The 144,179-nt window shown below is 32.8% G+C and overlaps 2 protein-coding genes across 4 annotated transcripts; both read right to left on the minus strand.

Moving 5' to 3' along the window:
- Nucleotides 1-16,712: 16,712 nt before the first annotated feature.
- Nucleotides 16,713-17,495, minus strand: LOC126890329 (uncharacterized). The gene has a single exon (XM_050659195.1). It carries the CDS (start codon nt 17,493-17,495, stop codon nt 16,713-16,715), a length of 783 nt encoding a protein of 260 aa, XP_050515152.1.
- A 3,246-nt stretch (nt 17,496-20,741) lies between these two features.
- Nucleotides 20,742-117,402, minus strand: LOC114329106 (uncharacterized). 3 transcript variants are annotated; one of them, XM_050659571.1, is made up of 12 exons: nt 117,223-117,402; nt 62,981-63,033; nt 42,515-42,877; nt 38,244-38,383; nt 34,332-34,546; nt 30,003-30,459; nt 26,794-26,931; nt 24,891-25,154; nt 24,631-24,828; nt 24,183-24,569; nt 22,480-22,856; nt 20,742-22,422 (listed from the first exon to the last, which is right to left on the minus strand). In XM_050659571.1, exons 3-12 carry the CDS (start codon nt 42,875-42,877, stop codon nt 22,196-22,198), a joined length of 2,766 nt encoding a protein of 921 aa, XP_050515528.1. In that variant the 5' UTR covers nt 62,981-63,033; nt 117,223-117,402; the 3' UTR covers nt 20,742-22,195. The 3 variants fall into 3 exon arrangements, with proteins under 3 accessions (XP_050515528.1, XP_050515526.1, XP_050515527.1); XM_050659569.1 differs by lacking the exon at nt 117,223-117,402 and adding an exon at nt 74,342-74,459; XM_050659570.1 differs by lacking the exons at nt 26,794-26,931; nt 117,223-117,402 and adding an exon at nt 74,342-74,459.
- Nucleotides 117,403-144,179: the final 26,777 nt, after the last annotated feature.

Here is a 144,179-nt window from a genome sequence, read left to right on the forward strand (position 1 = left end):
TTTCTTTTAAAAGAAGCGTCCTGCTACTGTTTTTAGAATACCGTTTTCACGATTTAATTTAGTTTAAAATTTCTCGAGATATTCTATTTGTTTTTAAGCCAAAAAATTGTTTATAATTTTAAAATATTCCTGAGGCCGCTTAAATAGTCCAATTTCAATTCTGCAAAGTACATTAGATAGGTATAGTGTCTTTTTATGAAAAAATCATAGTTATTCTTATGCATCATAATTATTGTCGTTATTATAGCGACCGTAAATTTTTAATTAACAATTTAATTGTTGCTAAACTGTTTATTCAATTTCCATCGGCTTCTGTAATTGTAATCCATACGAAAAGGGCTTTTAAATTACTAAGTTATTTAATTATTGATTAACAATTACTTATCTAAAGATTTAGTTGAAAATTAAAGATTTTGTTGGAAAAACCCGCTTTTTCCGGGGAAAGCTTTCGTCGAAGTGAATCGGGGAAAACACGTCTCTATGCAGAATTTAATTGCGGAGAGTTTTTATTTGGGTGTTTTTGGTGTAAAGTTAAAATCTTTTGGAGTTATAGAGCAAAAATTGAAAAAAACACGATTTTCGGGCGCCATTTTGATTTTAAAAAAAGTAGCACACTATCTGCGGACTTTGCATACCTATATTATTAATACATACAATAATAAGATTCGATTCCAGTAATAAAATTGCTGGTAAATAACTTTTCCTTGTATTTTGCTAATTAGCCCAGAGTATCTGTTGACAAAGCAGCTATCGATGATTGACCGTGGGTTCTTATGTGAAGTGGACGTTCCATCACAGACGAGCGACTGTGGCTGGCCACTGTCGCTCGTGTGGAATGGTATTGATTTGCATGGGAATTTAAGGGATAATCATCAGAAACTACTTTGTGGATCCACAGCGTAGCGCCGTAGGATCCGTCTGTTTTAAACCTTAATGTAACATTACTTGAATTATATGTTATGTCGCTATAAACCCCTGTGGTTACAGCGAACAATAAATAAAAAGTGAAGAGGTATCAATAATTTCCATAGAGACAATATTTTTGTTCTCTTTTTGTTGTATTTTTTTGTCTTGTATTCTAGTTAAGACACAAGAGATCCTAAATACGATTGAATACAAATACATACTACAGAAAATAATTATCTATCTGATGGATTCAAAGACGCAGCTAATTGACCTATTATAACATAATAAATGCTATAGAAATAAAAGTTTTCATGCAAATGTAAATATATTAAAATGGCATTTTCCGAGTTTCTCTAATTAATAATTTATACCATTTTTATATTTACGATGTCTAATCATATGCAAGAAAATCATACGCCGAACGCGAAACGAAATAGTTCGTGTTTGTTTATTTAAATTATGTTGAATATGAAAATTATGTATGCAACACGGCGGAAAAATAACTGTTTTTTGTACACAGATTAATATAATGCAATAGTGAGTTTCAAATGTTTCATTTATGATTGTTAAATGAGTCAGTTGAAGATGTAAATGTTCGATATAATATATTTATGTATGTCACCTTTAGTAGCGTTGTAAACACGAGTTACATCCTCTGTTATGAAAATAGAAAATGCACCAACAACTAGTTGGTACATATATGTAAAACTTTTGCAAATACTTCTTAATTTCTAATTGCAAAATAGTATTAGGCCTGGATCCCGCGTACCAAAAAAAGTTGATTAATAGCAAACTTTAGAAAACATCAGACTACGAAAACGTCCCATGTATTTTGTCGGACAGAACTTCCAATTGATTTGTTATCCTTTCATTAAACTCATACAAAAATCAGACTGGTATTTGTCACCAACTGGGCATTTTAATCCCAGAGCAAGTCCGACACGTAGAACATATCAAATAACAGGAATTACGTTGGTGATAAATAGTAGTCTGATTTTTGCATGAGAGTTTAATAAAAGGGCAACAAATCAATTGGAAGTTCTGTCCGACAAAATACATGGGACGTTTTCGTAATCTGACGTTCCAAATTTTTAACCTGTTCCACAATCAAAACTTCCCCTGTTCCATACATCAAAGTTTGTCCGACTAGACACCGTTAAGCTATTAACAAATTTCCAGCTCGCCATTAATCAACTTTTTTTTGGTACTCGGGATCCAGGCCTATATAATTTATCACAAAATATAGTTGGATTTTAATGTAATAGGAAACAGCTATGCAATGGCGTTGCAATATTAATCAATTTGACAAGAATATTTTATATTTGAATAATAGTCTGGGCAGATTATCGGAGCAATATTTACCAGCAATTTTATTGCTGGAATCGAATCTTATGATTGTATACAGGGTGTAACAAAAATACAGGTCATCAATTTAATCACATATTCTGGGACCAAAAATAGTTCGATTGAACCAAACTTACCTTAGTACAAATGTGCACATAAAAAAAGTTACAGCCCTTTGAAGTTACAAAATGAAAATCGATTTTTTCCAATATATCGAAAACTATTAGAGATATTTTATTGAAAATAGACATGTGGCATTCTAATAGTAGTAGTATCTTAAGGAAAAATTATAGTGAAATTTGGACACCCCATAAAAATTTTATGGGGGTTTTGTTCCTTTAAACCCCCCTAAACTTTTGTGTCCGTTCCAATTTAATTATTATTGTAGTACCGTTAGTTAAACACAATATTTTAAAAACTTTTTTGCCTCTTAGTACTTTTTCGAAAAGTCAGTTCTTATCGAGATATTTTGAATATTTGTCAAATCCACCACATATTTGTATATAACTAAGTACGATTATGGAGACTTGGTAATAAAATGAAAATTTATTTATGATTTACATTTTTAGGTATATTTTGAACCATATTAAAAAAGAAGTAATATCTCGATGAAAAGCGCCTTCTCGAAAAAATACAAAGAGGCAAAAAAGTTTTAAAAACACTGTGTTTAACTAATGGTACTGCAGTAAAATTTTAATTGGAACATACACAAACATTTGGGGGGTTTAAAGGAACAAAACCCCCATAAAATTTTTATGTAAACATATTAAAAAAGAAGCCACAACTCGATAAAAACTGCCTTATCAAAAAAATACTAAGAGGCAAAAAAGTTTTAGAAGTATTGAATTTAACTAATGGTACCACAATAATAATTTAATTGCAACGTACACAAAAGTTTAGGGGGGTTTAAGGGGACAAAACCCCCATAAAATTTTATGGGGTGCACAAATTTCACCTATAATTCTTTTTTAAGATGTTCCTGCCATAAGAATGCCACACGTACATTTTCAATAAAAAATCTCTAATAATTTTCGATATATTCGAAAAAATCGATTTTCATTTTGTAACTTCAAAGGGCTGTAACTATTTTTATGTGCATATTTGTACTAAGGTAAATTAGGTTCATTCGAACTATATTTGGTCTCAGAATATGTGATTTAATTTATGACCTGTATTTTCGTTACACCCTGTATATTAATAATAGAGGTATGCAAAGTCCGCAGATAGTGTGCTACCTTTTTTATAAACAAAATGGCGCTCTAAAATCGTGTTTTTTTTTATTTTTGCTCTATAACTCCAAAGATTTTAACTTTACACCAAAAACACCCAAATAAAAATTCACCATAATTAAATTCTGCATGTGTTTTCCCGATTTACTTCGACGAAAATTTTCCCCGGAAAATGCGGGTTTTCCAACAAAATTTTTAATTTTCAACTAAAATTTTAGATAAGTAATTGTTTATCAATAATTAAACAACTTGGTAATATAAAAGCTCTTTTCATGTAGATTATAATTCCAAAAGCCGATTGAAATTGAATGAACAGTTTAGCAACAATTGAATTATTAATTAATAATTTACGGTCGCTATAATTTCCACAATAATCATGATACCTAAAAATAACTATGATTTTTGTATAAAAAGATACTGTACCTATCTAATGTACTTTAGAGAATTGAAATTGGACTATTTAATCGGCCTCAGGAATATATTAAAATTATAAACAATTTTTTGGCTTATAAACAAATAGAATATCTCGGGAAATATTAAATTAAATTAAATCATAAAAACGGTATTAGAAAAGAAGCGGCAGGACGCTTCCTTTAAAAGAAAAAAGTTTAATTGTGATGCGTGGTTTCTGAGACACAACCGGTCACACTTGACCGGCATTTACGGCAAAAATATAAAAAATGGAATCATAATTTTCGAACCATCACCTTTTTATTTTTATTGTCTTTCTCCACACCAATTTTCATATCTTTAAAATACTCATAACATATATTATTATAATAAAAACTATCGATATTACGAGTGAAAATTGCCAAAAATAGCAAAATTCCAATGAAAAATTAGGTTGGAGAAAATGTAATATCAAAGTTCAAAATCGGCCTATGTTAAAAAAAAATGCATTTTCTTGGCTTCTCATGGAGCAATTTTCTTCATTCTTTTTTTGTTCCCAACTAACTCGAGTAGAGCCATCTAACTAACGCATTGTTAAATGTCAAAGTTGCTTTTGTTTTGTTATAATAAATTAATTGATTTATTATAACAAAATTTTTTAATTTGGTTAAATAAAGATTGTTTAAATAATTATATAGCTTTCAAATGAGAATATTTGTGTTTTTAACGTTAAAAGGTACACATGTTGTAAGTTTATCTAAAAAAAGTCTACAACTGGAAAAATATGTAGTTTTCTTTTACTTGAGAGAAAATTCCTAAATATTGTAAAAAACAGAAAAACGAGTTATCTAGGAAATAATTTATATAGGAGAAAAATTGATTTATTATAACAAAATTTTTTAATTTGTTTAAATAAAGATTGTTTAAATAATTATATAGCTTTCAAATGAGAATATTTGTGTTTTTAACGTTAAAAGGTACACATGTAAGTTTATCTAAAAAAAGTCTACAACTGGAAAAATATGTAGTTTTCTTTTACTTGAGAGAGAATTCCTAAATATTGTAAAAAACAGAAAAACGAGTTATCTAGGAAATAATTTACATAGGAGAAAGATACAACATTTTATGACTCATAATGGAAGGGAAAGTGGAAGGAAGAAGAGGTTCAGGAAGAAGAAAATGCTCCTGGCTGAAGAACGTGAGAGACTGGACAGGTATTGACACACATTCGATACTAAGAACCGCTCAAGATAGAGAACAATTTTCTGTAGTTATAGCCAACCTTCAGTAATGGAGAAGGCACCTTAAGAAGAAGATAAAAAATATATAATTCAAAATGTTAGCAAACAACAGTTATTTGAAAAATTATTAATATTGCTAAAATGATTATATTATAAATAATAGTATTGTAGTTAATTGTTAAAATTAAATACCATTTGTTTCATTCGGAGGGAAAAGTACAGGTTACAACAAAAAACTAAAAAAAGCCGAGTTGAAAAGACATTATAAGTAAAAGAACAGGCAAAATAATATGAACTGTACTAGTAATAGGCTACGGTACTGAAAAATAAAAATATTAATGCCTGGTTGCACCAACAAATTTTAAGCTTCAGCTTAACCTAGCTCATCTTATAGATAGGGCCGATTTAAGTGTCACATACGTTGCACCATAATTTTCAATTCTTATCAATGCAATCCACATGACAATTCATGATGGCAAGCTGAAAATTGATCTAAGACTCAATGGTGCAACGCATATGTTTCGTTAATGCACGCCTTAAGCTTAAGATCTGTTGGTGCAACCAGGCATAAGAATACAACAAATAAACTTCTAGATCGTTCAATTCATTATTCATTATTCTCTTATAATAAATATCATATCTAAACTCTAAAAACTCACTTTTCTAGCTTCTTTGTTTGCAAAATCTTTAATCAAATTTTTAAAGTCTAAGGCTTGAAAAAGCTCAGCATTTGAAAAAAAAACTGGCCGAACTAGACAATCTAGAATCTTCGTCAGAAGTCGAGTTATTCAAGTAGTTTTTTATTCTTTCCAACACGCTGAATGATCTTTCTCCAGATGCATTAGATGTCATTATTCATAGTAGAATGCGCAAAGCTGTCACCACATTCGGCAATAATGTTAACTGTTTTTCATGAATGATTTTCAGATACTCCAAAAGTGTATTTCTCGGAGGCTTGGTAATCTTGTTGTCATGAGGTTCTCTTTCTTTATCAAATATACCTTCAACAAAGCCTTTGAACTGTACACACTCTTCTCCAAAGTCGCCATCTATGTCGATTCGATACTTTTTAGTCAAAATAGAAACGTTTACCCCGATTTCTTCATTGGAAATTGATAATAAGTTGTTTTAAATCCATATTCTTCATTAAGACTGAAATAAACTTCGGACCTTTCATTCAATTCTGAATAAAGCGTGTCAATTACAACATTGAATCTTCAAGTTTTCTTTGCCATTAAAGATGGGTTCAGTGGATTTATCTTCTTTGTCTTAGCCAGGGAGAGCTTTTCTTTTCGGGCGTCTTTTTATTTCAAGAATATGGGTTTCATTTTTAGACAACTCTTTTCCTCTTTTTTCATAGGGATCAAAGTTGTCTCTCAGACTCAATGCATACTCCTTTAGAGATTTGTATGTTGTAAGTCACATTCAAGTCTGTAGCAGTTAATGTTTTGCTACTCTTGTCAAAACTTTGTAAAATACCGTACCACGTGTTTAGCAGAATAGCCATTCTCTTATTTGAAAAAGTGTTTACTGATTTCAATTCAATTAGTAAAATTTTTTTACCAAAAATTTTTTTTTACAAAACGCTGCGGCCCCTTTTTTTCTTGAGGCTTTAGGCCGCGGCCTAGTCGGCCTAGACCTAGTCGGCCGCGGCCTAGTCGGTTTTCATGATTTAATTTAATTTAATATTTCCCGATATATTCTATTTGTTTATAAGCCAAAAAATTGTTTATAATTTTAAAATATTCCTGAGGCCGCTTAAATAGTCCAATTTCAATTCTGTAAAGTACATTAGATAGGTACAGTTTCTTTTTATACAAAAATCATAGTTATTCTTATGTATCATAAATTATTGTGGTTATTATAGCGAACGTAAATTTTTAATTAACAATTCAATTGCTGCTAAACTGTTTACTCAATTTCCACCGGCTTCTGGAATTATAATCTATACGAAAAGGGCCTTTATATTGCCAAGTTATTTAATTATTGATAAACAATTACTTATCTAAAATTTTAGTTGAAAATTAAAGATTTTGTTGGAAAAAACCCGCATTTTCCGAGGAAAATTTTCGTCGAATTAAATCGGGAAACACAAGTCTCTATGCAGAATTTAATTACGGTGAATTTTTATTTGAGTGTTTTTGGTGTAAAGTTAAAATCTTTAAAGTTATAGAGCAAAAACTGAAAAAAACACGATTTTCGGGCACCATTTTGTTTATAAAAAAGTAGCACACTATCTGCGGACTTTGCATACCGATATTATTAATATATACAATCATAAGATTCGATTCCAGCAATAAAATTGCTGGTAAATAACTTTTCCTTGTATATTGCTAATTAGCCCAGAGTATAATATGTAATATATTTAATATAGCGTTAGAAAATACTATGTATAACAGATGCTGAGTTACACAATAGGGGAACAATCTACGTCAACGCAGATTATGGCTTATACATACTGACTATTTCACTGATGACAGTCCCATTCGCATTATTTCATTTCTATATGATTTCATATAAAGGTTGATACGTTCTGTTTCTTACTAGCTCTCATGTAGGTATATGAATATTGAATACCTCTCTATTGAGGTTAAATCTTGGTACCTAGTTCTCTACAATTTTCTAGAACAAAAGAACCATATTACGTTAACGTTGGCAATTAAATTGGCGAGTTGTTTACAGTCTTTAGCTATTCAGCACTGCGTATTCCTGTCCAATCGTAAATGTTCTTGAGCCATGATATCTGCTTCCTTCCAATTCCTCTGCGGCTCTCGATTTTACCTTTCGTGATAAGCTGAATGATTATGTACCGGTTTGGTACAGCTTCGGTTGTCTGCATCGCTGTCCAGAGAATATTCTTCTATGCAATCACATCTCAGACTTCTCTAGGCGATTGACTGTATCAGATTTCAGAGTTCAGGTTTCTGACATGGTACAACACTGACCAAAATACAGCAAATACAGCATTTTATCAATCTTTGACCTAATTTTAGGTTCAAGCTGTAGTTAAAGAAGAATGATTTCATGTTTAGGAACGTTGTGAAATCACTTGAATTCTGCATTTGATCTCTTAACTTGGGTCTAGTTAGTCTGTAATGTAGCATTTCAGATGTTTAAAGTGAGTATCTCTCAATGTTTTGTTGCTCTTTTTGTAGGGAAGCATTGTCGTGAGGATTGCGACTAAATATCATGTATTTTGTCTTAAAAGCATTGATTTTTAGACCCATTTCTCTTACTGTTATGTTTACTCAATTCAATAACTCTTGAAGGCCCTGGAGACTGTGTAGCAGTCCCAAGAAAGGGCGCTATTTTAATGTAGCACGCCTATGGATAACAAAGGCAAAAAAATATGTAACATGACAAATTTAACAAAATATAAAGATATACTTGGTGCTACTTAACTTTTTGATATATACCTCGGTAGCTCTAAGTCTTCAGAGGCCTAGGGGTGTGGATTCTTAATAGATGTTAAATAAAATTGAAACTCATTTGCTTGGGGGGCACCATAATTAAAAAAAAGAAAATATCATATTATATGTTTACTTATAAAAAAAAATATTAAATTTTTGCCGGTCGAATTTTGTCGAATGCCGGTTATTTGAAATATCTGTACTTACCGTAGGCTACTTTCATGCGTGATAACTTACTTTATAAGGACGATAGAGATTGGTAAAGAAAATCTGGTAATTAAACATAATTCTTACTTTATTGAGCAGCAAGGCAAAGCCTGCTGACGGAAAGGCACAAACTTCTTATTCTAGCTCTCTAGAACTGATCGCTCTTCTCGACTACTTAGAACTGATCTTTCATAACTCATCTCGATTATCTTCGAACTCCTGTACCACCCAAAACTCATTCCATCCCCCCATTTTTCTATCCTACTACTGGTTTTACCAATCAAAAAAATTCGCCAATTTCCACTCTTATCTCAAAACGAATAGAAAAGGTTTAAGGAAACTTCAACCACGCCTTCAAAGGTAATAACTCTTTCTTTCGCAAATAGGATTCAATCAACCAAATTCTGATATCTATGTCTCAGCTCAAAATTCTCCCAGGCTTTTTCGCTGATTCAGCTTTTCGCAGAGCTGGCTCACTAGATACCAACAAGTATATTATATAAACAACTCAGAACCACTTAATCTCTGTTAAGGAATTCTCAACATAAATAAATGATCATACAGAAGTAAAAAACTTCATTTGTACAGTGGTATAAAAAGTTTATTAAAAACTATTAAAAGTCATCCAAAAGGATCTGCAAAACGTTTTCGATCTAGATCAGATCATCTTCAGTGCGTTCTGCCTAGTACATGGAACTAGCAACCTTATGAAAATGGTAACATCGAGAAATATGGTTTACATCAGCGGTTCTCAATCTGTGGTACATGTACCACTGGTGGTACATATCAATATTTGAGGTGGTACACAAAACGCAAAAACAGCCAAAATCAGCACCACTATTATAGTTAATTAGATCACCTAGCTAGATAGGTATTTCAGTTAGGTGGTACCAAAAATAACAAAAAGTATTTGGTGGTACATGACTTAAAAAGATTGAGAACCTCTGGTTTACATGATAATTCTATAATATTTATAGCGACTCCAAGTCGATGTTAAAGGATTAATTTATGTGTTAGGAGTGCTCAAAGGGCAACATGGTTCCCTGCTCGATAAAAAATCGTGGTTCTTGCCAGTTCAATGGACACAGACCAACAAAGGTGAAGGAGATGACAATCCAATTATTAGACAGAAGTGACATGACAAGACAGGTAGTCAATTTTTGGTTATGAATATAAAATAGTGTTTTTAGAATTTAGATTATTAGTTAAACTGAATGTAGATTAATAACTGTATTAAGTGAAATTTAAATTATAATAAATTAGTAATATAATGAAAAATCGAAAAGGCTACTCTCTGTTACAGAAAGAACTGTTGTTACTGTTAAATTTATAAAAATATTACTCATAGTAGAGTCAGTGACGTCACTGGTGACAGTTGTGAAAGAAGACGAATATTTAATTTAATTTGAAATAAAAAGTGAAAGAAAATTAATTCAATGTGAACAACCTAAAGACCTATAAAGGTAAGGTACATAGTAATGTTGTAAAAATACAAGAGTAATGATGTAAAAATAGAAAGAGTATTGTTGGTTGCCTATTGTTGTAGTTGTGATCGTTGTTGCAAATTGAAAAAATATTTAAATTTAAATTTATTGTCTGAATTAGTGAACTGATAATTTGAAATTTATAGAAGGTAATGGAATAAACAGATTGAAATGTATGAAATATAAAATACTGTAAAAGATTTACGGATTTAAAAGTGTACATTTGAATGAAAGTTATGTAATCCAGGTTGAATGTTGGGATTATTTTCGATATGAAGTAAAAATTCTAGATGAACTGATTCACTAAATTGATAAACTGAAAATTTGAAATTGTATAGTTAGTAACGGTGTAACAGATTGAAATATTGTCGAAAGAAGTTAATGAATAGTGTTGAAAAAGAAAAGAATAACTAGAGCAAGAAGTGCAAGGGGAGCCGAAAAGACAGAGACACGAGGCATGGCAATGTAACTTTGTGGTTGGTAAAAAATTTTTAATAAAGGAGGTTGAAAAGGAAAGAAGGTAAACTGTATTGGGGATGGCAATAACTTTGTGTTTGGGATAATATATGAAGGAAAAATTGGAAATGAAAAAAGGTAGGCTGTGTTAAGGAAGGTATAGTTAAAGGGGGGAAAGAGAAAGAAAAAGAATCCAAGGGCATATTGAAAAAGTGTTAATGGGTGATTAGTAAGGAAATAATAAATGTTAGATGCTAGTGGGGTGAAAGGAAAGAGGAAACACAGTAAAGAAAATGATTAAAAGAAAAGGAAAAGAAAGAAGGGAATGGGGAATTATAAAATATATCAAAATTATTGTTAGGGAAATAATTGTCGGTGGATAGGAGTAAAAGGTCGATTTAAAGTAGTTTGGCGGTTAACGCAATTGGGGCTAGTCCTCATGTCTCTAGAAATCTCAAGGTCCTCATACAAATCCAACCGTAAAGAGTTCTTATCCTGGATGTTATGAATTAATTTGACACCATCAGGGATGGTAAGATGGTGTTTATTAACTTTAAGGTGATGGGAGAAAGCTGATGTATTATCTATTTTGGAATGTTTGGCAGATCTGGTTGAAAGTGATATATAAGTCCTACCTATATAAGAAGCATCCCAATCGGAACAAGTCAATCTGTAAACTCCACTACGGTCCATATAGTGTACTGTATCTTTGGTATTTGTGAAAAAATGATTAAGAGTATTTCTAACCTTAAAATAAATATGTATGTTATCAGAAGAGTTGGATATAATGCGTTTAATCTTTTCAGGTAAAGTGGGGTTGTTAAATGGTAGTGACCTATAAATTGGGGAAGAAGAGGAAGCCTGACGATAAGCAGAGTTATGTAGTAATCTAGATTCTCGTTTACGGATGAGTTTGTCTATTATATTGGAATCATAACCATTGTTGACAGCTATTTGTTTTATGATGTTAAGTTCTGTATTGAAAGAGTCATTTGACATAGGTATGGAAACAAGTCTATGTATGAAACTTCTAAATGCAGCTAATTTGTGTGATAGTGGGTGATTGGAAGAGAAATGAATGACATGGTCAGTTTGGGTCGGTTTACGAAAGATACCAAAGTTGAATTGGTCATTAAGTCTGGTGATATATAAATCAAGAAAATTAATGGCCTGAGAAGATTCTAGTTCCATGGTGAATTTGATATTAGGGTGGATTTGATTAATTTTAAGAAGTAATTGTTGAGCTGAGGTCTGATCACCAGAAATTAGAAGTAAACAATCGTCTACATAACGGAACCAGTGTAAAATTTCTGGATTTTTCATGATGTGATTGGACTCTAAATGATCCATAAAGACATCAGCTAGGAACGGGGACAAGCAACTGCCCATAGCTAGACCATCGGGTTGTTTGTAAAATTTGTTGTTAAATTGGAAGAAATCTTGAGATAGACATAGTTCAAGGATATCTAATATCGAAGAAATGACATTGGGCTGAATAGACTTGTTGACTAAGAGTGTTTTTACCAGACTTAAAGTTTCAATTTTAGGCACTGAAGTGAATAAGTTGCTAACGTCAAAAGAAAGCATAGTAATGTCCGGATTAAGATTAATGAGTTGAAGTTTATCAACTAATTGGCATGAATTTAATACAGTAAACTGGGGAGTGAAATTGATTAAGTTTTTTAAGGTAGTAAGTATGATTAAGGTAGTATTTAGATAAAATAGACACTGGAGTATTGATGAAACTGGCGACGGGACGAATGGGAATTCCAACTTTATGTATCTTAGGCAAACCGTATAGTCTTGGGATAAGAGGGTTACCAGGGAGTTTGCTGTAAGAAGCGTCATGATTAGATAAGAAATCTGATTGGTTTTTAATATTATCTTTTAATTTGGTTATGAATCTTTTAGTAGGATCAGATGGTAAGAGAGTGAAGTTATTGTCATCTAAAAAAGATGAAACTTTATTGTTGTATGAATCACGGTCTAGAATGACTAAACAATTACCTTTGTCAGCCTTAGAAAAGACTAAATTGTGACTATTGATTTTGAGTTTAATTGATTTAAGAGTCTTTAGATGAAGTTGTGCTTATTTGAAAGAAAGATTATGAGGAAAAGAAGAGTTAATAGATGCTGAAGAATTTAAAGATGTAGAAATCTTATTTTTAAATTTATTAATATAACGGTAACAGGAATTTCTAATTGGCTTTCTTTGGGAAAGAGATAATGATAGATTTTGGATTACTATATCAGTCTCAATGGATAAATTCTCTAGATCATGTAAAGATAAATCTTATGGAACGGAATATTTGAGACCATCGTTTAGTAATTTCATCTCATCTTCTGTAAAGCTGACATCGGTAAGGTTTTTCACTCTAGGGTGGAATTGAAAATCTGAGAATTTTTTTAGGCCATCCCTAACACAGTTTACCTTCTTTCCTTTCCAACCTCCTTTATTAAAAATTTTTTACCAACCACAAAGTTACATTGCCATGCCTCGTGTCTTTGTCTTTTCGGTTCCCCTTGCACTTCTTGCTCTAGTTATTCTTTTCTTTTTCAACACTATTCATTAACTTCTTTCGACAATATTTCAATCTGTTACACCGTTACTAACTATACAATTTCAAATTTTCAGTTTATCAATTTAGTGAATCAGTTCATCTAGAATTTTTACTTCATATCGAAAATAATCCCAACATTCAACCTGGATTACATATCTTTCATTCAAATGTACACTTTTAAATCCGTAAATCTTTTACAGTATTTTATATTTCATACATTTCAATCTGTTTATTCTGTGGCCGGTTTGCGGGATGCAAAGTAGTCGGGGCACACTTTAAACTATTTTATTGGTTTATTTACAACAAACTACCTAATAAAATAAGTAAGAAAAATTATGACAGTTGTATTCTAAGTTTCTAAAATCTTCTGACAGACGTCCGTCAATCCGTCTCCTCTTCTTTCCCCAGCCGGTCAACACATATGTGGTCGTAGGCTAACTGTCAATCTGCCACAGGGCTCCCCTCCAGTGAAGAACCTACTGGTTTCGAACGGCAATGTTGACCGTGTTACTCATCAGACGGTTGGCATATACATGTTCTTCCTGCACCTGTTGGGCCGCTGGAATATATGCTGGCTTGAGTCGGTCCATGGAAATTCTCTGAGGAACATTTTTGACATCTACAGTTAGAAACTTGTCACTTCGTTCCAACACTCTGAACGGGCCGGTATAGTGAGGTGTAAGCGGAGGCTTTACTTTATCAGTCCGCACAAACACATGACTCGTAGTCTGCAGATCCGGATGGACAAAGGCAGTGCGGACTGAGTGGTTGCTCGTCGGTATAGGCCGCAATGCTCCCATGGTCTGACGTAGTCGTTGGACAAAACTATGCTCGTCGGGTGTAGCAGCACTAGGGACAAGCAGCTGTCCAGGGAGACATATTGGTTTACCATACACTAACTCGGAGGCTGTACACGCAATGTCCTGTTTGAAAGTGTTTCGAAGGCTTAGCATGACCAGAGGGAGGGCGTCAACCCACGATACTGTGTCCGCGGCGATGAGAGCAGCCTTAAGGGTTCGGTGGAAACGTTCAATACATCCATTTGACTGTGGGTGGTAGGCAGTGGTTTTAATATGTTGTACACCTAGCAATCTATTGAGCTGGCGAAATAAGTGGCTCTCAAATTGCCTACCTCGATCCGTTGTTATGGTTGCTGGCACACCAAACCGAGATATCCATCCCTCAAGGAGCTTCTGCGCAACAACTTCGGCTGTAATTTCCAAGATAGGTATGGCCTCGGGCCATCTTGTGAAACGATCGATGATTGTGAGCAGGTATCGAAAGTTCTGATTTGTTGGAAGTGGGCCCACAATGTCGACATGTATGTGTGCGAATCGATCGTCTGGCATTCCTATAGGTGTCACAGGTGTAACAGTGTGACGTCCAATTTTGGCACGTTGACATTGGATGCACTCTCGTGACCACTGCTTGACTTGGCGATTCATGTTATGCCACACAAAGCGTTCGGCAATCATTCGTAATGTAGCAGCATGTCCTGGGTGGGACTGCGTGTGGAACTTCAGGAAAACGTCTCTCTGGAACACAGCTGGCACATAAACTCGTATACGACCATCTTGGACTGAACAATAAATAGGTCGTTGGCTATCTGGTAGAACTATTCGCTGAAGTTGTAAGGAGCTAGCAGGATCGTTCAGAGTTTGTTGGAGAGTCTCATCTGTAGTCTGAGCTTCGGATAGCCGGTTATAGTCAATCGTAATGGGTGTTGTGACAGCGTCTACTTCGGGTCGTGAGAGACAATCGGCAACGATATTGGCTGCACCCTGAATATGTCGAATGTCGGTCGAGAATTGTCCAATAAATTCTAGTTGGCGTATCTGTCGTGGGGACTGCCGCTCATGTCGCTGTTGGAAGGCAAACGTTAAAGGCTTGTGGTCAGTATAAATGGTAAACGGCATGCCCTCAAGAAAATGGCGGAAGTGATGTATGCCACTGAATATGGCCAGCAGCTCTCGGTCATAAGTGCTATAGTTTCGCTCCGTCTTAGAAAGCTTTCTAGAGAAGAAAGCGATGGGTTGTAGATGTTCACCTATAAGCTGTTGCAAAACACCGCCGATGGCAACATCTGAGGCATCAACTGACATGTTCAATTGGGCATTCGGTGCTGGGAAAACCAATTCAGTCGACGCGGCCAAGAGTTCTTTGACTTTGGAGAAAGCTGCTGCAGCTGCTGGTGTTAATGTCAGTTCTTGCTTCTTTTTCTTTTGCTGAGACAGTAAGTCGGTTAATGGCATTAGTTCATTCGCAGCATTTGGTAACCAACGTCTGTAGAAATTGAGCATACCCATAAACCTTCGTAGCTGTCGATAGGTCGTAGGTTGTGGAAAGTTGCGAATTGCGCCTACTTTAGCCGGCAATGGACGAACGCCAGTTGAGGAGACCGTGGCACCCAGGAAGTTTACTTCACTTTCACGGAATTTTGATTTATCCTTATTGATTTGAAGTCCATTTGCTTCCAGAATCCGAAGTACTGATGCCAGGTGTTTCTCATGCTCGGTATCAGTCTCCGAGGCAACCAAAATATCGTCGATGTATACATACACATATGGGCATTCTCGAAAAAGGTGATCGAGGTACCTCTGGAACGTCTGGGCAGCATTTCGCAAACCGAATGGCATTCGGAGAAACTCGTAAAGTCCAAAGGGGGTTATTACAGCCGTCTTTTGTACATCCTTCGGGTGGACTGGAATTTGGTAAAAAGCACGTACCAAATCAATACAAGAGAAAATTCTCTTTCCATGTAGCTGGTTAGCAAAATCCTGGATGTGCGGTATTGGGTAGCGATCTGGTTTGGTCATGGCATTTAGACGGCGAAAATCTCCACAGGCTCGCCATCGTCCATTGGACTTCTTAACCAAGTGAAGCGGACTAGCCCAAGATGACTTTGATGGTCGGATAATGCCTGCCTGCATCAGCTCATTGAATTCTGCTCGTGCAGCTTGAAAACGATCTGGTGGAAGTCTTCGTGGTTTAGAAAATACTGGTGTACCTCGAGTCTCAATATAGTGCTGGACCCTTTCAGTATCCTCTGGTATAGTGGCTGCCGGACGATCGTAAGGATGGGCAGTGGATAGGCCTACTTCTGGTACTTTAACACGACGAGACACACAGGTAATACTGCTTGACATATTTGAGCTTACTAGTCGTTTGTTTCTCATGTCAACACTAATACCATAATGTGTAAGAAAATCGGCTCCTAGTATGGGTGTGGTGACATCTGCGACTACAAAAGTCCATGTTACAGGTTGGTCTAGACCAAGGTTTAATGAAAGTTGTCTCTGCCCATACGTTTGGATGCACGATCCGGTGGCAGAATATAGGCATACAGTGCTGGGCCGAGTCGCAGTGCAGATTTTACGTGGAAGCACACTCAGGTCTGCCCCTGTATCAATAAGGAACTGAAGTTGGAGAACACTATCGGTAATGAAGAGGCGGCGTGGTATGTGAGGGGCTGCAGTTGCCGCCATTACTGCGCCCTTTCGTCGTTTTTTGTAAAACTGCAGGGTGGTCTACATTTCTTTGCTTGTGCACCAAATCTTCGATGGTAGTAACACTGCTCGTCAGATGATGACTTGGCACTCTTGACCATTTGAATCTGTTGCCGTTCTTCAGCTACAGCTAATCTGTTGGATAAAGCGCTCACTTGGTCATTCAATGCAGCCACTGCTTTGTCTAAGATAGGGCTTTCGGTAACAGCCATGACTGGAAAATTGGAACATCGGAGGTACTTATCGGCTTTCTTAGCAAGCTCTTCTAGATCTCCATCAAGAACAGATATAACACTTCGAACCGAAGGTGGTAGGCGGTCCAACCAAAAATTTTTTAGAACTTGTGTACTAATGCTATCCGTGGCCAGAGCTTGCATTCTGTGGAGTAGTTGAGTGGGTTTTAAGTCACCCAGAGTGAGCTCCATTAATCTGTGGATCCTTTCATCTGAGCTAATGCCATACCTTTCGAGAAGGCGAGCTTTCAGTTGTGTATAGGCATTGCCAGCAGTTGGATTCTTTACAATATCCGCCACTTCTATTAGTATGTCACTGTTTAAACTAGCAACAGTATGATCGAATTTGCAGTTGTCAGATGTTATTTTGGCTTGTCGGAACTGCGCCTCCAGCCGAAGAAACCATAGTTCTGGTTCATTGCGCCAAAACTCTGGAGCTTTTATGCCTACCCGTGCAATTATTGGGTGATCATTGCCTTCGTATGGTGTAGCATTATCGTTTGGCATTGTTTGGTCGTTATCTGTCATAATGTCGTCTTTAAATCCTTGTACTTAGTCTTTTTCTCGGGGTCACCAATGTGGCCGGTTTGCGGGATGCAAAGTAGTCGGGGCACACTTTAAACTATTTTATTGGTTTATTTACAACAAACTACCTAATAAAATAAGTAAGAAAAATTATGACAGTTGTATTCTAAGTTTCTAAAATCTTCTGACAGACGTCCGTCAATCCGTCTCCTCTTCTTTCCCCAGCCGGTCAACACATATGTGGTCGTAGGCTAACTGTCAATCTGCCACAATTCCATTACCTTCTATAAATTTCAAATTATCAGTTCACTAATTCAGACAATAAATTTATTTTTAAATATTTTTTCAATTTGCAACAACGATCACAACTACAACAATAGGCAACCAACAATACTCTTTCTATTTTTACATCATTACTCTTTTATTTTTACAACATTACTATGTACCTTACCTTTATAAGTCTTTAAGTTGTTCACATTGAATTAATTTTCTTTCACTTTTTATTTCAAATTAAATTAAATATTCCTCTTCTTTCACAACTGTCACCAGTGACGTCACTGACTCTACTATGAGTAATATTTTTATAAATTTATCAGTAACAACAGTTCTTTCTGTAACAGAGAGTAGCCTTTTCGATTTTTCATTATATTCCTAATTTATTATAATTTAAATTTCACTTAATACAGTTATTAATCTACATTCAGTATAACTAATAATCTAAATTCTAAAAACACTATTTTATATTCATAACCAAAAATTGACTACCTGTCTTGTCATGTCACTTCTGTCTAATAATTGGATTGTCATCTCCTTCACCTTTGGTGGTCTGTGTCCATTGAACTGGCAAGAACCACGATTTTTTATCGAGCAGGGAACCATGTTGCCATTTGAGCACTCCTAACACATAAATTAATCCATTAACATCAACTTGGAGTCGCTATAAATATTATAGAATTATCATGTAAACCATATTTCTCGATGTTACCATTTTCATAAGGTTCAGACAAAAACAAGAGATACGAATATGCATGAGAATCAAGAATTAATTACGTAATACTACAGATTCATGAGAAATGAAAGATAATCACACATTTCCACGCGACAAACAAACACAATTTCTGAAACGGATTTAGTATACAGGATGTAGCAAAAATATAACGACTTTCGGACCGTTATAACTGTAGCATAGAATGACTGTAGCTTAGAAGTGTCGTCAGCGTATCTAAGATTATTGATCATTTCACCATTGATTTTCCCTTCAGTTTTTATCTTGCAAAGTCTCTTTGAAAATTATATCCGAATAGATATTAAATAGCAACGGGGATAGAATGCAGTCCTGTCTGACGCCTCTTTGACTGTAATATTCGTCGGTTAATCTCCCATCAACTTGCACGACCGCTTTCTGCTTCGAATGCAAATCTTTTATTATACCATTCTCTACCATCATTGCCTTTGGTCTCTCAGGACTCACCTATAGAGTCAAGGGCGGATCTGTTTTGAGATGGACGTTGAGAGTTGACTCTAATTTTTTTGCAGAAATTGCTTGGAATTAACCCATGTAATAATAATTGAGTTATCCTCCCCCTCAAAAAGGTCCGGAACATTGTTAAAATAATCAAAATGTCAAAAAATGAAGGAAAATTTCGATTTTTTTCTTCGTTTTTTGATAATAACTTTAAAAGTATTCACTTCCGAGAAAAGTTGCACTAAAATAAAAGTTGTGTAATTAAATTTCCTACAATATAAGATTGGTTAAATTTTTTTTTAAATCGTTATCCTTGTTGCGTAATAGCAATAATGGCGAAAAAAAACATAATAAAACAAGTATTCGAATTTTATGTTTTCAACCATTACTGCTACACTTAGGCCCTTCATATTTCACCAATAAAAACTTTATGATATGATAAAACAATACGGTAAATTTAGTTAAGATCGTTAAGTTTCGCTAAAAAATTCATTTTTTCAAAATGTTGCAGAACTGAAAATAAAGCAGATAGCAAGTTAAATTTTTTTTGCAAATAGAAGAATACTGTACCTTTCATTTGCAATTTGCAAAATTAAAATAGGTTAACTACCACGGCGTCAGCAATTTTTTTAAATAAACAATAATTTTTGATGCTACGCGCAGGACAGCGGTGTTCGATTCACACAAGTTGATTTTCACCTTCCAATCTTTATCTAATATCATTAGTTAATAATCAATGCTAATATATTATTTTCTTATTCTATATTTTGTTGTATGTTCATATTTTAATTCCATAAAAATCAAACTAATTTGATTATTGTTTGTGAAAAATTGTTTAAACAATTGCATATTTTTAAAAATAATACACTTTTATTTTCTAAGTTAAAATATATGAACAAAGAAAATTTTTGATAAAAAAGTGTTATTTCAAAGGACAGAGTATGTGTTTTTATTTTGCAATAAACAACTTTATTTATTTACTTCGAAATATACTAAAAATTAAAATATATCAATCATTATCAAGGGTCATTGGAATACCCAATCAGAACGAACGTATCCGCTGTACTGCGCGTAGCACCAAAAATTAATGTTTATTTAAAAAAATTCCTGACGCCATGGTAGTTAACCGATTTTAATTTTGCAAATTGTAAATGAAAGTTACAGTATTCTTATATTTACAAAAAAAAATTTAAATTGCTATCTGCTTTATTCTCAGTCCAGCAACATTTTGAAAAAAATGAATTTTTTTTGTGAAAGCTTGATTGCAAACTTTATTTTACAAAATTTATTGAAACGATCTTAACTAAATTTACAGTATTGTTTTATCATATCATAAAGTTTTTCTGGATGAAATATGAAGGTAATAAGTTTAGCAGAAATGGTTAAAAAACGTAAAATGCGAATACTTTATGTTTTTTTCGCAATTATTGCTATTTTGCAACAAGGATAACAATTTTAAAAATTTTTAAGCAATCTTATATTATAGGAAATTTAATTACGCAAACTTTTACTTCAGTGCAACTTTTCTCGAAAATGAATAATTTTAAAGTTATAATCAAAAAACCAAGAAAAAAATCTAATTTTTCCTTCATTTTTTGACATTTTGATTATTTAAACAATGTTCCGGACCTTTCTGAGTGGGAGGATAACTCAAATATAATTATGAGTTATTTTTAAGCAATTTCTGCAAAAAAATATGAGTCACCTCTCAACATCCAAATGTACTAATATTTTTACAATGCGCCCTGGTCTAACAGAGCAACAGGAGAAAATAACAACATGTATTATTATAAAATATTTATTTCCTTTTTATAAAAGCTTACATAATAGGTTTACATAAAATTTAAAATTAATTAGCACCATAAAGGAGTATCTTACATTGCTGGTGTAGTTTTCCAGTAACTCAGGTATAAAAAATAGCGAAAGGTTTAGTAAAACGCGGAAAAATAGGCCCCAACCATCACCGATTAGAAAATTGAGCACATTAGATTGGACAAAAACGAATTTCACAGTTACAAAAATGTGAAAGATATTTTTGTGGTTTTATTAAAATAAACGTTAAAATAGGGACAATGTGTCTCGGGTTTTAAGCAATTTTTTGAAGAAAATATTTCACTTTAACGTATTAGATACACTAGGTCATCATTAACACATTTGTTTCGGTTGTGGGTTTCTCGGAATCCAAGTATAACCAAAAGTTTGAAGATCTTTTACGACAGATCGTTGTAATGATTCAATTTTTAATATATTAATTTTTTAAACCAAGGTCCTTCTGATTCCCATTTATATCGTTTTAAAGCCTTCGTCTATCTTCAGTACCAAATTGTTTTGCTTTAGCTATATATTTAATCTTGCTGCAATCAATGTCGGATGCTGTTGTGTGGCCTATAAACTATAAATGATTGTGTGTGATTGATTATGAATTGGCGCCCAACATGGGGCACAAGCCCATGCTATCAATGTCATGTCTGTCGACTTAGCGAGCCGAAAAAATTTGTTTAATCACAGGCTTTTAATTTAAAAATTGTTTACCAACCTTTTTGTGTTTAGAACTCATTGTTTATTATTCTATTTGATCAATCAAACCACTCTCAATCGTGTAAAGATGAATAAGTGAAACGTCTTCCTATATATTACATGGTAAGCATTCTATAAAACCTAAATGAGACACATTGCCCAATACCCAGTTCTACAGTTCTTCAATTTAGAGTACGTTATTTTGCTTGAAAAAGTGGAAAACCAGGTAGGCCCCTTCGAATAAAAAAATCGAACCAAAAACACACCTTACATTGTTATCACAGCTTGTTACTAATATTATTTGAATTGAGATTTTGTTTTCACGGATAAAATGTTTGCATTATGTAAGAAAACATGAAAAATATTAACCTCTTGAACAAATATTTGTGAAGGAGAGATCTAATTTGGCAACCTTGGTTAGCGGCAAAATTTGTTTCATGCCTCTGAAGAGTTTCTTTGATATTTAGTCCAAATCGTTGGACTAAATGTTGTTCTTTTACATAATGCAAACCTAGAGACTGTAGTAAAATAATAATATAAAAAATGATATTAAAATTTAGAGGTAATATACAAAACGACAAGAAAATTCTTTCTAAATAAAAAAGGGCAGCTTTTCTATTAATATTAGCACATAATTAGGAATATCTGAGTACTTTAGGCAGTGTAACTGCTTTTAGTTAGACCTACAGGCAAGCACAAGCTGCCTTTGTAGGTATTCGATTTATTTATAGCTAGCTTCGCTGTCGTTATCACCGAACCAGCCTTTAGGAGGCTGACTACGCCCGACGTAACTGGAAGAAGCTTGGCTCCTGAATTCTTGGGTTACGACTTGGCTGGTACCACGAGGTCCAGCTGTGGTACTCGCTTGGCTCGTCTGCCAGACTGCTCGTTGCTCGCCTGTGCCTCGTGGAGGCTGGAATCGCGAGCTGCGTTGCGATTTAGGAGTTCCTACAAAGAAAATATTTATTACAGCAATATGTCTTGATGGTTGCGATCTAGTCTTACCTTCTGGTGAAGTAAACTCACTCGCTGTATCGTATCTAGACGGCGCTACCCATCTCTCCGTAAATTCGCTAGCAGATCTGGCTAGACTTGGTTGGCTCAGCGATCTAGCCAGCGAAGGGTGACCATGTTCGGAATCTTCGTAGTATCTCTTGTCGGGATAGTAGCTGGACGTTTCGGAAAAGTTATCCTGCCTTCCGAAGTCTACCGTCATCTCCGACATAGATCTCAAATCGGCTTCGCTTCTGTAGCTCGATCTGGAGTTGGAGTTTTTCCTCGATCGTTGTGGCAGGACCAGAGGCTCTCGGGTGAGGGTGCGAACGGAACTTTCTCCATCGGAGTCGTATTCATAGAGTGTTGGCAAGCTGCTGCGGCGACTCCTAAAGAAAACACATTTTGTTATATCATTTAAAGAAAGAAAACACATTTTGTTATATCATTTAAAGAAAGGAAAAACATAGGAGGGTCGATACCTCTCACGGTCTCTCTAAAAGGTTCTCTATTAAGGTTCTCTAAACAGGAGAAATTACGAAAAAATGGCAAATATTTCAGCATAAAAAACCCAACCCAATTAAATGTGGAGAATATACAACGACCACTGATGAACCATGTTTTAAAAGACTTCCTGCGAGTCATACATGATCGTGTCTACAAAAAACTAAACGATAGAATATAAGGAAACCAGATGGTATTTAGAAAAGCCTTTGGTACTAGAGAGGCGTTATTTACTATACAAACACTCATAGAATGATGTCGAGACTCCGAATCAACTGTGATGTATTTACATCTGTAGTTGACTTTGAGAAAGTTTTTGACAAAATACAACATAGCAGGCTTGCAAATATATTACGGAACATAGAAATAGATGATCAGGATGTGAGAATCATTACAAAATATCGATATCAGAAAGCCATAATACGAGAAGACCAACAAAAATCTAAAGAGATACCTATAAGAAGAGGAGTACGACAAGTATGTGTACTATCCCCTCTACTTTTTAATATGTGCTCAGAATAGATGTTTAAATCGATTATGATACTCTATCAATGAGGGCATATCAGTTAACTGAATAGTAGTGAATAATCTGAAATATGCAAACGATACAATGCTCAATGTGGACAGCAAGGGAGTGTAAATTTTAGTTGATAGGAGTACGCAGTACTGCGAGAGGTATGGAGTGACTCTGAACACAAAAAAAATCAAAAATGATAATAAAAAAATTATCAATGGAAATAGCACAGAAAACGACAATAAATATCGTTCCCATACCACCAGATTGACAACAGGTGGAATACTTTCTTTGGTTACAACCTCCCGAGATTTTCAAAAATTATAATTCATACAGGATGCCGAGGAAATTAAGTTGAGAGAATTTTAAATAATTCACAACCCATCTGCTCACCGTGGTAAAAGTTCCAACAAGAAAGATTCCTTAGTACTTAACAAAAGAGTAAATGAATTAAAATGTATAAACATTTTCAATTTCTTTGCAACACGAAAATGCAGCAGCTGCGTAATACTCTGGTTAAATCGGAGAGTGCAGGAAGAGTCTTTATCGGTTTCGGAGGTTTTCTCCTCCTCATCAGTAGTCCCATATCCTCTTCTTTCCGATTTCCCCAGGTATCATACTTTGGGCCTTTCCGAATTGCAAAGAACGAAATGCAGCGGATGAACTAGAACTAGACCTTAGAAGGAATCAGTATTACCTGTTGTCCCATTTTTTGCTTTTTGGTTGTCTATCAGGTGGCGCAAGAATCCTGATAATAACATCCCATTTGGGTTGTTCGAAAATATTAGTGTATCTGGTATCACTCCTAACTCTTTCATAATCCTCCCTTATCACACATTCCGTCAACAAGGTTCTTAAAGTTGATTCTGTGGTGATGATCTGACGCCATTTCATTTTATCTGCTGTCGTGAGTTGAGAATTAAACGTTTCTGCACTATCGATAACTGGTCCTTCTTCTTGTTCTGTTGGTTGGAAGACCCGAATGAGGACGTTCCAGTTGGGAACTTCGGGGTTTTCTGGTGGTATGTTGAACATCGATAAATAGCTCTCTTCTCTTGTGTGCACTTCCGATGTAGTTGTATATCTAAAAACGACACAAACAGATAAAAATGTATATTATAAGGAAAACTATGAAGATTATTTACCTCGGAGGGGATGGTGCTCCCAAGTTAGCTACGATTTCTGGTGCGTTAAGTGGTAATTTGTCATCTACAATAAGGTTTTGTGGTGGTAAACTCATGGTAGCTCTCTCTGGTTTTGGGGTGAGAGTCAAGCCTGAAGCTGAAGATATGTCAGAGAAGTTTTCCCATTCTGGGGGCTCTGCCATATCAACCGGGTAGTTTCTATAAGAAAAATAAATACATTAATACACCCCGCAAGTTTACAAAATTCTATTTATGCTTACCTGATGGTAACGTTCCATTTCTGGTCATCCACTGGTTTGGCTCTGGTGTGGTACTCGGTAACCAACCGCCGATGGCGTTCTATGTCCTCTATTGTCTTCTTTTCGGTAATGGTCTTTAAGAAAACATCGTCAACCATGTGAGAGGTTATCTCTGGTTTGTGTACTATAGCTATTGGTGGTTCGAAGGTATCTGGTACGTCCTCTGTCAGTCGTTCTCGTTTTGGTATTATTGGAGGAGGTGGTGGAGGAGTCGGAGCAACGTATCTATAAAATTAGAGTATTAAAACAAGCTCCAGTGGAGTAGGTTGAGTAGAAAGCATTTTTAAGATATTAAAACTATATGTTTTTCTTCTTTGCCACGATTTGGATCCTGGACAAAATCAACTGGGAAGTAGATTTTTGCCTAAATGCACGAAAGTCTACTGGTGAATCTTCTGGAATTTTATCTTCTCAAAAACATTTCATTTTTTCCCATCTGCTTCTGATAATATCTTGTATCCAAAATTTGTCATATATTAATGTCACGAATATTAATATACCAGAAAATAAATGTTCTGTTTATATGGGATTAGCTACAGGTAGGTTGTAATGACCATTATTACAATTTTACCTAGAAATCCTTAACGTTTCAATTGGAAATCATTCTCAAAAGTTTAATGAAAGAACGTGTTAAAAAAGATTGTATATAACCGCTAATTGTTGTTATTATTGAGATTATTTCACATACCAATCGGTAAATATTTTACTTTGCCTATGATGGTTGTAGGCAACAGCCAACTTTGGCTGGAAAAATATGAAAGTGGATGTTTTCAAGTATGTGATACATAAAATTCTGATTATTCAGTGCATTTGTGTAATAATCCTATGTGTTATGTGATTCTATGTTTGAGAGTGTTCGTAATAATTAGTTTTTGGGATAAAATAGTTTAAGTTTTTTTTATATATTGTGTAATGCATATTTATAGTGTGTGATAGAGATATGTGCTTTACATTTTCCTATCCTTTGTTATTGGTATGTTTTTGTTGTTCACTTCTTCTTTTTAAGTATTGGCAACCAAAGTCTACTGCATTCTGCTGACTGATTTGCTACACATTTTTCTTCATTTTGTAGGATGAGGGCTGCTTCTTTGATTTTTCTCATTTTCATGTCTATTTAATTCATTCGTCTTTCCACTCTGGTCTGTGTTCATTGTCCCAGGCATGTTTGCATCACTCATGTTTGCACACTGCATTTTGATGTATGTTTCATGTTCATTAATCATGACGCTTAGTGGTCTTGCAATTTCTCTCACGTAGAAATTGTTGCATTGAGAGGGTATTTTGTAGATGCAATTCTTTGACTAAAAACTCGTTATTATAAACACTCTCAAAAATAGCATCACATAACACAGACTTATTGCATTAATACACAGAATAATCAAAATTTGATTTATCGCAAAGCATAAAAACATCCACCCTCATATCTTTCCAGCCAAAACTGACTGTTATCTAAAACCATCATGGGCAAAATGAAATTATTTATCGACTGGGATGTGACATAACCTCAATAATAACAACAATTGGCGGATGTACACATCTCATCAACAAATTCCCCTTAATTTCTTTTCAAAACGACTTCCGGAGTGATTATCAAAACATTACGTATTTTTAGGGAAAATACGTAATTGCCATTACATCCTAACTGTGGTAATCCCATATAAACATAACATGTAACCTAAACATGCTACAAATAAACAGTTTTAGAACCCTATCAGAAAGTAAATTGGTTAAATAAAACACATTGAGAAAGAAACAAAAATGAAAAAAAGTAGCGCATGCAGAAGCTTTTTTGCACCTTTATACGTTCCCAAATCAAAACCAAGCATAGCACAACATTCCCTATCTTCCTTTAATGTTTACTAACCGTTCCTCTTGCATCTCCATTTGCCTTCGAAGGATTTTGTTATAAGTGGGGGCGGGTTGAATGTGTTTTGGTGGGGGATGAAGCTCTGGTACGTAAGTGAATTGATTTCTCTCATGTACCAGAGGTGAATCCAATGATCTGGAAAGAATTTATATATTTACAAATGCTAATTAATATTGTTAGATATGGTTTTGATTATAATATGAATATGGTTAGAAAAAGTTATATAATTTATTATTAAATGATGCGTATTTATGTTTTTTTAATCGAATTTTTGCTATATGTCACTATCGTCAGAATAACTTTCCTCTTCAAGTTTCTTCACGCGCTCCTTTCTGGCTATCTAGCATTTAGATTTAATCTTCTAATCTTTTCCATTTATTCCATCAGTGTCTTCAACTATCCTAATCATGGTGGTGAAGATGCTAGTTATTTGAATGGAGACGACGACGTTTTGATAAACTCAGAAGAGGGAGGATAATCACTAACACGCTACACTGATGACATTAAAGGAACGGTGCCATGACATCTCGTAACGCGACAGTTCGTAACAGCGACAGTTTGTAAGTGCGACACTTCGTAACGGCGACAGTTCGTAACTATACAAATTCGTAACGGACAATTCGTAAGGTCCAAATTGAATTATTCTGTTTATTTTTGTTAACGTGAAAACTATATTACAATTATAAATGAAATTATGTTTATCAGTTTAACGAATCAGTATCAGGATAAACATTTTTAAGGCATTTTATATTTCGTGTGTCAGAATATAATAAAAGTATTTAAACCAAGTATTAAAGTATTAAAAGCCATCCCTCGTATCAATTATAACCGTTGATGGAATACCCCAACGCTATACCCAATCAAGGTTTATTATAATAATTTCTTCTTTTTCAGGTGCCATCTCCGTTACGGAGGTTGGAAATCATCATAGCTATTTTAATTTTTGAGGCAGTAGCTCTAAATAGTTGTTTTGAGCTGCATCCAAACCATTCTCTCAGGTTCTTCAGCCATGAAATTCGTCTTCTTCCGATGCTTCTTCTGCCATATATCTTTCCTTGCATTATGAGCCGCAGGATGCCATACTTCTCCCCCCGCATCACATGTCGGACATACTGTAGTTTTCTTTCTTTAATTGTAAGTTCAACTTCCTTCTCTTTACCTATTCTTCTCAGTACTTCGTTTTTCGTAACTCTATCTACCCAGGAAACCCTCATAATTCTTGTTTAGGTCCACATTTCAAAGGCGTTAAGTCGTCTCATTGTCTCTACATTTAGCGTCCATGGTTGCACTCCATAGTATAGTACACTGTATACATAACATTTTGTTAGGCGTAATAACAGGTAATTATAATCTTTCCTTTACAAAATGTTTACTAGAAAATTGGGAATGTCTAAAGATGGTTGTTGGCTTAAATATTTCACGAATTACTCATTATTCCTTTAGTCTAGGTATATGCAAATTTAAGGAATAATAAGAGGGATAAACTTTTAAAAATATTATTAAAAGTTTGTATGTATGTATTTAAATATTTGTTTGTGTTTAATGACTTTTAATACATATATTCTGAAACACGAAACATAAAATGTGTTAAACATGTTTATTCCGATACTGATTCATTAAATTAATAAACATGATTTTAATTATAACTGTAATAACAGTTAGTTTACACGTTAACAAAAATAAACAGAATCATTCAATTTTGACGTTACGAATTGTCCGTTACGAATTTGTATAGTTACGAACTGTCGCCGTTACGAAGTATCGCCGTAACGAACTGTCGCTGGTACGAATTGTCCGTTACCAGTTTTCCGGTTACGAACTTCGCGTTATGAGATGTCTGGTCACGTAAAGGAACACCTCGGGCTCGAAACGGATCGTGAATATTTTGTCCAAGATTGTTGTTCAATCACAAATTAATCCCTTAATTTGTAATCTCACATTAATCTTAACTTCCTAAATTTTTATACCTTCACCGAGTAAAATTGTGAAACATATCGAGTAATATTTTCATAATTAGAGTCCATTCAACCTGCAAACCTGCAAACTTAATAAATTGCCAAATAATATATATTTTCTAATTGACCTTTCTAAGTGTTGCAATCACGTCCTCGATTAAATTGTATTGTAAGCTCAGAGTTCAAAGTTTGTTACTATGATAGATGCATTAACCTCTGTGCTGAGGTATACATTATTTGTGAAATGATAAATTGGGGATTTGAGCTCTTTTGAGCGCAGTCTATTATAGAAAGTTACCTAACCAACAACTGTAGTGTAATAATCAGTAGCTGTCAATAAAACCATTTTTTCTACTCTACCACCAACCATTCAAACATTTATTTATCATCGTCGATTCGAGAAGAAACGGACACAGGGCATTAGAAAACAATTCGAACCTGATATTACAGTTAATTGTCCAATTGTACAAAAAGAACTGAATGATTATAACCATAGACTAATCATAGACTAAAGAATCTTTGTTCCGTTTTCCGGAAGAGTCACACTCATTGAGTCTTTTGGAAAAGTTCATATAAATATTATACTAGCCAAGAACTAGAGCGATTTTATCAACAGCTAGACTAAGCCTTCAAGGTGACTAAGAATAACGAAATTATCATAGTATTATTATTATAGAGCTTGGTACGAATGTCAATGGAAATTGAGAGAATTCCATTCTCTAGAAATCAAATATAGGATAGAGAAAGCAAGGTCTGCATTTCAAAAAATGGCTAACCTATTCAAATGCTATGATTTATCAATATGTACTCATACAAATCAGCTTACTCCGACGTTATACGAGAGACAATAAAACTGCTGAGCTGCTAAGAAGAATAACTCTGGGATAGGCAGCATATGGAAGACTGCATGATATTTTTATAGGTTATTATTGTGTTGTAAATTCGTTTTGTTTTATTTTCTGTTCTTAGATATATGGATATATGAAGGGATCAATGATATACTGGAAAGAGAACACTGTAAGTCGGGCAGCAAAGTGTCAATCGGTGGCATCGTAACTGAGTAGTTATAGTACCGGCTTACTAAGCCGAGCTATCTAGGCTCGATCCTCCTGCATTGGCGTCAGATGTATAAATGTAGTAGTATCTCAGTCCACTTTCACAAAATATTTCACGATTTGTGGAACCAAGTTGTGTAAAATATTTTTTCACATTTGCAGTAACATTTAAAATATAATAATGTACCATACATACCTAATACTCTCTTGCTGCTCTAGAATAGTAGACAAATTCCTATCAGTCCTAGTACTTTCAGTGTCAGATAGCGATATACTAGGCGGCGGAGGAGGACTCTTCTTAACCTTGACCTGGATATCGAACTTGGGCTGTTCCTTGACAGCCAGCGGCAACCTCGGTACCATGGCAGTGGTAGCAACTGCGTTCTGGACATGCTGTTCAACGGTATGGCCGTACCCTTCGCTGTACACGCTACTGTTATCTTGTATGTAGGCTTGGTTATCGTAGCTTCCCGCAGACGATACTGGCAGTGATCCGGTGTCTACGTCTATTTCTGAGTGGGACTCTGAGGGGTAGTCTGAGGGTAGGTTGTCGCTCATGAGAGGACCTTCGCTTCCTGCACTGCTTGCTGCCGCTGTGTACGGTAAGACATTGGCTCGAGGAATCTTTACACCTTCCATTATGGGAAGGCTTCCTATAAGAAACATTTGAAGATACATATTAGAAAAAAAATTACATCGATTTGTTAAGGTTACTTAATTGTATGATTATAATAGGTTTGTTCCAACACGACTGAGAACCGTCAGGTAACGATCACGTTACTGTATAATTAACGTTTCAGGGGCTCCATGGGAACGAAATAATACGTTCCATGATACTGCGCAGGACGGTGATCGTTACATGGACGGTTCTCAGTGGTGGTGGAATAAACCTTATAACTTTATGCAAATTTTGTACCATTCTAACGTATATAATATCTTACTCTCAACTAATAGAAATAACGTACAATATCTTATTCTTAACTAGAAATAAATAATGATTTTGTCCTGTTTGTCACATTATATTTAAATTTGTAAATATTGATGATTTTATATTAAATGTATATATGCAATTTTCAAAACACAGCGGGACAACACAATTTGGTTTTAAGGGAGGACTAGGAACAAGAGAAGCAATTTATGTTTGAATACCTTAATACAAAACTGCTTAGATCAACGAAAAGATGTTCACCTCACCATCATAGGTTAAGCATGATATCATGATGGAACTACTACATATGGCCAACATTTACCAGAAGGAGATCAGAATTATTCAAAATCTATACTGGAACCAAGTGGCAGAGATGAGAATTGATCAAGACCAATAAACAGATGAATTTGAATGATATGTGGAAAATATATTGGCGAAATAATTCGCAGAAGACCCAATAATATGCATAGGTGACGATCGTATAAAATGCGTGAAAACTTTTAAATACCTTGACACCACAATCAATGACCAATGGGATCCACAACATGAAATAAAAACCCGAATACAAATGGCAAGTCAAGCTTTTATTAAATTCAGACCGCTCCTATGTAATCAAAACCTAAATTTAGAAATACGCTACAGAATGGTTATGGTCCATCTTGCTTTATGGCATGGAAACGTGGACTTTGAAAAGAACATCAATCAAAAAACTTGAAGCATTTGAAATGCGGTCATGGACAAGAATGATGCGGATACCGTGGGTGGATAGAGTTCGAAACGATGACGTCCTTAAGAGAGCCGGCGTGGAAAGAGAACTCTTTGGATTAATTAAAAAACGCAAGATTAGTTATCTTGTGCACATATTAAGAGGAGCAAAATATGAAATATCACAGTTAATCCTACAAGGGAAGATCGAAGGTAGGAGAGGAGTCGGCCGCAAACAACTATCCTGGTTAAGGAATATTAATATATAAGGAATATTAATATCTTCAGAAAACAAAAATATGTAATGAGTAATGTACAAACTAATCTTGTTATTGCCAACGTCAGTCTTGAAAATGTAGACCACTATATACAGGGTGTTTGGTAAAGAATGGGCCATAGATTAACCTTAGATTCTTGAGGTTAAAATAGGTCGATTTAAGCTAACTTATCTTAGTACAAAAGTTGATAATAACCGAAATATAGGGTATCAAAGTTAAACTTGTATTTTATTTATTTTTGAATATTTCCTGACAGGCATGGGACAACAACACGAAATTTGGTAAGTAGTGCTGGTACTGTCCACCCTACTAAATTATGTTAAACAATCGTTTCTCGCTACTACCAGAGGCGTACGACGGGGGAACGTGAATGGTTGACCCTTCCCAAATTCTACGCCACGGGCGTAATTGCTATTCTAGTGCAATTTTTTGATTCTCCAATACTTTCTATGTAAATAAGATACTCTTCATTCGTAACGACAAAGCCATTAGTTTTCGAGATATTTGAAGCTAAAAACGAAGGAGCATAATACATTAATCAAAATAAGTGTTCCTTTTCATTTTTAACTTCAAATATCTCGAAAACTAATGACTTTATCGTTACGAATGAAGAGTATATTATTTGCCGAAAAACTATTGGAGAATCTAAAAATTATGCTAAAATAGCAGTTTCATCAGTGGTGTAGAATTTGGGAAGGGTCAACCATTCACTTTCCCCTGTCGTACGCCTCTAGTAGTGGCCAGAAACGATTATTTAACACAATTTAGTAGTATGTACAGTACCTACAGTTTCTGGTAAGTATCATAAGGATATGTCAAATAGTTTTATAGTACCGGGCACACATATTTCCTAAAGTTTTAAATAAAGAATAAATTATTAAAAAAAGAATACTTTAAAATAATTTACATGTCTATGTCATACTTGGCAGAAAGTGTAGGCACTGTACACCCTACTAAATTATGTTAAATAATCGTTTCTGGCTACTATCAGAGGTGTACGACAGGGAAAACTGAATGGTTGACCCTTCCCAAATTCTACGTCACTGATGAAACTTCTATTTTAGCATAATTTTTAGATTCTACAAAACTTTATATGCAAATAATATACTCTTCATTCGTAACGATAAAGTCATTAGTTTTTGAGATATTTGAAGTTAAAAATGAAAAGGCAAATTTATTATGCTCCTTCGTTTTTAGCTTCAAATATCTCGAAAACTAATGGCTTTAACGTTACGAATAAAGAGTATGTTATTTATATAAAAAGTATTGGAGAATCAAAAAATTGCACTAAAATATCAATTCCGCCAGTGGCGTAGAATTTGGGAAGGGTCAATCATTCACGTTCCCCCGTCGTACGCCTCTGGTAGTAGCCAGAAACGTTTGTTTAACATAATTTAGTAGTGTATACAGTACCAGCACCACTTACCAGGTTCGTGTTGTTGTCAAATGCCTGACAGGAAATCTTCAAAAATAAATAAAATAAAAGTTTAACTTTGACACCCTGTATTTCGGTTATTATCAACTTTTGTACTAAGGTAAGTTAGCTTAAATCTACCTATTTTATCCTTAGGAATCTAAGGTTCAGCTGTGGCCCATTATTTACCAAACACCCTGTATATCTTGGACATACCATTAAAATCGGCAAAGAAAACCAAATATCCGAAATAAAAAGACACATACAATTGTCTTGGGTAGCTTTCGGCAAGTCAAGCTTTATCTTGAAGAATAAAGATATACCAATGTGTCTAAAACGTAGAGTTTATGACAAATGTATCTTGCCTGTAACCACATATGGACTGGAGACCATGGCCGTTACAAAGAAAACCTTAGAGCAGCTCAGTACAACCGAAAGAGCGATGGAGAGGGCCATGAGGATTAGTTTGAGAGACAGAATTCGAAATATCGACATTCGTGAGAAAACAAAGATTACTGATGTTGCAGAACGTATAGCAAGGCCGGACCTGTTGCCCGAGATAATCCCGAAAAATGGACACGGAGACTAACAAACTGGAGACCAAGAGAGAACAGGCGAGGAGTAGGCAGACCGCAGAAGAGGTGGGCAGATGATGTCAAACAAATCGCGGGAAAGCAGTGGATGAGAATTGCCAAGAGTATAATTCGATGGAAGCAATGGAAGAGGCTTATATCCAGCAGTGGACGAACACAGGTTTAAGAAGAAGGAATGGACAGCAATACACAACACAGACGAGCTGTATCACGCCGCCAAAAACAGAACCTTAGTAATGAAATAATCTAGCCTACGCACTCTGGTGTATGGCATGTTAAGAAGAAGAATAAGGAGCTATTTTCTGTTTTATTTTACTTGTTTTGACTAAGCTTAATACAGTCTTTTTGCTTGTTATTTTCGTGTAGTCATACACGTGCTCAATTCGAAGGGGAGAAACCAGGGGGTTCTAGATTGAACGTATTTATCTGTACTCCCCTTTTGCATGATGGCCTCATATGTTATATATAGGCCTATCGTATGTACAGAAAGCAACATGTACAATATTCCAATGAACAAACAAAATTGTTTACATAAAGAAAGAAGAAGTATAATAAATTAATATTGATGATACCCCCGAGAACAGTTTTTTGTTATCCAAAGACTTACCTAAAGAACTTCTGGATATTTTGGTAATTTCCGATCCACTTCCCAGAGTAGAAAACGGTTGTCGGATGACCGTTAAAGGTCTTCGTCTTAAACAGTAGTACGAGCATCCTAATCCTAGTAAAAGTAGAGATAAGAAGAGGATACCGCAAATAATCAGCAGGATTTGGAAGCCTTTCAATGGTGCAGCTACTATCGGCGATGCTGGAGCTTCAGATCTACAAAAAATATTGGTCATTAATATGGATCTTGTTAGTATTGCGAAGGAACTTCCCTTTCCAGCAAATCAAACCTTACTAAGATATTTATAATATTAAATACTTACTAGTTTTGATGGGAAATAAGCCACAATTTAACTAAAGAAATGATTTTATTAACGTTTCATAAATAATAATATTAGTCCAAGTAATGAAGCTTAAAATAGAACAAAACCTCGCAGTTTTTACAGAATTGATCGATTTGCTTGAAAATTTTAGAATAAGTAGTGGATAGTCCAAGGATCAAAATCTATATCATGCCAAAAGGCGCTTTTATCATGGGGGTGGTTGCCCAGAGATATGTCAAGAATAGATCTGGCTAGGGATATGCTACTCAATGCATCGGGGTGTAACGTCGATATCAAGTACGGTGGTCTAGCTATCTTTGTCTGTCGTGCGAGTGTGAGCGCATCTACCAAAAGGTGGGAGTAACGGAACGACAGAAACACAGAGGCGGCGGCCATCATATGCTAGAGAGAGAAAGCTAAGCGCCGGTAGAGGGAGATAGATAGACCACCGACCCGAACTGCTCCGCGTTGGTAAAAACATCCATTATAAGCAAAAAATGTTCTACACATGTTTTTGATAAAATGAATAGTTTTCGATTTATTCGCTATCGAAAGTGTTAGTTTTATATCGAAAAAATCAATGTTTTTAACCCGTTTTCTGCTAAGAACTCAAAAAGTTTTCGTTTTATCAAAACAACTTTACTTAACAAAAATGTACGTTTTGAAAAAATAAACAAAACCGTTTTTTTATTTTCTGTAAGACCAGTACCTAGTAATCGAGCTGTACTTTATTATATGTTGGCTCTTCTTCGTCAAATGCTAAATATTGTAGTTTCAAAGTCAAAGGACGGGAAAACTATGCATTTTTCGAGGATAACTTGTTGAAACTAATTTAAAGTATTTAAAAATATGTATATTCAGAAATAAAAAAAATCTCTACCTAAAAAAATTAAGTGACTCATAATGAAAAGTATGTCAGTCTCATTTTTTTTCAGCAAAAAAGTGATCGTAAACAACCCCCTAGTCACCACCCTAATTAAAATTTGTCATTGACCTGATTTGGTTTTCTTGACTTATGTATTGTTAATAGGTTCTAGAAGTTTGATCGGCTTAGAATGATTAGTTTAAAAAAAATGGAGTTAAAAGCAAATAACGAGTTTTTGTAGTTTGTTAAACATGCCTTTTCTTCAGAATAAAAAGATTAGCATCAGAGATACGAAAAAATATTTAAATATGAAATTGTAGCTTATTTAATTCCCAAGAACTTGGTTTGCAAAATTTTTTTACGACAAAAATTGAGTGGGCTATTGTAAATTAAAACTTGTAATATCATGCAAAAACCATCTTTACCAACCCTTTCAATGACACATCTTTTTGTGACTGAGAATTTTAAAAGAATTTAATATTAACAGTCTTATAGATCTTGTAAAAACCTACAGAATTCTTTTTTAACGAACTTTCTAAGATAAAAAATAAAAAAGTTACGGCTAAAAAATTAGTACATTTTTTTGAAAAAAAAAGGAAAATGCAATGGGAAGCATAATAATTTAAGTTAGCGTTGTTTTTAGTCATTGGACTTATTTACTCTTCTTTATTTATGTATTATTAATAGATTCTAGAAGTTTGACTGGCTTAGAATGATTAGTTTTTAAAAAAATTAAGTTTAAAGCGAATAACGAATGTTTGTAATTTGGTAAAAAATGCCATTTTCTTCAGAATAAAAAGATTAGCATCAGAGATACGAAATAATGTTTAAAAATGAAATTGTAGGTAATTTAATTTCCAAGAACTCGGTTTGATAAAATTTGTTCTACCGCAAAAATTGAGTGAATTGTAAATGAGTATACCATCGAAAACATTGATTTTTTAGATATAAAACTAACACTTTCGATAGCGAATAAATCAAAAACTATTAATTTTATCAAAAAAAATGTAAAAACATTTTTTGCTTATAATGAATGTTTTTATTTTATTAACTTTTGCGGTCAAAATATAATAAAAAATTTCCACCCCCGAGATGGGGTGTCAACCACCCCCATGGTAAAAGCGCCTGTCGGCATCATATATATTTTGATCCATGGACTATCCAATACTTATCTCAAATTTTCAACGAATTGATTCATTCTGTAACAATTGCGAGGTGAAAAGCTTTGGTTCCTGGACTATATGCAACTCATAAATATTGGCAATATCATTTTAAAGTCTTCTACTTTAAAATGTATAATATTTATGTCTGAATTGCCTATATAAATGAGTCAGATTGAATAAATTATTAGAAGAATTTTTTTATTAAGCAACAACATTTTTGTTTAATTCATTAATATTTTTTGTATTTTGACAACGACACCCGATTTGGGCGTCGAAAAGTTAATAAAATCATTTTTTTGTAAAATTGTTGCTAATTTCCCGTCAAAACTAGGAAATTGCAAAAATGACACAAGAAAATAGCTTCAGAACAATATTAAATACTTATTAAGTTTTTAACGGCCAAAGGTAAAACGTATATTTTAAAGTTTTGTTGAACATAGTCCTGTCGCCAGGGGGGTACAACGGCCTCCTGTATTCAGATGGACTTACCCAAGTTTTTTTTATGTATTTTGACCCGTAGAACACGAATTTTTTGGGTAACAGTTGATCCGGATGTCGATAAGATTGTTATAAACAAAGAAGTTGAGGAATTACATAACAGCGATTTCTCGCAAAACAAAACATGTTTTTGTATTTTTTGGGCTATTCTAACCAAAAAGTGTTCCTACAAATTTTTTCGTAGGATGCATAGTTTTCGAGATAAACGCGGTGGAACTTTCAAAAAATCGAAAAATTGCAATTTTTGTACCCGAATAACTTTTGATTAAAAAATAAAATAGAAATTCTGCTTACCGCATTTGAAAGTTCAAGTCAAAGTATATCGGTTTTAGTTATTTGCATTGCTAAAAATTTATTATTTTATTGTTAAACAAAAGTATAAACACCTAGTGCTGGAGTGATGTTTTCAATGATTTGTCATTTAAAATCGAACGAGTAGATAGAGTAGGTACAAGTGCAAGCGAGGCTATTTCTACGTAGCATGCATGTAAACGCATGTATTAGGCACGGGAAACACTATGTGTTTATAGCTTTTTTTAGCAATAAACACATAAATTTTTAGCAATGTATATATTCGAAACCGATAGAATTTGACTTGAACTTTCAAATGCGGTAAGCAGAATTGCTATTTTATTTTTTAATCAAAAGTTATTCGGGTTCAAAAATTGCAATTTTTCGATTTTTTGAAAGTTCAACCGCGTTTATCTCGAAAACTATGCATTCTACGAAAAAACTTGTAGGAACATTTTTTGGTTAGAATGGCCCAAAAAATACAAAAACAGGTTTTGTTTTGCGAGAAATCGCTGTTATGTAATTCCTCAACTTCTTTGTTTATAACAATCTTATCGACATCCGGATCAACTGTTACCCAAAATATTCGTGTTCTACGGGCCAAAATACATAATAAAAACTTGGGTAAGTCCACCTGAATACAGGAGGCCGTTGTACCCCCCCTGGCGACAGGACTAACAACCTCGATAATGAAATACCTACTTTGTGACATATTAAATTATGCAATATTCTTTGGTTAATTGAATCGTGTTAAAACTATGAATTGTACTTACACGATATGCGGCAGAGGTGCTGGAGGTGGCACTATAGGTGGAGGATACCTGCACACGATGGTGATAACTTCGTCACCATCAATTTCGAAGTGGGGGTTGAATCTGACCACTATGTTGTTAGTAAAAACACGTTGGGGTCCCTAAAAAGTTAAAAATATGATTAAACCAACTCTATATTATAGTATACATTATAGTTCAGTAGATTTATTATTATTCTTCTTCTTATATGTCGCTGTATCGCGTCTAATGGGAAGTTTGAATTATTTTTCAGATTCCCTTTAAAGTGATGGTGGAGCTATTTTTCGATTCAGAGGTATGCACGCTAACAAAAGCTACAAAGACTGAAGACGCCTCAAATGGTAGAAACAGCCTGTCTAGCGGGTGTGCAACCCTCTGAATCGAAAACAAGCAAAACCATCATTTACCTATTATTTTATTTCCTTTACTCGGTTTGAGTACTGAAAGTTCCTCTGCTGTCCTTTTCCTAGACGGATGAAGGCGAAATGTGATCGTTTCCCTTTCGTTTTCTATATTCGTCGTCTGCGGTCTTATTAATTGAAAAAGTCGCAGATTAAGGATGTACCAGTAAGAACTTTCAACACGAATAGTCTCAAATTTAAATAACTATTTACCATTTTAATTTTTATTAAATTGGTGGATTCTGCATCTGAGACTCTTCAATTTGTTATGAGATGTCGCTGTATCGCGTCTAATGGAAAGTTTGAATTATTTTTCAGATTCCCTTTAAAGTGATGGTGGAGCTATTTTTCGATTCAGAGGTGTGCACGCTAACAAAAGCTACCGAAGACGCCTGAAATGGTAGAAACAACCTGTCTAGCGGGTGTGCAACCCTCTGAATCGAAAACAAGCAAAACCATCATTTATTATTTTATTAACACATATCTTCAATACAACAGCCCAGAAATACAATATGATAATATTAGCAGAAAAAACCAAATGTATGACATCTAAATACCCATTACGATGTAAAATCGAAATTGATGGGAAGATAATAAAGCAGGAAGCAAGGTTTAGATATCTTCTTCTAAAAGTGCCTATCTTCTAGAGATGTTGGCGACCACATTGACCCATCTTATTCTATTTACGGCAGCTCGAAATAGATCAGTTGACGTTAGACCAGTCCACTTCCTAAGATTGGCCAGCCAGGATATACGTCTACGTCCAGGACCTCTCCTGCCCTCAATCTTGCCTTGTAGAATCAACTGCAGCAGTCGGTATTTTTCATTACGCCTAATGTGGCCGAAGTAAGCCAATTTTCTGTTCTTTACGGTGTTAATTATTTCTTTGTCTTTTCCTAGCCTCTGGAGAATAGTTATATTAGTTGTGTGGTGTATATATGAGACCCTCAACATACGTCGGTAGCACCACATTTCAAACGCCTCTAACCGTTTTATGGCATCTTCTGTCAGGCTCCAGCTTTCAACTCCGTATAGGAGGACACTAAAGACTTGGTTTAATTGCACTTCTGCTGATCTCTTTAGAGCAGCGGTATCGAAAGTGCGAATTGCCGTGATGGTTGCCAACCTTCTTAGAGGAGATGGCACATGAAGAAGAAGAAGAAGAAAGACGTAACATCTAAGAATTCTTATGCGTATATTGATACTTAAAGACAAGTTGCAGAGAATTTTCTTAAGACTGTTAAAAGAGCTTCTGGCTTTTTCAATACGAGTTTTTATTTCGTAGCTATGATCCCAAGTATCCTTAATGTTGCAGCCCAGGTAGCATATTTTCTGTACTCTCTCTAGAGGTGTATTGTTTACTGTAATTTGGGCGTTTATGTTGGTGTTTTTACTAATGATCATTATTTTTGTCTTCTTACAGTTTAGTTTTAGGCCGTATTTGTTACATGCTTCTACAACATTATCCATGATCCTTTGGAGCCCCTGCGCACTATCCACCAGTAATACTGTATCGTCTGCATATCTAATATTATTTATAAGTTGTCCATTTACTGCAATACCATCTTCTGATTCGTCCAAGGCCTCTCTAAAGATGTTTTCAGAGTATATGTTAAATAATGTTGGTGACAGTATGCAACCCTGTCTGACTCCTTTTTCAACCGTGAAGATTTCGGACAGTTCATTTTCGAATCGAACTGTTGCTTTTTGTTGGAGATATAAGTTTGAAACGAGTCTTATATCCTTACCATCGAGTCCTGATGTTTTTAGGATATCGATTAGTTTTCCATGTGGGACTTTATCAAATGCCTTCTCGAAATCTATGAAACATGCATACACATCGCAATTGACATCCTTGGCTCTCTGTATTAGAATTTGCAAGCTGAAAAGTGCTTCCCTCGTTCTGAGTCCTGATCTGAATCCAAATTGAACTTCACTCAGCTGTTCTTCTAATTTGGTGTATATGCGCGAGTGAATGATAGTAAGGAGTACTTTAAGTACATGGCTCATCAAACTAATTAATCTATGTTCTTCACATTTTCTAGCGTTGGCTTTTTTGGGAAGTGGAATGAATATTGACAGTAGCCAGTCTTTTGGTAAGTAACCAGTCTCGTATATGTTGTTGAATAACTTCGTAAGAGCTGTAATTTGTTGTGCCTCTAATAGCTTTAAAATTTCACCATGCACCTCATCAGGTCCTGGTGATTTCCCATCTTTAATCCGCTTAATGGCCATAGTTACTTCTTCGTTTGTTATTTCTGGGCCATAGGGATTGTCTATTTCATACGGACTTCGTGCAGCATCTTCGAATAATTCTTGCATATATTCTTTCCATCTTCTTAATTTATCTTCAGTTGTAGTCAAAATTTGACCTACGACGTCTACGACTATGCCTATATTGCGTTGTTTTCTGATGTTCTGTACTTCTTTAATCTTTTTGTGCATATGGAAATCGTCATGTTTGCGTTGTAGTGTTTCAATTTCTGTACATTTCTCCATCAGCCATGCTTCTTTTGCCCCTTTTATTTCTCTTAGTATACTCTTATGCAACTTTTTGCATTCATTGTCATTTCTATTTTTTAATTTCCTTCCCTCTTCCATCATCTGCAATATTTTATCTGTCATCCATTCTTGCTCCTTTTCTCTTTTTGATTTAAGATATTCATGCGAAAGTGTGTTGATAGATGTCTTCATTTCGTTCCATTGTTCTTCTACGCCACTAGGAGCGTCTTCAACTATTTTCGCAAAATTCTTATTAATCTCTGTTTTTACTTTTTCCTGGATGCTATTTTCTTTCAGTAGTTTTATATCTATCTTGGGTCTTATTTTCTTTTGAATTATTTTGAGTCGTATGTTGATATTTGCAACTAACAGACTATGATCTGAGAAGACATCGGCGCCTGGATATGTTTTTGTTGAGGTGACAGAATTTCTAAACCTTTTGCTTATGTTAATAAAATCAATTTGGTTTCTTATGATTTTCCCTGGGGTATCACCGGGTGCTTTCCATGTATAAAGCCTTCTTGGATGTAATTTAAAGAATGTGTTCATTACAACCATATCCGTCTCTTGGCAGAATTGTATCAGTCTTTCTCCTCTTTCGTTTCTTGTGCCAAGACCATATGACCCCACAACATTCTCGACTGTACCTTGTCCTATTTTGGCGTTGAAATCGCCCATGATGATAGTTATCTCATGATTTTTTGTCAGCTTTAGAGAGTTTTCTAGAGTCTGGTAGAAATTTAGAGTAGATCTATCTAGGAGTATTTAGGGGGATTTATCTAGAGTAGATATCTAGGAATAGATATAACTAGTTACGGATATGTTGAAGGAGAAGTACGACAACAAAGCTTAAAAGCAAGTAAAGTGGCGGGATCTCTTAATGATACAATCTGGAAGAACAAACACCTAAGAAAAGACACAAAAGCAAGAATCTATAAAGCAGCAATTAAACCTATATTGACATGACACGGCGGAGACAAGACCTGACACATCTAGAGACGACTACTAGAAACAATAGAGGTGAAAATACTTCGACGAATATCATGGAAAAGTCTGTTAGGTAGGGAGAGAAGCGAAAACATAAGCAGAGCATGCAATGTAGAAGACATAAATGGATGGGTGACAAAACGGAAACAGGAGTGGAACGAACACATTAGTAGAATGGCAGAGGATAGAATAGTACGAATAGCACGAGATAAGTCACCAAATGGATGAAGAAGTATTGGCAGACCAAGAAAAAGATGGTGCGATAATTTAAACAATTTAGGAGGCTAACATTGAAGAAGAAACAGGCTTTAAAGCCTTCATACAAGAAGGAAGAAGAAGAAGATTTACACAATAATAAATTACCTGTTTTGTTCCACACCCTTTCAAAGGCAACTCCAACTTGTAGCTGAAGGCTCCTTTCCCGTAGACTCTACAAGCCGAATTCCTATCGAACTGCGCATACGCTATTCCGTAGAACTTATCGTTGAATTTGAGCTCTATCTGCATTGAGCCAGCTGCGCAGTTTAAGGCGGCCTTGGTTCTATTGAGGAAGATGACGGGACTGAGGTCGTCGAGCTTGGTGACTTTTCCATCGAGAATGCCTTGTTCGGGAAGGCCTTCTCCTTGGTAGGCGATGTTGTTGGCTTGGTCGGCGTAGTTCGATTGAGCTGCTGCTAGTGCTATGCAGAGGCATACGCAGAGCCATGACAGTGTTTTATTAGTCATCTAGAATAAAACGAAAATAAATTGAATACAGTAATTGTAAATTGAAAAGAAAAACAAAGAAAAATGGACTTAAATGAAAATTGTTAAATATTTAAAGGAATTTTTGCACTATTTGGTGTGTAATTGTAAGGTTTTAGAATGTACTGGAACTACTTCACTTAGTGTTTTGGTTTTCAATAAGAATGAAAATTTTTGATAGGTAATTTCCACGAAACCAATTATACAGGGTGAGCCAAAGAAAAAAAAATAATTTTTGAATTAAATGAATTGGCGCAAAAAGAAGAATGTACGTAATTTATTTAACTTAAAATGCATTCTATTGCTGTCAGAAAGTAGAAAAAAATGTTTATTTGCCAAATAAACATTGCTTTTGGCTTAAATTAAATGTTCACTCTGCCACGAGGTAAGTGGAATGCTGTTTGTGATTTAATTTAGGCGAAAAGAAATTTTTATTTGTGAAATAAACATTTTTTCTCTATTCTGAAAACAGTGTATTTTGAGTTAAATAAATTACATATATTCTTCTTTTTGCGTCAATTAATTTGATTAAAAAAATATTTTTTTGGTCACGCTGTATAAGTAATAAGATTAATGTTTATATTACTGAATAGAGAATAACACCCTTTCAAATGAGCTGCCACACGACACACGACCTCTATTCCCATTTAAAAAATCATCGATTACGTCATCACGCTCAGATGGATGAAGTCACTAGTATGAAATATATGCCAAAAAATTGCACTATAAAAATAAAAATCGACCTGTTTCGGCATTTCCTTAATATTTAATACTGCCAAATATCGATGTATCTTTTCTTTGGCCCACCTTGTATAACTTGTACAACAAATATGAAATTTTTTAGTTCTTGCTTAAATTAAATTGTACGTTGATGGTGCATTTGAATATAAACCAAAATATTTTTTGCAAATGTTTACATTACATGGTGTAAAAAATAATCACTACATTCCTATAGTTTTCTGTTTGTTACCAAACAAATATATAAGTAGCTATCTAAGAACATTTCAATAAATTTGGGAAAAATTTACATTGTTGGATCTTACTTTTCAACCGGATAAAATTATTGTTGACTTCGAAGAACCAATTCATAGGACTATTGGGCTTTGGTCAAATATAACATTAGTTGGCTGCCGTTTTCAGTTGTCGCTATCGTAGATCCGTAAAATTCAAAAGTTGGGATTTATGTCAGACAATAGGAACCGAAATTCTAATATAAGGCATTTCTTAAAATTAAATTTTTAATTATATACCTAACCTATTTTTCGTCTATTAATGCATTACGGTGCGGTAGTACAATCACAACGAGGAAGACATTAAGATATTACAACACCACGGCAGGCGGCGCAATCATACCCGGGGATTAGGGACCATCTGAGTCAATTCGGCGCAATCATGCCCTCAGTTGAAAGTACCTCAGGTAAAATCAGCGCAATCGTTCCATACCCGAAATACCTACAGAAAACGATGACATAAAAGGAATTATAAATACAAGGTGTAAAAAAATAAATTCTTCATTCCAATTCCAATCAATCTGGTGTAATAGTATTAATTTAACTACAACTCGTATACAATCACGGTCAGCCTATTATAAATTTGAATAAAGAACATTTTTTAATTATATGTTAGACAACATTCACCACAAGATTGCCCACTCGATACGAAAATATATCGCAATCACTTAAGCCAAGGATAACTGCCTTCTGTCGTTTCTGTCATACCTTTTCTTACGACCAGTTCTTATTTGTTTAAAATATTGCCCACAGCTATAACCACACTAACTGTCGTTCTTTGTCACAATCGTTAAATAAACGATTATTACTTTATTACTATTAATACGGTGTAAAATGTGTAGCTTGATATTTTTCTTAAACGAACTCATAAAGCTGGGCATTAACTGTCAATCCATTTGGAGTCAAGCCAAATGGTTTCAGTCAAATGGATTGACGCCAAAATCACTCCAAATTGGTTATCATTTCGTATTTGACGTGGTTCGCACAATGTCGGATTCCGAAGAATAACTTTTGCTTTGTTTGGCTACTGTAAAGAGTGCACTGGAGTGCATTGGAGAAAGGTCTGCATACCTACTTCAAATTATTACTGGAACTCGTTACTCCACTAATAAAGAAACAAGACACCAATATGAGAAAAGCTGCAAATCCTCATGAAAGGCTTTGTGCATCGCTTCCTTTTTTAGCGTCGGGTATGACTTACGAGGAACTCAAGTTTCCAGCCGTAATATCTTCGCAACTTTTGGGAGTCATATTGCAGGATTATATTATGAAGATTTTGTTTATTTCTATACTTAGTTATTTTCAGAAACCTTTCAGAAGCATTCCAGTTCCTTGTACTTTTGTCTGTTCTTTTTCCTTTTAAGGTTCAGAAGTCTAGTCCTGTACAGTCTCTTGATGTTATGTAGTCAGGTCATTTGTAGTCTGCCAGGACTACGTTTTCCTTCTATTGTTCCTTCCATTATTAGTTGAAGAAAATTATATCTCTCGTGTCTGAATACATCTCCAATATAAGATGTTTTCCATTTTTAAAGTTATACTTCTTTACAATCGAGAGTGAAATTTTATAATCCCGGGCGCATGCGGACACAGACAGTATGTAGTTCGTTGCTAATCTTTCAAGATAAGTCATTAAAAGAATATATTAATGTTTTTAGTAAATGTATTATTTATTATAATTTTTGTGTCTTCCTCGGAAGTAAGATAATAAAATATCTATTATAACATTTTTATACTTCACTTGATCTATTTGTCACCGTGATGTGTAATTATATCCGAGACGTCACTTACGAGGTGCTTGATAGCTTGGTTGGTAGAGCATTGGACCAGAGATCGAGAGGTCCCGGGTTCAAATCTCGGACGAATCATATTTTTTTTTAATTTTTGGTATGGTTTTAATTAAAAAATTTTAAAAGTGGTAAGAAAGTTAGTTTAATATTTAAATAACATACAAATATCCTGTTAAGTATAACTTCTTAAGTGCGTACAAAGTACACACACATTCTTTTTTTAATGTTCTACATGTTCACCACCTCTATTGATACACCCTAAAACTTTTTCATTTCTAACGTGGTCAGTCAATAAAATTTTTAAAATGCGGTGGAATATCCGCATCTTCCAGACATGACAGGCAAGTTGTCCAGTAGCTGTAATGATCTCATTGTCCAAGCTGACACACGGCATTCGATATTGAATTAAACTTATTGAAAATAGATTTTTGAAAAATATTAAGTACATTTGGTTTTTTTGGTTTTTTATTTAACAGTACATTTTTCGAGATATTAGACCATTTTCATAATTTTCTTAGGGTATCAAGATAAATTCGACAATTCGAACAAATGTCCAGGAAAAAAGTTACTTTTTTGCATACGGAATCATGTAGGAGGGTGTTGGGAGGTCATGTATGTCATTTTTTGAAAGACTTTTGATAGATTTTTAAAAAAATATTGATTGCTGTATTTTTCAGTTCTTTTATTCACTGTAAATTTCGCGAAATATCCGATCCTTCTTTCGTCACACTAGGTATTTTGGATTCTTTACCGAAAGTGATAAGGAAATAGTCGAGAGTATTTTCTAATCATCAAGCATACGTTTTAAGCAAAAACAAGATACTTAAACAACCATTAGGTACAGTAAAAAGAGAAACTGACTGCATTACGTACGTGTCTTTTAGAGCGGGCTGTATCGTCGCCCTCGTTAGCGAAATTATAGCGAAAGTCAAAAAATGACCAAATCAAAGTTTAAAACCCTTCCGTCAAGGTCCTGAAGAAATTTTTCTCATTATTTTATTACAAAGCTGTTATTTTTAATTATTAACAATTAGCGCTATAGTCCAGGCTGTATCGTCGCCCCCGATAGCGAAATTATTTCTATTAGATTTTTTTGCACAAAGTTACCCAAAAATAGGTCCTTATAACAAATTCACAGGGTGCCAGGCGGTACCTTGGTCAAAAAATTGTTTAAAAATTTTTTGTAAACAAATTCACAAAAATATTGTTTTCGCTTCGATTAAATTTTTTTAGATAATTTGGGTCATTCTGAGAAAAAAAGGTCTCCTGTTATTTTGCTTTAAAATTGATTGTTGTCGAGTTATAGGCGATTTAAATTTGAAAAATGCGAAAATAGCCATTTTCAAGGCTGAATAACTATAATAACTTATACGCGATACGCTTAGTTATTCAGTCTTCAAAATGGCTATTTTCGAATTTTTTAATTTTAAATCGCGTATAACTCGACAACAATCAATTTTAGAGCAAAATTATCTAAAAAAAATTTCGAAGTGAAAAAAATATTTTTATGAATTTGTTTAAAAAAAAATTTTTGAACAATTTTTCGACAAAGGTACCGTCTGGCACCCTGTGAATTTGTTGTAAGGACCTCTTTTTGAATAAGTTTGTGTAAAAAAATCGAATCGGAATAATTTCGCTAACGGGGACGACGATACAGCCCGCTCTATTTGTAGGTGAAGGAAAATAACTATCCAGTGAATACCAGGAATTGTTTATTTATGATATTTTCTAAATATATTTAAATGGATTTTTAATGAAAACTTAGACCAGAGCTAACGACCGGAGGATTTTTATAAAACCTAAGTTAAATTTCAAATTTAAAAATAAACGCGTAGGAAAATAAAAATCCCACCAGGTAGGTGAAAATGGGAAAATAAAAATCCCACCTATAATTAGATAATTAGATACAAAAAGAAATCGAATATTATATTTATATGCGATTAAGACAGAAATGAATAACAAAAGTTTACATTTAATATTTTTATTTTTGAAATTTTGGATTCCGTAGAAATAAAACAGCAACTGTAGCTCTTGATAATTATTACACTAGCAATATTTTGGAAGGGTTTGAATGCTTGAAAAATATCTTGGAGTAGGAGAGGATTGGATGCTAAATTTGCTACTCAAGCGTTTAGGGGACCTATTGGGTTGTGAAGAGTAGGTCCTAAAACAAAAAAAAGTTAAGTTTTCCATTTTAGTAGGAGTGGGGGTGGTGTGGAGGGGTGAGCGGTTACAAATTTTTAAAAATCGTTTTTTCCGATTATAGCGCCATCTATCCATAATTCAAAAAATGTCTCGAATAAAAGTTATTTATTTTTACGTAAGGAATCCAAATCAGCAATAAAAAATGAGGGCTCACCCCCCACCCCACCTCCGTGGGGGTCGTGTTTGGTGATGTCATTCGATAGATTTTTGAAAAATATTGAATACGTATTTTTCAGTTTTTCGATCTGACGTTCATTTCGCGAAATATTCGCTTTTTTTGTGAAACTTTGTGACTAGCCCATTTCCTTACGCATCGCTCAAATCGTCAGATTTTTTGAATATACAGGGTGAGCCACGCTCAACGGGACGGAGCCTACCGGGGAAACGGCTTAAGATATTAAAAATTCCTTCCGTAGGAATACGTAGGTCAGTACCGGCTACAAATTAAAATTTGTGAAATATATACAGGGTGTCCCACTTTGGCGTAATGATATAAAGTTATATATTTTTAAATGGAACAACCTATATTTCACTTTAATTTTGAATTCTACTGAACAAAATAATGTTATTTTATTCAGCATTCCCTATACCTATCTTTGACAGGTTTCGATTTATTTGGGTTTTTCTGAAAATGTACTATTCGCGAAATTAATTAATTACACATTATCGCATGAATTTTAATTAACGTTTTTTTTTCAGTTAATTGTCAACTGTTCATGCTTTACATCAGAATAATTACGATTTGAAACTAATCTACAGAGTGTTCGCAATCTGAAGTGTCAATGCTGTACAATATTTTGTATAATTACTTTCTTAACTTAAATGGGACACCCTGTATTTTACTTTAATTTTGAATTCTAATAAAAATAATAATATTACTTTATTAAACAATCCCTATACCTATCTTTGATAATTTTCGATTTATTTGCGTTGTTTTGAAAATGCACTATTCTTGAAATTAATTAATTACACTTTATTTTACACTTTATTACATAAAGTTCTACTCTAACTTATACACAACACCCTGTATTTGAATGCTGTAACAAATATTATAATCAAACTATTATAAAATTTTATATTAATATCTAGTATCTTCAGGCATTATGTTACCTGGAACATTATGTTACCTGGAACATTAAATGTCGTTAATTACATAGCTCATTATACATTATAAAGAATGCCATGAAAAAACAAAAGGTACCTAGCTGTCAAACTAATAGTCAAACTATTAACTGTATTGCTTTCAATTAATAGAAATGGCAGATTATTCAATTGGCACCGAGTAAATATGATTTTAATACTGGGTGAATGTGAATCCCATAACTGAAGACGAAAATACCGAATTAGAAGTTATTCAATCAGTTATTGAAAATCCAAATACAAGTACAAGGACGATGGCCAGGGAGATTTAAGTAAGCCAAACTAGTATACGCAGAATTCTTAAAAAATATAAATATCACCCATACCATATTCAAATGCATCAACATTTGTATGGAACTGATTTTGAACGTAGGTTAGAGTTTTGTTTATGGTTTCTAGACAAAACAGGAGCAGATCAACATTTTTTTGATAAAATTTTGTTCACTGGTGAGTCTACTTTCCATAATAATGGACTCGTGAATCGACATAACTTTCACTATTATAATACGGAAAATCAACATGATTGTTATAGATGTATTTATCGACAAACCCGATGGTCCCTTAATGTATATGGTGGAATAATAGGAGAAAATGTGATAGGACCTTATTTTTTTAATGGCCATTTAAATGGACAAAAGTTTTTAAGATTTCTACGAAGAGACTTTTGGATACTTTTGCAAAATATCCCTTTAAATATTAGAAGAACAATGTTTTTGCAGTCTTTTGACAAACGGATAGCAGAACACAAAAGGGCTTTCAACAATAGAAAAACAGACACTTCTACATACGCACTTCACCTTCTAGATCATAATCATTCTTTCAATGAAGAGTTTCAAATTCTACGTATTCAAAATAAAGGCCTTGAGCTATCACTTTTAGAATATACAGAAATTAATAAATTGAAAAATACAGATATAATTCTGAATGACCAACTCGAGACAAACAGCTCCCCACTCCTCAACCTCTTCAGTTAAAGACTTAAAAAGGCAAACACATTGTAAAATATATCACTTGAGAAAGGCACTTTGCCGAAACAGCTATAGTAATAACATAGTTGTAATCAATTTTGTGGAAGTATAGAAAAACAAACGTTTTTCAGTGTTTTATTGTGACATATCCATAAACTTCTAAAATATACCATTCGTATATACCGACCGACCGATAAACTTCTAAAATATACCATTCGTATATAGAAAGCTATGATCTGCAATCGACTTGGTGCTTGTAGTCGGTTCAGTTCTGCTATTCCTATTCCGTTCCGCGGAGCCTGAGGCCAGCCTCAAGGATGGATGAATTTTGTTCCTAGAATCGGTGGCACATTTTTCAAATTTTGCCGGTTTTACTGTTGGCGTTGTCCCTTATTGTTGCAGGTAGTGTGAGGCTAGCTTCAACTGTAATGATTTGAGTAAGTTGGAATGAGATGCATGATGCATAGATGTATCCTCATTTGAAAGGGCGTTCAATTCTCTATTCAGTAATACAAACATTAATATCATTATTTATACAGAGTGACCAAAAAAATAATTTTTGAAATAAATTAATTGACAAAAAAAAAGAAGAATGTATGCAATTTATTTAACTCAAAATACATTCTATCGCTGTCACAAAATAGACAAAAATGTTTATTTGGCAATTAAACCTTGCTTTTCGCTTAAATTAAATGTTCAAACTGCCAAGTGGTAGGTGGGAGGCTGTTTGTGATTTAATTTAAGCGAAAAGAAATGTTTATTTGTCAAATAAACATTTTTTTTTTGTATTTGCTGACAGCACTATAATGTATTTTGAGTTAAATAAATTGCATACATTCTTCTTTTTGCGTCAATTAATTTAATTCAAAAAATATTTTTTGGTCACCCTGTATAAATAATAATATTATTGTTTATATTACTGAATAGAGAATTGAAAACCCTTTCAAATGAGCTGCCACACAACCCCTATTCCCATTTAAAAAATCATCGATTACGTCATCACGCTCAGATGGATGACATTACTAGTATGAAATATATGTCAAAAAGTTGTAATTTAAAAACAAAAATCGACCTGTTTCCGGATTTTTCTCTATATTCGTCCATTTTAGAGAAAATGAATTTATTCCATAATTTAGGACCTCTCTGTATACTTAGTGTGACAAATGTGGCAAAAAAAGAAAAGCTATGCGCAGAAAGATATTAAAATCTACACTACACCATGCATTGGTGTAATAAATCAACTAAGTCTTTTTTTTTTTAATAAAATAAAGTATTGGGCCGAATTAAAAAATTTAATAGGGAATTGCATGGGCTTGCAAACAATAACGTATTTGACCCCCCATTGTAATTAAACAATGTTGGGATGATTCTTACCTGGCTTAGGCGTGAAAGTAGAATTATCGAAAATACCGGAAAAATGTGTCCCTCTTTAATCAAAGATTAACTTGTCGCTGGATTGTTGAGTTCAAATAGTTCCTGATGAGTCTGTTTCGTTTTCGTCTGGCCCCCCTTTATGTAAGCAAATCACACCGACAAACAGATTAATACAATAAAAGCAATATGAATATTCTTATACAGTGCACTGGAATAAGTGTTACCCCCCCCCCCCCACTGATTAACTTACTTAGTTTAAGCACATAGGCAAAACGCTCGGACAGGTCGATTTTTAAAATATCATATTTTAGCATCAATGTTTCGAACTTTCCACAATTTCTCTTCAGGTGACATGCACAACTTTATTTTTTTTTTAATAGGAAAGTACATCATGTGACATATCATTTAAAAGCTTTTGAAATACTGATTACAAAAATGTATATTACTTTAATCCTTTTTGTGAGTGTAGGCGCAAAATTTCGGTCAAAATATTTTTAAATGATATTTTCGAAATATTTATTTCGAAACCTGAGAAAACTAATACTAGTCCAGGGTAATAAGGATTTTCTCGGGACACTCAAAGATCCAGGTAGCTGACTACTTTTTTAGTTATGGTAGACCTATAGGAAGAAAACCTACCTGTTTTCTGCCTAGAGTTCGCGTCCGTTTTTTAATTATTAAAATTTAGTGAAAAAATCGCGATTTTTTCGATTTTTTGCACCCCATTTAAAAGCTAAATAGTTGACATAAAATTACAAAATTCAATTTTTTAGAACATTGAAAAACCTTTAAAATGCCGATTTTTGAAAGTTAAAAAGTTAATTTGTTGCTACGCAAACTGCAAAATAAGTGAAAATCGTTATTTGTTAATAACTTTTACTAAAACTATCTTAGAACTTTAGTGTTTCACCCAAAGTTGGATATTGGGGTACTTAACAAACCCTTAAAATTTGAGACCGATCCATTAATTATTTTAAGAGTTATTCTATTTGTTTTGCCCAGAGACCTTTACTTTGCAATAACATAAGACAGAAAATAATAAAGATAGGGCAATTCTGCGTATGCCAAATGAAAGTAGAAAACTGATGCTATCAAATTGTACTAAAAAAAGATAAAAAATTAAACAATATAATCAAAAATCATAATGCCAAATTTTTGAGATTTTGTAGTTTACAAACATTTAGAATAACTTTACAAATATTGTCCGTAGGAACAATATTTTTTTATATTTGAAAAGCTAGTATTTTAACACGAATTTTCAAATAAAAAATTTAGCCTGGGTTCATTAGGGACAAAGTTAGCCATGTGTTTTTTTTATTCACAGCTAATTTGTTTATAATAATTAAGGAATTTCATTGATCCCATTTTAAATAATGGGCTTTGTGTTTTTTGTTAACAAATTTGAATAAACATTGTATCTTCACAGCACTCTCTACGATTTTTCAAAATTGTAGTTTAACCGGTTACTAGCGGGAACCTACGAATCCACCGAGTTAAAATACCGAAAAAGCAATTTCAAACTAATACAATTTTCTGTATCTCCGGATCCACTCAATGGATTTTCATCTTTCTTTTTTTAATTTGTATGTAATTTCTACGTACATTACCAATGTGCAATTTGTTTATAAATTTATTAATTAATAATCAGTCTAATTTGTTTAAACAATACTTGAAAAAATATTTTTTACAAAAATCTATTTTTTGAATCATAGTATCATTAATGATCATACAAAAAGTTAAAGTTCACTTTAATAAATAAAATATTTTTATTAGATAATTATTTATTGAAGATAATTTATTTATTAAAGTATACCTTAACTTTTTGTATGATTAATAATGATGGTCTCATTAAAAACATGGATTTTTGGGAAAAAATTATTTTTTCAAAAATTGTTTAAACAAACTAAACTTTTTATTAATTAATAAATGTCAAATTGCAAATAGACGAATAACATATTTGTAATGTACAGAAAAATTACATACAAATTAAAAAAGAAAGATCAAAATATATTCAGCAGATCCACAGATATAGAAAATGATAGTAGTTTTAAGTTGCCTTTTTTAGTTTTTGAACTCGTGCATTTGTCGGCTCCCAGCTCCCCCTTCACTTACCACGACTAGTCACCAACTGAACAACATTTTTAACCATTTGTGTAAAATATCAACTTTTCGAATATGTAAAATGATTTTTCTACGGACAATATTTTTAAAGTTGTTCTAAATGTTTATAAACTACAAAATTTCAAAAATTTGGCATTAGTATTTTTGACTATATGAGATAATTTTTTTATCTTTTTTTAGTACATTTTGATAGTATCATTGTTCTACTTTCATTTGACATACGCAGAACTGCCTTATCATCATTATTTTCTGTCTTATGTTATTGCAAAGTAAAGGTCTCTGGGATAAACAAATAGAATAACTTTTAAACTAATTAATGGATCGGCCTCAAATTTTGAGGGTTTGTTAAGTACCCCAATACACAACTTTGGTTGAAACACTAAAATTTTAAAGCAGTTTTAGTAAAACTTATTAACAAATAACGATTTTCACTTATTTTGCAGTTTGGATAGCAATAAATTAACTTTTTAACTTTCAAAAATCGGCATTTTGAAGGTTTTTCAATGTTCTAAAAAATTAAATTTTGCAGTTTTATGTCAACTGTTTAGCTTTTGAATGAGGTGCAAAAAATCGGAAAAATCGCGATTTTTGCACTAAATTGTTAATAATTAAAAAACGGACGCGAACTCTAGACAGGAAACAGGTAGGTTTTCTTCCTCTATGTCTATAATAACTAAAAATGTAGTCAGCTACCTGGATCTTTGAGTGTCCCGAACATGGTCTATTTCTACCTTATTACCCTGGACTATACGTATTTTTTAAAGATTTAAACGCAGAATGAAATATTACAGTATTATCGATGGTTGAAAGTCCCTGAGAACTTCTATAATGTTTATTTTAATAAGTCACAGTGGTGAAAAAAAAGAGAAACTTTAGTCTTATATTTAATTTCAAATATATCATTCAAAAAAACCTTTTTGTTTATTCTAAGGGGCGTTATGTCCTCGGTAATATTGTAGTCTTTCGGTCTGTGTTTAAATTTTTGAAAAATACTTATTAGTTTTCTCAGAATTCGAAAAAAATAATTGCGTTTTAAAAGAATTCAACCGAAATTTTGCGCCTACGCTCTCAAAAAGGATTAAAGTATTATACATTTTTGTAATCTGTATTTCAAAAGCTTTTAAATGAGGTGTCACATGACGTACTCTCCTATTTAAAAAAATCAAAGTTATGCCTCTCACCTGAAGAGCGATCGCGTAAAGTTCGAAACATTGATGCTATAATATACTATGACTATTTTAAAAATCGACCTGTCCGAGCGATTTGCTAATGTGCTAAAAATAAATAAGTTAATAAGGGGGAGGGCAACACTTATTCCAGGGCACTGTATATGAACAATTTTTCTACTTTTTATAAATCGTTATTAACTAATTTTTGTAATTTTTTGTTAATTGTCTAAAATTTCAATCATCACAGCTTAAGTTATTGATAGGTCCCATTCTGAGAATAGTTTTGCGACACAATCCACATCTGTAATATTTACCGTTTCAAACACACCATTTTTTCTATGCTCGACGTTCAAATATAATTGTTAGTCGATGACACTGGTTGCATGTCACCTAATTAGCGCTCATTACTCTTAATAACAATAATATTCTTAATGAGGTTCCGTAATTTTCTGTCCGGAATCACCGTATTGATTAAGCCATTTTAAAAACCGCGCGTGTCTTTGGCCTTTGGTCATCCATTATAAAAGCTACTTCTTTGAGGCGTAACTTGGAGACATTCTATTACAATACAATAAACAAAAGTATTATTGTTCTACACAATGGGTTAATAGTTTCTAATCAAGGTTAAAAACCTTTAAGAATGTTAAAAACCGTTAAGAAAAACTACCCATTGATATTTATAAATAAGGAATTCCACAAAATAGAAGAAAGAAAACAACACAACAACACAAACAATCCAGCAACACCCACAAGGAGGGACTCAAGGATGACAACAATACTATATGTAAAGAGCTTATCATAAAAATTAAAAAGGATATGAGACAAGTACAACATCATAACATTTAAAACAATCAACACACTCAGATCTATCCTGTCCAAAACCAAACCCAACAACACACAAGAGAGGTCAAAGAACTGCATCTACAAAATACCCTGTTAATGCAACACTTTCTATATGGGAGAAACTGCAAGACCACTAAGCATCAGGATACACGAGCATGAAACATACATCACAAATATTCAAACATGTCTTGGATAATGAACATAGACCACAGTGAAAAGATGCATCAATAATCATGAAGGAAATAGACATGAACAAAAGAAAAATCAAAGAAGCAGCCCTCATCTTACTAATTGAAGAAACATGTGTGGCAAACCCATCAGAATTTTAAAGAAAATAATCGTTTCGTTTTGATTCAATTCGAGTCTCTTGCCATCCTCTGACACCTGATGTTTCGGAATCTATTCCTTGTCAAAGAGGCATTGCAAGAAGACTGAATTGGACCATAACGAAACGAAGAAGATGGTGCAAATATTAAAATATTAAAATATTTGCACCGGAGTATGGTTAGACTGTCCTCTAACGGGGAACGATGAAATGAGTGAGAAATAATTTCGACCACAAAAAGTAATCTGTTAACCGAGGTACACAGTACCAAGCGGCGCCGCTAGGAGAACACTCCAATAATGTCCAATAACACTCCGTCGCACGTTTCATATAAGTAAGCTGCGACGCATTATTGGAGTGTTCTCCTAGCGGGCGCCGCTTGGTACTTGTACCTCGGATAAGAGATTACTTGATTCGTGGTCGAAATTATTTTTCACTCATTTCATCGTTCCCTGTTAGAGGACAGTCTAACCATACTCAGGTGCAAATATTTTAATATTTGCACCATCTTCTTCGTTTCGTTATGTTCCAATTCAGTCTTCTTGCAAAGCTTCTCTGACAAGGAATAGATTGCGAAACATCAGGTGTCAGAGGATGACAAGAGACTCGAATTGAATCAAAACGAAACGATTATTTTCTTTCTTGTCATACCATACTCTGTGTTAGAGTACAAAAAAATGACTACGTTTCATATAAGTAATCTGCGACGCATTATTGGAGTGTTCTCCTAGCGGCGCCGCTTGGTACTGTGTACCTCGGTTAACAGATTATTTGATTCGTGGTCGAAATTACTTTTCACTCATTCCATCAGGATTTGGTTGCCAATACTTAAAGAAGAAGCGAACAAAAATAATATACCAACAATCAAAATTTGGTGTATCATAGGACATAAAACATCCTCCCTCATATCTTTTCAGTCAAGCATGACTGTTACCTAAAACAGCATAGGCCAGTACTTCAAATCTTAACTTTTTGATTTCGATATAACATAACCTCAACAACTTGCGGTTATACCTGGTTATACACACCTTCTTGAACATATTTTCTCATTAATCTCTTGAAAACGATTTCCGGAATGGACATCGAAACGCCAAATACTTTTTAGGTAAAAATGTAATTATGATTACAAACAAATTGTGGCTTCTTCTTCTTCTTTTTATATAGACATGAATCTGTCTGTTTTTTCAATCTGCCTCTAGTAAGTTGTCGTTCCATCGTTTTCGTGGTCTTCCCACTGATCGTCTTCCTATTGGGGAACCGTCTCTCGCTGTCCTTACTACTCTATTTGTTGTCATGCGGCTTATGTGGCCATTCCATTCTACTCTTCTGTTTCTTACCCAGTTATTAATGTTGTCCACCTTGCATCTCCGTCGTATATCTGTAGGTACTTCTAGCTCTGTCCCATAGAGTCTTACCATCGATTTTTCGAAGGGGTTTGATCTCCGTTGTTTCGAGCAATGTTTTGTCCTTGTGACTAATTCCATATAAACATAACATTTAACTTTTTCCCACAAGAAAACAGTTTCAGAACCTTACTTTAAAAATGTATTATTTTGTTTAATTTAAAGGCTAGAAAACTTACTGTAGATCCTACGTAGGCTATTGATTATGTTCAAAATAAGAGAGCTAACAGGAACAACAACGTTAATGGGATTTTATTGTTTAATATACTCAATGGACCTCCAAATATGAAAAAACCGCGGAGTGCTACCATTTAAATGGGTGTGTTTTTTAGAAAGGGGCGAATTAGTCCCTAGGCCCGGGTGAATTAGGGTGAGTTCTATGTACTTTTGGTACAAATAAGTCTGCAGGAAAATTATATATATACACCGTTTTGTAGGCGTCAACGCCCTTCCGGTAGGGATCTATGGAGGAGTGTCACCGAGCCGCAAGCCCTTATCCCTTGCCGTACTGCTCCTCCATAGGCCGATCAGACACCAGCTTATTCCAGACCAAGTCGTAGATTCTTTTTAGAATTTTAGACTACGACGTCAGCCTTTTTATTTTTCTATTCACCGGGCTGGGGCACGAACCTCGATCGTCTCGACCGCATATCCACTATAGATTGTCAATCGTGCGCCTCAGTCCGCTTGGCTAATCTGATCGACAGGAAAATTATTCCATGTTAAATTTACTATCAAAGTATCACATTTTAAAGTCAAAACTATTTATTTACAAAAATATATTCAAAAGAAAAGCAAGAAAAAAATACCAAAATAAGCAATTTTGTTTATTGCCCCATAACTTTTTTCCTCAGGGATATAGGTATAGATATTGCTTCAGCGAAAAATAACTTCAGTCCTTTGTCTTTAAAATGACGTTGAATAAAAGTCGCTAAGTTTTATATTTTCTGAAATAGGATTTTTCAAAGTTCGCCGCTCACAGCATTTTTGGGCCATTTTCCCCATTATTTCGCAAACATTGTTCTAGGTATATGTAATGGTACATTTAGTAGAAGAATTGCCTTTAAAATGACCTATTGCACAACGTTGTGCGACATAAAGAGTTTTGATATTTTTTGTGATTATTGTTTAAATTTCTTATTATGACTTTTTTTTCTTGTACATTTAGGTATATACATTGTGCAATAAAAAGCTTATTTTCTTTACTTTAAAATGGTGTATTGCAAAAAATTCTAGGACTAATTTTAAACAAGATATCCGTATTATATCCAAGGGTATCCGTAATTTGAGGAAAAATTTTAATTTTTTTTTAATTTGAAGAATATAATTTTATATTATAACATAATTTTTAATTCCAAATAACTTTTCTTAATACCACTTCTCGATATTGTGAAATATAAAGGTACTTTACTTTTGAGCGAAATTCATATTTTTTAACATACCTCGTAGACTATTGATAAAATTTTATATCTGATGAATGCATCTCAAGTTTTAGATTATGCAGAGCATTTTATAAAGAATATTTTTTTTTCATAAAGTTAATAATAAAAAAGTTTTCCATATGGGTTTAACTTAGTGGGACATGTGGCATTTGTATATGTCACATTTTGAGAAAGCATAATCTTGTCTAAAAATAATCCTAGAATTTTTTACAATACTCCATTTTAAAGTAAAAAAAAATGCTTTCTTTTTTATTACACAATGTATATACCTAAATACACAATAAAAAAATGTTATAATGAGAAATTGAGAAATAATCGTAAAATATATCAAAAATCTTAAAAAGTATAAAATTTTCAAAAACCATATCTTGCCTAAAAATAGTCTCACAGCCTTCTTCAATGTACCATTTTAAAGGTAATTGACTTTTCTTCCTACTAAATGTACCATTGCATATACGTAAAGCTGCGCAGAAAAAAGTTACAGAACAATGTTTGCGAAGTAACAAGGAAAATGGACCAAAATCGCTGTGAGTAGCGAACTTTGAAAAATCATATTTTGGAAACTATAAACTATAGAGACTTCTACCAAACAGTATTTTAAAGAAGATGAATGGAAGTTTTTTTTCTGTGAAGCAATGTCTATACTTATATCCCCATGGGAAAAAGTTATGGGGCAAAAAACAAAATTGCTATAAGTGCATAGAACTCACCCTAATTCGCCCTGTGCCTAGGGCCTAATTCACCCCTTTCTCAAAACCGCACTCCTTTAAATGGTAGCACTCCACGGTTTTTTCATATTTAGAGGTCCATTGACTATATTAAAAAATAAAACCCCGTTAACGTTGTAGTTTCTTTCTAAAATACATAATCAATAGCGTAACACTTGTTACGATGATAATGTTTTAACCATTTAATAACATTAACCAATAATTCCTTAAACAAACTGATTTTTTTGCAATTTTGATAATTAGAATGCAAGTGTTTGATGATAATCGGGTTTGTAGTTGAGTTGGCTTATTTTGCGAGGTCAGTGATAAGTGGTTGGATTGTCCATATTTATCACTTCACTGTTACTCATTTAAAAGTAATTTTACGCACTTATATAGACACATAATAGCTTTATTATCAAGGTGTTATAATGTTACTTATGGCCATTATTGCAAAAATTAATATCAATTATAAAATAGTGCAAAAAACATTTTTTGTAATTATCTCGGTAAATTATTGATGTATTTTAACTCTCTTGTAGGTAGATGGTGAAAAGTTAAATTAACTCTCTCTTCTTAACAGCAGTTTATCAATACAAACATTGTGCCTAATGTAATTAAAAAAGTTTACAGATAAAAAACTAAATTTTGCCTTTGTCATGTCAAGATGGGGGAGGGGGGCATGACCCCCTTAGTTCCGCCACTGCGTAAAGTTAATAGTAAACGATATTCAATTCAATAATTATGCTTCCTCCTCTTTTCGTTTTCTTCCCCCTTTAACATGAAAAATACCGACCACTCAAAAAATTGCAAAAAAGAAATTGTAGAAATCGCATTGACAACAATTTCAGTCCATACCATTTTTGTCTAAAAGTTTAAAATGACGGCTAACGCAACGGTGGAATTTAGTCGCGATTTTAAATTTACACTGCTATTGACTCCCCCTAAAGCTTAGAATAAAAAAAATTGGGGGTAGCTCGTCATGCAAGAATATGCTTTTTTTCCTCTAACCCGACTGGATTCAATATGTATTTTATTGGAGGTAAAGTTGTCACGTATTTTGTAGCAGTTGTACAAAATGAATGTAGCATTCTTTGCAAGTTATTGCTCTTGAGATATTTATGTCGTACCGTCTGTATGGACGATGTTTTCAACTATTTTCCGTCCATGTAGTACCTCTTGTTTGTTTTTTCTTCTTAGCTACCTTCGACAATGATTACACTAATTATCCATACGTCAGATTCCCCGCCACTGCGACGCATTCAACAACCAACCAAACAAACAAGAGAAATCGAAAGTGTTCAGAAGCGATTGCTAAAATTAAGGTCACCGTATTTGTACGTATGCGTTCAATTCAACTTTCATTTTTTTAATCGTAATATCTTATGGGTATAACGTTATGCAACTATTATCGTGTAGCGTTACTTAATATTCGATACATTTCACATGCGATGTATGCTTGACACCGTTCGAAGTTAATGAGCTTTTAGTGAGATTTTGTAGTAAACATACGTTTTGGTGCAGGCGGATTTTTTCATTGAAAAAAAATTCTGTCTATCTAATCAGCCCTAAACATCCATCCTTGTATATAGGCCTCGTCTTCCTTCTTCCATGCCTCTCTATCTTGGGCAATTTACATCCATTTTGACCCAGTGTGCTTCTTCAGGTCATCTGACCATCGCATTTGTGGCCTTCCCCTTTTTCGTTTGTGGTTCCACGGTCTCCAATGTATAATCGTCTTAGTCCATCTTTCATCCTTCTGCCGTAGGGTGTGTCCGGCGAACTTCCATTTAAGCTTTGCTACTTGGGTAGAGACGTCTTTCACTTTTGTTTTGTTACCGATCCATTCGTTTCTTTTTCTGTCTGATAGTTTAATGTTCATCATTTGTCTTTCCATGGATTTTCCTGTCTTTGCTATTTTTTCCATATTTTCTTTTTTTCTTCTTTTGTAACAAACAAATGTACAAACTATTAACCAAGATATTAACAAAAAGATTACCAACTAAATTAGATGGATACCAGGCAAGAGAACAAGCCGGATTTAGAAAAAATTTCAGTACAAGTGACCACCTTTTAACGATGAAAATATTAATCGAAAAAGCTAACGAATATCATATCCCACTATACATGGCATTTATTGACTTCGAAAAAGCATTTGATAGTGTAGAACACTGGGCAGTAAAGAATTCCCTACAAAACAGCAGAATAGACTACAGATATACCGACATTATTACAAATATATACAGGGTGTCCAGAAAAGAATGGTCATAAATTATACCACACATTCTGAAGTCAAAAATAGTTCGATTGAACCTAACTTACCTTAGTACAAATGTGCTCATAAAAAAAGTTACAGCCCTTTTAAATTACAAAATGAAAATCGATTTTTTTCAATATATCGAAAAGTATTAGAGAGCTTTTATTGAAAATGGACATATGCCATTCTTATCACAGGACTATCTAAAAACAAAATTATAGCGTCATTTGTGCACCCCATAAAAATTATATGGGGGTTTTGTTCCCTTAAACTCCCCCAAACATTTGTGTACGTTCCAATTAATTCATTATTGTGCTACCATTAGGTAAACAACGGTTTTAAAACGGTTTTAAAACTTTTTTGCCTCGTAGTATTTTTTCGATCAGCCAGTTTTTATCGAGATGCGGCTTCTTTTTGAATATGTCCACATAAAAATTTTATGGGGGTTTTGTTCCTTTAAACCCCCCAAATGTTTGGGTACGTTCTAATTAAACTATTATTGTAGTACTATTAGTTAAACACAGTGTTTTTAAAACTTTTTTGCCTCCTAGTCTCTTTTTGATAAGTCACCTTTTATCGAGATGTGGCTTCTAATAATGTAAATTATAAATAAATTTTCAGATTAATAACAGGTCTCTATAATCGTACTTAACAATATACAAATATGTGGTCGATTCGACAAATATTCAAAATATCTCGATAAACACTGGCTTATCGAAAAAGTACTCGGAAGCAAAAAAGTTTTAAAAATAGTGTGTTTAACTAATGGTGCCACAGTAATAATTTAATTGGAACGTACACAAAAGTTTGGGGGGGTTTAAGAGAACGAAACCTCCATAAAATTTTTATGGGATGCACAAATTTTACTTTAATTTTTATTGAGATGCTGTTGCCATAAGAATGCCACATGTCCATTTTCAATAAAAAATCTCTAAGAATTTTCGATATATGAAAAAAAATCGATTTTCATTTTGTAACTTCAAAGGGCTGTAACTTTTTTCGTGTGCAATATTGTATATAGGTAAGTGAGGTTCAATCAACCTATTTTTGACCCTAGAATCTGTGGTATAATTTATGACCAATCTTTTCGGGACACCCTGTATAATAAGGCAACAATAATGTACACTCCACCTACGGGTCTATAAAAAATAGAGATGTTTTGTGATTTTTTTTGAAACTTGTGTGAGTTTGGGAGTAAGGGCATTTTGCCTATCTTAACGGGGGTACCCTTTATCGCTGGTAAAATTATAAAAACTATCAATTTTTCTTTTCTTCTATACTTGTTTACAAATGATATTATTTTGATACCACGGCTCTAGTAAATCATCACTTACCTTTGCTGTGTTACCTGCTGCCAAATGAACACATCTTTGGGTAATTTGTAAACCTGTAAAAGACAGATATATTAGAAATAAAAAAACTGTCAATATTATTTCGTTGAAGTAGGTAATGATGCGCTAAAAAATCTACGCAAACGAGCAGTGGCGGCTTTAGCGGGTAGGCAGGGTAGGCAACTGCCTACCCAAAATTTGTGGGCAACGCATGTGGAATTGTGGATCATACATCACGCAATGGGCCGAGCCGTGTATTACACTGCCAGAGCCGTAGTGACACAGCCGGCGTTGTTAGCAGGGCCGCGCGGGCGGGCTCAAGGTTACACAGAACCGCCACCCCCTCCCCCCCTTATAAGAAAGCAGACGCCATCCAGCAGTCTATCTGACTTTTTAGTTTTTGAAACTACCGGAAAAGGGAAAGCAACGTGCAATGATGGAAGTGTTTCTAAAAAAACTCAATTTAAAGCAGAACTCTTTAGCATAGTTGATAATATTTCAGAAGAAATGGAAAAGAGATTCTCAGAAAATTCAAGTCTTCTAGCTTGCATATCATCATGTAATCCAAACTCACAAAATTTTCTGGATCCAAAAGAATTGTGTTCCTTTGCTAAATTTTGGGGAAAAGATGAAGAGTTTTGCATTCAACTAAAAGCACAGTGTGACTTAGGCAAATCTATGTTTTCCAAATGTAAAAGTACAGAAGATCTGTATAAAGAGCTTTTTTCCTTCGGTTCATTCAATGAGTTGAGATATATAGTGTCCGTTGTTCTAGTGATGCCTGTAAGTTCTGCGACAGCTGAAAGAAGTTTCTCATCGATGAGACGAATTAAAAACTGCTTAAGATCTACAATGATGGGGCAAAGACTTCACAGTTTGGGAGTGATTTCAATAGAACGAGAACTTAGCTACAATGTCACCCTGAAATTGTTGTAGACGAATTCGCCGCTCAAAAAGGGAGAAGACTAAAGTTCCTTTTAAAATGAACTCCATCAGTTACATTTTTCTGTTCAATAGAAGGTTCAATTAAACAATTCATTAAACATTTTAAAATAATATGTACAACTATTTTTCGAACACTGTAAGAATAACTAACTTGTGTAATACATTTTGTGTGATTTGCCTCGTCAATTTGATTTTGTCGTTTTATTTCCCAATACTAATTAGGCTAAATACATTATATATACATAGTGCGCTTACCCTAACAGAGTTCTGTATCAGGTACCGGTAAGTTTATTAAATTTATAACATAAGACTAGACTATAGAGGTAGGCCTACATTAAGTTTCTTGGAAAATATATATTAGTATAATTGTTACCTCCAGCTAGGCATTAACTCACTTAACAAGTTGTTTGGAAAATTAAGTCAGAGAGAGCCTAAAAACTCACAATTTCGTTTGTCATTTCCAAAAAATTTTCCCCAGACCCCCCTTTTAGCTGGGGGGTATTCCATACCCCCCAGAAGCTTGCCTACCCAAAAATAAAATCCTGGAGCCGCCCCTGCAAACGAGAAGAAATTGTTATTGAAGATATCAGAGGATCTGGTACTTTTAATAATAAGGGATGGTAGTAAGACGTGTTAAATTACGTTTTATTTTATAATTTGACAGTCTTCTGTACTCTCTTCCAAAAAAATCAATCTTTATCTTGTCGAAAATCAAATTTTAGCGGCCCGATTAATTCCACATGAATTGAAATCTTTAATTTCACTCGTTTACTACAATAGTCAGAGGCCGGATGTTTCGGCACCAACATCGTCCATGGTGTATCTTTTATCTAGATAATTGTCGTCAATTTAAAAGTAGAGTGATGCGAATCATTGTTAAATAATAGTCAGACACCTGACTTGATGACTACCTACTTGTTTATTCATTGTCTTTTTGTTTGCGCACGGAATCGACAAGAAGGTGTAGGTGATTTCATTCAAGTACGAATGTGGACGCTTGGTGGATGTGTCACTGTTGATATGACGAAACAAATAAGACTAAAAATCACGAAGAAGATACTACTTTGTAGGTTATTATTACGCTGTAAAAATATAGATATCCAATAGGTTTTATATACAGCATGTCTACTTAAGTTGGAAACATATGGGAAACTTTTTTATTATTAATTTTACGAAAAAAAGTTATTCTTCATAAAAAGATCTGCATGCTCTAAAACCTAAGATTCAATCATCAGATATCAAATTTTATCAATATTATACGAGGTATGTCAAAAAATATGAATTTTGTTCAAGGGTAAAGTACCTTTATTTCTCTTAATATCGAAAATTCTTATTAAAAAAGTTGTTTGGAATTAAAAACTAAGATCAAATGTGTAACTACATGCTTCTAATTGAAAAAAAAATATTTAAGAATTTTTTCTCAAATTTATGAATACCCACTTCGTTTTTATTTATCTCAAATATGATAACTCTTTTATTATTTATTTTACGAAAAAGAGTTATTCTTTATAAAACGCTCTTCATGGTCTAAAATCTAAGATAGAGCCATGATATATCAACCTTTATTAATTTTATAGGAGGTGTGTCCAAAAATATGAATTTCGCTCATGGGTATATTACCTTTATATTTCACGATATTTCATTTAGATGGATGTAATTGCATATTGACACATAGTTTTTAATTCTAAACAACTTTTTGTTATAACAATTTTCAATATTGTGAAAAATAAAGGTACTTTACTCTTGAGTAAAATTCACATTTTTTGACATACCTCGTATAAAATTATTAAAATGTAATATCTGATGGTTGCATCTTAGGTCTTAGAACATACAGAGATTTTTATAAAGAATACATTTTTTTCGTACAAATAATATTAAAAGAGTTATCACATGTCAAATAAATAAAAACGAATGCGAAGTATCCATAAATTTGAGAAAAATTTGGAAAATATATTTTTTAAATTAGAAGCATGTAATTGCATATTTGATCTTAGTTTTTAATTCCAAACAACTTTTCATAATAAGAATTTTCGATATTAAGAGAAATAAAGGTAATTTACTCTTGAACGAAATTCACATATTAGAGCACGCAGAACTTTTTATAAAGAATAACTTTTTTTCGTAAAATTAATAATAAAAAGTTTCCCATATGTTTTTAACTTAAGTAGACACGCTGTATAATCAGCCTGGATCCCGCGTACCAAAAAAAAATTGATTAATAGCAAGCTGAAAATTTGTTAATAGGTTAACGGTATCTAGTCGGACAAACGTTGATGTATGGGAACACTGGAACAGGAGAAGTTTTAATTGTGGAACGTGATTTTATTTGTGGAACGTGTCATCCTGACAAGATTATGATTGTAAAAACTAGCAGGGTGTCTTTAAGTTTATTTAATAGCAAACTTTATATAATACTATATGAAAAAATGTTTGCCCGACAAACATGTTGGGCATTTTAGTTCCGACATTGGACATTGGGCATCTTAATTCCGACATTGGACATTGGGCATTTTAATGTAAGTCCGACACGTAGAACATGTCAAATGACAGGGATTATATTGGTGGTAAATAGCAGTCTGATTTTTACATCAGAGTTTAATGAAAGGGTAACAAATCAATTGGAAGTTCGGTCCGACAAAATACTCAAAATACTCAAAATTTTTAGCTTGCTATTAATAAACTTTTTTTTTTGGTACGGAAGATCCAGGCCTAATACTGATTTATGCACTTTGGAAATGCACTGTAAATGCAATTATTATGCATTTCCACCCATTTTTCTAGTGTAGACTTTTTCCTGATGCCATTCCGAACTTAATGCAAAAAGTTGTAAGCTTCTATACTAAAATCACAATAAAGATGCACTCCTCCTCCTCAGTCGATTCCTCATTGCTGAGTGTCGTGATTCCCTATAATACGAGCAACTATCTCTTTCCATCGGCTTCTGTCGTGAGCTTCCCTCATGGATTCAGAGAATGTTTTTCCACTGGCTTTCTGTACTTGATCCGTCCATCGAGTAGGTGAGCGACCTCTACTTCTGCCCCTTCAACGTTTCCCGAAATTATAAGTCTCTCTAGATTATCATCACTTCTTCTTGCAATATGGCCGAAAAATTTTAAGACGGTGGAAAGTCAAATAGAGGAAAATCGAGTCTGAATATTAAGCTCTTGGAGGATTGAGTGATTTGTTCTGTGTTCCGACAATGAGATCCGAAGCATTCTTCTCCAGCACCACATTTCAAAGGCGTCAATCCTTTTTCTGTCGTCAGATTTCATTGTCCATGTTTCGGATCCGTATTTAAATATGGGAAAAATTAAGGCACGTACTAATCTTATTTTGGTGTTCTTCGACAAGGAGCGATCTTTCCAGATTTTCGATAATCGACTCATAGCGTTTTTGGCCATGCCTATTCTCCTACGTATTTCTGTTTCACTACTTTCAACCACTTCAAACTGGTCTAAGGCTCCTGTTGTCTGAAGTGAATTTAATGCACTAGAGAAAAACAAACCAAGACACGTTAAATGGTACAAGGAGCACTCCCGAATTATGATTTACAATGTATAAATTTTGTAAATCATTATTTGAGAGTGCTCCTCGTAACATTCAACGTGTCTTGGTTTGTTTATTTCTACTGCATCTTGATTGTAAATTTAGTATAAATGCTGTATATAAAAAGTTATTTATTTTTTCCCAACTGTCGTATTGTCGTATGGTGTTGTATTGTTCCGCTACTTGGGACGGATATGCATTGATCTTGGTAAATCTGTGGTAAGAAAATTTGATGGTGAGGGGTACTTGCTCGCATGGGATATATTAATTATACTTACTGTACGGTAACTGTTACAATTCGTCGGTGAACGTTTTTTTAATATGGGAATAAAAGTGAGCTTACCCCAGTCATTTGACCACTTTCCACTATTCAAGATTTAATTACAGATTCGAACCATTACTGAGGGCCGCAACAACTGTTATTCCATCATCCTTTCTGTTTTTTGAATTTTAGATATATTATCGCCACCTCAATTTCTGATTTCAGTAATTGTGGTTCTATTTATTCAAAGAGGTGTCAGACAGGGTTGTGTGTTATCCCCAACTTTGTTTAACGTATAATCAGAAATAATTTTTAACGAAGCCTTGGAAGGGCAATGTGAAGTTGGAATCGGGGGAGAAACTAATAACAACATCAGATATGCAGACGATACCGCGATCATGGCTGAAAGTATCGAAGATCTTCAATTCCTTATAGATCGAGCCACTAGAGAATGCTCCAATAACGGACTTTGCATAAATACAACAAATAAAACAAATAAAAGACAAAGTTACTTGTGATTAGGAAACAAGACGTCGGCCCTATGCAACTAATTGTCAATAATGAACCTTTAACAACAGTTAACCATTTTAAATACCTAGGATGTTGGATAAACGAGACACTAAATCCGGATGAAGAAATTAAAACTCGTATAGAAATTGCAAGAGGAGCATTTATGAAACTTAGATATGTTCTGAGCAACCCTCAGCTGAATTTACAACTAAGAATCAAGTTCCTAAAATGTTATGTGTATCCTGTATTACTGTATGGATGTGAAACCTGGATCATGAAGGTTAACATGATGAACAAATTAGAAGCCTTCGAGATGTGGTCATATCCTAGAATGCTCAGAATATCTTGGGTTCAACTCATTTCAAACAGAGTAGGTCAAGGCGAAGGTGATTTAACCAAGATGATAAAAAAGGGAGAACTTGAATATCTGGGGCATATAATGAGAGGTAGCAGATACAGGATGCTGCAGTTAATACTCAACGGAAAAATCGAAGGAAAAAGAGGAATTGGTAGGAAGAAATATTCATGGCTCCGAAACCTTCGTCAATGGACTGACTGGCTTATCAGCAGATCAACTATTACATGCCGCACAAGATCGAGAACGATATCGGCAAATTGTCATGGAAGCTACCCACGCCTAAAATTTGGGCATGGTACTTAAAGAAGAAGGTTCTATTTATAACTTCTTCTCTCTGTTTTATTGTCTGACTCGTTGTTAAAGAATAAATAGTATTTTGCAATATTGTTTCCATACAGCTGCGATACCGTCTGGGTTTTTTATGGTATTTCCACTATTAAAATCATATAAGTTATACGAAAAAAATTTATATACATCATTTAATAGTCGAAGAAAAACATGAGAAACTATCAGCCATAAAATGTGTAAATTGAATAAAATCCTTGAATATAAATAGCGGTTTTTGCATACCCTGTAAAAATGTAAATGTCCCAATAAATACTGTAAAAGTTAAAATATAAAATGCATCCTACATGAGTATCCGACCTTGCAGCCTTCATTCCAAATATGTAAGCGTGTCGTTAACCATGAAATGTTGCTAAGCATTCGAGCTACGTAATAGGCCAATCTCGAGCAAACGGTCTCCATTAGTACTAATATCTTAGGTGATTTGTTTTTAATGGAGCAGCACTTTTTGCTCAAATTAATAATATTACATGGTCTTTTTGGTGAAGAATTAATTACTTAGACAAGTAGATATATTAGGTATACATTTTCTTCTTTTTTAGCTGCCGTCTCTAAGGGTAAGAACAGAACAAGTGGACCGCGGTGGAGATGGAGGTTGCGGTCGATGTGGAGGTTGCGGTCGATGTTGACATCCATGTAAAACAAAAACATTGTAGTGAATGGAAGAGAACAGAGCAGGTAAGTAGCGGTGGAGGTTTAGCGCGATGGCATCCAGGAGGTTTACATCGATGCTTTTGAAAATAAAATGAGTTTGTTTTACATGGATGTCTACTGCGCTGCCTACAAGGATGCTTCCCTGTGATTGGTCCGTTCGAAGCCAAGTTGTTATTACCTGCGCTATCTGAGTTGATACTTTTTATATAATCCCTTTTTGCACCGAGAGAACAATTTCTTTTCTCCTAAAACACCGATTTCTTTGGGCAATATTTCTTAAAAGTTAACATATACTATTAACTTAAACACACCGGTTCACATATAAAGAAACGAGTTTTTTAAACACAACTCAATAATTTCTTACAGTTAATTTCTTCAATACTAAGAAATGCATTAATGGTTACATTTAATTTTCTTATCCTAAAGTTTTTATTTCTTAAATTGAAAACTACAAATATTTTGCAGTATAAGAAATATAATGTTAAGTTAATCCATATTTATATTTGTGAACAAGAAATTTTCTTGCAATCAAATAAATATTTTAAACCACAAGAAATAATTCTTCAGAAATACCCTCTGTAGTAACTGTGGTTATAAAATAAAACTTTGTCATTAATGCCGAAATGTTACTTGCAAAGAGATTTTCTTCCACAAAAGAATTGCGCAGATTAACTATTTATGATTTAGTCGTCAGTGTTTGTCAAGATGGCGTGATATGTTCATGTTCATATAGATGGATGTTGGATTTATTGGTGTTCTTTAAAAATTAACGGATACTTTGAAGGTACGTACATATATAGGTATTAAATAAAAGTAAATTGAGTAATTTCAGATGTAATAATAATATTGTTGCGTATCCGAATGGTTAAAAAAGAAGCATAATAGTATCTTTATATGCTTTTTATGTATAATGATGGACGACTCTGAAATAAAGGAGTTTATTATTCTAACTGGGAAACATGCCACAATTTAAAGCGGGTACAGAATGATATATTATATAGCTTCAGAACAATATTAAGAAAGGATTTATTAACCAACTGCGAGGCCTTCCAGAAATGGTAGAACTTCAGACATGTAAGTACCTTTTTAAAAATGTGTATACTTATGAATCAACTATAATAGGTTTCTTGAATGTATCGTCTTCTAAAAAAATATACAATACAACGCTATATCAAACATGGTGGTTGCAACGCTGAGGATGTTTTCTGTTAATTTATTTGAGATAAAGAAATCAGTTAGTCTAAAAGAAATATATGTTTATGGTTAAGAAATGTTATTGCCGAAAACCGTGAATTAGTTAATATGTATTAAATGACTTAGATGTAAACTAATAATACTTTCCCGTAATAAAATTTCTTAATGATTAGGTATGCTGTCTCTTTTAGATTACTTATAAGAAAATTACATATTATTATGTCTGCTTCAATGTTTTACATTGGTTGTATTTTCCCTCTTGTTTTTGCTAAACAATGTTTATTGTGTGAGTTAATGTTATAATTAATATTTCATTAACAAAAAAAGAAACAAAGATGTGTAGGTTAAATAATGCCATGTTTGAACTAAATATGATTGATTATTATTAGTATTAATAGTTCTTATGTGGGGCCGTGTATTTGTTTTTTTTTGTATTTCCTAAATTTGTTAAAATTAATATCTATAGATATCTTTATAAAAAAAAATTTATTAAAGTAAGTTTACTCTTTCTATAACGTTTTATATCTTGTTTTACTAATAAATAATGATTTTACCTTAACACAATGATTTATTTCGCCGTATGTAATATCACTTTATTTTCAAGAAATATTAACTTAACTCTAAATATACGTGTATCTCTGCGAAATATATTTCTTATCATTAAATACATTAATTATTAATAGTAAAATAATAATATTCCTTACTAAGAAATATTATTGCTCAGAAAGAATAGTTTTTTAATGTGTAGAAAATATATTTTTATGACTAATAAAATTAATTAACATCAAGTGTAATTTCTTTCTGATAAATGGGTTTGAAATTTGCCAGAAAGTGATGGTTCAATCATGTTTAAGATATATTTCTTTGGCTATAGTAGAATTTATTTGAAATATTTTAGAAAATTATATCTTACATACAAAGATATATTTCTTAGGCAATATGCCAAGTCGATCTTTCTTAAATATTAATAAAGTTTCTTTATGTCAAGAATTTTTTTCTCTCGGTGTGTATTCAGTTTATTTTTGAATTTTCAAAGTACTTAAATTCAGTAAATTTTTGAAATATGAAGGAGGATCTGATCATTTACAGCTGACATTTCATCACTATCATCACTTGACTGACACAACATCGCAAAAGCACAGTCTTGTTGTCATTCAAATTTCGTTAAACTGTTTCACTTGATAGTGGTTCTAGCTTGACTGACAGCGCAGGTGACCTCCTTGCTATGTGCTGTCGACATCGACCGCGACTTAACTAGTAGCATCCACCGCGACCTACACCTCCACCTCGACCCACTTGTTCTGTTCTTACCCTACTGTAGGCCGGCGATGACTTCTGCAAATTCATCTTTATCCTGTGCTTTTCTTAGTAAGGTTTGAAGGTCTAGTCCTGTACAATCCTCGATGTTACGCAGCGACGTTATTTGTCGTCTGCCAGAACCATGCTTTCCTTCTATTTTTTCCTTCTATTTTTCCTTATTAGTTGAAAGAAATTCTATATCCCTTGTCTGAAAATATGTCTAAGATAAGATGTTTTTCGTTTTTTAATAATTTCTACAAGTTCTCGATCTTTATTCATACGTCTTAAAATGTCTTCATTTCTGACATGGTCAGTCTATGGAGTTTTTAGAATGCGGCGGAATATCCACATATCAAATGTTAACGTCCAGACTTCCATGCAATGTAGTAGAATATAGCATTTTATCATGCGATATTGTAAAGTTAGAACAAGATCTCAGTTGGTGAAAAAATATCTCATTTTTAGAAATGCTTTTCTGGCCTATTCTATTGTACATTTGACTTCTCGTTCTGAATCTAATAGGCCTGGGTCCCTCGTACCAAAAAAAATTATTAATAGCAAGCTGAAAATTTGTTAATAGCTTAACGGTGTTTAGTCGGACTAACTTTGATGTATGGGAACACTGGAACAGGGGAAGTTTTAACTATGGAACGTGATTTTAATTGTGGTACGTGTCATCCCGACAAGTTTATGATTGGGAAAACTATCAGCTTGTTTTTCAGTTTATTCAATAGCAAATTTTATATTATAATATATGAAAATATGTTTGTCCGACAAATACGTTGGGCATTTTATAAGTCCGACACGTAGAACTTGTTAAATGAGAGGAATTATGTTGGTAATAAATAGCAGTCTGATTTTTGCATGAGAGTTTAATGAAAGGGTACCAAAACAATTGGAAGAAATACATGGGACGTTTTCGCAGTCTGACGTTCGAAACCTGTAACCTGTTCCACAATTAAAACTTCCCCTGTTCCAGTGTTCCCGCACATCAAAGTTTGTCCGACTAGACACCGTTATGCTATTAACAAATTTTCAACTTGCTATTATTACACTTTTTTGTATGCGGGATCCAGGCCTATAAGGTGTCAGGCATCCAGCAACTTAGATATTTAAACTTTTCAACTTGTTCAATTAGTTTGTCATTTACTAATATGTTTATGTTTAGAGTATTATTTTCCGCAATTATCATTATTTTTGACTACTGTACAAATGTTAATATTTAAATAATAATCACCAGTCGAATAAATGGCGGGAAGAAACAAAAATCGTCGAGACATAATCGAGATTATGTGCTTAAAATATGAAAAAAAAAATCACCGAAAATGCAGTTCTTTTGAATTTAGATTATGTTTCGGTCTGAAAATGGTCAACATGGCTGCTATTAGAAAAAAAAAACCGAAAAATAGATAAAAATCATTCTTCATTCACATGTAGTCCAGGTTATGTGTTAAGAACATGGGGAAAATATCAAAAAATAGGGTTTGTTGTATTTTGAACATGTCTGAGCATGTTTGAGCATGAACATTGCAAATCTGATCCCACTAGTAGAAATAACTGAAAAATATATTAAAAATCTTTATTTTTTGACATGCAGTTTAAGTTTATGTGCTAAAAACCTAGAAAGCTCGAAAAAAATGTTTTTTTTTTCGAATTTCGAGAATGTTGCCGAAATAAAATGGCAAATCTAACCCCACCATTCAAAAGAATGAAAAAATTACAAAAACAGTAATTATTTAGTAATTTGCCAAAAATTTCCTACATAACCTATAAATTCTCAAAGAAAAAAGAAAAAAAAAACTATAAATTGTATGAAGAATTCAAATATTTTTTCTATGCTCAATTTTGATCCAAAAAATCTGAAAAAAGTCAGAGTGTTTTTAGGCATGAAAATATGAGCTAATGAATTGTTTCAGAATTTTTAAATGAAAGGATTTTTTTAGGAAACTTTTTTTTGTATAAAACCCGTTTTTTGCGATAGGAGACTCCTGGGGCAACGTAATTACCTACAAATTTGGTTAAAAGGGTTTCAATATATACTTTCGAGTCAATTCGAGTGCCCAATCCCGAATAAGGATCCAGCCGAGTGTAGGTTTTACCATCTTATCCCGCAATAGCCTCTTAGCGTCTTTAGCGTTACATACAAGTTTTATTTGTCTGTGATTAGAAACAATATAAGAAGTGATTATAAGGAACACTGAGTTATAAGTTAAAGTAACAATATAAATCAAATTACTTCTTTTTGCCATACCTCTACGAACCGGCCTACAATTTCGAAGACTTGTCCAAGCACCGCAGACGAGATTCTGACCATTATCGAATGCTGCTTTACAATAATGACATAAAAAACACATTCCGATACCCCATAGTGAACCTATGTACGTTTATTCTAACAAGCCAATTTCCATTCGCTCGTATATCTCTTCATATTTTTATATTAACCTAGCTATTATGTATAGATATAATATATTATTTATGCTCTTGCGAAATTCAAGTCGTACCGTTTGTGGCACCGATTAGATAACCTCGACCATATGGTTCATTTGAATTTTGTGGTTCAGTAGATATTATATAACTATATGACCCGTATGGTTTGTTGAAAGAGGTGATTTTTTTATATACTGGCTTTCACTAGTCGTTTTTAAACTATTTATTTTATAATCCTATATATCCGACAGATACCTTCGAGCTAAAAATTAGGAAGCATACGCAGAGTTATGACAAGTTAAAGCTGAAGTTCCACAAGGAAGTGTCCGATGCCAGTGCTATACCTGCTCTATACAAGCAATATTCCATCCTTAGAACATAACACAATTATTGTGACATTGCAGACGACACATTCATTTTAGCAGTCTGAAAAAGCCACGAGGAAGCTACAACCATGCTACAAAATCTGGATCAGGCGATGGCGTATCAAATTGAATGAAACAAAATCTGTTCATGTCAATTTTACTAAGAAAGGAGAAAAACATATTCCAGTCAGTATGTATGGAAATTGATGGTTGCCGACCTTCTTAGCGAAGATCACATATAAGGAAGAAGATGAATGGAAACCCAATACCTTATGCAAATACGGCAAAATATTTGGGTATGGCATTAGATTCAAAGTTACGCTGGAAATCGTATATTAAGAAAAAATAAAGAAAGAATTAGAAATTAGGAAACCAAATACCTTATGCAAATATGGAAATATGTACGGCAAAATATTTGGGTGACATTAGATTCAAAGTTATACTGGAACGCGCATATTAAGATAAAAAATAAAAAGAATGTGTGTGTACTTTGTACGCACGTAAGAAGTTATACTTCTATTATTATGATTTCAACGAAACTAATACACTTAACAGGTTATTTGTAATTTATTTAAATATTAAACTAACTTTCTTTACCTACCACTTAAAAAAAAAAGAATGTGTGTGTACTTTGTACGCACGTAAGAAGTTATACTTCTATTATATGATTATATGATTATATGATTATAAACGAAATTAATATACTTTTTATTTATATTTTATTTAAATATTAAATTAATTTATACTTACTACTTCTCAAACATTTTTATTAAAACAGTGCCAAAAAACACATTAAAAATGCCACAAATGAACATTAATTGTCGGAAAAATTTTTAACTAAATACGTATTTTCTGAAAATAAAATTATATAATAAATATACTTACAATCATAAAATGTATAAAAAAAAAATAAAAAAATAAAAGTTTATATTGGGATTCGAACCAACTTACCACGCGGCTGGTATTTGCGTTGTATTGGGATTCACCCGCATTAAAACTTCGCCACAGAGACAGCTTGTCATTATGTGCGAAGATCGTCTAACTAAACAGATTAACCTTTTGACATTTTTAACTTATGTAAATCAAATTATTTTGATTTTGAATTGAAATGATTTAGAATTGAAAAAATACAACAAAACATAGAGTAAGAAGACAATATATTAGGTGAATATTGATAGAAATTTTGATGGTAATCAAATTATGTAAATAAAAGTATTACATACTACTTATGTATTTTGGTAGGTTCAAGGTAGGTATCGGAGCCCGTATAACGACTAATAAATTTCGCAATCACTTGCGTCGTGCAAAGTGGCTATGTTCAAATATCATAACAAAATTTGATCAACTATTTATAAAACACTTACCAGTGAAAGATTCTTTAGCTTTGAATAAGCGAGATCTGCGGCACTCATACTAGGCACAGTTTGATGAGCTTTCACATTGGCATGCAACAATCATCTCTTCTATGTAAATAAGTCCAAAATTATAATATGAAAACTATTTAAAAAGGCAGTATAACCATTAACTAACTTTTTGTTTGTTGTTTCTCTTCCTACAAATTTTAAAACGCAACAAGCATACATTATAACCAAACCATGCACAGTCCCACAGCTGTGCCACAGCTGCCATATTGGATAATTTTTGTCATGTCATTTGAACATCCAATCAGAACAAAGTTATATTGCGCATGCGCCCGGTCGCTAGGTTTTCCCATATAAAATTTCACCGTCATTACGCCCGTAAAGAAGTATAACTTCAAAAATTATTAAAACGATACCAAAAATATAAAAAAAAAGAATATGAATCGTCCGGGATTTGAACCCGGGACCTCTTGATCTCCGGTCACACGCTCTACCACTAAGCTATATCCCTTTTGCTTTGATAGGTTACAAGATTTCTCATACATACTGACAAATTTAATAGACCAAGTGAAGTATACAAAAATACTTTAAAAATATACTTACTATTATTATAAAATATCTTATTCCCGAGGAAGACAAATCCAAAGACACAAAAATTATAATAAATAATACATTTACTAAAAACACTAATATATCCTTTTATATGATATAATATGACTTATTTACGCTAACAGCGCTGATACATACATATCTTGAAAGATTAGCAACGAAATACATACTGTCTGTATGCGCATGCGCCCAGCATTATAAAATTTCAATCTCGATCGTAAAGAAGTATAACTTCAAAAAGAAAGAATTATAAATTATAATTGCAGAGATTACCCTTATCACGTCTTTGAGCAAGCGTAATTAAATTGATTAGCAAATAAGGTTAAAATTACACAAAATTAAACATTTTCATTAGTTTTGATTACTTTTTATCTTAAAAATCTCGTCGATTTTAATCATTTCTTTAAATTACTGTACTGTACACCGGTATTTTAGGCGTCAACGCCCTTCCGGTAGGGATCTATGGGAGAATATCACCGAGCCGCAAGCCCTTATTCCTTGCCGTACTGCACCCTCATAGGCCGATCAGAAGCCCGCATATTCCAGTCTAAGTGCCAGATTCATATTTAGAATTTTATACTGACGCGTTAACGTTTTTGTTTTTCCGATGGCCTGGCTGGGCTTGAACTCACATACCTCACGTCGAAGTGAAGTGCGGGTCAGCCGCTAGTCGCACTGAGCTATCCGATCGACAATTTCTTTAATAAAAATCCAAATTTTTATAGATTAATCATTCCTTAAATACGGATTTTTTCCTTTTATTTAGATACAGTTGCGATTGAAATCACGATGAAAAGAACAACAAATAAGGCATCTAGTAGTGTTCATTTCTACGGTTTAATTGCAAAAAAAAACAATGTGCGTTCAGTGAAGCCTTCGTTCCAGTTTCACTTACGCCAATGAACAAAGACCGGTTTGCTAGTTAATTCGCGAGTAAATTAGTTTACTCGTATCATAGCTGCCATTAAAAATTGTGATTATGCTTAATTTAAACAAGAGAACAAGAAAATACAACGGTATTGTTGATTTTGTCTCTTCAGTACACACCTCAAAGTTAAAATTAAATTTAGTGTATGTTTTGAACATTCTACCAGTTGGTAAATTGACTTGGTGAATGTTTCTTGTTCTTCACGTACGACGGAAACCAGCTTCTGTAGTGGTTGATTACAAAGACTCAGATTATCTTTGTCGAGTCGAAGCAAGTTGTAAATCGATGTTGAAATAAATATTAAATGGAGATAAATGTTTTATTTTATACCACAAACACTTTTTACAAACACTGTACAATAATAACGACTACTAATTTTAATACACAACTTTGCTATGACTTAGTGAACCGTGAGTAAACTAGGACCGCGTTCTGAATATCAAGCTTCAACGTAATAGTGAAAGAGTCGAGAATAATTCGAGAATAACAAGAGAATTGTAAATTGAGACTGCTTGAAAATCGTGAAACTACATTGGTAGTTGTGCTAATTGCGACCAACTAACTCTGCGATCGGTATCTAACTAAACTGACTAACTGAGCATCATAAGAGATCGGCTTCTTTAGACTTTTACAACGAGGGGGAATCGATAATTAACTTTTGTGGGTGTCTAATTTAAATTTAGAGTAAATAAAACTTTTTAGGGTATGTCATTCCAACTCGAAGATGAATACCTAAGATACCTAACCTGACCTAAGATCGTGAATGCAAAGTACGTTTCTTATTTTTGCAAAAGCAGTTCGGGCTTGTTCTATTCGGCTTTCAATTTCTGAGGTTGAATCTCAATTTACATTGATATTACTGTTGATGTACTCGAGTTCCTCTATTCTGTCTAGTGTGGCATCTCCGTATTTTATGCCGTCATATCATTTTGTATACATTTTTTTTGCTAACTATGATATACTTAGTTTTTTTAACATTAAGTTTTAATCCATACTGATCACAGGTTTGTTTTATTTTGTTGATTAGACTTTGAAGATCTTCTTCGCAATTCGTCAGGACTAAGATATCGTCGGCATATTTAATATTTTATGGATTTACTCCATTCACAGGTTGTTTCCATTAAGGCTTCCATAAAATAACTTCCTCTGAATACAAGTTAAAAAATAAAGAAGGTTTGACTCCATGCGTTGAATCGTATAAAGTTGGCAGAAAAAATTTCTCCACATCTTTTAAAATTGCAAAAAACGCATTTTCTGTGACAAGGATACTTTTTATACGCCGTTGCTCGAAAAGTTGTGAAGCACGAAAAGACATTATTTAACAAAGTTGTAGATGTAGACCTTTTCGAGATCTTTCGATTCGTCACTGCCTAAATATGGCTTCGTCACTTATATTAAAAGCTATTTTATAACTGTTTGAATATAGTAATTTTTGGTAAAAAGTTTTGTTTTTGTTTTGTTTTGTTTTTTTATTTCCACGGGACAAGCCGAATACAGTTACAATTGTTTACAAATTTTGGAACAATTTAGTATACTAAATATAAGTCATATACATATATATATAACACATAAAATATAATAGTTAAAATAGAGTTAACATAAATAATATAAATTACATACAGAACAAATTAGAAACAGACTGGTAAAGGTGGACATAACAAAAGCAATATTAATTTGTTGTAAGTCGCGTATAAATTGGTTGGGTGTGGAACTAAAATTAAGCCTCTCGGTATTTTGATTTGCTAGACGTAACATTCTAGTTATAGGTTCATTGAGGCCATAATTACATCGATGAAATGGTACATGAAAAGTGGTTTCGACTGCATTTCGAGTACTGTATGAAGGAACTTTAAAACCAACCTTAGACAATAAATAATGACTATTTGCTGTACCATTTAACAAACTATATAGAATTTTTAAATCATGGTGATAACGACGTTCTTCCAGGGTATTGATATTTATAAATGCTCTAATTTCGTCATAACTGTAAAACCTGTTACTCCCAGTAATAGCTCTAATTTTAAATCCCAAAAACCTAAGGAATTTGTTTTGGACCTTTTCAATTTTTTCTGCCTAAACATTATAGTAAGGTGACCAAATACTACAACAGTATTCCAAGTAAGGTCTAACAAGAGAACAGTATAACAATTTTAGGGTATTGGGACTTTTAAAATCATAGCAGTTTCGTTTCATGAAGCCAAGCATCTGTAAAGCCTTTGAAATAATAGAATCAATATGATCTGCGAATTTTAGCGATTTGTCAAACAGTATTCCAAGATCTCTTATTGTATTAACACAATCTAGTGGTGTGTTATCAAGTTTATATTCAAACGGAATACACGTTCTACCTTGATAAAAACTAATTTTATGACACTTTTTGACATTTAGCTCCATTTCATTTTCTTTACACCAATTCTGTATTTTATTTAATTGAAATTGCAGATTTTCGGAATCGTCAGGACTAGATATTTTCGAAAAGATTTTTAAATCATCCGCAAAAAAAAGCTTATCACAGTTTATACTTGCAATATCATTTATAAATATAATAAATAATAGCGGACCCAGATGTGAACCCTGAGGGACCCCAGAACTGACAACTACATCCTGAGATAGACAATCCTGGATCCTTACTGCTTGGCGCCTTCCTATTAGGTAGCTTTCCAGCCATTCAAGCAGTAATGCCAGCCATTCCCAAAAGTGGGAATATTTTAATTTTTGGCGAAAAGGTTCCTTGAGATTTGACAAGATTGAAAAATGCACCAAAAAATAAGACGTCAAGAGCTTAAAAATGACGTTTTCTAAATCATTTGGTGACGTGGAACTCGAGAAAAAAACTTTCCAAATAAAGTTAAAAATGGCTATTTTTGGCCCTTTTAAGGCTTACAGAAGAGGCCCCTGGGCTCAAAAAAATCTAAAAAATTCAGATCCCTTTTTTTTGTAGTACAACATACTAAAATTTGGGAAAAATCGGTAGATCCACTCCCAAAATAAAAATAAACATATTGCTCATGTATTATTAATTGCAAACTCTTTATCCTATATAGATCTACTGAACCATTTTTATAGGGGAGTGCAATTAGAACGAAAAGATACAATGTTTCGGAAAAAATCAAACAAGGTTATATTTTTCTAAAACTCTTTTTGTTAGTTTATAAATATGTTAAAGTAAAAAGTTCTACTCACAAATTTCGCCTCTAATTGTTTATTAATTGTTTAAACAATAACAATTGTTTTGTATAAATAATGTTAAGAATATGGGCGAATTCAACATTTTATTTTGATAAAAAATGTTTTTATTTTAGTTTTGATTATGCTGAATCCGAATCTGACATTACAATTTGCAAATCCAAAATAACGGATTCAAAATGGCGGATTTTTTCCTAAAAATCCTTAAAAAGTAGTTGTAAAATCCGAATTATTTTTATAAAACGTGTTTGTTTGCATATATGTGGATATTTTTGAGAGGTTGCTGAACCTGTATCAAATTTTGATAATTTAAATTATAAAATGGCAGATCCAAAATGGCGGATAACTTAAAAAATAGTTGTAAAATCATAATTACTATACAAAATGTATTTATTTCTACATATATTTATTTCTGAGTGCTTTGATAAACCTAACTTAAATGTTAACATTATAAACTATAAAATGGCGGATCCAAAATGCGGATTTCCTAAAAAGAATATAAAGAGCATTTTTCTAAAACATTTATTGTCTTTATTTTTAACAGGTTGTTGAATCTGAATTAAAGATTAAAAATTTAAATTTCAAAATGGCGGATCCAAAATGGCGGATATTTAAATGAAAAACAAGTAGAATCCAATCAAACAAATATGGAATTTCATTCTTAAAAAAAAAGATAAACAAATAATTTTCACAATAATATTAATAATTAAAATGTATTAGAAAGAATATTTAAAAAAAAAACAAATTTTCGATTAGAAGGATATAATTACATATTGGAACATAGTTTTTAATTCCAAACAACTTTTCTTTATAAAAATTTTCGATATTGTGAAATATAAAGGTACTTTACTCTTGAGTGAAATTCATATTTTTTGACATACCTCGTACAAAATTAACAAAATTTGATATTTGATGGTTGCATCTTATGTTATATACGATGCAGAGTATTTTATAAAAAATAACTTTTTTTCGTAAAACTGATATTAAAAAAGTTATCAATAGGTTCCAAGTTACGCAGACATACTGTATAAGAGCTAAAAAAAATTTTTTTTGTTGAACATTTATTATTGTTGAAGCTTATTATTAAATGTATTTTAGGTAAGTTTTACAGAAAAAAGTTTTGATCACTCTGTATATACATTTTTTCAGCTGGTAATTTTCGGTTTTTGTATTACATTTTTGTTATATTTCTTAGTTTTCTCAAAAACAAATTGTTTATTTCAATTTTAAACTAAAATAATTAAGTGTTTTTTAAAGATTACATCCCAAGCTTTAAAAAAAGAGCAAAAAAATTGTATTAGATTTATTCAAACTTGAGTAATACCGTCTTAAAATGGTGGAAATTCTGTAAAACTACGAAGTTTTCAAAAATTAAATTTTTTGAGACATCGTATTATTTGAATTAAATTTTTGAGATTTTTTTGAATAAAACATCGTTTAGTAAGATGATTGAGAGTTAAGATGTGCAAATTTGAGAGTTTTATAAGTAAAATTGTATTAGTTACACATTTTTAAATCATTTTTAAACAAAATTCATGTAAGGCTCACTTTCCGCCCACACCGCACTTATGTCCATACATTTTATTTCTTTTTATTACAATCATAAGATAGCTTATTTCATCTTCTTTTATGTCCAATTTGTAAAATTTCTTTTGATCCATTAGTTACAGAATTACGTTAAAAAAACTCAACCGTGCACTTCTTCCAACGCTAGTTTACAGTGCGCCAATGTGTGTGAGAAGGGTGACTTTAGCGTTATAAATAAAAAATTACAGAAGCTAGAGATTTAATTTTAGAAAAATCTTTATATAAGGTTTTTTTTGTAAAATTTTCTGAATTTTTCAATGGCCAAGTCAGTTTTTTTCTAAAAATTATATTTTCGGAGTTATTTAAAAAAACATTTAACTTCGCTGTTCATTTGTTTAATAAAAAATGAAGCACCCACTTCTCGAGTAGAACTTTTTGATATGTTATTTATTAAACATTTCTTAATGAAATTACAAAAAGTTTTATTTTTTCCGAAGTGAAAATCTAAATGCACTCCCCTATTAATGTTCACCTGATGATTGTAATGGTAATTCAAATATGTGTCGGCTTTCTGCATACTTTAGATTTATATCTAGTAAAATAAATGGAAAAGTACCAATCAGTACTATCAAACGTTCGCCATACTTCGTCGACAGCTCGCAGGAGGAATAAATACTTTTTAAAGATGTTTGATAAAGTACAGACCAGTCAAAGCATAATTACAGCTGTATACTGAAGAAGATTAGTATCTTCCTAGCGTGAAAATATGATATTACACGTTCAATTCATTCTCGTCAGACAAAAATTCAAATGGCTTACGTGTAGGTGATAAATCTTTGCGCAGTCTGATGGGTAGATAACGCCTACAGGGTTGTGCAATGTAAAATGTTCTGTTGTCTCGTCTAAAAGTATGAGTTTTATCAACTCCAAAGCTTTTGTTGCAAATATACAACATTTTTTATATTTTTCTTCTTGTGGTGCTTTCTCTTTAGTGGAGGTTAGCGACTACACTGGCAAATCTGTCTCTGTCCAATGTTGCTCTAAACAAAGATGTTGAATCTAGGTCGGTTCAGTGTCTGATATTTCTAAGCCATGAAGTGTGGCGCCTACTGGGACCCGTTTTCCTTCAATCCTACCCTGAGTGATCAGTTACGCGAGGCGGTACTTTTCGTTTCCCATTTTGTGTTCCAGGTAGCTAACTTTTTTACTTTGATGACTTTAGTAGCTCTCTATCTGTACCTATTTTCCTCAGAATATTTTCCTTGGTGGTGTAGGTTGCCCAAGGTATTTTCAAGATTCTTCTATAAAGCCAGAGTTCAAAAGCTTCTAACTTATTCATTAGTGTTATGTTGAGTGTAAAGGCCTCCGTTCCATACAAAAGTATTGACCACACATAGCAATGTAGAAAACTACATCTAAGGCTGATATTAATGCTACTAAAATAAGCTTTTTATTTTAATAAAACTTTGTCGGGCTACTTTTATTCTCGCTCTTACTTCTTGATTATAATCAAGTTGATTGTTGGACTAGCAACCAAGATATTTGTATTAGTTTACGTATTCAAGCAGTTAGTGGTTCACATATATTGGAAGGGGTAAATTTTTGTTCTTTGATATTTTCATAACTTGGGTTTTCGCAGTATTGATCTTCAGCCCAATTTTTTCATAACTCTCAGTAACCCTATTTAACAGTAACTGAAGACTATGGTCCGAATCAGTCATTAAAACTGCGTCAGCTGCATAGAGGATGTTATTTTGTAGATTTCTGGTCAGAATCTCTATGAATGAAATAATCATCAATATTCATCAGGTTCTACAGAGTAGTAGAATTTTGTATATTATACTTAGTTTGAGTTTTGTTTAAAATAACTGTAATTAGTTAATATTTTGATTATGTTTTATAAAAATGTCCTAGGACTTAACGGCTTGTTTAGTCCAGAGGATAAGGATTTTATCGGGGCACTTAAAGATCCAGGTAGCTGACTACTTTTTTTTAGTTATTGTAGACCTACAACCTATCTGTTTTCTGCCTAGAGTTCGCGTCCGTTTTTTAATTATTAACAATTTAGTGCAGAAATCGCGATTTTTTTCGATTTTTTGCACTCCATTCAAAAGCTAAATAGTTGACATAAAATTACAAAATTCAGTTTTTTAGAACATTGAAACACCTTCAAAATGCCGATTTTTGAAAGTTAAAAAGTTAATTTGTTGCTACGCAAACTGCAAACTAAGTGGAAATCGTTATTTGTTAATAACTTTTACTAAAACTACCTTAGAACTTTAGTGTTTCACCCAAAGTTGGGTATTGGAGTACTTAACAAACCTTCAAAATTTGAGACCGATCCATTAATTAGTTTAAGAGTTCTGAGTATGTCAAATAGTAGAGTAGAATAGTAGAAGAGTGATAGTATCAAAATATATTAAAAGAAGATAAAAAAATAATTAATATAGTCAAAAATCCTAATGCCAAATTTTTGAAATTTTGTAGTTTATAAACATTTAGAATAACTTTAAAAATGTTGTCCGTAGAAACAATTTTTTTATATATTGGAAAAGATTTTAACACGAATTTTCAAATAAAAAAATTTAGCCTGGGTTCATTTGGGACAAAGTTAGCCGTATGTTTTTTTTAATTCACAGTTAATTTGTTTATAATAATTAAGGAATCTCATTAATGCCATTTTAAAGAATGGGATTTGTATTTTTTCTTAAAAAATTTGCACAAATATTATTGCACCTTCACAGCACCCTCTACGATTCTTCAAAAATGTAGTTCAAAAGGTTACTAGGGGGACCCTACAAATCCACGGAGTTAAAATACTGAAAAAGCAATTTCAAACGAATATAATTTTCTGATCTCCGGATCAACTCAATGGATTTTGATCTTTCTTTTTTTAATTTGTATGTCATTTCTAAATACATTACAACTATGCAATTTCTTTATAAATTTATTAATTAATAAACAGTCTAATTTGTTTAAACAATTCTTGAAAAAATATTTTTTTTACAAAAATCGATTTTTTTAATCATAGTATCATTAACGATCATAGAAAAAGTTAAAGTACACTTTAATAAATAAATTATTTTTATTAGATAATTATTTATTGAAGATAATTTATTTATTAAAGTATACCTTAATTTTTCTATGATTAATAACGATAGTATGATTAAAATCATAGATTTTTAGGAAAAAATTATTTTCTCAAAAATTGTTTAAACAAATTATACTGTTTATTAATTACTAAATATCTAGACAAATTGCATATTTGTAATGTACAGAAAAATTATATACATATTTAAAAAAAAAACGATCAAAATATATTCAGTAGATCCCGAGATATAGAAAATGATAGTAGTTTTAAGTTGCCTTTTTGACAACTTAAAACTATTTTGGATTTTCACTTATTTTGCAATTTGCGTAGCAACAAATTAACTTTTTAACTTTCAAAAATCGGCATCTTGAATGTTTTTTAATGTTCTAAAAAATTAAATTTTGTAATTTTATGTCAACTATTTACCTTTTGAATGGGGTGCAAAAAATCGAAAAAATCTCGATTTTTGCACTAAATTGTTAATAATTAAAAAGCGGACTCGAACTCTAGGCAGGAAACAGGTAGGTTTTCTTCCTATAGGTCTACAAGAACTAAAACAGTAGTCAGCTACCTGGATCTTTGAGTATGCCGAACGCATCTAAACATTCCGTATATGTATTTGGAACCTAGGAGTTTTCTATTGGTTCGTTGCAGCACGCGGTCATATTTTAACCAATAGGCGGCGAGGTCCCAAAAGTATATACGGAATGTTATTCGGTTCCAAATTCATATATGGAATGTTAAATATTCGTACACCGAAAAAGATAAGTTTTTATTAGAGTCTGTTAAAAGGAGATTAATTTTAAAATACTTGTTACTGTATTATTAAATAAAAATAAAACAATTATAGTATTTGGAATGTTATTTGGTGCGAAATTCATATACGGTATGTTAAATATTCGTAGAACAAAAAGACGATTTTTATTAAAGCCAATTAAAATGAGACTGGTTTTTAATAGTATATTATGCAACGAGCATTTAATGATGGTCATTATGAAGCGAATATAAGGGATACGAAACTAGCCGCCTAGCGGCAAGTTTCGTATAGAGTACGAGCTTCATAATGATAATTAAATGCAAGTTGTTTACACGATTTTTTCTATGATCATTCACAAAAAGTATATTTAAATTTATTAATTTTGTAACGCAAACAAATTAAGTAGTTTGTCAGTCTGACAGTTTGTTTACATATTGAGAACTGTCAAAGAGTATGTATTTGATTCGCCATTGGTTACTGCGCGTGTGCCACCTTTATCGCGAATGTCATATCGCTATTCTATTGGTTAAAAATCTGTATCCTAATGAAAATATGTATCATAATGAAGTTCATTATGATACAGGTAGTGACATCATAATTGATATATTATAGTATGAGAATAGAAAAATTATTGTTAATGTATTATTAAAGATACACAAGGAAAAAGGTTTTCCTGTAGTTGGCTCTATACCATATAATACAAAAAAACGAATAAAGTCCTTTATAAAAAGTCTATATTTAAAATCCCTATAAAGGGCTACATCACAGAACTAGTTTTAGATTGATTGACCAATCGTCATCAGTGCTTTCCTAAAATGAATATAACCTGATAAAATGATGCAAAGGTTTTAAAATTTTGACTACGTTTAAAAAAAGTCGTAGGTTATACCTACTCACGTGTCATTACCATGCTAACCACCAAAATATAATATTACAAATTTTATTTACATATATTACATAATTACAAATATTTTGGTGGTTAGCATGTAAGATCACGTAAGGATAACGTACAACTATTTTAACCGTAGTCAAAATTTTAAAACCTTTGCACCATTTTATAAAGTTATATTCATTTTAGGAAAGCACTGATGATGATTGGTCAACCAATCGAAAACTAGTTCTGTGATGTAGCCCTTTTTAGGGATTTTAAATACAGACCTTTTATAAAGGACTTTATTCGTTTTTTTGTATTATATGGTAAACAGCCAACTACAGGAAAACCTTTTTCCTTATGGATCTTTAATAATACATTAACAATAATTTTTCTATTCTCATACTATAATATATCAATTATGATGTCACTACCTGTATCATAATGAACTTCATTATGATACATATTTTCAATATGATACAGATTTTTAACCAATAGAATCGCGATATGACATTCGCGATAAACGGTGGCACACGCGCAGTAACCAATGGCGAGTCAAATATATACGCTTTGACAGTTCTCAATATGTAAACAAACTGTCAGACTGACAAACTACTTAATTTGTTTGCGTTACAAAATTAATAAAGTTGAATATATTTTTTTTGTGAACGATCATAGAAAAAATCGTGTATACAACTTGCATTTAATTATCATTATGAAGCTCGTACTCTATACGAAACTCGCCGCTAGGTGGCTCGTTTCGTATCCCTTAAACTCGCTTTATAATGACCATCATTAAATATACTATTAAAAATGTATAATAAAATGTATAATAAAATGTATATAAAATGTATAATATACTATTAAAAACCAGTCTCATTTTAACTGGCTTTAATAAAAATCGTCTTTTTGTTCTACGAATATTTAACATACCGTATATGAATTTCGCACCAAATAACATTCCAATACTATAATTGTTTTATTTTTATTTAATAATACAATAACAAGTATTTTAAAATTAATCTCCTTTTAACAGACTCTAATAAAAACTTATCTTTTTCGGTGTACGAATATTTAACATTCCGTATATGAATTTGGAACCGAATAACATTCCGTATATGCGTTTGGGACCTCGCCGCCCATTGGTTAAAATATGAGCGCGTGCTGCAACGAACCAATAGAAAACTCCTAGGTTCCAATTACATATACGGAATGTTTAGATGCGTCCCGCATATGATCTATTTTTAGCTTATTACCCTGGAGTAGTTGTGCTTATAAATAAAAACATCTTTTAGCTTACCAAACCGATTTAACAATTAAATGTTTTTCGATGCATCAAGGCTTGAGAAATAACTGAATCCGAATAATTTCATCAAACAACCGTTCTTTGTACTATTTAAACTAGTATTCCACGTGCATTTCACTTAAGTATGTACGTCAAATAATTTGTCGTCTTCTCGTTAACTAGATCTATGCAAGAGATCACCGTTGTCCGTCTCTGAAAATAACGAATGCATATCTTAAGGCATAGCCACAACTGCCATAAAGAATGAAATCATGCTACGATTATGAGAATTCTTCTTTTACAGTTAGGAGCTCGCGATGCTGCGGTTTAGATGGTCTCTTTCTGTCGGAATCGGTTATTTAAATCAGTTGAATAAAATTGATGATTTAATAATACGAATTATTAGAATTCTTGGCATGTAAATAAGACAAAAAAATGATAGGTAACATGATACCGACACTAACTTAGTTATTATACAGTTCAAGATGTAACACAAAATTTAAAAATTACGATACAGAAAACTCAACTATAAAATACGGAATTATAATGATGTCAAAAAGCAACAGTTTGTAAGTTTGTATGTTGTTTACAATGTTATGTCTGACTGAAGCTTTTCTTGCAAATCATACAGAACAGATATAATATAGAAGATGTGACGGGGTCACCGACCAAAAACAATTTAGGTTCAGGAAAGTCATGGGGGCACAAGAAGCAATATTCTGTCTTCAAAATCTGACACAAAGGTGCAATGATCTACAAGCAGATCTTTTGTCTGTTTTAAAGGTTTTGAAAAGGCGTTCTTTTGAAAGAGATTCTCAAATTACGTATAGAAGCTATTTATTGAAATCAGAAAGCAATCATAAAGACCAATGGTAACAGGTCCAGACGAATTGAAATAGAACGAGGTGTCAGACAAAGTTGTGTGCTATCACCGATACTGTTAGTTTAACGTCTACTCAGAGGTAATATTTGCGAACGATTTATCGCACTTTTCAGAAGGTATCAGAATAAACGGACAAAGAGTATATTATAACATCCGTTACGCGGGAATGGGGAGGGGAGGCGGGTTAAAATTGCACTCTCATTTTTAATCACATTGAAAGTAAAAAATTTCAAAAATTGAAATGTGAGATTAATAGCATTGTGCCTTTCTTAACAGGGGTACCCTTTTTTTACCTTGATATTTAATTCTTCTGTTTATATTATTTCCGTTCCTTTTTTCTGCGCGGTACTTTTCTACGCCCCAACTGAGTGCTAGAATAAAAATATTCGTAACAATATAAATATTTAATATACAGAGAGATTTAAACTTATGTGATAAATTCATGTTTTTGAGATTTGGAGATTCTGGAGAAAAATCCCAAGGCAGATCTCCCAAGCATACTAGTGATGTCTGACCGTGATGACGTACTCGATGATTTTTTTAAATGGGAATAGGGGTCGTGTGCTAGCTCATTTGAAATGTTATTCAATTCTCTATTCAGTAACATAAACACTAACATGATAATTTATACAAAAATATTTTTTTAAATAACATAATTGACACAAAAAGAAGAATAAAGTGTTATAACAGCAAATCCAATAAGATTTAAATTGAAACTGGAGGGTCATATAATAGAACAAGTGATGAAGTTTAAATATCTAGGCATCACATTATCTAGCTACGGAAGGCTCGAAACAGAAGTGGAAGATCAAGTGAATAGAGCAAACAGAGCCACAGGTTGCGTGAATGACACAATATGGAGAAATAAAAAACAGCTTAGATGAAAACCCTTCGAAAAATCGATGGTAAGACTTCTATTGGACAGAGCTTGAAGTACAGATATACAACGGAGATGCAAGGTGGACAACATTAATAACTGGGTAAGAAACAGAAGAATAGAATGGAATGACCACATAAGCCGAATGACAACAAATAGAGTAGTAGGGAAAGTGAGAGACGGTTCCCCAATAGGAAGACGATCAGTGGGAAGAACTCGAAAACGATTGAACGACAATTTACTGGAGGCACATTTAAAAAACACAGTCATGTCTATACAAAAAAAAGAAGAAGAATGAAGTGAATCTATTTAATTCAAAGCACATTTTACTGTTGTCCGAAAACCGAAAAAAAATTATTTGACAAATAAATATTGCTTTTTTCTTAAATTAAATGTTTAAACTCTCAAGATGTAGGTGGATGCCAGCTTGAATCTTGAATTTATACAAAAAACAATGTTTATTTGTTAAATAAACATTTTTTTCTGTTTACTAACAGCAGTAAAATGTGTTTTGAATTAAATAAATTACATACATTCTTCTTATTGTGTCAAAAAAATGTAATTCAAAACAAATTATTTTGGACACCCTGTATAAACAATTAGGTTAATGCTTATATTACTGATAGAGGATTGAATAACCTTTGAAATGAGCTAGCACACAACCCCTATTCTCATTTAAAAAACTCGTCGATGACGTCATCACGCCCAGATGGTTGGCGTCAATAATAATATGATATATATGCCAAAAAATCATAATTTAAAAATAAAAATCGTCCTGTCTCGGGATTTTTCTCCAAACTGGCCTATTCTCGAAAAATTGAATTTATTCCATAATTTTGAACCTCCATATCTCACATGCAGAAAAATCGATCCCCTTAAAAATTTGGTCAATTTGATGTCACGAATTTCCTAAGCCCGTTGTCCGATTTAAGTGATTTTTTTACCACGTTATAGCTTTATTCATTGACAATATCGATGTAATAATATTGTTGTTAGACAGGTAAACTGTCATTGTATACTGGGTGTACGAATCAAACTGTGTTATTTTCCCATAGTTCGCATCACGCTGTGGACTATTCTAGCATTTATAAAATACTGCAACTAAAACCAAACTATAGCTTCAGGTCTTCTTAATATTCTGTTTTTAGATTCATTCGCTTATGTTGGATAATAAAAAAGTTAGGTCCTTTAACAACTGACCATGTTCGTTAGTACAGGGTGTTTCTAAATAAGTGCGACAAACTTTAAGGGGTAATTTTACATGAGAAAATAAGGACAGTTCGCTTTATATTCATATCGACGGCGTCACGACAGAAAGGTATACGCGCCATTGACAGTTTTTTTCAGGAGACACAAAAAACGTTTAATATCGCTCAATATTTCTTTTTTTTACATTTTTTGGCATTTTATTATTATAGAACTGAGGCATTTTGACTTATTATATGTTAGTTATAAAACAATTATTATAAACATGAGATATTTAACATTTTGTTGCTTACGCCTTTAATGTTAGGTTCTGTGGTGTTTAAGCCTTTTTGAAAGGCGGTTACCATATTTGGAAAAAAATATTTTGATCAAAAAATGCCGCTTAGGAACTTGTACGCCTTTTAATTTTACGGAAGTATAATAAAAATGGAGAATAAATCTTTTCATTTTAAAGCATAACATTTAAGTAAAAATAATACAAAATGAACAATACGCAATATATTTATGAGTTTCTTAGAGTTATATTTGTGTAAAAAAATATCATACAAAAATAAAGTTAGTTTAATTATCACGTTATATTAATTATAACAAGAAAATAAACTGGCTTTTAAAGAATTGTAAGGAAACACGTTTTTGTACATCATTCTTCAAAAGAAAGTATTGATAAGTTAGATTACGACGTGAATCAGAAACTGTTGTTTTTCTCTTTACAGTATGACAATAACGCAACCATTAATGAAATTTTTCTTATCTAAATTATTAACTAGGTTCCAAAAATTTAAAAAAATACTATTTCTGTCCTCAATGCTCAAGCTATTACATTGATTGACACATTTTTTGCCTGAACATTGATTAGGAAGCAAAACTTTTTCAGCAACGAGTTCGTTTTTATAATTACAGTAACTTTTCCCCAAGTTACGTAACTTTGGTTGACGTAATAAATTACTTTCCTTTTTTTTCTCTTTTGTCCTCTACCTTCAGGTTGAGTGCTTTGAGATGAACTACCTGACGTTTTACTAGAAATTGAACCAGTTGATGAGCTAGAACTAATGCTGTCAATTTCAGTCTCATTTTTAAGAAATACTGTCAATGATGATAAATCTGATTCGGAGTGTAATAAAGAATCATTATGTTGTATAAAATCATTACAACCTATCTTATCATTAACTAATGGACTAAATACTATTGCGGCATTATTACTACTATCATTAGTATCATCACTATCTGAGTAAGGTACAAGCTTTTTATCACAGGTTAATAAATCAGTCTCTTCTTCGGCAGTCTCATCAATGTTCGAAAATAAACGGCTGTCAATATTCAAATTTGGACTTAGAGGAAAACTGAAATCCACAATGGCATCATCATCTAGAACAGAACTAGGCATTTGGAGTTCTTGTTTATGGTCTTTTAGTATAGGCTCTAAAAGAACATCATGCTTTAGCGCTTCATTGAGGATCTCATTTTCAGTGGAAAATGAACCATGGTTTTTATTATTTCCGCTGAATTCCTGCACATTACTATCCTGATCCTCCAAAATGGATAGGAATGCAAGATTTATTATTTTGTGCCCCCGAGAAACCATTCTAAAAACCATTAAAGAAAAGAAGTAAGCGCCACTCAAATGTTAGTTTTTTAAAATAATATTACTACCAAAATATAACTTTAAAATTAAAAAAAGAGACGACTATACAACAGAGTAAATATATATTTTATTTAGTTTCAAACCTTATTTAAGTCGGTTAAGTAGTAATTTTTTTACGGCAAATTTAAGTCATAGTGTATTTTAAATTGCCAAATGGCGGTTACATAAACGAAAAATTTTTTTCTGAAAAGGCGTAACCGACAGTCGGTAAAATTGTGGATTCTTATGGAATATTATGATTTCTCAACATAAATAATCTAACTAAACGCTTAACAAACCATTAAATATTAATAATAGTTCAAGTTATTGTTTACCTTATTGATATAACTACGTTTTCAGACCCAAGACGTAAGCACCACCTTCCACTACGGATCTCGTCGCTTACTGATTTCGGTGTCTCATCTTTTAAGAAACTCGTTTGGCGGTTAGAACATTCAAAGCCCCTTTTAGTTGGTTTGGAATTTTTTTACAGCTGCTTCTTTTTAATAGTCGATAGGACGTAAAAACTATTTTATTTTGATACCAAAACATAAATTTAGAATTTTTGGCGCTTACGCCTTTTTGTCGTGACGCCATCGATATGTCCGCAAACGCTTCGTTTCCGAGATACAAGATGTTTACTTTTCTCCAAACTGACGATTTTTTTATTGTTTTAAAACCAGTTCAGATATGCAAATCAAATTTGGTGGGTTTTAAGACGTAGTTATGGCACATTTTTTGACAAGCAATTAAGAATTTAATGTGCAATAACTACGTCTTAAAACCCACCAAATTTGATTTGCATATCTCAACTGGTTTTAAAGCAATAAATAAATCGTCAGTTTGTAAAAAAAAATGAACATCCCGTATTTCGGAAACGAAGCGTCCCGTATAAAGCAAACTGTCCTTATTTTCTCATGTAAAATTACTCCTTAAAGTTTGTCGCACTTATTTAGAAACACCCTGTACTTATGAGGAACATAGCCAGCTGTTAAAGGACCTAACTTTTTTATTATTCAGCATAAGCGAATGAATCTAAAAACAGAATGTTAAGAAGACCTGAGGCTATAGTTGGGTTTTAATATCAGTACTTTATAAATGCTAGAATAGTCCACAGGGTGATGCGAACTTTGAGAAAAAAAACACAGTTTGATTCGTACACCTATTATACAATGACAGTTTACCTGTCTAACAACAATATTATTACAGCGATATTGTTAATGAAAAATGCTATGGTAGGGGAGCAAAGTATGCTAAATGTGCAGTCACTCGAGCGCTTTGGGGACCTATTTGGTTGTGAAGAGTAGGTCCTAAAACCAAAAGTAAATTAAGTAAATTTTTCCATTTTAGTGGGAGCTTGCCATTTTTTAATTTAATTTTCCATTTGCAACAATCGTTTTTTCCTCTTATAACGCCATCTATCCATAATTCGAAAATATGTTTCGAATAAAAGTTACTTATTTTTACGTAAGGAATCCAAATCTGCAATAAAAATTGAGGGCCCCTATTTAAGATTTTAAAGTAACCCCCCACCCCACATCCATGGGGGGTCGTGTTTGGTGCCATTCGATAGATTTTTCAAAAATATTGAATAAGTGTATTTTACAGTTTTTCGATCTGATATTCATTTCGCGAAATATCGCGGGATTCATATTTAAAATATTAAATTTACCCCCCACCCCTCTCTGTGGGAAGTCGTGTTTGGTATCATTTGATAGATTTTTAAAAAATATTGGTCAAATATTTTTTAGTTTTTCGATCTGTCATTTGTTTCGCGAAATATTCGCTTTTTTCTTGTGAAATTTTGGGACTCACCCATTTCCTTACGCCCGGCTCAAATCGTCAGATTTTTGAAATATACACTCTTTTGCATGTACTTAACTTACCTTATCTTAATCTGACAATTTCGAGTCTTTTTAAGGATAGATTTTTTTTTCGGGCTCCCCTTAACGAACTCCCCTGTGCTAAGAGGCAATATATGGTAGAGGTACATCTGCAGGGTACCAGGTTTCTCCCCATACGCTAATCTGACGCGCTCGAGTAACTGCAAAAACCCCCGCTTGGGCTCCCCTACCAGTATAACATGGTAAAAAAATTATTTAAATCGGACAACAGGTTTAGAAAATTTGAGCATCAAAAATGACCAAATTTTTAATTGGATTTTTTTTGCATCCGAGTGTATAAAAAAATCCTTGACTTAAAAAAATATATTTTTGTTAATAAACAAATCTCTGCCATATTGACTTATTTTAAACCAGTTACATAAAGCCGCTAGATCCAATCATGCGCCGCATTTTCATCCATCTTTATACCTAAACCTATCTGTATATTATTATCGTCGGCGCTGATGCTCAGAAAAGATGTAAATGCTCGGTCAGAAGCGTAACCCCGCAGTTTCTCGGCCGCCTCGAATATCGCTCGAACACGAAGAGACACACCATCGCGTCCGTCGGCCAACCAGCAAACAACGGAATGTTGAATAATAGTCCAGGAAATTGGTCTTATGGTACAACATCAACCTACGAAGGATAGTCGTGACTAACTTCGAGTTTGAAACATATAGATAATGAGATTTATGCGTGAATGGAAGTAATATACAAAATAATGAATGAGAATCGATAGAAAATCGTTGTAGGTGATTATTTTCTACATGAATTATATATACTTTTGAATGCTTTTTCTTAGGACTGTTCCCATTAAAAGTAGGCATGTTCTAAAGCTATTTCCTTGTGGCATTTTTATAATTAACTATTTTCAATGGGAAATAAACCACAATTTTACCAAAATAAAGAATGTGTGTACTTTGTACGCACGTAAGAATTTATAGATACTTCTATTATATGATTTTAACGAAATACATATACTTTTATTTGTATTTTATTTAAATATTAAACTAATTTTAATAAAAACTTACCACTTACAAAACAATTTTATTGAAACAATACCAAACAATTAAAAAAAAAGGAATATGAATTGTCCGGATTTGAACGCGGGACCTCTCGATCTCTAGTCGAATGCTCTACCAATAACCTACCGCGGCTTTGTTTATATCACGTCTCGGACATAATTACAATCACGGTGACAAATTCATCAAGTGAAGTATAAAAATAAAAATAAAAATGTTTTAATAATACTTATTACATATCTTATTCCCGAGCAAGACAAATCCAAAGACACAAAAATTATAATAAATATATTTACTAAAAACACTAATATATCCTTTTTACAGCTTTGTGGCACTCATACATACATAAGTTGAAAGAATTAGGAACGAACTCTATACTGTCTGTGTGCGCATGCGCCCAGGTTAATAAAAATTCACTCCCAATCGCGTCCAAAGAAGTATAACTTCAAAAATGATTTTATTAACGTTTCGAAGCCCAAATCGGGTTTCGTTGCCAAAATACAAAATACTACTAAAATAAACAAAAATCTTGCTAAGTAAAAAAAAATTCTTCTAATAATTTATTTAATCTGACTCATTTATATTGGCAATTTAGACGTATATTATACATTTTAAAGTAGAAGACTTTAAAATATGATATCGCCAATATTTATGAGTTGCGTTCCTGGGACGACTTTACTAAAAGATAGTTCATTCGATTACATGAAATCAATCCCAACTCAAGAATATCCGTCACAAAAAAATCATAGCATGTGATCTGTCTTTAAAAAAGACAACGAAATGCAACGATGACAGTAAAATTCTCGCGTTAGAGATTCCATAGTAAATCACGAGGGAAAACCAGGAAAAAACATCGTGAGACTATCCCGACATCGTAAGTATTTGGTCTTACATTTAATTTACTTTCAAAAAACTAATACCAAATTCTGACTTTATTATGTTTAAATTATAAATAATATTAATAATACATAGATATACAATAAGTAATACTAAAATATAAAATTTGTACTAACTCGATAAGTTATTGACTTACTAATCGTGGTATTTTCTTTCTATTGACTTCCTCTTTCAGTATGGGTAACCATATCCTACTGCATTCTACCTAGGAATTTGCTACACAATTGGTTTCATTTAGCATAATTAGAGCCGCTTCATTGATTTTTCTCTTTTTATTATTTGATTCTTTCAGGACAATACTTGAATCTCTCCACTGAACTCTATGTTCATTATCCCATGCGTGTTGACGTATTTGAGATCTAACAAATTCTCTATTTTTAATATAAGACTGATGTTCACTTATTCTAACGTTTAATGGTCTTGATGTTTCACCTAAATAAAATTGTTCGCATTCACAAGGTATTTTATAAATGCAATTCTTTGTTCTTTCTTGTTCATTGTTAGGTTTAGTTTTAGATGGAATAGATCTCAATGTGTTTGTTGTTTTGAATGTTGTTGAAATGTTGAATTTATTTCCTATTGCTTTAAGTTTCTCGGATAGTCCTTTTATATATGGTATTGATATTTTCTTCGTATTATTTCTTGCGAATGTTGTAGGATCCCGTTCTAAGTTTAGGTCTGGATCCCGCGTATGAAAAAAAGTTGATTAATAGCAAGCTGAAAATTTGTTAATAGCTTAAGGGTGTCTAGTCGGATAAACTTTGATATATGGGAACACTGGAACAGGGGCAGTTTTAATTGTGGAACAGGTTAAAAATTTGGAACGGTCAGACCACGAAAACGGCACATTTATTTTGTCCGACAGAATAGACTTAAACTCTCCGAACAGAGATTAAACTCTCATGCAAAAATCAGACTGCTATTTGTCAGCAAATAGGGGTTTTAATGAGTGGAACATGTAGAATATTTCAAATGACAGGAATTATGACAGGTGATAAATAGCAGTCTGGTTTTTGCATGAGAGTTAAATCTCTGTTCGGAGAGTTTAAGTGTGTTCTGTCGGACAAAATAAATGTTCCGTTTTCGTGGTCTGACCGTTCCAAATTTTTAACTTGTTCCACAATTAAAACTGCCCCTGTTCCAGTGTTTCCATTAAAATTTTTTTTGATAATACCTCCTCGTCGATAGCCTAAAAGAATTAAGTTTTCTGTTCGTTTGCTTAACATTTTTGTCAGACAATTACATTTTTTGTTTAAGAATATAATTACTTGTAACTTACTGCCTTTGTCGGAAAAATGGTTTTAAAGATAAGGGATGCACGAACCCAGCATAGTTTAAAAGTATAGTTTATCAATAAAAATTAAATTTTTTGTCCGACTTTGGATTTGCCCCAATATTTTTGTCGGACACTTAGATTTTTTGATTTGGAATACACCTACCTATAACCTCATACTTGTGTCGGAAATTTTTTTTAATTCGAGAAAAAAACTACAGAACGATGTTGGTCGTTGTTCAAAGAGTATGTACGCAAATATCAGATCACAATTTTTCTAAAATTTTTCCTCTTGTCGCAAAATTTTTTAAGAAAATTTTGGGTACAGCTGTAAGTCATACTCTTTTAAATCTTTTACTTAATGTGTGTACCAATTTTCAGCTGAATCGATTCAAAAATAACCGAGAAAACTGTTTTAAAATTTTTTTTGATAATACCTCCTCGTCGATAGCCTAAAAGAATTAAGTTTTCTGTCCGTTTGCCCCAACATTTTTTCAGAAAATTGCATTTTTTGTTTAAGAATATAATTACCTGTAACTTACTACTTTTGTCGGAAAAATGGTTGTAAAGATAAGGGATACGCGAACCCAGCATAGTTTAAAAGTATAGTTTATCAATAAAAATTAAATTTTTTGTCCGACTTTGGATTTGCCCCAATATTTTTGTCGGACACTTAGATTTTTTGATTTGGAATATAACTACTTGTAACCTGATACTTGTGTCGGAATTTTTTTTTAATTCGAGAAAAAAAACTACAGAACGGTGTTTGTCGTTTTTCAAGGAGCATGTACGCAAATATCAGATCACAATTTTTCTAAAATTTTTCCTCTTGTCGGAAAATTTTTAGGGAAAATTTTGGGTACAGCTCTACATCATACCCTTTTAAATGTTTTACTTAGTGTGTGTACCAATTTTCAGCTAAATCGATTTAAAATTAACCGAGAAAATCTGTTTTAAAATTTTTTTTGATAATACCTTCTCGTCAGTAGCCTAAAAGAATTAAGTTTTCTGTTCGTTTGCCCCAAGATTTTTGTCAGATAATTACATTTTTTGTTTAAGAATTTAATTCCTTGTAACTTACTACCTTTGTCGGAAAAATGGTTGTAAAGATAAGGGATACACGAACCCAGCATATTTTAAAAGTATAGTTTATCAATAAAAATTAAATTTTTTGTCCGACTTTGGATTTGCCCCAATATTTTTGTCAAACACTTAGATTTTTTGATTTGGATTATAACTACTTATAACCTGATACTTGTATCGGAAATTTTTTTTTAATTCGAGAAAAAAAACTACAGAACGATGTTTGTCGTTGTTCAAGGAGTATGTACGCAAATATCAGATCACATTTTTTCTAAAATTTTTCCTCTTGTCGCAAAATGTTTTAAGAAAATTTTGGGTACAGCTCTAAGTCATACCCTTTTAAATCTTTTACTTAATGTGTGTACCAATTGTCAGCTAAATCGATTCAAAAATAATCGAGAAAAACTGTTTTAAAATTTTTTTTGATAATACCTCCTCGTCTATAGCCTAAAAGAATTAAGTTTTCTGTTCGTTTGCCCCAACATTTTTGTCAGACAATTGCATTTTTTGTTTAAGAATATAATTACCTGTAACTTACTACTTTTGTCGGAAAAATGGTTGTAAAGATAAGGGATACACGAACCCAGCATAGTTTAAAAGTATAGTTTATCAATAAAAATTAAATTTTTTGTCCGACTTTGGATTTGCCCCAATATTTTTGTCGGACACTTAGATTTTTTGATTTGGAATATAACTACTTGTAACCTGATACTTGTGTCGGAATTTTTTTTTAATTCGAGAAAAAAAACTACAGAACGGTGTTTGTCGTTTTTCAAGGAGCATGTACGCAAATATCAGATCACAATTTTTCTAAAATTTTTCCTCTTGTCGGAAAATTTTTAGGGAAAATTTTGGGTACACCTCTACGTCATACCCTTTTAAATATTTTACTTAGTGTGTGTACCAATTTTCAGCTAAATCGATTCAAAATTAACCGAGAAAAACTGTTTTAAAATTTTTTTGATAATACCTTCTCGTCAATAGCCTAAAAGAATTAAGTTTTCTGTTCGTTTGCCCCAAGGTTTTTGTCAGACAATTACATTTTTTGAAGTTATACTTCTTTACGGGCGTAATGACGGTGAAATTTTATATGGGAAAACCTAGCGACCGGGCGCATGCGCATTATAACTTTGTTCTGATTGGATGTTCAAATGACATGACAAAAATTATCCAATATGGCAGCTGTGGGACTGTGCATGGTTTGGTTATAATGTATGCTTGTTGCGTTTTAAAATTTGTAGGAAGAGAAACAACAAACAAAAAGTTAGTTAATGGTTATACTGCCTTTTTAAATAGTTTTCATATTATATTTTTGGACTTATTTACATAGAAGAGATGATTGTTGCATGCCAATGTGAAAGCTTATCAAACTGTGCCTAGTATGAGTGCCGCAGATCTCGCTTATTCAAAGCTAAAGAATCTTTCACTGGTAAGTGTTTTATAAATAGTTGATCAAATTTTGTTATGATATTTGAACATAGCCACTTTGCACGACGCAAGTGATTGCGAAATTTATTAGTCGTTATACGGGCTCCGATACCTACCTTGAACCTACCAAAATACATAATTAGTATGTAATACTTTCATTTACATAATTTGATTACCATCAAAATTTCTATCAATATTCATCTAATATATTGTCTTCTTACTCTATGTTTTGTTGTATTTTTTCAATTCTAAATCATTTCAATTCAAAATCAAAATAATTTGATTTACATAAGTTAAAAATGTCAAAAGGTTAATCTGTTTAGTTAGACGATCTTCGCACATAATGACAAGCTGTCTCTGTGGCTAAGTTTTAATGCGGGTGAATCCCAATACAACGCAAATACCAGCCGCGTGGTAAGTTGGTTCGAATCCCAATAGAAACTTTTATTTTTTTATTTTTTTTTATACATTTTATGATTGTAAGTATATTTATTATATAATTTTGTTTTCAGAAAATACGTATTTAGTTAAAAAATTTTCCGACAATTAATGTTCAGAAATCATTTGTGGCATTTTTAATGTGTTTTTTGGCACTGTTTTAATAAAAATGTTTGAGAAGTAGTGAGTATAAATTAATTTAATATTTAAATAAAATATAAATAAAAAGTATATTAATTTCGTTTATAATCATATAATCATATAATAGAAGTATAACTTCTTACGTGCGTACAAAGTACACACACACATTCTTTTTTTGTTTAAGAATATAATTATTTGTAACCTACTACCTTTATCGGAAAAATGGTTGTAAAGATAAAGGATGCACGAACCCAACATAATTTGAAAGTACAGTTTACTAATAAAAATTAAATTTTTTGTCCGACTGTCGATTTGCCCCAATATTTTTGTCCGACACTTTGATTTTTTGATTAAGAATATAATTACCTATAACCTACTAATGTTGTCGGAAAAATGGTTGTAAATAAAAAAATTTCAGAAAATTGACATCTTCGGCGCGTCCGACTGCGCATATGCCCCGTGAAAATTGTCCGACAAGGTTACCACATTATTGTAAAAAGGTTTTATGGTAGATACCGTTAAAATTATCCATGTGGTAATAAATTTATTTTTTTTTCATAAATTTGCTCCAATATTTTTGTCCGACAAAATTGTTTTCGCTGTTTATATGATAGAAACCATTGATTAAAATAAAATGACCAATGTGGTTATAAATTTTCTTCTTGCATAAAATTGGCAACTTCGTCACCGCTTGACAGACAAACGCCCCACTACCATAATGCGCCAAGCTCCAAATTTGTCCGACTCCACTCAAATAACAAGTACAAAAAGTTTCAACGGTGTGGTCATAAATAATATTTGTATATGTGGGCCCAAGGCCTAATAGATTGGATGTGTTTAATAACTCTTTGCAATCATTTAAGAGAACTCTTTTGGAAATATGTTAATATTATATTGCTATTACATATATGTGCCAGTTTACTAGTGATAACTTACATACCTAATGGATTTATTATTTAAGTAACTTTTTGTTAATTTTGTATGTGTATATATAATATGTACCTATATGTATCTTTTATGCTTTTCTTAATAGGGTGCTATTTAGACTAGTTTTGATATAGCCTTTAATAAAAAATGTACTATTATTTTTTTTGTAATGGGGGTTTCCCGTCTAATAAATAAAATAAAATAAAAAACAATATTATTATAACGATATTGTCAAGGAATAAGGCTATGACATATTAAAAAAATCACTTAAATCGGACAACAGGTTTAGAAGATATAAGACATCAAAAATGACCCATTTTTAAGGTGGCCGGTTAATTTTGGCCCAGAGTGTAGTTACCTTAACCCTAATCTTTTTTATCAATTGTTATTTTAAACAATTTGTTCAAATCAGTCTATTGGACAATATTACATATGCCATACTTCAGTATTACCTTCCGTTTTCCTTGCTAGTGTCAATCGTTTGTTGGTCTCTTTAGATCGCGGTAAAAAGTTGAAGCTTATCACATTTCTTCTTACAAGAGATGTAAATTCAAGTAGTTCACCTAGATTCCTTTTCTAGCATATCGTGTTTTGTCGAATGACACAAATTTTCTCCGGTTATTTCGTTTCAGTACCCAATTGTTCTATCGAAACAATGCACTTGATTCTGTTCGAGTACGAACTCAACAACATCTCACGATCTTACATAAATAAAATCTCCGTACGCATTCTACGATTCGGATACGGCTACAATAACGATCCAACTTTCTCTCCTCTTAGCAATTCTTTAAGATTTAATTTTTAATTCTATTCCGTGGTGAACACCGTTAGGATAACAATCGTTTATTTATATAAGAGAGCTGTTATTAAAATAATAAAGCGACCGTTGAGAATATTGTTTATAACTATACAATAAATGTTTAGTTTCGATGAATAAATAAATATTTTCTTGTAATGCAGTTATTGTTATACGTAATACAAACCCACTTATTAGAATATCGGTTCTAGAAATATTCCGGTTTAAGGATTAGAAACTAAAGGAAATGCTCTCTGGTTTAACAGGGTGTTCTTCTTGCAGTACCGTCTCCTATCGGAGGTTGGCTACCATCACAGCAATCTTAACTTTGTTGGCTGCAGCTCTGAACAACTACTGTATTGAACTGCACCCATACCACTCCCTTAAATTTCGCAACCAGGAAATCCTCCTACGTCCCACATTTCTCTTTCCCGAGATTTTTCCTTGGATTATGAGTTTGCAGAGAGTACTTTTATCCTCTCATTATGTGGCCTAGATATTCCAGTTTTTTCGTTTGTATGGTTTTTATGACTTCGCATTCCTTCCCCATCTTCAGCAAAACATCTTGATTTGTTACTATTTCTGTCCATGGTATTTTCCACATTCTCCTGTAGCACCACACCTCGAATGCCTCAATGTTTTTGATGTTTATCTTTTTCAGTGTCCAAGCTTTCATGCCGTACAGCAGAACGGAGAAAACATAGCACCTTAACATTCTCGTTCTTAAGTTTATATTTATATCCCGGCTGCATAGGAACTTTTTCATTTTGACAAACGATTGTCTCGCTATCTCTATTCGCCTCTTGATTTCTCTTGTCTGGTCATTAGTATCAGTGAACCAAACCTCTAAATATTTGTAGGACGTAACTCTTTGAACTGGCTGATTATTTATGGTTAAATTCACATTGATGTATAGCTTCTTTGTTACAATCATGAATTTAGTCTTTTTGATGTTCAGTTTTAGACCATACTTATGGGTATGAGTGTTTATGTTTTCCATCAAATACTGTAAATTTGCTAGATTATCTGTTACTATTAGCGTGTCATCAGCGTATCGTATATTGTTAATTAACTCTCCGTTAATGTTCATACCAATGTTTTGCTCTAGGAGCGCTTCCTGACATATTGTTTCGCTATATACATATATTGAATAGTATTGGAGAAAGCACACAACCCTGACGCACACCTCAACGAATCTCACAGGAGTCTCACAGGAATCTCACAGGAATCTCTCTCTAACAGGGTCTGTCAGGTGAAAAATACCTACTGAATTACTTTGTTATGAGCAGCAATTCGAACTTCGCCTTCCCCCGAAACATCCACAGATCATAAAGTGCTTTTTGGTACTTACACAGGAACTTAGGTGTTTGCAAGTGAACCATGTCATTCTTAAATTTGAAGAGAAAGGATCTTACTTTAAGAGAAAATGAAATACGCAAAACAATGCAAGTGAAGTCAAATCGAAATTGTTAAAAAGTTTGGGATTCCACAAGCTCAGGTGAGTAAACTATTAAAAAAATGAAGAGAATTGCTTCCATCTTTCTCCATCTTTGCCTGTCACTGCTTTTATGTCATTTACTTTTCTCTTTTGAGGTTTTCCCATTCTTCTTGGTCTCCATTCTAGGATTCTTTGTGTCTAGCTGTTATCTTTAGCAATAAAATCCAGAACTTAGTAAATATGATAAAGAGAAACGAGCTGGGGAACCTCTGATATCCATACACCAATACATAAAAAACGAAGCAAATAAAATACGCCAAACTTTAGAGAAATTGTCCTACGGAATACAGTATATAGAATAGCAGAAAACTTTAAATCCAGCCCACCTGCTATGAACATGAGGTATCTCTGCATGCGTTGTTTATAGATTTTAAACATGTATATGGTTTTGTACAGACGAAGACGAAGACGTTTTATACAGAAGTAAAGGAAAAATGTAAAGAGAAGAAAAAAGCTTACCTAAAATACATGTCAACTAAAACACAAGAGGCAAACGATAATTATAAAACTATAAGAAACGAAACACATGCAGTCGTAAGAAGAATAAAAATGATCATTGGGAACGTTTTTCGAAAGAAATGAAACATGATTTTTATGGTCTCCAAAAGGAAATATGGCACTTTATAGGAGGTCAAAGAACGGAGGTAAAGGAACTAATAGAACCAAAACACATAGAAAAGAATACATGGATTGACTATCTAAAAAAGCTCAATGCAGAGGAAGAACAAATGATGGTAGAACCGGAAACACCAGAAATTACCACAAATGAAGATGTTAATATAAGTGCACAGGAAGTACGAAAAACACTCGAAAAGCTGAAGAACAGAAAAGCTGCAGGTAAGGATGGAATACCAAACGAATTACTGAAATATTGTGGAGCAGCAATGACAGAACAATTAACAACATTAATTAACAAAATCATAAAACACAATAAAATACCGGAAGGATGGAAAACGAGCGAACTAATTCTACTTTTCAAAAAAAGAGATAAAAAGCAGCCAGAAAACTACAGAGGTATCAACTTGTTAAATACTACCCTAAAACTTACAACTTAAATTTTACAAGACCTAATGAATCAGAGGATAAGTTTAGCAGATGAACAACAGGGTTTTCGTACTGGAAGATCGTGTACAGATGCAATATTCGTCATAAAGCAAATTACTGAGAAATCACTAGAGCATAATCGACCAGCATTTCTATGTCTGATTTACTTGAAGAAAGCATTTGGCAGAGTAAGACTCAAAGATGTAATCCATCTTCTGTATAATAGAGAAGTCCCTCTAGATATCATAAAAACTATTGAAAACATCTACCAAAACAACAAATTGGAAGTCAGAATAGATGGACAACTTACAGAACCTATAGATATAGGCAGCGGAATAAGACAGGGAGACTCATTGAGTCCTATGCTCTTCAATTTAATCATGGATGAAATCATCAAAAACGTCTACAAAGGACGAGGATATAGAATGGGAAACAAAGAAGTAAAAATACTCTGCTACGCAGATGACGCAATATTGATAGCCCAAGATGAAGATAGTCTGCAAAGATTAGTCCACAGATTTAAAATAAGAGCAAAAGAATTCAATATGACAATTTCTTTTCAGAAAACCAAAACAATAGTAATCAGTAAAGAACCAATCAGATGTAAAATAGAAATTGATGGTATCAGTATTGAACAAGTAATGGAAATAAAATACCTCGGAATTACATTGTCAAGTTACGGAGACCTGGACAAAGAAGTGAGAAATCAAGTACACAGAGCAAATAGACTGGCAGGATGCCTTAATAACACTATATGGCGAAAGATGGGAGAGGAAAATGCTCAGAGCTATATATAGAGGCAAAAACACGGCGGAAAATCGGATGCGACGAACAAGCAGTGAACAAGAGGAACAGTATAACGAACCAAGCATCAGTCGCTTCATAAAGGCACAGAAAGTTAAATTGATGGGGTATGTGATGAGAATGGACAGGAAAGGATGCCAAAGATGATCATAAAACGGGTTCCAATCACAAAAAGAATGAAAGGACGACCCATACAAAGATCCTTTGAGATCGTACAGGAAGATCTGAGGAAAGAAGGAATTGATGGTTGGGAAGAAAGAAAAACAAAGAGGGATGAATTTAAGAGAACAATAAGTCACTTTAGTAGACAAGGAGCATGATTGGACAAGAATCCATCCCACTTGATACAAGTTTATAATATATAGGTAATACATTATGGTATTTTAATGGTTAATAATTATAGTATTTTAGCCCTAGACCTTCAAGGCTAAATAACAAAACATAAAAGTAAGGTATTTTTTCGAATGATTTTTATTGTTCACATACGTAATAATACAACATTGAATATATGGGAAACATGTTTTAAAATCAGTTTGCTTGTATAGTTTTTTCAAGTGAGCGTAATCTACCGTTACACGTATCTACTGGTCGATCCAACCCAATAATAGCAAAACTTGCGCAACAAGGCCGCCCAAACAAAAATCTCAACTGACCATGTGCCTACCCGACCGTACAGCATTGAAATTTAAGCACCGATACCACAGTACTAACGTGAAAAACAAATTATATGACAAATAACATAAATTCAAGGTAAATAAAGTGCATGACAAAGCGCTAGGTTCTTTAGAATCGACACACCTTAATATCATGGAATGCTGTGGACAATTGATATTCTAAGTCAAGTTTTTTGAATTGTTTACCAGGAAATAATAATAGATATTTGTCGATGTAACAGTCGAGCGCAAGTTCCATATGTAATGCTAATGAGATATGAGTACCAGTTTTCGATGTATGTACAATGAGTCACGCATGGCATTAACTGAGGTGTTACGGCGATTTGGTACTGTTCTGAGTAGATTCAAATCTCTCCTCATTTGTTACTATCGTAAAATTTAATGAATGTTATATCGTTTTTTTTTGGTATTATTTCTAGTCAGTTTTGGTCGTGGTAACTGTGTCAGCTACTCATGAAAGGTACTCTTTTTTTGCTTCTATGTATGTATATGATATGCTACGTGTATCCTACAGACACAGGACATAAACAAAAACGAAATTAAAATGAAGAACGGATTGAGCTAACATTGAACTAAGTAAAGAATTCCATAAGAACTCTAAAGAACTTTTATTCAGATAATAATTATTTCATTCTAATTTCTGTTGATTTTATTCATTTGTTAACTTTCTGTTTTACTATTTTTCTTTTAAAAATAGTTGGCCCTCAAATCTTCTATCAACTACATATTGTGTCTACTCTTTCACTTATTTTGATTCTTTTCCTACCAACTTAACCATAGACATATAATTTTTCGATTCCCCCTTGTTGAATGGAACTTCCTGAAGCCTCGTGGTACCACATGGGATAACAACACCATGAAATATAACTGCAGCTGCTTTTCAAAAGACAAAGTGTCATGAATGTTCATAAATCTGAACGAAATACCAGATGAATGCTCTGCATCTTCAATGTAATGTAAAGGTATAGGAATACCAATCCGAAACTATATTTACACACTAAATTTTGCAGATGACCACGTGATAACGGCTCAAGATGTAGAAGATCTATCCTATATGCTTCGAAAACTAGAATAAGAATACACAAAACCACTGGAAGTAAACCTAGAAAAGAGCGAAGCTTAACAACAAAACAAGAATCGGTAAAAAACTTGGGAATTGAAGGAGATATAGAAATTAACGGCACTGAAAAATTCAAATACGTAAGATTGATACTCCATAAAGGTACAAAAGAGAGCCAGAAAATTAGCACAGACAAGAGCAAGTATCAAACAAATGAACGTGCTTCTATTGGATAGACAGATTACCAGAAATACAAAGAAGAAAATAGATACCAACACCTTGGTACTTAGTGTAATGATTTTCGGAGCAGATAATGGGATAATAAACAAACGAAACAGGTCCAAAATTACAGCAACAGAAATGAAGTTGCAAATAGACTTACAGGATGCCTTAATAAACACTATATTATGACAAAACCATGTAAAACCAATTCGCGGTGTGCAAGTACTTGGAAGGGAAACGAGAAACGACCGTGCGCGAGTCGCGGAGAAATATTGCAACTATCTTAAATAATTCATATTGTCAAATTGACGTATATTTCATACCTTCTGTCATTGAAGCAGAAAAATTAAATATTGCTCCACAATATTGATATGATATGCAATTATTATATAAAGGTAAATTTAATTAATTGTATTTTGCTTGCAGTATTGCATTTTAATAACTAATTTTATTTACTACATACAATGGTTTACGTTTTCATAACATAACCTGAATCTTATTTTTTCTTCCTATTAATTTTTTGGACTATGGCCTTGACAATTATCCAGTAACCAGGACTAATATAATTGGCCAATATAATTAAACGTGCGAATAAAAGTACAGAGCGTAGAAATAGGGGTCGCTTTGCCGAACTTGCACGGTCCCAATAATAACATATGACATATGCATCAAAAACAAGATGATGCATAGGTATATCATTATTGAGCCACAGCCACAACACAAAGACTACTGGAAACAACAGAAATGAGAGTACTGAGAAGAATTAATGGAAATACGCTGAGAGATAGTGTATAAACGCATTTTCTTCTAAATAGAAAAAAAGAATGGAATAGCACATAAGCAGAATGGAAAGAAACATTATGGTCAAAATATTAAGAGATAAATCACCAATCGGTAGAAGAAGTATCGGCCGACATGACAGCGCAAAAAATGGAGTGACAACCGTCCATAGAGGTATCAATCCGCCAGTGAACCAGCAGAATTTCTTATAAAGAGGAAAAGGAAAAAGATGAAGAAATGATGTTCATGAAAAAAATACTAAGCTCAGGTTAGCTCATGCCCTTATTTTTCCCTTTGCTACATACGCAGCTAAAACATGGACTCTAAAAATCGATAGAACCAACTATGGAACTATGGGGACTATGGAATTATTGTTAATAAAAGAAAAGGTAGAGGGCCAAAGATCACGAGGAAGATCTCCAACAATTTGCAGACTAAATGAGGACTCTGGTAGAAAAATCCCTAGATAAAATCATCTGGCACATGATTTAAGTCAATGGAAACAGCAAGTTAACAATATTTAGAGTGTCTCCATGCCCTGTCAAGGAATGAGCGGGAAGAGGAGAAGATTATAGAAAATGCTGTAGATAGTATATACAAATAAAAGCTAACAAACAAGGATGTTTTACAAAAGATGTGCAAGAATGTGAAATAATAATCAGAAAATTAAAATACCGGTACCGTAGAGACAACAGTATTGATAATATAGAGAGAAATAAATGAAGAAAGGAACGTTAGAAAAATGAAAATTTCGTAGTAAAATAATCAGTTATATAATATAATATTCGATAAAACGAAGGCTTATAAAAAAGACTAGTGAAGATCATCGTTAGATTCTGAGGAAATCAATATTAGGGGAGTGCATATAGATTTTCACTTCGGAAAAAATCAAACAAGATAGAACTTTTTGTAATTTCATTAAGAAATGTTTAATTAACAACATATCAAAAAGTTCTACTCGAGAAGTGGGTGCTTCAGCTTTTATTAAACAAATGAACTACGAAATTAGATGTTTTTTAAAATAACTCCGAAAATATAAATTTTAGAAAAAAAACTCACCTGACCATTGAAAAATTCAAAAAATTTTACAAAAAAACCGTACATAAAGAATTTTCTAAAATTAAATCTGTATCTTCTATAATTTTTTATTTATAACGCTAAAGTCACCATTCTCACAAACATTGGCGCACTGTAAACTAACGTACGGCGAAGTGCACGGTTGAGTTATTTTAATGTAATTCTTTAACTAATGGATCAAATGAAATTTTATAAATTGAACATGAAAGAAGAATAATTAAGCTATCTTATGGTTGTAATAGAAAGAAATAAAATGTATGGGCATAAGTACGGTGTGGGCGGAAAGTGAGCCTTACATGAATTTTGTTTAAAAATGATTTAAAAATGCCTAACTAATACAATTTTTCTTATAAAACTCTCAATTTTGCACAAGTTACCTTTCAAGCATCTTACTAAATGATGTTTCATTAAAAAAATCTCAAAAATTTAATTCAAACGATATGACGTCTCAAAAAATGTAATTTTTGAAATCTTCGTAGTTTTATAGAATTACCACCACTTGACGATATTACTCAAGTTTGAACAAATCTATTACAATTTTATAAGTGCTTTTTTAAAGTTTAGGATGTAATCTTTAAAACGCACTAAATAATTTTACTTTAGAAATGAAATAAACTATTTCTTTTTAAGAAAATTAAGAAAGATAACAAAAATGTAATACAAAAACCGAAAATTACTAGTTAAAAAAATGTTTATACAAAGTGATCAAAACTTTTTTCTGTAAAACTTACCTAAAATACATTTAATAATAAGCTTCAACAATAATAAATGTTCAGCAAAAAAAATTTTTTTTTAGCTTATATACAGTATGTCTGCTTAAATTGGTACCTATTGATAACTTTTTTATTATCAGTTTTACGAAAAAAAGTTATTCCTTATAAAATACTCTGCATCTTATATAATCTAAGATGATAAGCAAATATCAAATTTAATTAATTTACTAGTTAAAAAAATGTTTATACAAAGTGATCAAAACTTTTTTCTGTAAAACTTACCTAAAATACATTTAATAATAAGCTTCAACAATAATAAATGTTCAGCAAAAAAAATTTTTTTTTAGCTTATATACAGTATGTCTGCTTAAATTGGTACCTATTGATAACTTTTTTATTATCAGTTTTACGAAAAAAAGTTATTCCTTATAAAATACTCTGCATCTTATATAATCTAAGATGATAAGCAAATATCAAATTTAATTAATGTTATACGAGGTATGTCAAAAAATATTAATTTCACTCAAGAGTAAAGTACCTTTACATTTCACAATATCGAAAATTGTTATAAAGAAAATTTGTTTGGAATTAAAAAGTTTGTTTTAGTGTTCAATTACATCCTTCTAATTAAAATATTATGAATAATAAAGGCACTTAACTCTTAAGAAAAATTCATATTTTTTACATACCTCGTATAAAATTAAAAAAGTGTGATATCTGATGGTTGTATCTTAGATTTTATACCAGGAAGAGCATTTTATGAAGAATAACTTTTTTCGTAAAAGTGATAATAAAATAGTTATCATAATTGTAATAAAATGATGATGAGTATCCGTAATTTGAGGAAAAATTGAAAATTTTTTTTTTTCGATTAGAATGATGTAATTGTGTATTTAGACATAGTTTATAATTTCAAACAACTTTTCATAATAGCATTTTTTGATATTTTGGAATATAAAGGTACTTTACTCTTTAACGAAATTCATATTTTTGACATGACTCGTATAAAATTGATAAACTTTGATATCTGATGGTTCAGTTTTAGATTTTTGACTATCCAGAGCATTTTATTAAGAATGACTTTTTTTTCCTAAAATTGATAATAAAAAAGTTTTCCATGTGGTTCCTAGCTACGCAGACACACTGTATAAGAGCTTCTGTATACGAATTTTCAAATTGCAATGCCATATTCGGATTCAGCATAACCAAAAACAAAATAGAAACATATTTGATCAAAGTAAAATGATGAATTTAACGATATTTTTAAAATTATTTATACAAAACAATTGTTATTGTTTAAACAATTAATAAACAATTAGCGGCCAAATATGCGAGTAGAACTTTTTACTTTAACATGTATATATAAACTAACAAAAAAAGTTTTACAGAAATATAAGCTTGTTTGAATTTTTCCGAAACAATGCATGTTTTCGTTCTAATTGCACTCCACTATATATAAGATTCACAGGTTGACGAGAGCAAAAAAAAAACAACTGGTGAGAGAACAAAAACCATTATAGAGAAACATATTAGTTTTTCTATTTGTAATAAAGTCCCTTATTTTAACCTTCCTTAAAAAATGCAAAACGCAGTGTACGACCTCCGCCAAAAAAGGAGCTATGAGAAGAAAGAGAATAGGTAGTAACAAATCAAACTTATTCAACTCTCAATTCAAACTTATTTGCATTCTAATTTTAAGAAACAATCTAGAGTTTCGTATATTAATTTGTTCCGTCTAGTTAATATGGATGATTTCGCAATATTTTACAAGTAAGAGTTGTATTGTTACCCGTGCGCACCAGTTTCAATTAACTGGGCATTAACAATAGCTAAACACTAAAAAAAATGCTACTAATGTTTCGTTGGTAATCGCTTTTTAATTCAAAGCTTAAATGTAAATTTAGATAGCAGTTAACAAGAAAGCAATATAATTATAATTGACTTAACATATTGGTTTCCAAGTAATCGTTTCAATGGATAATTTATACTCTACAAAAGGAAAACAGTAAAACTAACAAATTAAATTGGTGTAAACACAGATTTACAGCATTGTATGTCTTTCAATTTCCGATCTAGAGCAATCTCTATCATAAATTTTTTCGAAACTGTGGCGTCGACCATTCGTTGTATAAGACCAAACCAGATTAACGGTTTGTCTTTTTTATCAGTTATCGTCTGTCTTACTTTCATCTCTCTCTAGTCATTTCCTCGTTACTATGGCTTGCATCTTGCCAAAGGCTTTCTGCGCTTTTCCTTTTCGATCTTCAACGTTTCCCGAAATTACAAGTCTTTCAAGATTATGATTATTTCTTCCTACAAAATGTCCGAAAATCTGTAAGAAGCTTCTGTACTGTTTAAATTATCACATCATCTCTGCCTTGGTATTCCAACACTTCTTCAACCATTCGGTGATTTGACTCCTGTTATCATTATTCTATCTTTTGCCATTCTGTCATGTTTATAAACTTTAATAGATTAACAGGCATCTCGTCCGGACCAGGAGCATTTCCGTTTTTCATAATCTTGAGCCCATAGAGTACCTCTTATTTTTATCATTGGTATGCTGTCTGGTTGTTCTGATTTTGTTGGACCGAGTCTTTCATCTTGAAAGAAACATTCTAGATATTCTTTCAAAGTTGATATTTTTGTTTTGTTGTCTGCTGCTGTGCGTTGCCTCGGTTAGTTTATTTCGGTGACTGCGTTTGTAGCTTCCGATGATTTCTCTATTCATCTTGTGTATGATAAACAAGTCGTCTAATTCTTGTAGATTTTCTATTTCACAGCATTTCATCGTTCAACCAATTTTCCTCTGAATCCCTTATTTTCTTTTGTATTTCTTCGTGTATCTTGTTCTGTCTACAGTTTTCAGGATCCTTCTGTTTTCCATTAACTTAAATATTTCATCGGTGATCCAGTCTTTTTTGCTTTTCTGGTAATTATTATTACGTTAATTTTTTCTTATTTGTAACATAGTGTCTTCTAAGTTCTTCCATTGTATCAGTTGTATCAGTTGGTCCTTGATTTGTCCTCTTTTCTATGATAAATCTTGTTTCCCTGTTTCTTGGTATGAAAGTATGGATGTTGCGTCTATTTTTGCTCTGTTTAGGTTGCTCTGTTTAGCTTTAGTTTAGATTTTGCTCTGTCTAGATAGAAATGTTGACAAATCAGCATTTGTGTGTTTGCCAAAGAAAGTGAATGCCAAAGAATGCAGTGACTACCGAACCATAAGTTTAATGTCACATACCTTGAAAATTCTGCTGAAAATTATCCACGCCAGAATACACTCTAAACTGGAGCTGGATATTAGTGACACTCAATATGGGTTCCGCAATGGTATGGGTACCAGAGAGGCATTATTCTCCTTCAACGTGCTGACACAGAGATGTTTGAATATTAACCGTTCTTTTTACGTCTGATTTATAGACTACAATAAAGCTTTTGATAAACTAAAACATGATCGACTGATGGAAATTCTGAAAACTAAAAACCTAGATGAAAGAGATTTAAGACTAAAAGCACACCTCTATTAAAATCAGCGAGCAATAGTAAGAATTGAAAAAGAAACATCTGAAGAAATGGAAATAAAGAGAGGAGTCCGGCAAGGCTGTATACTATCACCTCTATTATTTAACGCTTATTCTGAATAGATAATGCGAGAAATTCTAGGATGAAACAGTCGGCATAAGAGTAAATGGAGTTTTAGTTAACAACATCAGATATGCAGATGATACAGTAATAATAGCGGATAGTTTACAAGACCTGCAATGACTCATGAGTAAAACAGTAAGGTGTAGTAGGGAGTACGGACTCTCTCTCAATATCAAAAAGACGAAGTTTATGAAAATTAGTAAAAACAACCATAATACTAACGAAATCTTGATAGTAGAAGGCCAGCAGATCGAAAGAGTAAAAAAGTACACTTACCTAGGAACACTTATAACAGAAAATAATGACTACACTGCAGAAATCAAAGTCAGAATCGAAAAAGCACGTTCTAATTTTATGAAAATGAAAAAGGTCCTATGTAGCAAAGATTTAACATTAGCTCTTAAAGTACGCCTAACAAAATGTTACGTATACAGTGTTCTATACTATGGAGTGGAATCATGGACGTTAAATGTAGAGACAATGAGACGACTTAACGCCTTTGAAATGTGGACCTATAAAAGGATTATGAGGGTTTCCTGGGTAGATCGAGTTACGAACAACGAAGTACTAAGAAGAATAGGTAAAGAGAAGGAAATTGAACTTACAATTAAAGATAGAAAACTACAGTATCTCGAACATGTGATGCGGGGCGAGAAGTATGGCATCCTGCGACTCATACAAGGAAAGATAGATGGCAGAAGAAACATCGGAATAAGACGAATTTCATGGCTGAAGAACCTGCGAGAATGGTTTGGATGCAGCTCAAAACAACTATTTAGAGCTGCTGCCTCAAAAATTAAAATAGCTATGATGATTGCCAACTTCCGTAGCGGAGATGGCACCTGAAGAAGAAGAAGAATATAGATCATGAATTCAACAACAACTGGGTTGTTTACTCCTACTTATATACTATTCAATACTTTTTAACATATATTTCTCTTCGGTTTGCTTAATTTGATCTAATTTTTGGGTGTATTAAATATTTAGATAGCTTGAAAATTTAACTGAGTTTAAGCACAAGGTCTTCTTCTTGAGGTGCCCAACCGTGACGAATCTTGCAGTAGCGCGGATTGTGTGGTTCTTCAACCAGGATATTCTACTTCTTCCTAGATACATATCATTCTCCAAATATTTTTCCTTGCATGATGGCTTGTAGGAGGGCATATCTTTATTCATTTCGGATAATGTGTAATACCCTACTCTACGTTCTTCTTCATTCTTTTGAGGACCTCCTTATTTGTGACTCGGTTAGTCCACAGAATATTAAGCATTCTCCGATATAGCCACATCTCAAAATACTTCCATTGTCTGCACATATCTTCGTTCCAGGTCCACGATTTAGCACCATAAAAAAACAGAGAAGGAGAAGACATATAGCATCGCAGAATTCTTATGTCTTCCTTGTTGGTCCATTCTTCATTTATTATGACAAACACCCACCAGTGAATATAATTAAACCAGTGGATAACATAACATGGACAAAGACAACAAAGTAACCAGAACTGGAGTAATTACAAAAAGAAAAATAAAGGTAAAAGGCGCAGTTAGACGGATTAGACAAAGAACAGTAAAAGGTTGGTAGATTCTAAATAGGCTAGCGGCTAGTAGACTATTCAAAATGAAGTGTCACGGTAAATACTACTAAATGCGACTGGGGCAAGAATATAATCAGACTTAACATTAGAAGAAGATACGAGGAAAATGCTCTGTTAAAAAATAATATCTCGAAATATCTTGAAAGCTTAATATCAATATCGGAGTGAATGGTAATGAGAAATGGTAGGAAATATAATTATACAGCGGAAACTGTGAATACAACGCTTCTTTTATACTGCAACAATGCTATGTTAATCCAATCATTACGAATCGGTAAATCAAGGAATCTCCCTTTCTTTCCTATGGCGCTAGAGCTCAAGTCGGGCCCTGGCCTACCCCAGCATCCGCCTCCAAGTATGCTTGTCCCTGGCTGCTCTCCTCCAGTTATCCACCCTCTTTAGTATTGGTTCTCAGGTCGTCTATCCACCTCTTCATTGGTCTGCCTACTGGTCGACTTCCCATCATAGTTCCACTAAGCGTTTTACTAGGTGTTCTGTCATTATCTCTTAATTAAGGAATTTAAGGATGGTAATTTCACTGGTTTGGGCATGTAATGAGAATGAATCATGTCCAGGTACATTTTGAAAAAAAGAGGAGAAATTGAAGGTTACCTTAATAATAGAAGAGAAAAGTGGATCTGGCTCTTGAGATGAGTGTCCTGGCGGAGAGTGATTGGAAAAACAGAAAGATATGGAGACAATAGAGGCAATAAAATTGCCAGAAACGAACGACTTTGTTAAAATATTATGGTATATTTATTAATATCTATGTTACAATTTTATAACTCTATTAAAAATACCAAAGAATATTGATCATGAAACCAGGATAAAATATCTTTAATACGTTGAAGAAAAGATAGATAACAAAGAAGCTATAAAATACTGCTTTTATAGCAGTCGTAAAATTCCTTAAATATATTACATGCCACAACTATCCCACAACTAGGACATAATGTTTTCTTGCCCTATTACCCCTGTAAAATATACTTAGATTTTAAAGAAATTAATCTATAAATCCCACTTTTATGGAACGGTATCTTCTCAACATTTTTAAAAAATTACGTAATATAATCAATCCAGTTCATTACAGCTATTTTTAGTGGTAATTTAAGCATTAAAAGTTATAAAGGCTTACCAAAAAGAGATCTGCAGTAATCCACAGCCTTTATCCTGCACTTTTCACCCCTAAAAGTAGCACAAACACCCACAAAATCACTGAAAAATCACAGTGTCCTAGCGCAAATCTCTTCGGTGGTCTGCCGTCTCTTTCGCTTTGACTCCGGACTCCGGGTTTACCTCCACCAGCTTGCTCGCTGCTGACGGTGATGGCGCTCACCTCGCTTGGTCTCAGGTGGGGTCAGTTCGCCTTCCATCGTGGACGACGTCGTCGAACGGGGCCTTCAGCGGTCGGATATTTTCAGTGGCTTACGCTTGCAGGAAAAATGTAGGAGTCTCCAAAAAATTTAGCAAACTTTACGATCGATTTTGTGAATTACCTTTTTACAAATGAAAGGCTTAATGTGAAACAATGACAAGCCTCAAAAAGGTAAAAGTGAGATATGTATTTGACTTTGAATGTTAAAAATAATATTAAAAAATCCAGTAACAACTTTTATGGTTTTAGTTTAAATATTTCGATGCATCATGCCCTATGGGACTGTAGTTGACAACAATATTAATCAAATTACTTGAAACTCGAGAAAAAACAGCCTTTATTTAAAAAAATGTGGCTTGTTACATTATTCCATTAATAATAAATACCCAAATTTTAGATATATTTATGTAGATTCAGATTTTTCTATTATTGAGTGACTTCGGGGTGGTTTCAACCCTATAGGTGTTAAACAGTGTTTATTTCTTTGTCTTCGTCAACTCGTTGAAATTTTTGACGGGTGTGTTTGGTTTTTATTGACGGACTTTGTTCATTATCCTACAACCAAATGCAATAATATAACAAGCCACGTCATAAGCCACTACATTAATCTTGAATGGTAATAATTTAGGAAAAAATTACATATCGCTGGATTTTCACTACTTATGTCACTTCTAGATTTTACATAGTCAGGGTCACGGTCACTGTCATTGAATGTGAAGTCAACTTTGCTATTTTTCTTTCTAGAATCGTCAGAACTCAATAATTTTCCGAAACGCTTCCGTCCATGTTCGCCATTTTGATGTGGCTTGTCATTATGTCCAGTAGATACTAAAACAAACTAGGCCTATGCAATAGTGTGACCATAGATTTATCGGGCCATCTATTGACGAAGGGCTGAGATAATTTGTAAGTGGCTTGTTATACTATTACTTTAACCAAGAATAACACTAACTCTTTTTGAACTCATGTGTGGCTTGTCATTATTTCACATTAAGCCCTATAAATGTATTTATAGTGCTAGAACAAAATGAGTGCAGTACCTAAATGATAACGAACATAAATTGTTATAGTAGGGGAGGAAAGTATGCTAAATGTGCAGTTACTCGAGCGTTATGCGAACCAGTTGGATTGTGAAGAGTAGGTCCTAAAACCAAAACAAGTTAAATAAAGTTTTCCATAAAGTGAGGGACTTTCCATTTTTAATTTAATTTTCCATTTCCAACAGTCGTGTTTTCCCATTATAGCGCCGTCTATCCAAATATCTGTCTATATCTGTCTAAAGAATCCAAATCTGCAATAAAAATTTTGGGCTCCTATTTAAGATTTTAAAGTAACTCCCCACCCCAGCTCCGTGAGGGGTCGTGTTTGTTTGAAAAATATTGAACACGTATTTTTTAGTTCTTCGATCTGACGTTCATTTCGCGAAATATTCGCTTTTTTGTGAAAATTTGTGAGTTGCCCATTTCCTTACGCCCCACTCAAATCTTCATATTTTTGAAAAATACACTCTTTTGCATTTACTTAACTTACCTTATCTTAATCTGACGATTTCGAGTTTTTCTAAGGATATATTTTTTTTCGGACTCCCCTTAACGAACTCCCCTGTATTAAGAGCCAATATATGGTGGAGGTACATTTACAGGGTACGAGGTTTCTCGCGCAAGGGTTACACGCGCTCGAGTAACTGCAAAAATCCCCGCTTGGGCTCTCCTTCCATTATACTTCATTACAGAGAACAAAGTTAAAATCGCTAACAAGTTCTTTGGAAATTAATTTAATCATAAATATAATACACAGTGTGTCAATTTGAAAAGTTGCCACCCTCTATAATTTGGTCCCTATAGAAAATATGCAAAAACACGTAAAATTTATTTGTGAGGGGGACATTTTGTAGACCACTTTTCAACTAAATTACATCAACCCTATAGCGGGGGCGGACACAACCCCCAAAATCTTTAATGGAAAGGGGGGTTGAGAGATACCTCATTTTGAAGGTCATTAAATTACCTTTTCAAAAATACCACATGCCTTATATTTCTTTTCAGTACTTTTGGAAAAATCTTGGACTCGATACTCTAAAAAATTTTGGAGTTCTGAACTCTATACTTAATATCTTTACGGCTTTACTTGATTTTTTCTAAAAATACTTCAAAAAAATACTCTAAATACTTCAACACCTTAAAAAAAATCAATTTGGAGTTCAATACTCCAAAAAAAATTTTGGAGTTCTGAACTCGATATTTAATTATTAAAATTAATTATAAAAAAATTAAAAGTTGGGTTAGTGTAATTTAGTTGAAAACTGGTCTATAAAATGTCCCCCTCACCAATAAATTTGGCGTGTTTTTGTATATTTTTAGATTTTCTATAGGGACCAAATTATAGGGGTGGCAACTTTTTCAATTGACACCCTATATATCACGTAGTGTGACTAACTAGTCCGAAAAAGTCGGGACAATTTTAGGATTCATAGGCGTAATAACTATAGTATATCAAATAAACTTAAAGCATACGAATCCTAAAATTGTAGATTGTCTTTCTATAACAGTTTTAATTTAATCTCTCTAATGTTCGATTACAAATTATTTTTGATAAAATCGGTATCACCTCGCTAAAATCTCTCATGTCTGCATTGCCTATGTTCCCTATACTGTAAAGTCAAGGTGGGACGTATATAGCCACTGTAACTGTCAAAGTTTAGGGGGACTTAAGGTCGAATAAAACAATTATCATAATGACAGATCACTGCTGGTATACAGACGGCTCTAAAACCGAGAAGGAGTAGAAGCTGGGTAATATGGAAGGAAACCAATGCTAAGCCTTGGTGAAAGAATCAGTAATGTGCCTGCAGGACCTAATTACAAGGAACTACAGGGACAAATCTATAAAAATTATTTCTGATAGCCAGGCGGCATTAAAGGCACTGGAATTAAATCAGATTGATCCTTAGCTTGGAACTGTCTTCAGAATCTGATTCAAATTGGAAAAAGTAACAAAGTAAGTTTATTTTGGATGCCTGTACAGACTGGTATTAGAGGACAACCAAAAATCGTACCTACTTACCAGGGAAGGGATAAAAGAAACATTCATAGGCCTAGAACCCGTCGTTTGCATAGCAAGAACCACATGAACAATATCGGACTGGGTGGAACGGATGAAACCTAACCACTGGTACGAATAAATGGTTCTTAAACATTCGAAGTCTTTAATACATGAACCGAAGAAGAGATCGGAAGATTTACTGGATATGAATAGGACTGATTTGCGTATTACCGTAGGTCTCTTAACAGGACACTGTCGCCTCAAGAGGTACATGAACTAAATGGGACTGGCAGAAAGTGCGAATTGCAGATTCTGTCAGGCTGATGACGAGATAGTGGAACACGTTTTGTGCAACTGCCCAGGGCTGGATAGGATAAGGCTCAATACATTTGAGCATTCTCAACTAAAACTTCGTAAAAAAAATAAAAATAAATAATCCTTCATTTGTCACCATTATTCCCTTTGGATCTTTGTCAACGAAAAATCCATTCGACATGGCTCTAAATATAGCTTTGTGAGCCGAAAGCGCTCAGCTAGGAAATAACAATTTTAGACACTTTAAAAATACTCTTCTTTTCCCATTCCTTCAGTTGTCATAAGTGTGTACAAAACATATCAGTCTCTTCAATTAACAAAAATCTTCCTGAATACATTTTTCGTCCTTTTACGAAATATATTAACAAATACGTGGCATCTGCTTTGTTCTATTGTTTTTGAAGCATCTATGCTCCTAAAGTGGTCTGCTTTCCTTGACATAGTAAATCTACGGCACTGTACCACGGCGTGTGGGCGAATTTGCCCGACCTTTGTGGTTCGCTTCAAGATTTAATGCACACATTTTTAAATTCTTTCTCAGAATACCTGATCCAGACACACAATCCTTTATTTGTTTATTTGTAATCAGCGATATTTTTAAACCAAACAAACGGATGCACGTGGCAGGTTTTAATAATTTATCAAAAATAAGTACAAAAAGGCATCTTTAGCAATTCGAAAAATTGATTTTAGCAAGAGTTAAAGACAAAAAAATTAAATTTAAGCGTTATTTAAGGTACCTACGAATTAACAATTAATGAACGATTGCAATAATTTAAGAAGCAATGAGTAGAGGAACAACGAAACACAATCAAACTAACAAAGAAATTGTTAATGTACAAAACAAAAAAAGAAACAACTGAAAATAAAGCAATACTAAATAAGTCAAACAGCGAAGACAATAAATACATTTAAAAAACAAACAGTGAAGAAATGACAAGATATGTACACCAAGCAAGAGAATTTAAAAACGTAATATAGAAACAAGAAAAAAGAATACGAAGAACTAATTTATAAAGAAGTACAGAGTCAATAATAAATACATCTTCTCCTTAAGGGGGGGGGGTATGGTTTGAAATATTTAAATTTTTTTATTATTTCAAATAAAAGTGCATACTTTCAAGAATACTTTCTGAAAATTTCAAAATAATCGGAGTAAAATTACCAGAGATACAGCGTGTTTGAATATTCCTACCTTCGACTCGCTTTGCCGCGACTTCGCGCTAGCACGCGTGAGCGTAGTGAGAAATGTTAAACAACTGTTCGTCTTCTCTTGTGTAGATTACTCCTCGATTCAAAAAATATATTTCAATGTGCATCACTCTACGATTTGGCAGACAAATAAGAAGATGAAGATGCAGTTGTCAAAACTTTAGACGCATTTTTCTCAAAACTACTTCTTCAAATGCGGTGGACATTGTAACTGAAAAACTACTCGGCCGATCTACCTGTAGTCCTGTCGCCAGGGGGGGTACAACGGCCTCCTGTATTCAGATGGACTTACCCAAGTTTTTTTTATGTATTTTGACCTGTAGAACACGAATTTTTTGGGTAACAGTTGATCCGGATGTCGATAAGATTGTTATAAACCAAGAAGTTGAGGAATCACATAACAGCGATTTCTCGCAAAACAAAACATTTTTTTGTATTTTTTGGGCCATTTTAACCAAAAAATGTTCCTTCAAATTTTTTCGTAGGATGCATAGTTTCCGAGATAAACGCGGTTGAACTTTCAAAAAATCGAAAAATTGGAATTTTTGAACCCGAAAAACTTTTGATTAAAAAATAAAATAGCAATTCTGCTTACCGCATTTGAAAGTTCAAGTCAAATTATATCGGTTTTAATTATTTGTATGGCCAAAAATATATTATTTTATTGTTAAAACAAAGCTATAAACACCTAGTGCTTGAGTGATGTTTCAATGATTTCTCATTTAAAATCGAACGAGTACGTAGAGGAGATAAAAGTGCAAGCGGGGCTATTTGTAAGTAGCATGCATTAAAACGCATGTATTAGGCACGGGAAACAGTATGTGTTTATAGCTTTTTTTAACAATCAAAAAATAAATTTTTAGCAGTGCAAATATTGAAAACAGATATAGTTTGACTTAAACTTTTAAAGGCGGTAAGCAGGATTGCTATTTTATTTTTTGTTCAAACGTTATTCGGGTTCAAAATTTGCAATTTTTCCATTTTTTGAAAGTTCAACCGCGTTTATCTCGAAAACTATGCATCGTACGAAAAAACTTGTAGGAACATTTTTTGGTTAGAATGACCCAAAAAATACAAAAAAATGTTTTGTTTTGCGAGAAATCGCTGTTATGTAATTCCTCAACTTCTTTGTTTATAACAATCTTATCGACATCCGGATCAACTGTTACCCAAAAAATTCGTGTTCTACGGGTCAAAATACATAAAAAAAACTTGGGTAAGTCCATCTGAATTAAGAAGGCCGTTGTACCCCCCCTGGCGACAGGACTACTGATATTTTGCACATATTTTCTTGAGACATTTCATGAGGTAACAACGTCGAGATATTTTTCTTTTTTTGCTTATTTTTTGTTCAACACTAATAAATCTGTTGATTTTCACAAAATTTTTACCAAAAATTTAAATTTTTTGATTTCTGAGTGATGCCAAAAATTCAAAAATCATTAAAAATAAAAAAACTCGACGTTGTGACCTCGTAAAACGCATAAGCTAATTAAATCTTTTTGAATTTTTTGTTTCGTATGATCTAGTAACGAGTTCTGGTGTCCACCGCAAAATCCATTTTTTTGTGAGCTGCCTGTCAAAATTTGTCACCAATGGCTTACTTTTCAATATGTTGGATTGAATTTTTTTCTAAATATTCTTTGAATTGTACTTAATATGTTTATTTAATTTAAAAATAAAATAACTGTACCATAGCTTCGAAAAAAATTCACAAAAATGTGCTTGATATGTTGATTTCAAACCCCCCCTTAAGGTGACTTCTCTAATAGAGTGTGACGGCAAATTCGTCTCTATTCTGTGCTTTTCTTATTAAAGTTTGAAGGTCTAGTCTTGTCTAATCCTTGATATTACGCAACCAGGTCATTTGTCATCTGCCAGAATCACGAGATTTTATATTTGGAGTATTCTTTTTGGTAATTACCATTGTTTTTATTTTATTTGCATTAACCTTAACACCATATTTTTACCCTCGCTAACTATTTGTTTCGGCAGATTTTGTACAGTTGAGTCCGCGAGTCTTTACCCGTGCGTCATTAATACCTGGTGAGATAAAACACATACTTTTTATTTAGCATCATTCTCTTCCACGCATGAAATTAATGACAAACCAGCTGCCACCTGTTATTAAGTAAAAACACATGTTATTCTTATGAACGATTTAGACTCAATGTATTGAAAAGAGATAGATACAAAGAAAGACGATTGGGGATATCTTCACATATTTTTAGTACAATTTCTGACGTTTTGGTTTGTTTACTTTTGTGGCTGTCAGTTTGTTGAATTTTTTGCTGTTATTTTGTCGAATTTTTGCATTTTGAAGTTTTTTATAGTATACAAACAGTTGTTTTCACAACTAACTTTATATTGGAATTAGAAATTTTCTGATAAGTTTATATTATTTTACGATACATTTTGACAACGTACAAAGCTAACCTCATTGTTGACACAGTTGAATGCTTGTGTTTAAGGTTCCGCCAAAGTGAATAAAATAACAAAAAGAAAATATGTTATTGGATTTTTTTATAAATTGTTTATTTATTTATTAATCAATGATAATAAAATAATTTATTAAGCTACTTCAAATGTAGCTGTAATTATGCACCAAAATTTTAAAGCAAAACTTATATTTGACATTCTATTTATTCGATAACGTCAAATTTTATAATAACCCGTGATCGGAATAATATCCATTTGCCGTTGCGTTTAGTAAATTTCCGACTTATTTCGTATGCTTTAAATGATGACGCACGGGTAAAGACTCGCGGACTCAACTGTAGTTCTTGTTCGCATCTGGTAATTAATACCGTATCGTCGGCATATCGTACAGTAAACACTTTTTCCGTTGACTTTAGTATCTTCTTGTGCCACATCCAGAGCTCGTGCAAATATTTATAGACCAAGCGCATCTGTAAAAATATTAGTACATTTGGATGTTGAGAGGTGACTCATATTTTTTTGCAGAAATTGCTTGAAAATAACTCATATAATAATATATAAGTTATCCTCAGACTCAAAAAGGTCCGGAACATTGTTTATATAATCAAAATGTCAAAAAATGAAGGAAAAATTCGACTTTTTTCTTGGTTTTTTGAATACAAATTTTAAAGTATTCATTTTCGAGAGAAGTTGCCGTGACATAAAAGTTGTGTAATTAAATTTCCTACAATATTATGATTAATTGAAAATTTTAAAAATTGTCACCCTTGTTACAAAATAGCAATAAATTCGAAAAAAAAACATAAAAAAACAAGTATTGGCATTTTACGTTTTTCAACCATTTATGCTACACTTAGGACCTTCATATTTCACCCAGAAAAACTTTATGATATGATAAAACAATACTGTAAATATTAAGATCGGTTTAATAGATTTTGCAAAATAAATTTTGCAATCCAGCTTTCGCAAGAAAAAATTCATTTTTTCAAAATGTTGCAGCACTGAAAATAAAGCAGACAGCAAGTTTAATTTTTTTATATATAAAAGAATACTCTACCTTTCATTTTCAATTTGTAAAATTAAAATCGGTTTACTACCACGGCGTCAGGAATTTTTTTAAATAAACATTAATTTTTGGTGCTACGCGCAGGAGAGCGGATATGTTCGCTCTTATTGAGCATTCCAGTGACCCTTGATAATGATTGATAAATTTTAATTTTTAGTACATTTCGAAATAAATAAACAAATTTGTTTATTGCAAAATAAAAGCACATACTCTGTCCTTTGAAATAACACTTTTTTTAGCAAAAACTTTCTTTGTTCATATATTTTGACTTAGAAAATAAAAGTGTATTATTTTTAAACATATGCAATTGTTTAAATAATTTTTCACAAACAATAATCAAATTAGTTTGATTTTTGTAAAATTAAAATATGAACATACAACAAAATATAGAGTAAGAAAATAATATATTAGATAAAGATTGGAAGACATTTTGGTGGTAATCAACTTGTGTGAATCAAACACCGCTGTCCTGCGCGTAGCACCAAAAATTAATGTTTATTTTAAAAAATTCCTGACACCGTGATAGTTAACCAATTTTATCTGGATTGCAAAATTTAAATGCAAAATCTGTTGAACCGATCTTAACTAAATTTATAATATTGTTTTATCATATCATAAAGTCTTTTGGGGTGAAATATGAAGTTCCTAAGTGTAGCAGAAATGGTTAAAAAAAAGTAAAATGCTAATACTTTTTTTATGTTTTTTTTTGCAATTATTGCTATTTTGCAACAAGGGTAACAATTAAAAAAAATTAACTAATCTTATATTGTACGAAATTTAATTACGCAACTTTTATTTTAGTGCAACTTTTCTCGGAAGTGAATACTTTTAAAGTTATAATCAAAAAACGAAGAAAAAAATCGAATTTTTCTGTCATTTTTTGACATTTTGATTATTTAAACAATGTTCCGGGGCATTTTGAATGGGAGGATAACTCAATTATTATTATATGGGATAATTCCAAGCAATTTCTGCAAAAAAAATTAGAGTCACCTCTCAACGTCCATCTCAAACAGATCTGCCCTGGACTATTACTGAATTTACTGAATATAACATAATACAGTGGAACCTCGATTATCCGTCAGGGCACCGGACCAAGGGTATGACGGATAATCGAAAAGACGGTTAACAGAACATTAAAAAAAATAAAAATTCATAGTACATATAACTCTCAAATTGTATTTGTATGTTTTATATGACAATTAATATAAGGGGGATTTATGTTAGTACAGTCGAATCAATTTGATTTAAAATATTCCGAAATCTTTGTTTGTTTTATTGTTACTTCACATTTTGCAACGGCTGAATTTCTTAATCGACGTAAAATCATCAAATCTAATAATTATTGTGCTGTGCGTTTTTATTTTCGGCTTTTCGGCTTGCGATTCTAAAAATGGAAAAATGGATTCTAACACTACCGTGCTAAGAGCACGGTATATTAATTTATCATTACATACCTATTAAAATTTAAATTTAATCCAGAGCCCTGAATAGAAACAAAAACTATTTACATTAAAAATGCGGTGGTGGCATAACTGCAACTGTACTTACATTTCAATGAATTTCGTTTGGCTTATCGCTATGCTCAAACAAAATAAATTGATGACTAAATTTTTACTTTTGTAGTCAATATAACTTATCTATGCACCCTGACGGTTAACAGAGGTGACAGTTAATAGAGAGACGGATAATCGAGGTTCCACTAAAATAGAAAATACACTGCAAATAACCTAATAACAAAAACCTAACAATAAAAAAAATTACACAGAAATAAATACCAGTATGCTGTCAGAAAAGAATGATCAACAATAGATACCATTCATATACTAAAGCCGGCCACTCACCATACTGCGGCGTCGTTCAATTTGGTCGAATTCGTCTAATTGACAAATATTTTGATCGTGTGTGACCGTGCATCCAACCAAACCGTTACAATTTGACCACAGAAAGACTGGCATGTCTGCTGCAGTACTCCAGAATTAATATCATCGACGATTTTGTCGAAAAACACTGTACCGTGAGTGGCCGACTTAAGACATTGTGGAAAAGACGTACGAATACGACATTGATATCCAATTCATACTTTTCGATTTTAAACAAACCCTTGACAAATTGGACGACCGTATAATTGAACAGGTAATGGACTGTAGATACTTGGGTGTGGAAATATCTAGCCACAGGCATCTGTGGCAAGAAGCAAAACAGCAGGCAACGAAAGCAGCGAGAATATCTGGTTTCCCGAGGGATATAATCTCGCGGAATAAATGTATGAGCACCGAAAGCAAAGTCCGCATTTATAAGACATGTGTTAGATCCGTACTGACATACGCAGCTGAGACAAGGGCCGCGACAACAAAGACAAAACAAATAATGAGAAAAACAGAGATGAAAACCCTAAGATCCATAAGAGGTATCACACTCAGAGATAGAATACGAAACGAAGACACATTGAGAGAGCTAGGCGTTCAAGACGTAGTGAGGTGGACAAGAGTACGACGACGCATGTGGAGAGACCACATAGATCAGATGGACCCTGAACGTATGGCGCAATGGGCGAAGACACAGAAGCCCAACACCAAGTGACCCATAGGAAGACCCAAAAAACGATGGTACGAGAGCTGGAGCTCCGGATCGCAGCAAAGACTGTAACAGAAGAAGCAGGACATAGTCCTATTACAAGAAGAAGAAGAAGAAGAAGAAGAAGAAAGAAGAAGTTTGACAAATTAAACAACTAAGAATAATAAAGAAAACTATGGGAGACCCTGCTAAAGGAACAAGAAGTCTATAACTCCCCGTGATGGGACTAAATTCATGCCGTCAATGTCTAGATCATAGAATGAAAAAAATCTTATTTGTTCTATTTTTCATCATCTGAAATAGTTCAGACCAGAAGAACTGGGCAATTGTAATGTTTACAGGTCTTTTCATACAAAATATTTTTTCACGTATATTAATTTCTTGATTATAATACAAGCTTCTTAAAACCAAAATTTTATGTCTCTTCTGGTTGACATTTATTAATACATATTTATTTAACTTGTTAAAAAACTGACGTGGTTTCACAAGAACCTTGTAAACTAGTTTTAAATATGCTACACTATCTAAAATGGACAATTAAAAATGAAAAAATCAAGGTAGAATTTTTATAGTATAGTACTATTAAAAGCATTTTTTAATTTATATGATATGTATTATTGATATCGAACTGATTACAAACATTTACAAATTGTTCTGTTCTATATAGGGGATTATTTTTATTAAACGCTTTTCTTTAGTTCAATGGTTTGGGTCAAATCTTTAGACGTTAATTTGACTGCCTTTTCTTTAATGCAAATGAATAAACATTTGCAGACATATACATTCGCGGGAACAATGGATTTTGATGGAAAATTCTTAAACTCTCTTAACAGGGTCTACATCGTGCAATAGTAAAGCATTAGAAGAGATGGAAAGACAGAAAACTGTAATAGGCGTAAATAATGATTTTGATTTAAGAAATGTATGAAGAAACTACAGAAAATGTACAATGTATGTATCAAATGTTAAAATAAATGCAAAAAGTGTCTATCATATACATACATCCTTTTTTTTTAAATGAGGATATCTTTTAATGTTTGAAAAGTGTAAGACTAAAAAGTAAAAAATATAAAAAAGAATACTGCAGTTTTATGCGTTTCATGGTAAACACAATCTCCGGCTCCTTCTTCATTCTTCCTAGAACTTCCTTGTTTGTGATCCTTGCTGTCCAGGATATTCTCAGCATTCTTCTATAAAGCCACATCTCAAATTCTTCACGTTTTTTAATAGTGGTCTCTGTAACCGTCCATAGTCAGTCATAAGCTACAATTTTTTTTTTAGATATTATTGCTGTAGTTTGAAAGTGTCTTTATTAAATCTCTGTTTTACAAATAAGTCGCTGATGCTTTTATTTTTGTTTATCTAACAATTAAATTTAAGCAACTACTCCTCGACACCCTGTAGTAAAATTGCCCTCCACGCAGTGGAGATAAATCTGAGTTTCTGCGTTTATGCCTCATTGAACACTGTTAAAAGGCGTAACATAATTATGACATCACCTAAATCAATTCCTCCAACAGTCATTGTTTCTAATGGCTTTAAAACATCTCTTTTCTCTCTTTGTTTGGCCGTCGTTTCCGTGCAGAGCCGCCGTTTAAGACGTCTAGACGGCAGAATGTTAAAGAAATTAAGAATCAGTATTTTTTTTTTTGTAAAATACCATCCAGCGAAAGGGTAGGATATGCAGCCAAGATGCTTTCAACATTTTCAAAAGTTGTAAGATTCATGGTGATTTTAAAAACTTATGCAACTATTAAACACTCTGTGTCGAGCTATGTTATAAAAAAAGAATAATAAAAGAAGAAACGATTCAGTATTAGACTATCTACATAAACAATCACTTATTCTAAATATTATATTTATATGGAATTAAGCCACAATATGTGGCTTAATGCAAGCCGCACAAAATAGAGATAAATGGAAAGAGCTGAGGGAGACATATGTCCAGCAGTGGACGCGTACGGGTTGATTATGATGATGATTATGATGAAGCCACAATAGGGAACTTGCATAAAATTTTAAATTCGTAAAATATGTTATAAATCACAACAGAACATAACTTAAAACATAAGTTTTGTTTGTTTTTCGTTTGGCCCCTAAAGACGATTAAAAATTCTAATTATACCAGCCAGTCCAAAACGCGTCGTGATGTCATCGGGCTATATGTTTACATTCTGAACCAACAAAGTTACAGTTGAGTCCGCGAATCTTTACCAGTGCGTCACCATTTAAAGCATACGAAATAAGTCGATGATAAGTCGGAAATTGAAATTTACTAAACGCAACGGCAAGTCACTTACTGTCACTTGCTGTTGCGTTTAGTAAATTTCAATTTCCGACTTATGATCGACTTATTTCGTATACTTTAAATGATGACGCACGGGTTATGATTCGCGGACTCAACTGTAACAAAATTGTATATAATTTTAAATTAGACATTATAAACGTCAATAGAAAATGCAGTTATGTGACGTTACAAGTGTTTTTGGTCGTTTGAACTATTCATAGAAAATTTGTACTTTTACAAAATGGTTTTATTTTCCATAGTAAACCTTCTTTCCTTTCCTTAAATAACTACAGGGTGGTTCATCTTATTCGCCTCGTTCTTTGAACAGAAAACCACTTGATATTTTAAAAAAAATTCTTCACAGAAATATACAGGGCTTTTAATACTACATTCTAAAAACAATGTGAATTATACAGGGTGCTCCAAAAAAGAGTGGTATATCAAAGTTATATTTTTTCTTATGGAATGTCCTATGTCTGATGACATTACTGAATTGACCTTAAAAAATAAGCTATACTTTTATAAGGGTTCCCTATACCTAAATACAAAGTGTTTTGATTTATTTTGATTTTTATGAAAATGTAAGGTTTTAGAAAAAAATAAATATCTACGAATCTAAGAATCAGTAACAAATTCTTTCTTGGATCTTAATGATAGATTATTTAGCATACTTAAACAGATGATTACTGCAACAAAATTTCTTACAGGGTGGTCAAAATATGAGATTGTTCTATTAACAAATTCAAGTTGTAATAACTTACTTATTTTAAATAGAACACCCTGTATCTTACTAGTCTATCGCATAGAAAATTTACTTAGCTTTTAATTTATATTAGGGTTTCCTATACCTATCTTTTACAGGGTGGTCAAAATATTAGATTGTTCTATTAACAAATTCAAGCTGTAATAACTTACTTATTTTAAATAGAACACCCTGTATCTTACTAATCTATCGCGTAGAAAATTTACTTTGCTTTCAATTCTTATTAGGGTTTCCTATACCTATCTCCCTTCATTTTTTAAATATATAAAGATTTCCTAATTTGTAAGCTTTAAAAATTAGAATTAAGTACCTACGTCGTGGTTATGTACACCACATCACCAACACCGGCAATATACTTAAATATCTTAGTCAAGATACTTTCGTTAACAAAATTCATATTTTTATCGTTTAATTACACAGAGTGTTTTTATTTTAAATGACATACTCGATATTCTATTCTTTATAATGGAAGATATTTAAAATCTCTTCGTTACAGTCGCAAAAATAGTACATGTAACAAATCAATCGAAGCGTATTGAAAAGTTGAGTTTTAATCTTTAGTTCCTGTTTTGAAGTCATTTCTATTTAAACAATGATTATCCAAAGTTTAGTAACAATGACTCAAAATTAGTAAAATCATATATCGGTCGACGCAAAGTTACACGAAGCGTTTAGATATCGACTTCCAGTTCTAGTTTCGATTACTTTGGGTGAAAACCTAGGACTTACGGAGTCCAATTACTTGTTTTTGTGTAGGAGTATTTCTAGACTCTCATTCTAGTCTTTGGGTATTTTTCTATTATGGTGGCATCTATTAAATAGTTCTGTTAGTATTTATTCGAATTATTATTAATTGTTCATTTGAATTGTTTATTAGAATTGTTTATAATTTGTAGTTTTCAGAATTAGTTTTGTAGATTAGGGCTGTTGTTAATTAGTCAAATATAAAATTGTTAAAGTAAAAATTATGTAAAGATAAAATACTGTAATCCCATTAGGAAACGACCTGGATTAGTCACAAGAGACCAGGTCATTTGTATAGTACTATAAATAAAAATAAATAAATGTAGGCTTTAAAGCCTGTTTCTTCTTCAATATTAGCCTCATAAATTATTTAAATTATCGCACCATCTTTTTCTTGGTCTGTCAATATTTCTTAGTCCATTTGGTGACTTATCTCGTGCTATCCTATCCTCTGCCATTCTACTAATGCGTTCGCCCCACTCCTGTTTCCGTTTTGTCACCCATCCATTTATGTCTTCTACATTGATCTTCTTATGTTTTCGCTTCTCTCCCTATCCAACAGACTTTTCCCTGATATTTGTCGAAGTATTTTCATCTCTGTTGTTTCTAGTAGTCGTCTCGTTTTATATGTGTCATGTCTTGTCTCCGCCGTGTATGTCAATATAGGTCTAATTGCTGCTTTATATATTCTTGCTTTTGTGTCTTGTCTTAGGTGTTTGTTATTTCAGATTGTGCCATTAAGAGATCCCGCCGCTTTAGTTGCTTTTAAGCTTTGTTGTCGTACTTCCTCTTCAACATCTCCGTAACTGGTTATATCTATTCCCAGATATGCTAGGGAAATGCTTGCTTCCTGCTTTATTATTTTCCCATCAATTTCGGTTTTACATCGTAGTTGGTATTTAGATGTCATACATTTGGTTTTTTTGCTGATATTATATATTATTATTATATTGTATTTCTTAGCTGTTGTATTGAATATGTGTGTTAATATTTGGAGATCGTCTTCTGTCCCGGCGATTAATGCGGCGTCGCGGCGTCTTCATAACATAATATTTGGATTTCTTTGTTCCTCATTGTGTAACCTTTACGTATTGCTTCTATTATTTCGGTTAACGAGGGCTTAATAATAACTGTAACAAAATATTTTATCCTTCTATTAAAATAATATAATACAATCAGTATTTATACTGCATCTTAATATAGCATTCCACTCTTACAGAAATCGCCTTGAGGCTACATACATCTGTACAAATTACCGAGTGAAGTCGTAAAAATCTACCGATATTTTATTAATAAATTTTTCATCCGTATTGTATTCGTACGTAATAATTACCTACATTCGAAGATTAAATCAATCGTCGAAGTGTAAATAAACAAAAAAAAGTGCAGGTTTTATGCTTGAAGTACCCTACAATTATCTGTATTACATGTCTGAGACGAGATCTCTCATACGGTGCCGCCTCTTCGTTTTTTGCTCAACGCCAAGGTTAGATTCTTATCCCACGTCTTCATTCCGACAGTGTGCTGGGATCTATTATTGTTTTTTGTCTTTTCATTCTGTACTCTGGAATTCCTAAGCGAACAAGTGGTCTATAAAATTCAACAAATATCGCCATGGATCGGTTTAAAAATCGTCAATAATTGACAGAAGAACAATAAATTGATGTTATGAGACGTTTCTTAGAAAGGTAAACATAAAATCCTCGAATGATATCCTATAATATTTAAAATGTTAAGTGATTGTTTTCAAACATTTTCCAATTATACAGAACTAAGACTAGAATCAGATCATTTAAATAAAAAAACTGTAATGTGATGAGCAGAGCTCGAATTTATAGGAACAACAATTTGAGAAAAAGGCGCCTATATAGAAAAATATTTTTATTAAAAAAATATTGAAATGTTAACATATAGGTAACATACGTAAATAACTTTATTATTTATTATACAAAGTGAATTAACTAAATATTGACTTAACACAAATATATTTATATTAGTCTAGGCGCCAGAAGGGTCACCGTGTCCTTTTCAATTCTGATGGACAAACTCAACGGTTTATTATAGATTTTTGCTGCTGATTACCAATTTTGAGGGTGGATTTCGATCCGATTGGTCAAAAAATTGTTATAAACAATTTAATTGTTTATAAGGCCCTGGCTCATAAACTAAAAGAGATAAAAAAAATGTTTCAAATAAATTTTTGTTCCTTGATAAAAAACGAAGAAAAAAAACGTTTATTAACTTAAATCCAACAATTAGAACTCCAGATATTGTAAAATTAGTACACAATACAAATTGCAAATTGCAAAATAAGTATTTTTCGAAGCTTTATCGATCGTAACTCGGCTTCTACTAATTCAAATGAGCCTTAGAAGATCTGATTTTAAAGCATAATTAATAGGCTTCCAAACAAAGTTAGCTAAATTACTTTATCTTTATTTGTTTTAAAGTTATACCCGTTTGAAGTTATAATTTTCTTTAAAAAGATTCACATTAATTTGTTTATATAAATAATGCACATATAAAAAATGCACATTAATTTGTTAATGTTTCAAATAAAATTTGTTCCTTAATAAAAAACGAAGAAAAAAACGTTTACTAAACTTAAATCCAACAATTAGAACTCAAGATATTGTAAAATTAGTGCACAATACAAATACTCTGGGCTAATTAGCAAAATACAAGGAAAAGTTATTTACCAGCAATTTTATTGCTGGAATCGAATCTTTTGATTGTATATATTAATAATATAGATATGCAAAGTCCGCAGATAGTCTGCTACTTTTTTTATAAACAAAATGGCGCCCGAAAATCGTGTTTTTTTCAATTTTTGCTGTATAACTCCAAAGATTTTAACTTTACACCAAAAACACTCAAATAAAAATTCACCGCAATTAAATTCTGCATAGAGACGTGTTTTTTCCGATTTAATTCGACGAAAACTTTCCCCGGAAAACGCGGGTTTTTCCAACAAAGTCTTTAATTTTCAACTAAAATTTTAGATAAGTAATTGTTAATCAATAATTAAATAACTTGGAAATGTAAAAGCCCTTTTTATATAGATTATAATTCCAGAAGCCAATGGAAATTGAATGAACAGTTTAGCAATAATTGAATTGTTAATTAAAAATTTACGGTCGCTATAATAACGACAATAATTATGATGCATAAGAATAACTACGATTTTTTCATAAAAAGATACTATACCTATCTAATGTACTTTACAGAATTAAGAGGAAACAGTAGCGATCAACAGGTAGCGAAAACGCGTTCCAAGATTGCGGCTGCAATTTTGAATATTTTTTCGAGATATTTGGCACACGTATTCGTAATATAATAAAGAATGGCGGTACAGAGCCGAATTTGAAAAATATATTAATATGTGGAAATTACTCTGTAATTAAATACAATATTAAAAAAACGAGCCTGTACCGCCATTAAGAAGAACAAAAAATAGACTTTCTTCAAATAAACTTTTTTATCCGATGCATAGATTTTGTGTCATTTTGGAACTACTAATGAAATAAAAAAATTTAGTAGTTCCAAAATGACACAAAATCTAGGCATCGGATAAAAAGTTTATTTGAAGAAAGTGTATTTTTTTTGTTCTTCTTAATGGCGGTACAGGCTCGTTTTTTTAATATTGTATTTAATTGCAGAGTAATTTCCACATATTAATATATTTTTCATATTGGGCTCTGTACCGCCATTCTTTATTATAGTTATTACGAATACGTGTGCCAAATATCTCGAAAAAATATTCAAAATTACAGCCGCAATCTTGGAACGCGTTTTCGCTACCTGTTGATCGCTACTGTTTCGTCTTAAAATTGGACTATTTAAGCGGCCTCAGGAATATTTTAAAATTATAAACAATTTTTTGGCTTATAAACAAATAGAATATCTCGGGAAATATTAAACTAAATTAAATTGTAAAAACGGCATTTGAAAAAAGCGGCAGAGAGCTTCTTTTAAAAGAAAAAATGTTTAATTATGATGAGTAGTTCCTGAGATATAACCGGTCAAAGTTGACCAGAATTTACGGCAAAGATATAAACAATAGGATCATAATTTTCAAACCATCACCTTTTTATTTTTGTCCTCTTTCTCCACACCAATTTTAATATCCTTAAAATACTCATAACATATATTATTATAATAAAAACTATCGATAGTATGTGTGAAAATTGTCAAAAATAGCAAAATTCCAATCAAAAATTAGGTTGGATAAACTGTAACCCTCAAAGTTCAAAATCGGTATACGTTAAAAAAAACATTTTCTCGGTTTCCCATGGAGCAATTTCCTTCATTCTTTTTTGTTCCCAAGTAACTCGAGTAGAGCCATCGAACTAACGCATTATTAAATGTCAGACTTGCTTTTGTTTTGTTATAATAGATTAATTTATTTATAAGAACAGAAAACTACATATTTTTTCCAGTTGTAGGCTTTTTCTTACATAAACTTACTACAAGTGTACCTTTTAAAGTTAAAAACATAAATATTCTCATTTGAAAGCTGTATAATTATTTAAACAATTTTTATTTAAACAAATTAAAATTTTGTGTTATAATAAATAAATTAATTAATTATAACAAAACAAAAGCAAGTCTGACATTTAATAATGCATTAGTTCGATGGCACTACTCGAGTTACTTGGGAACAAAAAAAGAATGAAGGAAATTGCTCCGTGGGAAGCCGAGAAAATGCATTTTTTTAACGTATACCGATTTTGAACTTTGAGGGTTACATTTTCTCCAACCTAATTTTTGATTGGAATTTTGCAATTTTCACACGTATTATCGATAGTTTTTATTATAATAATATATGTTATGAGTATTTTAAGGATATGAAAATTGGTGTGGAGAAAGAGGAAAAAATAAAAAGGTGATGGTTTAAAAATTATGATTCTATTGTTTATATATTTGCCGTATATTCCGGTCAACTTTGACCGGTTGTATCTCAGGAACTACTCATCATAATTAAACATTTTTTTCTTTTAAAAGAAGCTCCCTGTCGCTGTTTTTCGAATGCCGTTTTTACGATTTAATTTAGTTTAATATTTTCCGAGATATTCTATTTGTTTATAGGCCAAAAAATTGTTTATAATTTTAAAATATTCCTGAGGCCGCTTAAATAGTCTAATTTCAATTCTGTAAAGTACATTAGATAGGCATAGCGTCTTTTTATGAAAAAATCATAGTTAATCTTATGCATCCTAATTATTGTCGTTATTATAGCGACCGTAAATTTTTAATTAACAATTCAATTGTTGCTAAATTGTTCATTTAATTTCCATCGGCTTCTGGAATTATAATCTATACTAAAATAGCTTTTACATTACCAAGTTATTTAATTATTGATTAACAATTACTTATCTAAAATTTTAGTTGAAAATTAAAGATTTTGTTGGAAAAACCCGCTTTTTACGGGGAAAGTTTTCGTCGAAGTGAATCGGGAAAAACACATCTCTATGCAGAATTTAATTGCAGTGAATTTTTATTTGGGTGTTTTTGGTGTAAAGTTAAAATCTTTGGAGTTATAGAGCAAAAATTGAAAAAAACACGATTTTCGGGCGCCATTTTGTTTATAAAAAAAGTAGCACACTATCTGCGGACTTTGCATACCTATATTATTAATGCATACAATAATAAGATTCGATTGCAGCAATAAAATTGCTGGTAAATAACTTTTCCCAAAAATGGCCTATTCTCCGATAATCAGCCCAGACTAAAATTGGAAATTGCGAAATAAGTATTTTTTGAAGCTTTATCGATGGTAACTCGGCTAGAAGATCTCATTTTAAAGCTTAATTAATAGGCTTCCAAACAAAGTTTGCTAAATTACTTTTCATTTGTTTTAAAGTTATACACGTTTGAAGTTTAAATTTTCTTAAAAAAATTATACATTAATTTGTTTATAAGGGTTTCAAGCGAATTTGAGCTATACCCTATTCCACGAACATACGCCTGTTTTGGATTACTTCGACAACGAATATTTTACTGTGCAAAATAAGAAGAACAAAAGTAAATTGCAAATTACATTGTTGTTTATTGGTATAATTATTAGCGCCATTTACTTTCGTACTTCTTATGTTGCACAGTAAAATATACGTTGTCGAAGTAATACAAAACAGGCGTATGTTCGTGGAATGGTCCATATAAACATTTATACCTTAATTAACGATAATGATAGAAGAACTCAAAAGGAACAATTTGAGTGAAAATGTTCGTAAGTTTATTTTTGGCCAGGATATCGATATTTTCGCTACGAATTTCGTCACTTATGTGACTGTGAGCCGATCTTGCGAATCATAAAGCGCCATTAAAATATTGATATCTTGGCCAAAAATACACTTACGGGCATTTTCATAAGCTCAAATTTTTCCTTTTGAGTTCTTCTATCATTGTTGTTAATTAAAGTATAATTGTTTATAGCTCAAATTTGTTTGAAACCCTGATAAACAAATTAATGTATAATTTTTTTAAGAAAATTATAACCTCAAACGGGTATAAGTTTAAAAAAAATAAAGATAAAGTAATTAACCAAACTTTGTTCGGAAGCCTATTAATTAAGCTTTAAAATGAGATCTTCTAAGGCTCATTTGGATTCGTAGAAGCCGAGTTACGATCGATAAAGCTAAACGAATTTCGTCATTTACTTGACTGTGAGCCGATCTTGAGCCTCATAGCGCGCTATTAAAATATCGATATCTTGGCTAAAAATACCCTTACGAACAATTTCATAAGCTCAAATTGTTCCTTTTGAGTTCTTCTATCATTATTGTTAATTAAAGTATAATTGTTTATAGCTCAAATTTGTTTGAAATTTTTAAACATTTTTATCTCTTTTATTAGTTTATAAGCCAGAGCCTTATAAACAATTACATTGTTTATAACAATTTTTTTACCACACCGATCGAAATCCACCATCGAAATTCGTAATCAGCAGATAAAAATCCATAAGAAACCGTTGAGTCTGTCCATCAGAATTGAAAAGGACACGGTGACCTCTACTTGGCGCCTAGACTATATAACATAGCAATAGTAACATAATAAATTAATAAGTAAACAATTTTCAATGTTTTCGGCCTTAAAACTATATCTTCGATCAGTTAAAATTAATTTGTACGTTGAAAATCCACCTTCTATATCGACATATGCAATTGGACCATATTTAAGGACTAATAAATGCCAACGGCGTAACCAGGATGATCCCAAGGGGTTATAACCCCCAAAATACTCCCTGGTTACCCCTATGAATAAATTTGGCTTAATATGTAATTCTTCGGAAAATGCCCCATTAAAATTTTTAGCAACATTAGATAAAACGAAAAACCTTACAACGTACTGTGACACGGATTTTCAGCATATACAGCTACAAACACAATATTATACTGCCATAAACTGGATGACAAACCAAGTATGAGTATTAAGCATTTAACTTTCTTCTATCAAGCTTGACATTACTTGGTTGATGAGGAATAAAAAACAGTTTTTTTATACCTCCCATTAAATGAACTTAGTTTTAATATTTTCTTAATAACTTACTACATATAGAACAAGAGGCAGCGCTGAAAAACCTATTTGAATTTACTAAAGCTAGATTTTTCACAGTTGATTACTGTGAGTGTGTAGAGAAACATACTACCGTCGGTCAAGCGAAACGTAGAACAGGGGTTACTGAGAGGGTATCAAAGTTGCTTTCCTACGAAGGTAATTATTTCCATTTACTAAGGCTGAAAATCAGTACACACATTCTAAATTAAATATACATAAAAGTTATTATAGTCGGTCAGCTGTATGACGGGACAGAGCCGGTCAGTCGGCCCCAATAGTCGATTGAGGAAATGAAGCATTTTGGCTCGCAATTTTTTCGTCCAGCATGGATTTACTTAAAATTTTCACAGAGGGTAGGGAATAGTCCAAGGATCATTTTCTATATCATGCCGCTATCACACGCTAAAACCTTGGGGGTGGTTGCCACCCCATCTCGGAAGTGGGATTTTTTTTATTACATTTTAACCATGTAATTCGATGGAAAAAGTTATTCTAAGAAAAAAATGTTTTTTACATTTTCTTCGTAAAACTAATATTTTTTGAGTTACTCGCGCTTGGAAATAACAGTTTTTCGACGAAAAAATCGACTTTTTTAGAGGGTTTTTTGAGAATACCTAGAAAAATATGCATTTAATCAAAAAAACTGTGAATATCTAAATTGTATCTTTTAGTAACACAAACCAAATTCTTTCCCTATAATATATGTAAGACCAGTACAAACCGAGATACGGCATGTTAAAGGTTAGCTTTTTTCGTCAAATGCACAATTTGAAATATTCAAAGCCAAATAATGGGAAAAATTTGCATTTTTCGAGGAAAACTTAAATAATCTTTTTTCAAGTATACAATTAGACCTTTCACAAAAAATAATAAAAAGTTTCTAGCATGAAAATTAAGCGACTTACAAAAAATGTCGGTACCTGCTTTTCTCTACGAAAAAATCAGTGAAAACAACCCCCTAGCCCCTAACTACCTTCCTACTTTAAAATTGGTCTTCACCTTTCTGAAGTTCCTTTTATATTTATATTATCAATACACTCAAGGAGTTTGACCTATTTAAAATGCCTAATTTTGGAAAAATTGGAGTTTAAAAAAATTGATTTTTTGCAATTTGGTATTTTTCACCTTTTACTTCAAAATATCTCCGAATAGACTGAAGATATGAAAAAATTTATAAACTACTAAATTGTAGCCCTTTTAATGACTAAAATTACCCTGTACATAGATTTTTATTACAGTGAATAGTTAGCCAGATATAGCTGTTTAAAACCTCCCGGCAAACACCCCCTTATTCGAGCCCTTTAAACCCGCCCCAATTAAAAACTAAGGCATTTTACGGAATTTAATTTACACAGTATTATAGCTCTTTAAAAATCCTACAAAATGATTTTTGACTGATCTCATTACTGAGAGGGTATCAAAGTTGCTTTCCTACGAAGGTAATTAAATCCATTTACTAAGGCTGAAAATCAGTACACAGTGAGATATAATATTTTTTTAAAAATTAGTAATTTTAAATAGGTCAAACTCCTTGAGTGTATTGATAATATAAATGTAAAAGGAACTACAGAAAGGTGAAGACCAATTTTGAATTAGGAAGGTAGTTAGGGGGTTGTTTTCACTGATTTTTTCGTAGAGAAAAGCAGGTACCGACATTTTTTTGATTATAAGTCGCTTAATTTTCATGCTAGAAACTTTTTATTATTATTTTTTGAAAGGTCTAATTGTATAATTGAAAAAAGATTATTTTGAGTTTTCCTCGAAAAATGCAAATTTTTCCGATTATTTGGCTTTGAATATTTCAAATTATGCATTGGACGAAAAAAGCTAACCTTTAACATGCCGTATCTCGGTTTGTATTGGTCTTAAAGATATTGTTGGAAAAGAATTTGGTTTGCGTTACTAAAAGATACAATTTTGGTATCTAGAGTTTTTTGATTAAATGTATATTTTTCGAGGTATTCTCAAAAAACCCTCTAAAAAAGTCGATTTTTTCGTCGAAAAACTTTTATTTTCAAACGCGAATAACTCGAAAAATATTAGTTTTACGAAGAAAATGTAAAAAACATTTTTTTCTTAGAATCACTTTTTCCATCGAATTACATGGCTAAAATGTAATAAAAAATTACCACCCCCGAGATGGGGTGGCAACCACCCCCAAGGTTTAAGCGTGTGATAGCGGCATGATATAGAAAATGATCCTTGGACTATTCCCTACCTGCTGTGAAAATTTCAAGTAAATCCATGCTGGACGAAAAAATTGCGAGCCAAAATGCTTCATTTCCTCAATCGACTATTGGGGCCGACCGACCGGCTCTGTCCCGTCATACAGCTGACCGACTATAATAACTTTCATTTATATTTAATTTAGAATGTGTGTACTGATTTTCAGCCTTAGTAAATGGAAATAATGACCTTCGTAGGAAAGCAACTTTGATACCCTCTCAGTAACCCCTGTTCTACGTTTCACTTGAACGACCGCAGTATGTTTCTCTACACACTCACAGTAATCAACTGTAAAAAATCTAGCTTTAGGGCCGGTTGTTCGAACGCTAATCAAAAATGATCATTATCAAATATTTAATTACTGTCACCAACTGTCAATGTCAACTTTGTTTGGGTTGCTGAAAATATAATTATGGATTACAATTATGAAATTAGTTAATCAATTATGTTAATACTTATTATGTTAATTGATTAACTTATCTCATAATTATAATAAATTATGTTTTCAGCAACCCAATCAAAGTTGACATTGACAGTTGGTGACAGTAATTAAATATTTGATAGTGACCATTGTTGATTAGCGTTCGAACAACCGGCCCTTAGTAAATTCAAATAGATTTTTCAGCGCTGCCTCTCTGTCTATTAGTCACTATGTCTAACTGTATCTACCTTTTTTGTATGATTATTAATAAATACACATATAGCTGGTTCTGCTTTTAGTTTAGGGCTTACGAGTTTATGGTTCCTAGGGTTTTTTCAAAACTCACAAACACCCTTAAAAAGCCTGAAAAACATTATTTTTTTGGCGGTTTAAAGGTGTTTTACCCATTTTTGAATGTCTTAAAGGACTCATTTACTTCAAATTATATGTAACTTATAAAAAATATCTTGCTTTGATTTATTTTGAAGTCTATAAAATAGGGAAAATCCCCAAAAACCCTTGAAAATTGGTTTTTTGGGTTGTGAGGGTGGCACACCTTACGCAAAAATCTGGAAAATCGGATATTTATTTATTTTTTCATAAAATACACAAGATAAACCATCTCCAAAACAAAATTATACGCTTTTTTTCGAAAAAATGCCTACAGGTCTATAAAAAATAGAGCTTTTGCAAAAGTCTTAACTATGAGTGTGAATTTTTTGAATTTTTTAAATTAATTGCAGCCCACCAAAAAAATGAAAAAATTTTATGGGTAGTGTGAAGGGAGAGGGAGGTGGTAGGCTAAAATTGCACTTAGTATCATTAGTTAATCACATAGAACGAAAAAAATTTAAATCTGGGAGTGAAGGCATTTTGTATTTCTTAACGGGGGTACCCTTTAGTTTGTTAAAAGGGTGTCGCCACCAAAAAAGTTTGAGAACGGCTGATGTGGAGTAACAAAGGTATTAACGGTAAAAACATTTTGTAAAATAATCCCCCTGTATTAAATGCTTCATATTCACACCCTTCTTTAAATTCGACAGGACAAACTGTGGCAATCAGTTTATTCACCTTAACTGAATCATTTTTGAGTTGACCAATAATTCGTCACAGCTGCTACATTTAAATGAAATGTTATTCCTGGGATCAGATCCGAAGTCCCGTCACGTCGAACCATGGCTCGAAGACGACAATTAAAGGATGAACACCCCGTTCTCGATTCTAGAATATGTAATATAATATCCAAGCAATGAATATCAATGGTTGCCTTTTGTGTCGAGAATATCAATTAGACTGCAATAAAAATTTTGTTTGCATGATGTACATCGACTGTCGTACTGAATGCAAATAATATGTGGCTTTATTAGCAAATTTTTTATGTAAAGCTAGAAATAACAGTTTTTTATGAGACATCACAAACGAGAGAAGTATTTACCATCCAAAATACGTTTTGAATAGAGTTGGACCACTATTCGAAATGTTTTGTCTATTATTCCGAAATACGATTCAAAATATTTTTTATTCTTAGACGTATTGACTAGGTATATGTTAAGTGCGTAGGCGCAAATACTTAACGGCTATCCCTAATAATCGATAAAAGAGAAAAAGTGATTTTAATAATATATTGTTACTATGAAACGCTTAGATAAATTTTGAACATCTTTAACAAGAAAATACAGTGGAACCTCGATAACTTGGATTAATCGGGACCGCGGCCGATCTGGGTTATCGAAAATCCGGGTTAGCCGGAGAATATGGTAAAAATTAATAAAATACGGTATATTACAGATAAACTCCGTTATAATTGAAATAACATATATGCACAAACACATCTAAATTACTAAAAACACGTTAAAGGCGGAGATACATATGCGCTCTGCTCGGTGTGCGAGCCGCTCGCGCGCAGCGTATTCGTCAGATTAGTACGTGTTTTCAAGTGACGCACAAACGGCACGCACACGGCGCACCACGATCTAAATTCTGTCGGTTTTTCAACAAACGCTTTGATGGTTCGCAATACGTATTTGGACGGGTTTGCGAGTGGTTTGTTGGTTTTGGCGTGCATGAG

The sequence above is a fragment of the Diabrotica virgifera genome, chromosome 8 (assembly GCF_917563875.1).
Source record: "Diabrotica virgifera virgifera chromosome 8, PGI_DIABVI_V3a".
NCBI lineage: Eukaryota > Metazoa > Arthropoda > Insecta > Coleoptera > Chrysomelidae > Diabrotica > Diabrotica virgifera.

Coding starts and splice junctions, on each gene's coding strand:
- LOC114329106 (XM_050659569.1), bottom strand. CDS start 74,444: ATGTGTTTTTTATGTCATTATTGTAAAGCAGCATTCGATAATGGTCAG. Junction 42,878..62,980: donor CAGCAGGTAACACAGCAAAG/GTAAGTGATGAT, acceptor GTTTTATTCTAG/ATGACTAATAAAACACTGTC. Junction 24,829..24,890: donor AAATGGAACGTTACCATCAG/GTAAGCATAAAT, acceptor TTTTTCTTATAG/AAACTACCCGGTTGATATGG.
- LOC126890329 (XM_050659195.1), bottom strand. CDS start 17,495: ATGACAGATAACGACCAAACAATGCCAAACGATAATGCTACACCATAC.